The sequence below is a fragment of the Microtus oregoni genome, unplaced genomic scaffold, assembly GCF_018167655.1.
Source record: "Microtus oregoni isolate MIOR12 unplaced genomic scaffold, Mior012 000013F_ref0000133, whole genome shotgun sequence".
Classification (NCBI taxonomy): Eukaryota; Metazoa; Chordata; class Mammalia; order Rodentia; family Cricetidae; genus Microtus; species Microtus oregoni.
Genome location: NW_024543072.1, coordinates 10,274,501 through 10,396,396, shown reverse-complemented (window position 1 = coordinate 10,396,396; position 121,896 = coordinate 10,274,501). Strand labels below are relative to the sequence as shown.

The 121,896-nt window shown below is 46.1% G+C and overlaps 2 protein-coding genes across 3 annotated transcripts; both read right to left on the bottom strand.

The window, feature by feature from the left end:
- Positions 1 to 18,930: 18,930 nt before the first annotated feature.
- Positions 18,931 to 102,050, bottom strand: Vstm4 (V-set and transmembrane domain containing 4). Of its 2 annotated transcripts, XM_041662741.1 has the most exons (8): positions 101,933 to 102,050; positions 94,722 to 95,120; positions 73,843 to 73,911; positions 66,463 to 66,570; positions 54,077 to 54,110; positions 40,287 to 40,393; positions 38,932 to 38,993; positions 18,931 to 20,218 (listed from the first exon to the last, which is right to left on the bottom strand). In XM_041662741.1, exons 1-8 carry the CDS (start codon positions 101,991 to 101,993, stop codon positions 20,093 to 20,095), a joined length of 966 nt encoding a protein of 321 aa, XP_041518675.1. In that variant the 5' UTR covers positions 101,994 to 102,050; the 3' UTR covers positions 18,931 to 20,092. The 2 variants fall into 2 exon arrangements, with proteins under 2 accessions (XP_041518675.1, XP_041518676.1); XM_041662742.1 differs by lacking the exon at positions 66,463 to 66,570.
- Positions 102,051 to 112,057: 10,007 nt separating this feature from the next.
- Fam170b (family with sequence similarity 170 member B) lies at positions 112,058 to 114,266 on the bottom strand. Its single transcript, XM_041662301.1, has 2 exons — positions 114,155 to 114,266; positions 112,058 to 113,030 (listed from the first exon to the last, which is right to left on the bottom strand). The coding sequence occupies exons 1-2, from the start codon at positions 114,264 to 114,266 to the stop codon at positions 112,180 to 112,182; spliced, it is 963 nt and encodes a 320-aa protein (XP_041518235.1). The 3' UTR covers positions 112,058 to 112,179.
- Positions 114,267 to 121,896: the final 7,630 nt, after the last annotated feature.

Sequence of the window (121,896 nt, the reverse complement as noted above, 5' to 3'; positions counted from 1 at the left end):
ACAGGTGACATTCCAGCTGCCTGCTTGCTCAGGCTGCTTGCTATAAGAGTACCCCATCCTGGGTGGCTTAAGGAGCAGAGATTCATTTCACAATTCTGGGGGCTGGAAGTTCAAGATCAAGGTGTGAACAGGCTTGGTTCCTTCTGGGGCTTTCTTCGGATGGCACTTTCTCCTTCACCTCTGTGAGCCTGTGCCCTGCTATCTTCTGAGAATGCCATCAGTCATAGTGAATTAATCCCTTGCAAAGGTTCTGGGCATGTTGGGCGGTGGGAAGGAAGAACGGATGGACCAAGAGAGAAGGGATGGACCAAGGGAGAAGGGATGGACCAAGAGAGAATGAATGGATCAAGGGAGAACGGATGGCCCAAGAGAACCGATGGACCAAGGGAGAACTGATGGACAAGGGAGAACCGATGGACCAAAGTGAAAGCTGTTGCTCTGATTGTAGGGCTTGGAAGTTGTTGAAGGGCAGTGTGAGTGAGAGTAAGAAGCCGAGATGGATGTCCTCTCCCCGGGAGCAGGTCCCCAAGAGTCAGATAGGCAATGATTGTGTCACAAGTAGATGCACCATGGTAGCAAATGGCCTAGAGTCGATGGTTCCAGGAGCAACACAGCCTGAGTGCCACCAGCAGGTCCAAGCAACCACCCCTCTCTGTGTGGAGTGAAGTAAAACGGAAAGAAGGTGGGAGAAAGTTAGACTCATGTGTGGATGTTAGCACAGGGCTAGGATGTGGCCAGTGGAGGGCGGATGCTGGGGCATCCAGGAGCTGATGGAGGCGCTGTGAGGACACAGCGGGCTGCAAGTGCAGAGATCACTATGGAGAGGAACGGGACAGGCTGGAAGAACTGGCCACCACTGTGTGTCTGGGAATATTTGGTGACACCTGGTAACAGGGTTTTGGGGGCCTATTACTTGCAGGAGAAAAACTACTTTGGGTTGACCTGGAAGAGGACATGGATGTCCCTGAACACTTAAACATGAGACTCTACTGCAGGCTCATGAGGGGTCCATCTGCTGGGACAGGGAGAGAGGGTTACAAACAGCAGAGCCATGCTAGTCTGAGACAGAGAAGCCCCATCTAGTAGAGCTAACACCAGGCATTCACAGCAGCTGTGGCATTCATGGTGGCTGGAACCGTTCAACCAGCTCACAGTAGACGTCTTTGTTGGATAGAGGGAAGTCAGGGCAGAGGCCTGGAAATGGATGAGAGGGAGTGGATTTGGCCCACAGGCGAAGGACATCCTGGCAGGACAGGAGTATCAGCTGCTGGTGATAAGGACCACACAGATCCCGGCCACCGTGCAGAGGTCTGAGCAGGGTACATCACAAGCCTTCAGGCACAGATGACACCTGAGACTGAGGTAGAAAGGTAGGTCTGTTAAAGGTAGGTAGTAGTGTAACCAAACCTGACGCCATTCATTCTAAGGGTCTCTGCTTCCTGTCAATTTCTGATTGACACTGGCCCCTGTCCTTCATTCTTTCACGCTCCAGAAGAGAAACTCAGTCCCTGCAAGAGACAGCAACAAGCTGCTCCAAGCCAGCAGCAGGAGCCAGTTTGGAGAACTCGGTCACAGGACCTGGAGAGAACTTGGGGATTGGATTTGCCCACATTAGAATGCTGCCAGGCAGGGCTCGTTGGGGAGGAATAGACCCTTCGGATGTAAATCTAGATGAAACTTGCTTAGTGTGAAAATCAGACCTCTCTGAGGCCAAATCAGCTTTCCATAGATTCTCAGGTACAAATCACATGTCAGTTCAAGGTAGGCATGTGTTTGAGCGTGGGGGTGTGTGTCTACCTGTGTGCCCTGGAGGTTTAGAGAACACATGTGTTTGCCTTGATCTGAGATCTCTGACTGACCCCAAAGTGCTGTGTCCTGTGATATCCTTATCCATGACATTTCCCTGCATTTGCCAGGACTGCTTCACAGTACGGTTACGATGAGAAAGGGCAATGAGCCACCCCACTGGTGCCATGAAATGATGCTTTGCGGCCTGAGGTCTGCACAGGCATTGGGCACCAAGAAGTTCTCACTGGCATAGGGATAATGTTACCTTCCTCTGAAGCACCTGGTAAGCCACTCAGACACTCACCTGCCTTGCACAGGGTCCATTGAGTATATGGTTTATGCCAAGCTGAGAGGCTGATGGAAAAGGGCCGGGTCCAGGCTCAGATGCCCAACACACAGATCTTCAAAGTATGTGGCCATTGTGGCTCACACATGACCCCAAGCTCTGTCACTTCTTACATGGAGAAAGACACAGAGGAGAGAGGCCTTGCTCAAGGCTAGAGCACAGGACTGGACAGTGGTCAAGGTTAAAGCCCAGGATGCCCTCTGCAGTGCACAGGAACACTGCTCCTTGGTGAACCATGGGCAGATGGAACTCCAAAACTCTGCATGTAGGAACTGGAGCCTCAGCATTGCACCTAAGAATGACTGAACTTACACCTTATTACAGAAAATATCTGCTTGGTACATAGGCACACAGAAAATATCTCAATGTCATTGTCATTAGGAAAATGCAAAGGAGAGCTGGGCATATTGGCACAGGCTGTCATTTCAGCAAGTAGAGGCAAGTGAATAAGGTCATCCTTAGCTACTTAGTCAGTTCAAAGCCATCCCAGTATACTTGAGACTCAAAATATTTTTTAAAATAAATGTTTGGTTAGGAACTTTTCATGACTGCTTCTATTTCCTTAGGGATTATAGGTCTATTTAAGTTGCTTATCTGGTCTTAGCTCAATTTTGGTATATGGCTTATCAAGAAATTTGTTCTTTTTTTTAAGATGTTCCAATTTTGTGCAATATAGATTTTTGAAGTATGACCTAATGATTTTCTGGATTTTCTCAGTGTCTGTTGTTATGTCCCCTTATCATTTCTGACTTTATTAATTTATATATTCTCTCTCTGCCTTCTAGTTAGCTTGGAAAGGGTTTGTCTACCTCATTGATTTTCTCAAGGAACTAGCTCTTTGTTTTATTGATTCTTTGTATTGTTCTCTTTGTTTTTATTTTATTTGTTTCAGCCCTTTGTTTGAGTATTTCCTGCTGTCTGCTCCTCTTTTGGGTATGTTTGCTTCTTTTTGTTCTACAACTTTTAGGTGTGCTGTTAAGTCGCTAGTATGTGATTTTTCCAAATTCTTTTTGAAGGCATTTAGTGCTATGCACTTTCCTCTTTGCGCTGCTTTCATTGTGTCCCATATGTTTGGGTATGCTATGCTTTCATTTTCATTGAATTCTGGGAAGTCTTTAATGTCTTTCTTATTTCGTCTTTGACCCATTGGTAATTCAGTTGAGAGTTGTTCCATTTCTGTGAGTTTGTAAGCTTTCTGCTATTTGCATTGTTTGTCGAACTCCAACTTTAATCCATAGTGATCTGATAAGATACAGGGAGTTATTCCATTTTTTATAAATCTGTTGAGACATGCTTTGTGACTTAGTATCTGGTCAGTTTTAGAGAAGGTTCCATAGGGTGCTGAGAAGAAGGTATATTCTTTTGTATTTGGGTGAAATGGTCTGTAGATGTCTGCTTAGAAAGAAATCAGAGAAACATTACCCTTCACAATAGCCACAAAGAATATAAAATATCTTGGGGGAACTCTAACCAAACAAGTGAAAGACCTGTATGACTAGAATGTCAAGTCTTTGAATAAAGAAATTGGAGAAGATATTGGAAGATGGAAAGATCTCCCATGCTCATGGATCAGTAGGATTAACATAAGGGAAATGGCAATCTGACCAAAAGCAATCTACAGAACCAATGCAATCCCCATCAAAATTCCAACACAATTCTTTACAGACTATGAAAGAACAATATTCAACTTTATATGGAAAAACAAAAACCCAGAATAACTAAAACAATCTTGTACAATAAAAGAACTTCAAGAGGTATCACCATTCCTGATTTTAAGTTCTACTATGGAGCTATAGTAGTAAAACCAACATGGTATTGGCATAAAAACAGACAGACCAAATAAATAGAATAGAATTGAAGACCCAGATGTTAATCCACACACCTATGAACACATAATTTTTGACAAAGAAGCTAAAATTATACAATGGGAAAGAGAAAACATTTCAGCAAATGGTGCTGGCATAACTGGATGTCAGCAAGTAGAAGACTGAAAATAGAGCCATATCTATCCCCAAGAACAAAACTGACATCCAAGTGGATCAAAGACCTCAACATGATCTAGTCACACTGAACCTGATAGAAGAGAAAGTAGGAAATAGCCTTGAATGCATTGGCACAGGAGACCACTTCTTGAATAGAAAACCAGTAAGTAATACAGACATTAAGATTGACAATAAATGGGACCTCCTGAAACTGAACAGTTTCTGTAAGGCAAAGGACATTGTCAATAAGATAAAATTGCAGCCTACAGAATGGGAAAAGGTCTTCACAAGCCCCACATCCAACAGAGTGCTCATCTACAAAACATATAAAGAACTTAAGAAACTAGACATCAAAAGCCAAATCCAGTTTTAAAATGGGGTAAAGATTTAAATAGTGATTTCTCAACAGAAGAATCTCAAATGGCAGATATACTTAAAGAAATGATCGAAATCCTTATCCATCAGGGCAATACAAATCAAAATGAGTCTGAGATTTCATCTTACACCTGTCAGAATGGCTAAGATCAAAAATACAAGTGACAGCTCCTGATGCTGGAGAGGATGTGGGGTGAAGGGAACACTCCTCCATGGCTGGTGGGAGTGCAAGCTTATACAGTCACTTTGGATATCAATATGGAGGTTTCTCAGAAAATTGGCAATCAACCTATCTTAAGACCCAGCTATACCACTTTTGAGCATATACCATAAGGATGGTCAATCGTACCACATGGACATGTGCTCAGCTATGTTCATAGAAGCATTATTAGTAATAGCCAGAACCTGGAAACAACCTAGATGTCACTCACCCGAAAAACGGATAAGGAAAACGTGATACATTTACACTATGGAGTACCACTCAGCTGTTAAAAACAATGAGATCAAGAAATTTGAAGGCAAATGGTTGGAGCTAGAAAAAAAATCATCCTGACTGAGGTAATCCAGACCCAGAAAGACAAACATGGTATGCACTCACTTAGAAGTGGATGTTAGTGGTAAAGTAAAGGGCAGCTATGCTATCCACATCCCAGAGAAGCTGGGAAAAAAGGAGGGCCCAAGCGGGGTGCTCAAATTTCCCATGGAAGAGGAAATAAAAAAGATTGTGTGGGAATGTTGGGAGCAGTGAGACCCCAGATCCTGAATTTCTTGTAAACAACTTGTTTTCCCCTGATCTGAGTGCCTACAGCTGTTCTGAGCACGAGACCTTCAGGAGTTCCTGATGGCGGGAGAGTGGTTTCTGGTGGGTTTGGCTGGGGCATGGCTATCTCTATATAATCTGCCCCTGAACACAATAAAGGGGGCATTCTTGGGGGATTCAAGGATGACCCGTGTTGCTGTCTCTCTGTCTGTGTGTGTCTGTGTATTTTAACCTCCAGCCCTCTTGCCCAAAGCTCGCAAACTGGGTGCCAGCACACAGAGCACAGACATGGGGGTGCAGTGCACAACATGGGAAGACTAGGGGCAGGTAGAGATGGGAACCCAAGGGATAGGGTTGAGGTAGATGAGGGGATACTGAAAGAGAGGACTGAAAAGGGAGCATTTTGGGATCAGGTAGAAACCCGAGGCAAGGGAAACTCCCAGGAATCTACAAAGATGACCCCAACTATGTGTAGTCTGAATTGGTCTTCTCCTATAACTGGGCGGGACTTCCAGTGGAGGGAATGGGAGACTGGCCCAGCTACACAACCTTTGACCTACAATCTGTCTGGCCTATGGTATGTGCAGGGGTAAGGATGGTGCAGACATTGTGGGAATGGCCAGCCAAAAATTGGTCCAACCTCAGATCCATACCAAGAGAGTGAGGCCACCCCTGACCTCAGTCTGCAGAGCTGTGCAACAGGGATGCTCCTGGCCGAGGGGAGTCTACCACCCTGTGCTAGGTACCAGAGGTCAAATGGCAAAGAGACCTAGGACAGAACCAAACATGATTAGAAAAAATTATCAGCATAGTGATGCCTAACAATAGTCTGCTATACTTAGAAAATGTTGACTACCCCAGTTGTCATCAGAGAGCGTTCAATCAGTAGCTGATGGAAACAGATGCAGAGACCCACAGGCAAGCTTTAGGCAGAGCTTAGGGGATCCTGTTGAAGATAGGGAAGAGGGATTGTACCAGCCAGGGGGACCAAAAACATCACAAGGGAACCCACAGAAACAATTCACCTGGGCTCATAGGCACTCCCAGAATCTGAACCCCAAGTGAGGAAGCCTGAATGGGATCAACCTAGGCCCTCTACACATGTGTGACAGTTGTATGGTTTGGTCTACCTGTGGGACTCTAGCCGTGGGAGCAGGAACTGCCCCTAAGGCTTTGGCTGGCTTTTAGGAACCTATTCCTCAAACTGGGTTGCCTTGCCCAGCCTTAGTATAAGGGGAGGAGCCTAATCCTACCTCAATTTGATATGCTGTGCTTTGTCGATATCCACGGGAGAAGTGGATTGGTGGGGGAGGGGGCAAAAGGAGGTTGGGGGAGGGAATGGGAGGAGATGGGGAAGGGAAACTGAAGTCAGAATGTAAAATAAATGAATAAATTGGATTAATAAAAATGATTAGAAGAAAGTAAGGGAAAGAGAAGGGAGAAAGAAAGGAAGGAAGAAGGGAGGGAGGGAAAGGAAGGAAGGAAGGAAGGGAGAAAGGAAGGAAGTGAGGAATGGAGGGAAGGAGGAAGGAGAAAGGAAGCCCATGGAACCAAGTGACACCGTGCAGCACTTGTTCAAACAGTTAGCCTCAGAAACAGAGCACACTGAGAGCTGGCCAGGGCCGAAGGGACCTTGGGCTCTGCACAGCCCCAGGATGTAAAATGGTGCAAACACTTGCTTGAAAGTGTTTGAGTGTGAAGCAGCGATAGAAAAGCCGCAAGTGCCGCTGCGTGGGTGATCCAGTTGTGCCTCCCAAAGCCACAGTGAACAGAAAGCAGGAGTCTAGAATGCATAGACTCCCCTCGGCCAGGAGCATCCCTGTTGCGCAGCTCTGCAGACTGAGCATCCAGGACTTCAGACTGGAGCTGAAGCTACACCGTGCTCTCCAGTATCGCATGAGCCCAGGACCAGCGTGAAATCCAAGTCTGAGGTTCATTTTCTATGTTCTGGATTTCATGCCTGCACAGCCAGAAAGTTGAAAACTCCTCCCCTGAGCATCACATGGTGGATGAGGGTGGCTGTGTTCTGTATTATGGATAGAACATAGAATTTTCTATCATTTTATGTGACAAAATAATATTAGCTGTCTGTCTTCAAACATTTAAAAATGTAAAAAAAAAAAAATAAACAAAAAACCCTTTACCAGCTGGAGCTGCTTTCCTCCCAGGCACCTCACAAATTCGTCCCACATCTGCAAGTGGAGCACCATTGGTTCTAGGTGTCTTTATAGAGGGTGGACAAGACAACAGAGCCCTGCCCTCAGGGTCCTCACACCTAGACTCAAGGAGTTCAGGGGATGGCTCAAGGCTATGAGAAGCATGATGACTGGGGACACCATGAGGGAGGCAGTGGAACACACCCTTCAAAGCTCTGGGAGCCAATGCATAAAATGATCCAGACGCTTTGATGCCATCGATGCCCTCACCTTACAGTAAAGGAGGTACATATGAGTCACATTCAAGCCGAAAGTACTGGATTCAGCGATTCTGGCCACACAGGGCACTGTAGCCAAGAGCCGTGGGGCCTCGCCAGGATATCAAACTCCACAAACAGAAGTTTTCAGGGAACCACTTGGTCTAGGAGCTTTCCTTTGACTCTGAGATGCAGCCCACCATGCCTCTCCACACCTAACCCGACCCAGTCATCGGTGTCCCCTCTGCCTTTGACATGTGTCACCTGGACAACACAAGGCAGGGGACACTTCGTGGATTTGAGCAGCCCCTATGCTCACAAGGGTACTGCTTTCTCTCCGCAGTCCTTGTGCCAAGCTCAGCTAACTGCGACCGAGGGATGCTGACTGGCTGCTGCAAAGAGCAGGAAACTGGGGCACCCCTCACTTGGGCTAGATGATCAGAAAGAGTGCGTCCCCGGCATGGGAACAGCCAGGTATACATCTTAGTGCAGATACAGGTTGCTGCAAGAAACAGAAATGCCCAGTGGGATCCTGGTGGGACATGGTGGTGGCAGAGACCAGGCCAGAGAGAAGAAAGAAGACATTGGTGGCCAAGTCAGGTGACCCTATCCACACGTGTTGAACAGGTAACTCTTAATACTGCTGAATGACGTAGGCAGAGTGCCCCACTGCCCTACCCCCATTGACACTGGCTTACTTCTTAGGTTTTCCTTCTGTATCTGGGTCCTTCCCCCTGACACATGTGGGCCCTTTGAGGCAGAGCACGGTGCAGCTGCTATCAACAAACCGGGAGATTCACTCTAGCCTCCTCCCTGTGATATCTGGAGTCAGCCCCCTACTCTCCAAGGCCCTGCCATCTTCTCTCTCAGGCAATAGCTGCTTTCCCTGGCGAGACATCCCTGTGGACTGAGACCAGGCCAGGATAAAAGCTGTGCTAGAGGACGGCTGTGAAAAATAACACAGGCGGCCAGCTGCGCCATTTCCTGTACAACCCATAATTAGGTTAGATAAGAAACTAGCTGTGTCTAAGTGCTATAAATGTCTATATTAAGCTCTTTTGAAAGTGCCGAGCACTTTGACATTTGAGAGTTCAGAGTAATTGAGGTATTGAAATAAAATTGCTTCTGTTATTTAAAAGGTCATTACAGTCTCCGGCTAGATATACGACGACTATTTTCCACTCTAGTGAGCCGTTCTCTCTGGTACAATTAGTGTCGCTTGAGTAGAGGCCTGCCAGGGAGACTCCCACACAGCAGCCCCCACCAGAGGCCCAAGGTAGCCAAGCAAATGTGTGGAGCAGGAGGGAAGAAGGAAAAGCCTCTGACACCCCAAATCCACGAACTCAGCACCTGCTGACGGATGTGTCTGCACTGGTTTGCTCTGTGCAGCGTGTGCTCTCCGTCTTCCCAAGGATGCCACCACAGGCAGAACAGTGCAGAACTGGCCACCCCCAGGGAAACAGTTGGGATGGGATTTGTGGGGGCGGGGAGAGGCCTGCGCAGGCCACGATGAGCATGAGCAGGCCGTGGGAGTCTGTGTTCCTGGCTTATGTCAATCCTGTGAAGTTTATCACCAGCCCGTGAAGAAGCCCCTCTCATGACAGGATGGGAAACTAGACACAGCACAAGAGTGGCCGGAAATGCTAGAAGATTCCATGACCGGCTCTTATTCTCTACCCTTTAAAGCTTAAGCAACTCCATCTGCCTCCTTCCTCTTTGTCCTGAGCCTTCCACAGTCTAAGTCCTTGTGATGTTTGTATTCATTCCACTAAAAGCTTGGAAGCCAGGGTCACAGCTGCTGGAATGTGCGAGATGGAGGAGCACTGGTTCCTGGGAGGGAGATCAGATGGGCAAGTGTGCTGACTCCAAGGGCAGGTAGAGGCCAGCATATCTGGCCGACTGTTGGTCACCAGCCTGAGGCACACTGTCCCTTCCACGGTCATCAGTGTCACTGTAACCCTGAGGGTCTAAGCGAATCCAGATCTCCAGCCATGCTCTACAAATGCGGTTCCTGGAATGTCCTACCAGAAACGCTCGTCGTCACAGCTTCTTAAAGTTCTCACGCAAGCGATCACAACTCTCCATGCCTCCAAATATTGAGTTAAATAAGTAGATGCTTTAAACTATGGATTATAATAACAATTAACTATCTAAAACGGTAAAAAAATTATCCTTGCTTATTATCAATTTACTATATCACAACTTTTCAGTGTCTCTCAGAGACACTTAACTTACAAAGGCATGTTCTTCAAAACTAGGAAACCCATTGCTCTTAGGAGGAGACAAATGGGGTCTCAGTCCATTCTGTGTGGCTATAACAGAACACCTGAAGCTTGGTTTATCAAGAACAGAGTGTTATTTTGTATGAGTCTGGGAGTTTGGAAGTCCAGGGTCAAGGAGTTTGTATCTGAGGTGACTTTTATGCAGGAGCTGGTATCTAATGTCTCATTGCCCCACAGTGGAAGGCAGAAAGGCAAGAAAACACATCTAACACATAGCTGACTTCACAGTATCTAAGTCTTACATGAAGCATCGATTCATTCATGAGGGGAGAGCCCTTTTTGAGCTCAGCACCTCTCATTAGGCCCCACCTTTCGACACTGCCGGAGTGGGAACTCATTCAAAGCACAGCAAACACCGGGAACAAGTCCTCCATGGTATATTCATGTAGACAATTGCGCTTTAAGAGACTCTCTGCTGAGGGAGACATGAACAACTTGAAAACAAAGGCTCAAACAGGTACCGTACGCCATGTTCCCAGCAGCACTGTTCATGACACAAGTGTCTACGAACAAGCGAGTGGACACACACAGTGGATCAGCCTTATAAATTATGGTCTAATCTGTGCTCTAGCACTGATAGACTTGACTACATTGTGCCACCGGAGGTAAGCGGGACATGGAAGACAACATAATCCCACTTAGATGAGGCCTCAAGCAGTCACATTTCTGGGCACAGACAGAACAACAGTGGCTTCCATGGTCTGTGGGTCCAGCAAATGGGGAATTGTTTACCTTTGGGAAAATAAAACTCTACTAGTGATGGTGGTGGTGATGTCTCCACATCAATATGCATAGCCTTAATGGAATTGTGTCCATGAAAATATTCTCCATGATAAACAAAAAAGTTAAGAATAAGGAAAATAAAGAATCCTGCACTCTAGTGCAACTAATACTGCATGGGACTCACAGCAGCAGGCTGGAAAGCAAAGGAGGGGTACAGAGTCCCCCGGACATTTGTCTTACTGAGACTCATCTGTGCTACAGACTGAGACCTGTGTCAGGAAGCTGGTCCAATAGCAGTGTGACGTCATAATAAGGGCCACTGAGAAGACCACCTGGCCTGGCTGAACGTCACATTGGGGGGCAGTGAGATGACTTCTCAGACTCCTGAAGGCAACTTTAGAGGATGAGCAGGAGAGTTCTGAGCCCTGCTGGCATAGGGAGGGAAGCACCATAACGCATAGGGAGATCGATCCTTCCTTGGAAAAAATGCTTCAAAAATATGTGCTTTCAGGCTTGAGCTATACCTCAGGGATAAAGCATGTGTTTGGCATGGCCTTGGTCTGATCTCTGGCCCATTAAACATATATATTGTATTTAGGGATATATGCACCACTCCGCATAGGCCTCTGTGAACTAGAAGCTACCTGTAGACAGAAACTACCCCTGCCTTCTCCCACAGTGGCTACTTCACCCAAGAAAATACAGTAGCGTATTTATAAATCTTAAACAGTTTCAACGAGCAGTAACTGAGGATGGGCTCAGGGCCTCCCACTTGCCCAACAGGTTCTCCCATTGAGCAGCAGCACCTGACCCCCTGGCCAACTTATAAAACAAACCCAAGAGTTACATACTGGCTTATAAGCAGATGCCAAGACTAGCTATCTTCTGAAGTGTGGGCATCCCCCCAGGCCTAAGAGTCTAAGCAGTTTCCTGACAGATGTTTCCAGGCACTGTTAGGAAGTTCTGAGTCTGAGTGAGCGCAGGCCCTCTGAGGGAGCTCTGGGTTGGCCCTGACTGGCCCCTTGGTTCACAGGTCCTGTGCTTCTCTGGAAAGAATCTAATGTTTCCTTCTTGACCCCCCAAAGGAGGTGCTTCTGCAGGCCCTCTGAGGGAGTGCAGGCCCTCTGAGTAGTGCAGGCCCTCTGAGTGAATGCAGGCCCTCTGAGTGAGTGTAGGCCCTCTGAGTAGCTGAGTAGTGCAGGCCCTCTGAGTGAGTGCAGGCCCTCTGAGTGAGTGCAGGCCCTCTGAGTGAGTGCAGGCCCTCTGAGGGAGTGTAGGCCCTCTGAGTGAGCACTCCCAGGAGTCCCATCACAGACACAAGCCCGAGGGTGCCAGAGGGCAAACCCATACAGCCTGTTGCCACCCCCAGACAAATGTGCTATTCCAGGCCACTCTTCCACGGAAACTGGCAGAGAGTCTGCCAACAGGCTAAATATAGCAGTGTCTTTCTGCTGAGTTTGGACCTCGGGTGGTGTGGTTTGGGCAGAAGGCTCAGATGGTGGTTTTAGAGAGAAATAAAATCTACAGGAAAAAAAAAAAGAACACCCACCCCATCCACCCCTGTGCATGGGTTGTCTCTTTCCTCAAGTTTTTATTTCAAAGCACGTTCATATTCCTTTTGCATGGGTTGTTGAGAAGCTAAGCAAGAGATTAAGCCAGTAGGGACAAAAGCAGACAAAGCTGACAGGGACTGCCCTCAGAAGGCTTGCTGTTCTAGCCCAGAAGAAAGCTGCATTTCATAACCCTGTCCCCAGGGGAGAGAAAAGGATAGCTTGCTAGGGAAGAAAAGCAAGGAAGGGGTCAAGAAAGGTCAGCAGGGCCTGACCTTGGTTGAGCAGCCCCCAGACTGGCACAGCGTTTTGTGTGTTCTCAGGATGTAGGATTGGACCAGGGAGTTTTATCTCCAGTATCCAATGAGGAAAAGCTGACAGGGGATATAGGCTGGCTAGTAACCCCGTCAGCATGACCGCTCCCTGCCCCGGCCTTGAAGGCAGCTTGTCCCTGGGTTACAGCTACAACAAGTCTCTCACAGGCCTGTTCCTCCCTGAAATATCTTCATACATCCCTGTTCCTCTGAGGCCTGTGTCACCCTGGAGGTGGGCCTGCGCATCCACAGGGAATAAAAGAGGTCAAATGGCCTCCCAGTACAGAGACAGATCCAGGTTCGGGCCAGGTTTCATCACGTACAAAGCAATGTTCACGCTATTGAGTGAGAACAGTCAGGATAACAGCAAATGAAGACAGGCATGGAGAGATGCTACCAGACACTGAGCTCCACTGGGGTTCTAATGCCAAGTCTCGTGACCAAGTTGGTAAGAACCGTTTGCACACAATTGGCCAGCCCCTAGTAGGTGAGGACTGCGAATAAAAAGTGGGGAGAGAAGGAAAGGGAGAAGACAGAATCAATGAAATTAAGAAGGCATATTTGAACAGGTTAGATTAAGAAGAGAACTGTGGGAACATAAAGGGAAGCAGATGAGACTGAGCTTAGAAGAGATGGGGAGGAGGCCATATAAATAGCCAGAGAGGTCTGCAATCTCCAAATATGGGCCGGAGGATACTCCCAACAACAAGAAGCATATCTGCTGCCCAGAGTCCACGGAGATGGGAGGAGACATGGGCAAGAAGCTTCCTGGGCTAAGGCTCCACAGAAGGCCAAGGACACAGTCTATGTCTACACACCCGTGTCCACTAAGTCAGAAGCCCCCAGTCTACACATGAATAAGATCCCTGCCACCTGCTCCACACCCCGGAATGCCAGCTGCATCCTGGCAATGGACAGAAGGAGTTTATGCATTAGTAATGCCTCCATTTTTATGTGGATATTTGGAATAGCATGTGGATGACAAAAAAAAAAAAAAAAACCTGAATGGTGCCCTAATCTTCCAAAACCCTTAGAGTAAGAGTTAAAACTAGCCACCCACCAAACTCCCGTTACTGGGCATGATTATGTGAAGAATTCCAGAATTGAGAATTTACTTGTAAGTATGATGCACCCTCTCCCCTCTCCCTGCTGTCGTCTTGTGGGTGTACCATAGCGTCCTTTGCATCCAGACATTTATCTCACCTTGCAAAGGGCCTCTTTTCCCGTCAAAGAACAGATAATCTCATCATCCCCAGAAGGGAGAAATATGGAGTATTCAATGCAGTCTTATCTTGCTCACGGTTGGAGGTCCCAGTTAAAAATCTCATGGCCCAAGTCATTTTCTAGGCAGTCTCTAGTCTTGGGTCTCACTCTATACTCCAACCCCTTAGAGGGCCTACCAGGGGCTTGGCATTTCTGCTCCCAATTTCTCCCAGTGGTTATGTGAGTCCCTGCCTTCTACCTCTGGGTTGCTTCTCACCCCTTCATGAAGTCTTCCTCACTGGAAGGCAAGGAAACAAAGAGAAGAGATGCTAATGGGGAAAGGTTAGTGGGCAGCTGCGGAGCTCAGGAGGGTGGTTCTGCAGGAGCAGGGTCCTCAGAGTTCCCAGGCTGCATCTGGGCCATGGTCAGAAGCGTGGGTATGAATAAGATAGGAAGAACTAATGGCGGAGGGTGATCCCTCAGCGAATGGCTGAGTAGAAGAACATAACTGTTGTCCCAAGCAAAGGAGAGGAATGTGTGACCAAACAATCAGGAGAGTTGACTTCAAAGAGTCTCTCTCTCTCTCTCTCTCTCTCTCTCTCTCTCTCTCTCGCTGTGTGTGTGTGTGTGTGTGTGTGGCCTTTAGAACACGTGTCAGCAATGATCCTAGAAGCTGGTAAGCACAGCTGAGCTGTAGAAGGGTAGTCAACAGCAAAAACAGAGACTGGGCCTGCAAGGAGCAGAGCTGGGTGGTAAAGGGAGGGAGCAGAGGAGGACGCTGGCAGCATGGGAGGAGGTTTGTCCTGGGGAAAGATCCTTGTCTATTGGGAGACTCCGGGAGAAGTTGAAGATGAAAAACGTCTCAGCAGAGATGTTCCCTGGGAAGATGCCCCCCACCAGAGTTGGAGGTGGAGCCCGATGAAGGAGACAAACAGACATGGCAGCCCGAGGTGAAGTCCAGGACTCTGGGGTGACTGCAGCAATCTGAGGGAACTTGGAACTTGCCAGGGCTGAGTGAGGAAGAGAGGAATGAAACGGAGATTTTGCAAAGAGGATGATGGGCCACCGGCTTTAGCTGAGCCAAGTGCAATTGCGGGACAGGAATGAAAGAGTGTACCAGGCAGGCACAAGGAGTAAAGGGCTTCCTGGAGCCAGAGTTTAGTTGTGGAGTGTGGGTCTCATGGTTAATGTACGTGAGTTCTACAGTGGTATACGTGTATGAACATGGAAAATGTTGCTATGAATCGCACTGCTTTATGCACTAGCTAAAATGAATGAATAATAAAATGAACACATGTGGGAAGGTCATAAGACTGAGAGTCAAAAACCCAGGTCCAGTTGGCTGTCCATTCTCTTCTTAAGCCTTCACAGTTCATCATAGCAACAATGACAGTGGGGGCACTGGCGTGAGGATCCTGTCTCTAAAAGTCCAGCATCTTCTAGACCACAGATCCCTTTAGAAAACTAAAGAGAAGAAACTTCAGACTCTTAGCCACAACCCAGAAATCTGCTCCAAAACACCAAGCAGTAGGTGGACTCTGAAAACCCACCTAGGAGTCTGAGGCTCTCATCCAACAAGGTGAGGAATCCTATCCAGCTGTCTGCAGCAGCTGCAAGCTGCAATAAACACCTGCAAGGAAGCACCTGCATTTCCCTCAGTAGCAACGCAGCCCCCGCACAAACCAGGGGCTAATGAGCTTTGCCCCTGTTTGCTGATGGAGAACACTTGTAATAAAGTTTAATGTGGAAGAACAAGGTGCATATAACCAAAGAGGTAAACACTTCTAATTCTATTTAAAACTATAGGGTGCGGTGCATTAACGCTTAACAACCTGACACGGAATTGGTATGGAACTAATCAAGCTGTGTTTAAGAATCAGGTACCAAGTCATGTTTACCAACGACAGCAGAAGGGGCAGAACTCGGTCAGACCATCCCTCATGCCCCCACCTTGTGCGTCCATTAAGAGTCTTGTCCAAATCACAGCTTGAAAAGATGCAGATTGCCTTTCTGAAAGAAATGCTAAGTAAATTCATAATTTGACATGACTCCTTGTCAAAGCCTCGTGCATCTGGGGACATTTTCCCCTGGATAGCACATGTTTAAAATGAGAATCTTTCAGAATGCACCAAGGCACAGCCTCTCCTTCACTTTGTCTCTGAGTTCCCACCACGGAGTCCTTTTGAGAAGAGGAATTCAGAGCATCTCTGGCTCTTCCATGCCCCTCTGCTCTCCTCTGGTTTCCTCACCTTCTCTAGACCTGTCATTCCAGACTCTTCTCACCAATCAGAGCTTGCCCCCTTGTTTCCTCACTGGATAGCATCTCCCTGAGGATTTTGTCCAGTGTCCAGGCTCCAGCTTTGGTCTATCACTCAGAGGACTCCTCAGTCCTATGGAGCTCAGGATCCATAATTGATGGAGGAAGGTCATTGGTTAAAAAAAATAAAGAAACTGCTTGGCTGGCCCTCATAGGTTAGAACATAGGTGGGTGGAGTAAGCAGAACAGAATGCTGGGAGGAAGAGGAAGTGAGATCAGCCTCGACAACTCTCCTCTGGGGAGCAGACGCCTCAGAAGAGACGCCATGCCCCCGCTCCCGGGCAGACACGCGATGAAGCTCCGACCCAGGATGGACTAGGCTAGAATCTTTCCGGTAAGACCAGTTCTCACAGATTATTAGAGATGGGTTGATAGGGATATCAGAATTAGCCAGTAAGGGCTAGAGCTAAAGGGCCAAGCAGTGTTTAAAAGAATACAGTGTTCGTGTAATTATTTCGGGGCATAAGCCCGGTGCTGGGGACGCAGCCCCGTGGCTCCTATTACTACATATAATTCTCTTACAGTACTCAATATCCTTGCTATTATATCAGTGTGGCATTGGGGTCAGAAGTGGGACATTCTCTCTGGGAACTATTGAGAAACTCAGAATCCCAGGTCCCATTCCAGACCTCCCCACCCAGGATCGCCAGTTGTCTTAGTTAGGATTTCTGTTGCTGTGAAGAGACACAGTGTCCATAGTAACTCTTAGAAAGGAAACCTTTAATTGGGTAGCTTACAGTTGCAGAGGTTTAGTCCATTTTCATCATGGTGGGACATGGCAGCATGCAGTCAGACATGGTGCTGGAAAAGGAGCTGAGAGTTCTACATCTTGATCCATAAGCAACAGGAAGTGAACTGAGACACTGGGCATATCTTGAGCAAATATGAAACCTCAAAGCCCATTCATACAGGGCCATACTTTCTCCAACAAGGCCATACCTACTCCAACAATTCCACGCCTCCTAATAGTGCCACTCTCTATGAGATTACGGTCGTCAAGTACATTCAAGCCACCAAGAAGTTTACTTGGCCCATTGAGGCTATGGTCATTTAGATCAGAATGACCAGGAACCATCTCTGAAGTCAGCCTTGGGCCAACCCACAAAATTATGCACCAAAACCTATGAAGCACCCTTGTCACTTTCATGCCTATCAGGAGGTGACAGGCTCAGTGCAGCTTTTGTTCCCTGAGCACCGAGGAGATTTAGCACTGTAGTGATGAAGGGATCCATCAGAATCGCAGCCCTCCCCATGCCAAGGCTGTTTCAGCTCAGGGCTTTGTATGCACCACATCTTCACTAGAGCTTCTCTCTGTTTCCCTCTCATGCTGTTTATAAAGATTCCTTGCCATCTGTGGCCTAGGCCAAAATTCTTCCCCAAATCTGAGCCTATCAGCACTCCATCCCTAAGAAGCCATGACTACAAACAATGGGTCCATGCTTGTTTTAATTGATTTGAATGAAATCACTCAACGATTACATCATTGCTCCTATTGATGCCTGATAGCAAGATGTCTTTGTACTTTTGAGTTGCTGGATGTTTCCCCTCACTTAGCTTCACAAATGTCAATTCATGGTGACTGGTCTAGCCGGTAAAGAATGAGTGACTAGACACATTTCCTAAGCAAGAATGCCAAAATCGGTCACTTCAAATCAGCTGCAGGTACAAATCACTCATTACCCTTGCTCCGAAGTGCTGGTGTGGCTTCCCTTGGAGACAGCAGAGACAAGCTCTGCAGGGATGCTGTGAGGTTTCTTCTCCCCTTTGAGGGGAATGTGCACTAGGTTTCCCCATTCCCACAACTTGGTGCAGACTTGTACAGCTGTGACCGGAACATGAGAGAAAAAATGCTGAAGTAAATCTGTAACAGTTACAGCTTCTGGATGTGTCTTAAATGCATGGCTGTTCTTAGTAGAATGTGTTCATCTTCATGTATGATGGTCCTAAGATTTCATTGTATTCAAAGCAGGGTGGACTTGAGGGTTTAGAGGTCTCAGAAAATATTGCCTCTTATCCCGTTCCCATCACCTTTTCCTTTGCTCCACTCTTGACTCCCAGTTGGCTCCTCAGTGTCCTTCTTTGCCTATATGGCTATGTGTGCAAATTAGCAAATCACTTTGTATCCTCAAAAACTATCATCCACCTGTTAGAACCCTGTCATAACAAAATGCAATATTTTCTATGATAATCAAGGTATCTATTGTGCATTAATTGTGGTTTTTCCCCTTCCAAAGAAGATGCCCTAGAAAGTAGTACATTATTCTAAACAGCCTTTCTTCTTCTTCCTCCTCCTCCTCCTCCTCCTCCTCCTCCTCCTCCTCCTCCTCTTCTTCTTCTTCTTCCTCTCCTTCTCCTTCCTCTCCCTCTCCTTCTTCTTCTTACCATGTATCAGGCACAGAGAAAGGGAACAAGAAGCAAGTGTCATCAGAGAGGATTGACTTCCACATCCATCTCTGCAGGAAACCAAGAGCTGCTCCATTTGGTCCCTTTCCAATAAACACAAGAAATACAAAGAACCTTGGATCTGTGTGAATGCTACAGCTTTAGGACTAAGTTCACAGGTAAGAAAGCTACCAACATGCCTAGGAATTCCGCTTGGGGGTAGAGGGCCTGTTAGATCATGGGCAAAGCCCTGGGTTCAAACCCAAACTCTGCAAATAAAAGTTTGGTCATTTTGTTTGTTTTAAAATGCCAAGTGGCTTAGCAAAGTGGCTTTTACAGTTTCCAGAATGTCACAACGCTTATTGTCCCATTTAACTTTCAAGATTCCTAGAAAAGGTTCAATTCTTTTTACACACACAGAAAGTCTGAGGTGATTAGAGGCGAGAAACTCCAGTAAGTGCCACAGTGATACAAAGGGCAAAACTCACACCCAGCTGTGTTTAAAATAGATAATTTATCATATATACATGGTAAATTACATAACCAAACAATGCTTATAGAGTGTAGTAAATGGTCAGCAGAACACACATATATCAAGAAGCATCCTGAACAGCACTCGGATTATCAAGGTGACTCTCGCAGAAGAGATCTACTTCCATCAAGTCTGACCGCTCTCTACTCTACATTGTTTAGGTCCACAGAGGAACACCCCCACAGTCTTAAGTCCCAAGGTTCCCCGACATCCACACAAGACCATCACAGCTCACATCCAAGGCTAAGGTGGAAAAAGCACTTGCCAAGAGTTGAGTCTTCCTGGATATAGTTTTCCAGCATGGCGTGTACTTCTGCTTCCACCTGGAAGAGACAGTGAGAGACCTGCTCTCTCCTGAGTGGGAGGTGACCACGTTTGGCACACTTTACCCACTTCCACGACGTACCCACTGGTCCCACAGTTGAGTCTTTGGGAAAGAGTGGACAATATGTTTTTCTATCACTCTAGGTCCATGCCAAAGGGGGACAAGCACTTTACAGTGGTAATTCTGTGGCCCTCGGGAAGGATGGGTCTAAAGAGGAGTACCAGAATTTCCCAAGGCAGACCTCAGACTTGTAATCATCAGCACCAGTGCCCTTCTGTGGCCAGCTTCAGAGCACCTACTAACAACAACAGATGCCTTCATAAGCGGCTGCTTGCCGTCACCATCAGGGGCTTGCTGTGCTTTGGGTGTCCCAGCAGCGCCACCTGAACCTCAGAGAATCGGTGAGTCCATCTATCCCACAGGCATTTCCTGTGGCTATAAACTGGGCACTTGATGTCTTAGACGCGGTAAGGCTGGCAGATTAAAATTAAAATTTAATTTGTTTTCCAACAAATTAAGATTCAAGAAAAGAAGGGATAAGGGTTGGCTCAGCAGATGCTCTTGGAAGCAGAGTCCTTGCACCTCAGGATCAGGCCAGGGACCAAGATCTTGTCTGAGGAAACATGGCCAAAGAATGTTCCCCACTCTTTCCTGGGGAGTGCGTACCTCTCAGAAGCCACAAGAATGTCATGGGAAGGGATTTCCCATCACACTGAAGGCACAAGTGAAGATACAAAAATAGGGCCTTTGTTTCTGTGTGTCGTAAGCGGGAGCAAGGTGACAGCCAGAAGAAGGCATCACTACAGCTGGTTCTCCTCGAAGAGGATCTGGGCGTACACAGTGCTGCTGGGGACACCCTTGGCAGCGCGGTGTGGTTTGATCAGCTCCAGCTCGGCATATGTCAAGTTTTCCTCAGCAATCTTTGGCTGTATGGAGAAAAAAAAAAAAGCAAAGGACAATGAAGCTGACCACAGTCAAGTTTTCTACCAGGTACTCATGGATTGCATATCTTCACAGTGTTGATAAGAAAAATGTGTAGGCAAAAATAAATAAAACACAGGCAAAACCAAGTAACAAAAAGATATGGCTCACTGTCTCATGTAGAATGTCATACTCTGCCAAGAGACACTGCCATTGATGTTTAACTTGGTATCAAGTACTCACACAAGCCATTGGACTCTATCTAGCCCACAGACAATACCTAATTCTGAAAAACGAAACAGAGTACTAACAGTAGCCCAAAGGAAGTGCACAGTAGACAGAAATATGCCTACTGGTAATCAATATAACAAAGTTAGAAAATTTTGCGATTGATGAAATTACATAACTAAAAATTCAGAGTATCTGGAAAATAATAATGAACAATATATTTCTTGTTACATGCTAGAGAGTATAGAGAGAACAGTGGTCATGGAACATTAAGTGATTTATTCTTTAATAACATGGGACTCAAACATCAGACTTAGGAGGTTAGGAAATGAACAAAATAAGCAAAAATAAACAAAGTGATAAGGACAAAAATATCTAAAACCAAGTGCTTGGGAAATATATTTTTTGTAAAAAATCATCACCATAAACAGGAAAAATATAAGAAAGCAAGAATGAATAAAACAGGAAACAAGAAAGAAAATAAAATATAAACGAAGGCCATTTTACACAGAAGACTGCTTGGCTCAACACACTGAAGAGGAAAACTGAAACACAGGTAAAACGATAATGTCCCAGAAAATATAAATGGTAAATGCTAAGTGTAAACAATCTGAGTTTGCTAACTGCCCTCGGGGGGGGGGCAGCAAGGAAGGGTTGCCTCTTGGCAGCACAGGGAGAGCTACGGGCAGGACTCTCGGAAGGAAGCTCCTGTGCAGAAGGCCCACCTCATATCATCACGCTGATCAGAGAGCATGAAGGAAAACTTGACATGTTTTAGAACAAACTCTGTGTTCATATAGATTTTAACTCAGATTTATTCGGGAGAGGGAGGAGGCACATCAGTGAGAGGTAATCATGTTCAGGTTGATTGCTATCCTGGAGCACAAACACCATACAGTATTTTAAGATGATTTATACTAGTAAACGATCAAAGGAGAAAAACCTCAGCATTATCTCGAGAGATGCTGGAAAAGCCATTCAATAATGTTTAAAAAGCACTGTTGACAAAATCAATCTTTGAATGACACAGGCACAGCTGCATGCTTTCTTAATATGATTAAGAGATTGTTATGATTAAGATGTTAAGAAAATGAATAACTGGCGTCCCAAGTCTGGTGATATTAAAACTACACAACTGAACCAATTTGAATATGGTAATGTTGGCAGATGAATAGACACACTTATCAGTGGAACCGGCTAGAGACCCCAGAAGTTATCTTTCAGTAAATATTGTTGGGATAATTGAGAGAAAAAAATAAATCACACTCTACATCACCCCAAATTAAGTTTAAAATATGTAAACTCCTAAAACCATTAGAAGAACATATGGAGAACTTTTAGGAAAACCATCTTAGGAGTATGACCAAGGAAGATGTTTGCAGCTTGTATCTAAGGGGTTAACAGTTCAGCAAAGATCCTTACCAATAAATCACTGGGAAACAAAGCAGAGGAGGGCAAAGACCTCTCATGACGCCTAGGGAAGGACACACAACAGCTCTTGCACAGATGAAGGGAGACAACCTTGTCACCCGCAGAGATCCACAGTTTTGTTTGTTTTCAGTTCTTTGAGAACTTCCTACAATGTGTTTTAATCACAACCACCCCTTTTCGATGTTACAGTAGGAAATTTATTTACCCGATGCCCTGATTAATTTAAATTTGTAACTAGATAAGGAAAAGCGGTCACTAATTTAGAGTCATATCGACAGTTTTGTTTCAGTAACTCTGTAACCTAGATGTTAGATTTGAGGCTTAGGTTTTCAGTCTTTGTTTTATTGTTATTTTGAAGCACATTCTTTAAAAAACAAAACAAAAAACCTATATGCCTCTATCTTTTTTTTTTATCTTATGGAAGTCCAGGACAAAGAAACCATTGATCGGATGTAAGTTCCTCAAATGGAATGTCAAAGCAGAGAGCTTTTGTTCTCTTGAGACAAAATACTGCGAGGACAGGAAATAAGGGGCAAAGGGGTGGACAAAAGGGTGGCCAGCATATGCGGCCCAGGAGACTTCCAAGCAATGTGCACAAGGGTCTAGCCATTTTTCAAGTTCAAAGTTACGTACATATGTAGGGATGTGGAACACCGAAAGCCTTTGCATTGCTTCTTAGTCATCCACATTTTAGTGGCCAACAAAACCCCATGTAGGTTCTCGCCTTTTGCTTTAATTACATTTCGCATTGTAATGGTTCCACTTAGGAACACCACGTGTCTTCCAATAAGTACTCAAAACCCAACTCATGTAAATTTTAGAACCCAGGTTTATGAAATCATATTGTCCAGTTGTTTTTATTGCATTACTTCAAAACTGTATTGTTTTCTAGCGTAGATTATCTGTTTATTCTTAAGTTATTTCATTATGTTTGGATATGAAAAATAACAGCAGCTTTCTCAATACAGGTCACCAGGCTGGCTTGGCTGATCTGTTGTTTTCATACATTTTTATGATGTTCCTATAGTAAACATAATTTAATAAAACCGAAGCACACTAAATAAATAATTGCATCTAGAAAAGCAATAAAAACAAATAAAATTAGTACTTTCATAAGTGGAAAAGGTACTTCAATTACTGCTACAAGCAACAACCCACCATAAAATGTGTACAATCATTTCCCTTATGCATATTTCTGGAGTGTAATAATTTGATTGAAGATATGAGGCCGCACACAGGAGGCTGAGGGGTGTGAAGTGTATACAGTTTACAGCAGAAGATGCATAATACCAGTGCTTGGCACCTTTAAAGAACCTATTGCTTTTCTGGCAGGCACAGTTGGCTGGCACCATCAAACATGTGCTTAACTATGCTCCCCAGCTTGATCAACTGCAAATAAAGTCCTAACAGCCAAGAAAAATGGACCAATGTGTCCTCACTGTTTTTCACCAACCTGCCTTTGTTTACACTGATGCCTCAGGAAAGCTCAGGTCTACCTAAGGAGTACTTTAGCAATGGTTTCTGCCTTCTTAGGATGACTAGGTAAGACTAGAGGGTATAGTAAAGCCAGGAGCCAGGAACAGAGTGTCATGTAACCATCACAGGTAGCAAAGGCTTGTCATGGGACTGAACCAGGTAAGGGACCTGTGGCAAGGCCTCAATAGTTATAGCCCAGGTACTCCCACTGCAACCCTGGTTAGACAAACTCAAAATAGCTCAACTAAGACACCATTCCCGGTGTCTACATCAATTCCAGTCCTAGACTCTATGAATTCTCTACAGACCACCAGCTCTCAAAGCAACTCTTTCAGGCCTGTGTGGTACTCTGGATAATACAGTTAGTCATCTATATCTGGGAGTCCTTGAAAAAAAAAAAAACCAAACCTGTGGGTTGAAAATGTTTGGAGAAAAGTTGCATCTGTTCTAAACATGTGGACATTCCCCCTATTGTTCCCTAAATAATCCAGTACTGAGTTTTTATATGGTATTTGCATTATATTTAATATGATAAGTAGTTTAGAGATGATCATGAATACAGGGGGGGGGGGGAGATACAGGGAAGCTATATTGTGATGCAGATACGCAGTCAGAGGGAGACAATACACAGGCCACCTCAGAGCAGAGCTTCAGTCAGGCTAAGCCTCTGGCAGCCTTAGGCTGTGCTGAAAGCATTAACAGGAGCTTTCCCAGTGGGACCCAGGTGCCTCTCACCTAGCCATGCATCGTACACAGATGCTGCTGGATTGTATAAAGCAGATAGTAGAACTTCGGGACTGATCAGCAGCAGCAGCAGCACCTCTTCAGGTCACTCTGGCTTTATGAATTTTTGTCTTTTACCCAGACCTCAGAAATGCCTGGTCAGATTCCCCTGCTGTTCCTCAAAGATTCCGACTGCGTTTGCAGCCCTTGAAATCCACAAAGGGTTCGTTCCAAAGCTGCACAGACATCAGTGTCCTCGGGTGCCCGAGGCCCTTGTGTAGAAGTGTCATGCTCTATGTACACATGCTTGTATATACATGCTCTTGTACGCTTTAAATGATCTCTAGATGAATTAAAACATGAGGGACAATGTGAAATCTCTAAAAATCATTGCCACACTGTATCATTTGGGGAATAACGAGAAGCAAAAAAGGGAAAAGTTTGTCCAAGTTCAGTATAGATGCAATTTCCCCCAAATATCATCAGCATGAAACTGGTTGAGTCTACAAGATGCAGGCTCGATCTGCCATCTGTGTGTAGTCACCTGGACCTCACACACCCTCAGTCCTTTGTTGTTTGACCTCTTTGATCTCCTTTTTATACATTTCTTACTAGTAAGAGCGGCTCCTTCCTACCGTTGGGGGGAGCATTCTCTAATCAGAGGCGGCAGAGAAGACACAGTGAAGTGAAGTACCAGTCCACTTAAGGCAGCAAATCTTGCTTGAGTTATTGCGGTCATGTTCATGGAAAGGGAGAGGAGAGCTTTAGCATGGCTCCCACCTGCCCGCAGAGCTGAGGGGTAAGAGAAATTTGGACGAGATTCATGTGCCAGCAGCTACTTGACTTTGGGCACTCCTCCCATCGGTGCTCAGGAGCAATAGTAACTAGTTAGTTAATTGCTATTGTTAGCAACCAGTTAGTTAATTACTATTACTAGCAACTAACTAGTGAGTGTGTAAATGAGATTCATGTGAGTGCTTGGACACAACTTTTGCCCCACAGAAGGTGCTAAATACATGTGTGCTGAGTGAGTCCACATTCTGGCGTCATCACTTTCCACCTAGCCAGCTAAATGTCTTCTACCTATGCACACTTTGAATCCTTCACACATTAGCAAGAACAGGATGGACCATGTAAGCCAGGATCTTTTTTTGACAGTAAGAGATTCTGGGAAATTAGTTATAGGCTGAATTGCAACACCCTCCTCACACTTCCAAACTCCTGTTTTGTTTATCCTCCCCAGAACGTGGCTGCATTGGGAGAAGGGGTAAGACGAGGTTGATAGAGTTAACGCTAACCCGGTGGGACTACTTCTTTACTGCAAGCATTGGGATGGCACCGTGAAGGAGAGAGGAATCAGGAGAAGTCAGACCCGCTGCCATGTTGATCCTGTCGGCCTTGAACTTGTAGCCTTTTTGGGAAAATATATCTCTGGCGTTGAAGTTACTTTGTTTATGGAATTCAATTATGGCATCTTCAGCATACTAGCCTACTGATCACAGAATAGAGGAAGAGGAAACACTTTATTTGGGGAAAGAAGAGATGAACTGCCTTCCCATGAACAGGTACACACTAGGTCATGCCATGCCAGCACTGGAGAAGAAAGAGACTGATATCTGGTGCTATTCAGTGAGGAGGCAAGCTGGAAATGGGAGGTTTAAGCACCCCCTCAGGCAATCCTCCCAGACACGTGCCTTCTTCCTGCTGTCTTGTCCTCTACAGCTTGGCTTTAACTCTTGAACTGCAGTAAATCCACCCATGTGCTGAACAGCCAACGTTCACTGCCAGCCATTAGGAAAAGGCAGTAGGGACTCAGGCATCTCTGTGCTGCCGGGGTGGTGAACTCCAATGCGAGAGTCAGACAGCAGCGACAGAGGTGCCCCTGCTTCCACCCGAGCTAAGGGGCCTGGCCTCCAGGCGACATGGACCCCAGCCTTGAGGTGAACCCTAGGTCATTCTTACCTTTCTTACTGAACACATAGGCTCCGAGCGAGGAGGCAGATGTTTTCTGCTGGGTCCCTGTGTGCCCACCTGCCATCCACAGCCCAACAAGGCTACTTTGCATTGTTACCTCTCTTCTCCTCGTGCTGAGGGCCTATTAGCAGCTCGAAGGATGTGTTGTAACTTCCTGTGATCCATGGGCCACAGCCTGGATGCGGTGAGAAGGCTGCTTTCTATGTGTAAGCATGAATGAGAATTTCAGAGCCCCGACGGCCTGCCTAGCCTCATCCTTCTGCTCCACCCGTGGTGAGGTGCTGCTGAGGCCACAGATACCAGCTAAGGCTGCCTCTCTGAGCTCTAAATTAAGCCTTTCTCTGCCCCAGTTTAGGGTGATGGTTATGGAAAGTACACCCATGGGGAAGGAATGACTTGAGCCTGCTGGCTCCAGGAAAGCCGACCTCAAGAGACCCGGGAGTCATGCATTTCTTCACAACACTTACCTCAAGTGCCTAATGGGCACTTTCTGAGGATTTCAGCTTGTGCACAGATCTCCGTGGAGTCAACTGAAAGTTACCCTTCCTAGGTGAACAGGGGTTTAATGATCTCTTATGCAGACTCCTGCAAAACAATACTTTCTTGTAGTGCTTGCAGCTGGGTGTGCATGTTGAATTAAGTTTGCAGGAATAAGTCAGAAATGCAATTGCAGAGGCTGCCCATTGCCAATGTGAGGAGTTCAGTGAGGTAATACCATTACCACAGCAACAGATCAATACCCAGGACATGGGAGCTTTGCGCTCACATCACCTTAGAGCTCCAACCTAGCCAGCAGTTCTACAGAGTTGCAGGATCAGGAATCCATTTCCCCAAGAGACTAAGAGAAATGTCAGGGGCAGACTTCCTCTTCTCTCTTCAAGATAAGTGCTCATTTTTTATTCAACAGAGAAGGAACTGGTAAAAAAAAAAAAAAGTCTCCTTGAAGTCCCTGCCCATACTACCATGGCCAGTAAGGATACTGAAGCTGAGTGTTTAGCAAAATCTGCTTTCCCCCACCCAGAGCCTCGGTGGTCTCTGAACACCCATACTCAGAGGGAAAAGTATGTCTTAGGCCCATCAATCATGCGGCCACCAACATGCCTGGAGATGCACTTACATTATTGAGCTCTGTTGGCCGCTTCTAAACATATATGTTGATATTTCTGAAGAGAGGATTTGGAGTTTTTTGGTGTAGTGTTAAATAACAATCAAGGAGGAAACCCAGCAAAAGAAATATTTTTCCAAGACAGAAATGGTAAATGACCCAGAGTGGCTTTGGGAGGTAGCTCAGTGTGGTAGCTGAGACTTGGTCCTTTTAAGAACAAAACTCAGCTCATTGACAGCTAACTTTCTCCATCCCATTCGGTTCTCACCTCTGTCCTGTGAGGTGTGTCCATTGACCACACATTACTGATGAATAGACAGCTTTGAAAAGAAAAGAAGCTGCCAGGAGTGGTAACACACCTATGATCCCAGCACTTGGGAGGTGGAAGCAGGAGGGGGATGAACTGGAAGCCGGCATGGACTACCCTGTAGCAAACTAATCAAACAAAATTGCAAAAATCTGTTTCACGGTACCAGGTACATATGTGGGAGTCGGAGCCATCCATCCTGCCTGAGATCTGGTCCCTTGGAAAATCAAATGAACAGTACAGTACAGTAGTTCAAGTCAAGGTAGTTCACACAGTTGGAAGTACAGGCTCGTATCTAGGGAACCCAGACAGGTGGGCAGCAGGCCTTTTCCCTAAAAGCAGGTTGTGGTGGTTTGAAAGAAAATGGCGCCCAGTGAGAGTGTCCCTTTAGAAGGTGTTGTTTAGTTGGAGTAGGTGCAGCCTTGTCAGAGGAAGAATGTCACTGTGTGTGTGTGTGGGGGGGGACTTTGAGGTCTCCTGTGCTCAAGCTACATTCAGTGTGGCACACAGTTACGTCCTGTTGCCTGTGGGTCAGGATGTAGAAGTCTCAGTTTCTCCTCCAGCACCACGTCTAGATGCACACCACCATGCTTCCCGCAATGATGATAATGGGTTCAACCTCTGAACTGTAAGAAACCCCCAATTAAAGGCTTTTTTAAAAAATAAGAGTTGCCATGGTCATTGTGTTTCTTCTCAGGAATAGAAACTCTAACTAAGAAGCAGGCATTAGAAACCAATGGAGAAAGGAAAGAAGGACCATAAACCACATAAGGCTTGGCTAGAGACTCACATCACACACCAGGCAGTGTGAGCTCCAACTGAAGGGTCTGAGGATAAGGGTGAGACCCACCTCATCCTCATCAGATGGTAGGCTTGGCATGAAGAGATGGAAGACCTAAGGCCACACAACACGAGGCCATACCGAACTGTCATCATTGAGAGGAGGTGATAAAGGGACAGGGAAGAATTCTGCTAGGAAGCCCCCAGGCTCTTACCTCCCTGTTCTCACACAAGACACGAGGCTTCTGGAACAGTAGCAGGTACTGACCAGTATGGGGTAGATGGAGGTCACAAGAGAGAGGCTCTGCCTTGGTCGGCAGGTGTGGGAAATCGCTGCTGGATAGTGGCGAGATGAAGCTGAGAGTTGAATGGGGAGAACTGGAGAAGTTCAAGTAACTGACTGTAAGTCAGTCACCAGATCATACTACAGTTCCTTGTAGTAGAGGTCATTCACTTACCAGTCATTCATTACCACTCCAGGAAAGGTGTCTACTAGAAGCCTCTGAGATGCCTTACGCTGCTGGGGCCAGAGTGGGCCAGTAGCCTCAAGACCTTGAATGATTTACATTCCCAAAGCTAGTACGGAGCTGCGACTGTTCACCAAAGAATGCGTTGATGATCTGAGCTAAAGTCCAGAGACACAAGGGACCTCCAAGTCTGTGGCACAAAGCACCCTCTTGTTCTGCTGTCTCGATCTGTAGGGTCATATGTGTGGATCTAATCTCCATTTTAAACCTCTGCAGACTTACAGTGTTCGATGACTATGGTAGAGAGAAAGTCTAAACCCAGAAGGTTCTCGCCTCCGTTTCAAACCTCTGCTGACTCACATAGAGTCTGACGGCCAACAGTTCAATGTGCTCTAGGACTACAGAAGAGAGAAAGTCTGAACTCAGAAGAGAAGTGGAGACAAAGATTTCATCTAGTGTAGTTTGCTGATACCATGGACTAAAAGAACTTGCGGGAAAGTCTCCAGCCAAGCAAATTCGCACAATGCTCTTGAGTTCAAAGAGTTCAAAGGCCATTTGTTAAAGAACATCCTCAGTTCAGTACTATAGAAGGCCACATGCCCAGGCTAACAGCTCTTGGAATAGTCACAAGTCACCATCTGTGTATGTGACATGTTGAAGCCAGCATAGAAAGACCAAGGATAAAGCTTATAGGTTCAAGATTTTGCAAGTTGACAGACGAATGCCTCCAGATTTCACAAGCCACATTTTGCAAACAGAAATGTGGTTGTAGATAATGGTCGCAGTGAGGCTCCCGTACTTGAAACTCCTCCTGGCTACACAGCGACTGCTCCATAAGCTGACGCAATTACTCATCTGCTTTCCCACATGAACCGGAGAAGCATGAACCCCCAGATCCCTTCTGTATGTGCCTATGTACTTGTGCATGAAGGCCAGAGGTTAATATTCTTTGTCTTCCTAGATCCATCATTGCTTTCTCTTTTGAGACAGGGTCTCTCACTGAACCCAGAGTTCACTGATTTGTCTAAACTGGCTGGTCAAAAGCTTTGGAGATCTGTTTGTTTCTTTCTCTCACACCCAAGCTATTTATGAACGTGCTGCATCATACCTGACTGTATGTGTGTGTGTGTGGTGAATCCATGTGCATGTGTAGCACATGTGTACTGCATATGTCTTGTGTGTAGTGCATGAGTATGCACATTTGTGTGCAGGTATACATGAAGGCCTGAGATTGACAGCAGGAACCTTCCACTATTATTCTATACATGATCTTTTTGAAACAGGACCTTTCACTGATCTCAGGGTTCCAGGTGTGTGCAGACATGCTTGGCTTCTATACAAGTTCCTGGGATTTGAACTCAAGTTTTCAAGGCTTTCAAGGTGAGTTATTTATTGACAAATCCATTTCTCTGGTCCAGAATATGCATCTAATCGTGTGAATTGATTAAGACAATGAAAGAAAGCCAGTCTGTTATCATTGAAAATACTTCCAGAGGTCTGCCACCTTAGGAAGAGGGCCCAGACCTGTCCCTCAATAACTCCTTTCTCCCTTTAACATCTTCAGGGACTTTACTGTAACATGCTACTAAGAAGTAGATCAACTGAGTTCTATGTTTGGAGTAAAACATAGGCACATGACTTTCAGGCTTAAAAATATACATATACATACATACATAAAATATATAAATATATATTTTTACAGATATAAACAAAGATATGGATAGGCCTTTGTGCATATGCAGGCAATACTTAGAAGAATATACCAGAGGCCAGGACAGAGAAACGAAAGCCTAGGAAAGGGACTGCATTTTGTATTGTAACATGTGGAAATTCTAACTTGTCAAAATAGTCCTACCTGTCTGGTGAGGTCAGGGCAGAAAATAATGCCCTAGAACCAACTGGCTGAACTAAGTGCTTTTGACAGAAGGAACAGGCTCATAGTAGGGAAAATAGGGACTTGTCACCAAGCACCTGGTTGGATCAGGTCTGACATGCCAGTGAGGGAATATGGACCTGTGTGCGAAGGCCAGAGGTTAACGTTCTGTGTCTTCCTCGATCCACCACTACCTCATCCCATCTGTGAAATGGAGACAATAAGGGGGTTGTCCCAGAATTTAATGTGTCTCCTTATTGATAAGTATTAGAACAGGGTCTGAACATGGAAAAGGTCACTGAAATATCATCATCCATTCTCATCACCAGTACCACCACCACCATTCTCAGCCTTACAACCAACACCATCACCTCCGTCACCATTTTACCATCCCTACTACCATTACTATCTCTATTATCACCTTGCCGCCATTGTCATAACCAACACCATCACCTTCGTCACCATTTTACCATCCCTACTACCATTACTATCTCTATTATCACCTTGCCGCCATTGTCATAACCAACACCATCACCTTCGTCACCATTTTACCATCCCTACTACCATTACTATCTCTATTATCACCTTGCCGCCATTGTCATAACCAACACCATCAAGGCAGCATCAGGCCATTGTCACGGTACACAGGGACACAGGGCACAGACTAAGTATTAGGGTCAAATCTCAAATGACAATGAGGATGCCTGGTCATTTGTAAAATTTACATTAGAACATGAAATGTGGACAATGAGTGTACATAGACTATATTAATAAGTTGCATTCTTCATCTTTATGCCCACTCCAAGCTTTACACAACTGACTTTGGCCATCATATGTGTTCACTGATGATTTATCAATTTAGGGGTTGAGAATTTAACCCATTGCTAGAGCCCAAACTTGCCTTGTAAACAAAAGTCCCTGGGTTCAGTCCTTATCAGTGGCAGGGGAAGGGAATAAATTTATCTCTAGACATGTATAATAATAAATTATAATTTAATCCAGTCAGAGGAAAAGGAGCCCTCAGATGCTCCACTGTTTGTCTGTGAGCTCAGAATTTCACACAGAGATTTCGTGGTACTGTGGATGCAGTCTTAGATGTGTTGATGGTTTTATTCTCTTTTTTCCAAAAATGGCACTTCATTTCTCGAGTTCTCCATCTGAGATTGAAAAAGTCTTTTAATAACAACTCCGACGTACTCTGTTCAAAACCGAGCTTTTAAATGAAATAGACTTAAAAGCATCAAATGTGAGCGCAGAAATGATATTGTTTCACAAGATTACACAAACAACATAGAGCAAAAAAAAGTTTCTTAAAAAAATTTCCCAGCAGTGCAATCATCTCAGAAATGAAGTGCCCAATAAAGGCAGCCAATCAGCTAGGCTGAAATGGAAGGCAAGCCAGGGCTCTTCAGGGAAGGGACAGCCCCTGCCGACACAGGGGACAGGCTGCCCAGAGCGGGGCCCAGCTTGTCCCTGAAGCACTGGATAGACTAGACACCAGGAGAAGTCATCTATGGGGCGGGACCTGCTGGGCATTCAGGCCCACTTCCCACTTGGGCTGTTCTACAGGCTGGCTCGTCACCTTTCCCAGGTCGCTCCAAGGCTCAGGTTCTGCCCTGCCCAGCTCCTTACACACTGCCTTTCAGTTTTCAGTGGACACAGGGGAGAATGAGGGTAGAGGCTGGAAGCGTGGTCTGAATGGACCAACCATGCAGTGAGTAAAGGAGTTTGCCTTCCTTTAGAACCAGAATCTTACTGGCCTTCACAACTGGGAGGGGGCCTCCGTCTGTGTCACTTCTACAGTCAGGACTCACACAGTCTCCCCCCACCCACATACACAGTGAGGTTCCCAATGAGTCCCTAGTACACTACCTTGTCTTAAAAGCTTCTTCCCTTCATCCCTACATCCCTACACACACACACACACACACACACACACACACACACACACACACACACACACACAAACACCACCAGTCATCAGTGCCTCAACCTACTGCTACTGACTTCTCAAACAGCAGAAAGGCACCTGACTTGGCAGGTGTACATGGATACCGACACGTGACTCAACGCTCACTCTGTGGCCTGCTGCATGGAAATAACCGCCCCGCGTCCTGGTGAACACACTCCCTAAGCACAAGACTCACTCATTTCCACTTGCTCCTGATCACTTCCGGTTTCTGCAAGCCCCAGCGCCTGCTCTCTCTGGAGGAGAGGCCCATGAAACCAAACGACTTCTGTGTTCCCCACTCTCATCCCGCTCAAAGCTTCAGCATGGATTCCCCCTCCAGTCAACATACATAACTCCCCGTGACAATAATGGGATGTGCATGTGCACCAAGGGGGGCATAGAAATTTTATCTCTGTAAAAATGGTACTAGCTTGGTACAAGCAAAGTTTTTGTTTTTTTCCCAAGGCTTTTACTTGGGGCAATATATTGTACATGTGGTTGTGGGTTTTTTTCCTTCTTTTTAATTTTAAATTGAGATTATGAACATATTTTATGCAGGTTAATATATCCTTTTCATGTAAAATTTAGCTGAAACCGGTTCTAGCACATTAACGACAACAAGAGAAATTCTCTGGCTTATTATAAACATCCTTCAAGAAACCTGAAAAGCATGTCCTCTGGAAATAATTTTGTTGGGATCTGGAATATTATTAAAATCCTCTCAGAATTCTATCACTGACGCCTAATGGGCCTCAGAGCCCTTTTCTATGACTGAGGGAAGGAAACGTCTTTTTTGGCCTTGGCAATATGTTCTGGTGATGAAAACAGGGCTGGAGGAAGGCGCCGTGTAAACAAAGAAGTAAGGGGCCCTGGCTGATCAGTGCATGGTTTTCACCAGGCACAGAGAATCAGACTCTGTGGACAGGGTCCTTCTGGCTCTGGCGGGAGGAGTGACCTTGCTGACCACTGAGCATTCCGGTTTTTGGGTTTCTGTGAGACGACGGAGTTTACTGAAGACTTTGTAATGGGTAAAACTACTGCCAAATCAGCTATATGATGAATAGTTAGTGCTCCAAGCATATAAAGAAGCCTTCCAATGTGCATGAACACAAACACACACACACACACACACACACACACACACACACATCTAGTTCAACTTAAAAATGAACAAAGACCTTGATTAGTATTTCTTCAGAGAAGGCAAAAGTAGCCAACAAGACCCTGAAAAAATGTTCAGCATTACTTATCATCAAGGAAACATATATTTTAAAACCACAGTGGAATGCTATTTTATATATATATTAGGATGCCACTATGAAAAATGGAGAAGAGGAGGGTAAACAAAGAAAAAAAAACTAGAGGAAAAGAAAAGAAGGAGAGTTGAAGAGGGGAAGAAAGGTTATTGGGGAGCAGGAAAAAGGGGAAGGAAGGGAAGAAAAGACAAGGATGTGGAGACAATAGAGTCCTTGTGTATTATTAGTGGAGGTGTAAAATGGTGCAGCTGATTTGGCACAAAAATGTAATGGATCCCCCGACCAAAAATGTCAGTCAATCTGGCAACCTACATCTGTATTTATACTTTACAGAAATAAGAGGAGAGACCTAAGTAGACGTGTTTATACTTATAGTATTCACACTACTTAAACATGGGTGTCAACTCACTGAGTACTGACTACACAATGGGGGCACAAAATGTTTCATGATACATCCATGCAATGGCATGTCGTTCTGTCTTAGGAAGAAAGGAACTTCTAACAGGTTACAACATGGAATAAAAACCCAGATCCAGAAGGCATGGTGTTCAACCTCGCAAGCCAGTCAAATATATTCAACCAAGAGCCCAAATTAGAATAACGGGTGGAACCAGATTTGTGGAGGAGTGGGAGCAGGAGCCTCAAGGACGAACCTTGTGGGGATCAAATAGTAGTTCTGGGGGGGCCATGAGGAGGGCGGCAGATGCAGGTAGGAAAGCCTGGACCATATGGGGTCTCATGTTCTCAGCGGTGGAGGGGGGATGAGACCTAGGAAGCAGTGGCAGATGATGACAGGCCTCCACCCTCCCATGCACAGGAAGCCATGTTTCATGCCAGAGGCAAAGGGGAGCCATTGGAATATTCTAGCCAGGGAAATGATGGGGTTGGAGCGGTTTTAGGAAGGCCCCAGGCAGCAATGCTGTGGATGGATCGGAGGGAATAAGACAGTGGGAATGAGACCCACTGGGAAACTCGTGGTAATTAGGCCCACGATGTTCCTGTTTTCTGTCTTCATTCTCTTGCTCACAAGAACTCATTTTCTTTTGGGACAAATAGGGGTGGCCTGACCCCTCAGCCACCCTGGCACAGGGGGGTTAATAACAGGGAGGAGGACCTCGTGGGCATGCTGTAGAGTACAGGACGCTGACTGGGGCACAGTGGGCGCCAAACTCATTCAACAAAATTTCCACTTTGTTTCTCAATATTGGGTGCTACTAACGTCACCCCTTACCAATGTTTTTCCCCCTTTAAACTCAGGTTGGCTTCCACACCAGACACCATATTTTCTCCCCTTGTTCAATAGACTGGCCTAACACAATAACCAAACAAATCAGATGCATTAGGGGAACACTCTGACTCTTCTGAAACAAGAAAGTGGTCATGGCTTTCCCTGGAAGTGTGGGAATGAGTTCACAGGCTCCCAGGCAAGGCCACGGCAGTGCATGACTAGGCTGAGAACACCAGGGGTCCCCAGAGGTTTCAGTGAGTTTGGGGTCCATCACCCAATTTACAAAAGCAAACAAGCAGGTACCTCTGTTTCCAGAGTGTGTTGAGGGCCCAGAGGGCTTCTTTTTGTTGTTGTTGTTGTTGTTTATTTGTTCGTTTTATTTATTTGTCTGTGACGGTAGTGGTGAGACTCAGGACCTTAGGCCTGCTAGATAAGTGTGCTGCCTCTGAGTTTGTCTCCAGGAGACACTTCTATTTTCTGAGTGTGGTCTCTCTCTCTCCAGGAGATGAAGGACGCTGATATTAGAATAGAGTCCTTGTAAGCCTGCAGACTTACCAGGCAGACTGCAACACCAGAGGCCAGGAAGAACCAGTGCGAACCGGGCCTCATTCCCAGCTAGCAGGATTTGGAAATAGAGTGTCACATTTGATATTGTTTAAATAAGCCAAGGGGAGCGTAGTTTTGATCCCTTGGTTTTAAAAGGCCTCTCCTTAGCTTGCTTTCTTGTTCCTTCACCATTTACAAAATCAACAACAAAGCTTTCCAATCACCATTCATCTCTAACATATGCATTTCTTGTAAATGGTCATGTTGTCTTAGAAACATTAAAAACATAACCCAACCTCCTAGTCACTTGAGTGCTACAAACACTGAGATTAATACATGTCACCTGGCTGACAGTATAGTGAAGACAAGTGACAGAAATCATGAAACACATAGCAAAGAAGCTGGTATACAGTAGGTGATCAGTCTAGAAGAGAAGCTGGCATACAGTAGGTGGTCAATAAGTGGGTGGAGGTTCTTGGGCCTTCTTCTCTCAAAGGAGAGGGTAGGTGAGTTTCTAGAAAGGACTGTGGGGTACTGAGCGTAGCACCCAGCCAGGATGTACCCTTTTACAGTGTGTGTGTGTGTGTGTGTGTGTGTGTGTATTTTTAAGTTATTATCTAAATTATCCATTAGGGCCTATATAAGTCAACAAGTAGCTATTGACTTAAGTTTCAGCTACCATCAAGACTTATTGATCTGAGAAATAAATATCGACCAAATTGAGACTGAGGTCAATGCTAGCGTCCTGGGGCAATAAATCTTAATATGCATTCAAGTCTGCAGATACTAGACCTGGTAATTTGACTCTAAAATATTGGCCAGACAGTCCTGGTTGAGGTCAGTTCTGTTTTTTTTTTCCCCCTGTGATTTGTTATTTGTGGAAACTGGTATCAAAATTAACTCGACTATAAAAATTTGATCTAAATTTTTAAATTTTTTTTTTACATTTTAAATGATCGAAAGATAATTTTGTATTTAAAAATTTGTTAGTAAGCCGGGCGATGGTGGCGCACGCCTTTAATCCCAGCACTCGGGAGACAGAGGCAGGCGGATCTTTGTGAGTTCGAGACCAGCCTGGTCTACAGAGCTAGTTCCAGGACAGGCTTCAAAGCCACAGAGAAACCCTGTCTCGAAAAACAAAACAAAACAAAACAGAAAAAACCCCATACACTAAAACAAAATAAACTAAATAAAACAAACACACACACACGGAAACCTTTAGTTGAAATACTTTGTGAAAAACTTTGAAATAAGTTTTATTTTGAATTTCCTATGCCCAGTCCCCATCCACAGAAGCCTATCAGTTCATACAGACACACAGACAAAGGGGTCAGCAATGACCCCTTGTGCCGGGACTGTACTCAGTATTTTAAGTGCTGTTAAAACCAATCCTCTGATAAGTCACAAAAATAACAACCACTTAAGACAGCATTTTGTAGCCATGCACTGCACAACCAGGTTTTTGTTTAATGGATAAAGGAGAAGGGCCCAGCAGGCCATAGACTAAGGGAAGGTTTTGATTCAAGACTGGTGACTGTCTCCCAGCTGATAGGGGGACCCCCCCCCCCCATCACTTCCCTTAAATGGAGTGTCCTCACAGACAAAACTGGCAGATGAGGGACAAAGTCTTGCTGTGAAAACTAAATCTGGTGACATGTAGAAAGCAAAAGGACATGCATGAATTATTGTATGCACACCATTGGATGTCCAGCGAAGAACACAGAGAGAGCTCCAATGAACTGCTGTCTGCTGTCATGGACATTGGAATAAGCTTGACAATCCTTTTTCTTTCACACACACATAGCATAAGTACAGCTGCTTAACAATGTTAGCAAAACACACACACACACACACACACACACACACACACACACACAGATGATCCAACACTAATAACACCACAGAAATGTCCACGTGTACCTTGGCATCAAAGGAACCAGCGGATGAAAAGTGAGGAAAGGGGCCTCTCTTTCTTACAGACCTCTAAGTGACCAAGATAGACAGGCTGAGGGAAGTAGAAAACTGTCATTGAAAATGGCACTGCAGAAAATCCCTCGGACAAAGGCCAGGCTGAATGTGACCCAAGTGAGCCAGGCCTGACGCGGCTCTCTAAAGCAATTTGTAACCAGGTCCACAAATTCTGATTTCTTCTCCTCTGAAAGACTGCACCTAAGTTCTTCTGCCTGCTCTGAGTGTTAGCTGGACACTGGGACTGGCTTCTCACAGAGAGGCGGCCAGACAGGAGAAAACAGTGAGGAACCTGGCAGGCATGGCCTTCGCCATGGTTTGAAATGGATGTCGCATCTTAAGGACACGCTGCTGCCCCTCCACCATCATCAGTTTGAGTTACAGGCAGTTAACCTCCCTTTGAAAATCTTAAAAGGAAAATTCCAGGATTGAATAATTCATAAGTTCTTAAATAACCATTTTAAACAAATCTTATTATAACATGTTATAATCACTGCATGTTAGAATTGGCCACTATTACTCCACTGTGTCTAACTTAGAAACTAAACATTATCAGGGTTTATGTGTGAAGAAAATGGAGCATGCGTTTGCAGGGTTTGGCACAGTCTATGGTTTTCAGGCATCTACTGTGGGGTGCTGGAATGTATCCAAAATGGACAACCAGTGGAAGTGGTGGATAGACATCATACTGAGGTTAATACCTTAGAGCAGTGGTTCTCAGCCTTCCTAATGCTGAGACCCTTTAACACAGTTCCTCGTGCTGTGGTGACCCCCAACCACAAAATTATTTTTGTTGCTACTTCATAACTGTAGTTTTGCTACCATTATGAGTTGGAATGTAAATATATAGCCTGTAGGATATCCGATATGTAACCCCTGTGAAAAGGTCATTTGACCTCCCCAAAGGGGTCATGACCCACAGTTGAGAACCAGTGCCTTATAACAATTCACCCCAGGTATGTAAGTCGTTAACAGTAGTGGGCAAAGGACACACAAAAGTCTGATACCTCAAAGATGACTCCTCAGTCTAAAGTTATTGCACTATAAAAAGGGTTTAGCCTGTTTTTCTGGAAAGACCCTAGCAGATTCTTCAGATCAGGTAAATTGATGCAAAAAGGTCCACTTTCTGTTTTATACCCGTCTGTATGTGCCATGTGCGCTCTTGTTTTCGAAAGGTAACATTTATAGAGGAAGACAATTCCATTTGGATTTTCTTGGAAGGTCACTCAGAGAAGCAATTAATCTGGAGAAAAACTGACTCAAAATCTGATCTGAGAAGAGAGTGTGCCTTTGGGAACAGAGGTAACAGAGTTTTAAACACATTTAGAGCCCAGAGAGGTACTGTTGGACTCTTGGACTGTTTCTTGTGTTAGAGGGAGCAGAGCGACAGAGAACAGTTACTCACCAGGGCGACTTTCCTCTGTGGTTTCAGCAGCTTTGGTTTGTGGAAAGTGGTGACTATTGGAGCTGTGGAAGGATACCAAGTGTTAGCTTGAAACTCCTCCAAGGTCCCTAATGCCCACCTTCCACGGACATCACAGGCACCCTGTGTACAGACTGACAGAGCCTTCCTACCCCCAAGAAGAGCTCAAGCTTCTGGAGCAGGTATCCTTGGGTACCCCTAACTGGAAGAGAATTATCCCCTCATCTTTAGATATGGCACTGCCTCCCTTGGTCATGACAGTCCTGTACAGGCCTCTGCCACCTGGACAGAAGTCAAAGGTGTGGGAGACAACCAGGAGCCCTTGGTTAATGCTGAGGTAGGACTTTCCCCTTGGTTACGCTGATCTCCCCCTGACCCCAAGGATGACAGCTGACTCTCAACAGTCCTGTGAGTTCATCAAGGAGGAGTCCCTCCTGGATGTCCCAGTTTAGTAGAAGCACACAGAGGCTGTTCCTCAACTAGTCCTGACTGCCATGCCTTGAACTTGGAGTTGAAAGCCCAGTTCTATGACTTAGTTTCCCAAGTGCAATTTGTATCTTTTGTCACTAGTGCAGTATCTACCCGGCAGTGACTGACACAAGAGAACGGCGTGAGTCCCAGCTGAAGTGACCTGCGCCCCTTCCCACTCAAGGCCTTACACCTCCCAACCCCTCCCAACCTTCCTTCCAGCTACGTCTCTTCTGGCTTCTTCCACAGGGTTCAGTGGGATACCAGCAGAACCAAGGGAAGAGATAAAATGCACTTAAAGTTTTCTCTTATAGCCATATTCAAATTTGCTGATGCCTAAGCATCTAGATAGGGCAGTCTAAGTATCTAAACAGGGTCTGTCCACAGACAGTCTTGGTCCTTGTAAGAGCCACACCTTTCTTTCCTTTAAGAAACCCCTTTCTTGCTCATTCCTTTTGCTCTAAATAAAAAGAGCAACTATAGAAACCTATCATAGAAAGAGCATTTCGTCAGCAGAATACATCAGAAATGGAGTGCATACATCTTCAAAACGTCAGAGGTGTTCTTTCCCTTCAAGAGCCAAGAAGATGTTGCCAGGCCCTACCTCACCTCACAGTAAATTCAGTACGGGCTTTCCTGTGGATATTGAGTTACCATGATGCTACCATGGTCAAACTTACATTTCCCTGCTTCCCACCTCATCGCTATATCTAGAATCTAGGTGGGGCTCTTTGTACTATCGTGGCATTGAATGACAAGTCCTCCATCCATCTACTGTTCCTCTGCCCTGATGCCACATTTGACTCCAGGCCCACCCCTGCATCAATCAAGGTGGCTTTCACGTGAGAAACTGCAGGTCCTGTTCTTACCTTTGGCAGGGACTGCAGGTGGGATGTCTGCCTTCTCCTTCTGCCTCTTGCCCTTCTGTGGCTGCAGTGGGACCAAGCTGGTCACACTGGTGACAGTCTCCCCTGAGCTGCAGGAAAAAAAAATGGGCTCAGATGAAGCCAACGTCTATTCATTACTGAAAACCAGAAGGGAAAAGGAACTAGCATTGCTCAGAAGCTCTTGAAGGCTCCCTGTGAAAGTGTTCAAGGAAGGGCCACCTCACAGTTAGACAGGAAATGCTTGACATTGTCTCCAGAGATGTCAACAAGTCTCCACTCTCTCTTGGCCAAGATAAAGATGACGAGGTGAGATGGTTTGAGACTTCTGATGGGCTGCTCAAAATTCAAATTCTCTAGACAAGCCAGCTTGCTCTCATTACTTAGGGATGTATAAACTGATGGCTTATATATACTTTAATCGGGCACAGTGTAGCCAGCTACTTACTCCATGATTGGCTACTAACGACATCACCAAAAATATACATGTACTCGAACTAGCTCCCCTAGAGCCAACATTCTTTGGCCATGTCTTTGGGTTCCATAATCCCCAAACCAAATGCCTCTCAGCCCAATAAGAAGGGACTCATGGAGCTGCCCCTTCAGAGTCCTCCATCAGTACAAAGGGTTTGCTTCTTTGGCTACTTAAGTATCTCTTTCTTTCTAGGTACTGTCCATGATAAAATGGTGTGATGGGAATGACAAACCTCATATTAAAGAAAGTCAAAGCCTATGGGAGCTGTTAATAAACAGTGAACGTGGGAGCTAAAGCTGTTCTCGACTCTTACCTAATTCTCTGAACGCAGTATAAGGAAGAAAGAGTTTATTCTGGCTCACGGTTTGAGGCCCAGTTCACTGTGGCAGGGAAGTCATGGCAGCATCCGTATGAGGCAGCTGGGCACATACTCGGGAAGCAGAGAGAGATAAATGCTGATGTTCAGCTTATATTCTCTATTTATTTAGTCAAAGGCGTTAATTAGCCCAAGGGATGGTGGTACCACATTTAAGGTGAACTTTCCACCTCAGTTAAATCTCTCTGAAAAGACCCCCATTGATGTGCCAGAGGTGTGTCCCTGTTGATCCTGAATCCCCTCTAGTTGACAATGAAGGCTAGTCATCTCAGCCTTCCTAATGTACTGAGGTCCACAGGCTTCTCTGAATGACCATCAGTCTTGTTTCAAAACTTCTATTGGCTCCAGCAACTTACAAGGAAGTTCCGCATAGAATCCTTCGTGCCCAGGCACAGGGCCAGCTTAGTAGATATGGTTCCCAAGAAAGTCTATCATTCTAGGCCATGAAAAACCTCTGAAGTGGGCAAGACCATGATCAATCATCAAAATGAACAATCAGGAGAGGGGGTCATTTGTGTCCCAAAGGAGAACCCCACATGTGTAAAGATGACAAACTTGTCATAAGAAAGTAGAAAGAGAAGGAACTTTCTTTCTCTGCATGCCAGAATGGCAAGAATCAAGTCTGAGTAAGCACTCTTGACAAGCGTGCAGAGTTCACTGAGTACAGACCTTCCCTGGTGGAAAGAAACTTGGCAACATCTATCAAAACGACAGAACCTTGGACTCTTTGACATTGTAGTCTCACTTCTGAAAATTCCTTGTGTGAATGTCACTGTGTACACATGAAATGATGTGCGGATAAGACTCCAGCATTATAGCACTGCAAAATTCCAGCCGTCATCGGGACAGCCCAATGGTCACCAACTGATTGGTTAAGTAGACTATGGTTTTTGTTGGTTGGTTGGTTGGTTTTTTGAAACAGGGTTTCTTTGTGTAGCCCTGGTCTTGGAACTCACTCTGTAGACCAGGCTGGCCTCAAACTCATAGAGATCTGCCTGCCTCTGCCTCCCAAGTGGATCAAAGGCGTGTACTACCACCTCCCAACAAATATGTTATTCTTATGCTGGTTGTCTATGGCTGGAAGCAGGGATAAAACAGTGATGAAGTAAGATGCATTGTTGAGAGAAAAATTCCAAGTGTTAGACACATCTCTAAGAGAAAATCTGCCACGAAACACTCCACACTCCAAAAAAAAAAAAAAAAAAAAAACCCACATAGGGGAAATGAGATATAAGCTAGGATAAACTTACCTGTGTATAAGGAAACCTTACAAATAAATAGTCAAGGGTCTTGAGAATAGGGATGCTGGGGAAACCACACAGACAGGAGACAGGATAGAGGACTACTGCTGGATACACTTACAATTATACATAAGTAAGTGTAGACATAAAGTTACAGGCTATTGTAATGATGGTCCTGAATATTTAGAAACAAGTCGAGACTTGCTCGTGAAGTGTGGGAAAAAGTCTAAGGATGTGTTTCCGCTGAGATTCCCCAAGGATGACTTATTTTTTTGGGGAACAGGCTAAGTGGTAATAACTGTAGTGGCCCACTGTGTAAATTCACAAACAGCTAAAAGGAACGGGAGTTTACAAAACTCTGGCCGCCAAGAGCAAACAAGGGATTGTTTGAACAGACAAACACACAGAGCTTGGTTCTGCAGCCTTTTAAATGCTTGACATGTTTATTAATTTTCTTTTCAAACAGAAATAGGCAGGTTCGTGGATTAAATGGTAATTGTAGGCATTGACAGGAGAGGAAATAAGCCTGTCATGACCAAAACGCGACCTTTGTAAATAGCTCCACAGCTCTTTCTCCTTAAAAAAAAAAAAATGAGTATTTTTAGAGCAGTGTTAGGTTCACAGAAGACTTGAGAAGGGACAGAGATTTTTCCCAGCATTCCCAGGCTCTGCAATGGGGAAGCCTGTAGAGCATCCTCAGGAGCACCCACAGTCTACAGGTCGTGTCAAGGGTCACTCTCCTGTGTTCTGTGGGTTTAGACGAATATACGGTAACATGTACGCAACATTATATAGAGGGCTTTGCAGTCCTAAGAGTCCTCTGTGCTTTGCCTGTCCACACCCGTCAGGCCCCAGAAACCGTCCATCTTTGCTTTGACTGGCTCCATAGTTTTGCTGGTCCAGGACATTGTAGGGCTGTGAACACACCGTATTAGCCTATTCAGACCAGCTCTTTTCACGTTGGTAATAGGTACTGAAGGCTTTTTTTCTCCATGCTTTTTCCTGGTTTGGTGGCTCATTTCTTTATAATGTATATAATTATATATGTAATAAAAATATAATTTCTTTATAATATTCCATTTTATGGTTGTCACTCAATTTTCTCATCTATTCACCTAAAAAACAATTGTTTCTCAGTTTGAGGAATTAGTAATAAAGCTTCTATAAACAAGTCTTTATATGTGTAAAACATTTAACACTATATTTTATAAATTTTTAATAATTACATTAAATTTGTAATATGATACTTTCTTTTTATTTAATCTATATTTTTCAAATTTTTAGATTTTCCTATTATTCTAATGAGAAGATAAGCTATAGTTTACAAACTCACTCTCAAACGTATGAACCACTGATTCATTTTCTAATATATTTGTGCAGAATGTTTTCCCACTTTGAGGTTTAAACCTGAAAACTGGAATTACTCTGTCAGAGAGGACCATCTTCCAGGCTATTTCATACCTGTTTTCAAAGCAATTTCCAGATTTGCTAGTTAGTTTATGGCTGTCCCAGCAGTGGAGAACTGCACCGTGTCACTGTCCATAACCACCGAGTGTTTCAGTTAACTTCGTGCAGAACATGTGGCCTCCTTTGCTACATTTCTTGGATTGTCACAGGATGGCCATGGCCTGTGTCTGTCTCCACAGTGCCTCATACTTATTACTTTAGGCCTTAGACTTTTCATATTGATTTACATAGATCTCTTCCACCAAGCTAACACATTGATTGCAGTTTTTCCCAATGTCCCTTTAAACCTAGACTTTTATTAAATGCAGTTTTCTCCCCTTTCTGCTAAAATCTTTTGATATTCTTTCTTTTGTACCTATGAATTCAGATAGTCTCCCCAGGGCACCTCACACACTAGAGAATTCAATGTTTCCACTTTCTCTCCTTTTAATTCTTCAGCTCTTTCATGCACAGCGGAAGTTTCTGGAACATCATTTCTATGAGCATATGCCACTATGCCCAGGGGTTTTAGAAAGCTGGAAAATATCTGTCTTGTCATCACCATTTTCCTCCAAACCGGCAGGGCTGCGTCCAACTAAATTTAGTTCTAATTCATAGTTCAACAAGACTTCAAGTATACAGTGAGTCATCGTGGTGACATGTGGTCTACCGTTGTCCCTCCGAGTCCCATTTCTCCCACTGAGCCAAGACCCCACCTTGTGATTAACTTACAAGAAAAGTTATGCTGCATTTTGAATTGGAACAGGGCTACAGTCGGGCTCTGACACAGGAGAGTTCTGCTGGTGGCAGTCAAATCGAAAGAGGGGAAAACAGGCCTGGAAAGTACTTGAGTTAGAGGGCAGTGCCGTCAGAGAGAAGCGCTGTTTGTGGGGAGCTTGTTAAATGGGACTGCTTTTCTGGCTCCAGCACGGGTGAGGCAGGCGGCGGCACACGTGGTATGGGTCTCTTGAAAGAGGGGCCACTTCCTGAAGTCTCCGTCCCACAAGAACACAGAATCTCTGCTCCAGAACTAGCAGAAGCTGGTTTTAGTGAACAGACGATGGAAATGGGGTAGAAGATGACAATGACCCTGCAGAGGTCACTGTCTGACTAAGTCACTCATTTCCATGGGCCTCTACTCCTCAATCTGTTGGATGGGTGACTAGCCCTTGCTAGCTATCTCTTGGGGCCAATATGATGTCAGATGGAATAGCATGCATAAAGAAGATGGGGCATTGTATCGGTTGCTTCTCTGGCTGTGTCAGAAGCAATGCGAGAGAGGGAAGAATTGTTCTGGCTCAAGGAGCAAAACAGTACACCCCAAAGTGCGGCAGGAAGCAGAGAGGGGAGATGGCTGCCTCAGTTTCTCCTCAGCTCTCTTTTATTCAGTCCAGTCCCCAAGCCCATGGGATGGTGCCGTACACACCCACAGCTACTCTTCCGTCCTCAGATAATCCTTTCTAGAAGCTCCATTATGGACACATCCAGAGATGTCAATAATCTCCCAGCTGATTCTAAATTTCATGAAGTTGACACGTAAGAAGCTACCACAGGCACTCAAGGGCTGCATAACTCAAACACGTGTCCAGCGCATGCGAACGATGTGGACATTTCACAGCGTCTCATTGGAAATATGGTGTTGACACTAGGGGACGTCCCGGTGCCCATGGTTCAGCCCTGAGGGAAGGACCGCAAGTTTCAACTTGAACACTGACCAGGAACTTTTCTGCCCAGCATGGTGTACCAGGCTCTGCTCTGACACAGGTCTCCCACACGGTGCTATTCAGTCAGGTACAATGTAGGGCAGACCAGGCAGGTAATAAGGGAGGAAGACAGACTCCCTGAGTCTGCATTGTCTCCTCAAGATGCCAACAAAGCATGTGACCCGGGTTATGCAGGGCTTTGAACAAATTCTTAGGAAACTTTTTGTTTCCTTTTCAGAAAGCAAAGTTAATAGTAATTGGTGTGTTTGTGCCTATTCGGTGCAGGCCACTGTGGAAAGGGTACCTGTTATCTCTAGCCTTCTCGGTAAGAAACTAGACCTTATGAAGGCCCAGGCCCTTCTGGAGGAAGGGATGTGGGATTCAGTCCAGGTTGGTCTGACTCACTAACCCTGAAGCAAGAATCTTGCGACCAGCCTGAACAAAAAGGAACTAGAAAATTAAGACTTTAGAAAGATTGCCAATTGAACTCGATTAGAACAGTTGCTCTGGGATTAAGCCAGTTTCTTAAAGAGATGGTACCAGAAGGTGGCATTAACATCCTAGCACATTCTATGTTTGTACTCAACTGAGTATAGTTGCTTAACCTCCTTCTCTCATCGAAAGAGGGTGGGTCAACAAAGCACTGGAGTCTTGAGGGCTGGAAACTGTGCCTGGTGCCCAAGACCAAAGTCTTTTTGGCGTAGGAGTGGGCAGAGGACAGCATGTTCCTAAAAATCGTCTGTAATGAATGATGTCAGCTACCCAGTAGTGTACATGGTGGGCCAGATGTGGAGACTCTGTGTCTGCTTCATAGCTGGGAGCCTTTGGGACAACAGAGAGGAAGGGGGAAAAAAACTCTACCGTACACCAAGTCATTTCCCCCAGAAAACATAATTACAGCGAAGCCTTCTACACTCAACCACAGACTTCTTTGTTAACTAAATCTTGACCCACCGCATAGGTCCGTCCAGAGTGTCCTGGCAACCAAGTGATCATCCTGATACCAGGCTCTGTGAGGCAGGCTGGCAGTGAGAGTTGAGGAGCTGCACCATGGAGCCACACTGCAGACGTCTGGTGTTCCCCTTGGCTCAAGGCCATCTTCTTGTAGTACCCTACCACTGGGGGCTCATGCTCCTTGAGGTCTGTCATTTCTGTCCTTCATTGGATGAGCAGTGTTTGTCATCACTGGGTAGAGATGTATGTCACATGCTACATGGAGATATATTATGGTCTGAAATAAGACAGCCGGAGACCAAAGATCTGGACACAGAGAGCCCTTAGCAATTGGTGCTCAAAGGAGCCATGATGCCTAGGTCCTCCCAGCATCTTTCTCAGCATCCTGAGTGCTTCTTACTCCACATCATTGTGGAAGGTCTTTTAACTGATCTGTCCTACCACCAGAAATGTTCATGTCCTCCGTTTCTCAGTTCTGGCAAAGCAAGTGCCCAACTTGCAGTATGAGAAGGACCTTTCTGTTCCTTTCTAACGGGCTCTCTGACCACCTCCCCAAGATACTACAGGTACTACATGCACCATGCCCATGAAATCTGTATTGTAGGATCTTAAAGACTTGCTGGTTTCTATAGTGACAGTGACAGCTCTCTGTCACCATTAGAACAATAAATAAATGTTAGTAACCACAGGCACTTCCCTCCCCAATGTCAGTTACCATAGAAAAAAAATTCAAGAGCTCATACAAATGGGGTGAATTTCTAGATGTCTCCTACTAGGCTCCAGGGCCCTCAACTGCCATCAAAATACTCAAGGCCAGTTGCTATTGCCTGCCAGGGGCTACCTAGTGATTATATAACTTCCCTTTTAAGGTAGGTAAATAGTGCCACCTTCCATGTTCCTATACCATGACAATTACTAAACAAGTAATACACACCTAGCATCTTAGCTGTGTCCATTACATGACAATCACTTAGCAATTGTCACCCACGACTGTCTTACAGAATCCGTGTCCTAACTGTACGTAGTATGGAATCTGTTCTCAGTGCCTGAGTTGAGAACAGGAAAAGCTGCATTCTGTAAGTGTTAAGTGGCAGCCAGTACCACTCGTTTTTGTGGCTGCTGCCCTTCTATGATCTTTTTGTGTGCATATTCTGAGCAATAGAAGAAAAGCTGCTCCTTTATGGAGTGGCTCCCAAAGCATTTCCTCACGCACAGCTTCCCCATGGCCATTCGCAAGTGGGTTGCATCACCCCAGTTCATGGTTAGCCCTATGACAAAGTGGTCCTGGGCCGCTGGGTCATCTTCTTCTCTCTCAGCCCTTCCACCACCAGCTCACAGACGCTGCAGCAGAGGCTTCGTCAGACCAATATTTAGTTTGATCTTAAAACTCCTGAGTGCTGACTTACAAGATTTCAGAGTCTAAAACTGCATCTTGTCCTTCACTGAGATCCTGGCGTGTCACTATTGATGAAGTCCCTTGCTTCCATTGTCATGAGATGCTTTTAAAAAAAATCTCTAAAGGGGGCTGGAGAGATGGCTCAGAGTTTAAGAGTACTAGCTGCTCTTCCAGAGGTTGTGGGCTCAATTCCCAGCAACCATACGATGGCTCACAACTATAATGAGATCTGATGACCTTTTCTGACATGCAGGCATAATGGAGGCAGAATTTTATATACATAATAAACAAATAAATCTATCTTTAAAAAAAATCTCTGATGGTTCAGAGAAATTTGGAAAAGGCATTAAAAGAAGCTCAGAAATCACCTTGGATTTTGCCTCTAACACATCCTACAAATAAGATGCAACCCCAACCCCAGTTTGTCCAAGAGGCAGTGTGCGCCACACACTTGAAGAAAGGCTGAGTCAGAAAACATGTTGCTATGTTCAGCGAGTCCGGTTTTATCCCAGGCTTTTTCAGACCCAGGCCAGCTGGCCTTGGTGAGTTCCCGATAGAACAACCCCATTGTCTAAATGTGTGGGTGCACCCCTCGCGGTCCTGAGTTCCTTGCTCGTGTTCTCTCTCCTTCTGCTCCTGATTTGGACCTTGAGATATCTGTCCAGTGCTCCAATGTGGGTCTCTGTAGCGGACAATGAGGACTACTGAGAACTCAAGAACAATGGCAATGGGTTTTTGATCCTACTGCACGTACTGGCTTTGTGGGAACCTAGGCAGTTTGGATGCTCACCTTACTAGACCTGGATGGAGGTGGGTGGTCCTTGGACTTCCCACAGGCAGGGAACCCTGATAGCTCTTTGGGCTGACGAGGGAGGGGGACTTGATTGGGGGAGGGGGAGGGAAATGGGAGGCGGTGGCAGGGAAGAGACAGAAATCTTTAATAAATAAATAAATAAATAAATAAATAAATAAATAAAGTTAAAAAAAAAAGAAAACATGTTGCTGCCTTCCTGGGTCTATGAGCCCATATATTCTTATACCCAGGAGATTGCCACGCTGGGAACTCCCTTTTCTGCACTCCCAACTCTCTCTCTCTCTCTCTCTCTCTCTCTCTCTCTCTATCTCTCTCGACAGCCTTTTAAAATTTTGCCTGTATAAGAGGCATCCCAGCTCTGAGCAATCACTAGCATTTTGCTTTAAAGCTGGGCTTCAGGGACACTTCTGAGCCATTTCATATGAACTGAACTGCTCTCATTGCTGACCCTTCCAAAAAAGGCATGTTGAAAACCCCAGGGAGCCCTGAAATGCTTGCTTTGTTCTGGGCCATCTGCTTCCTAAGGACACTGACTGGGGGAGGAAGAGTCCATCATTCCTAAAGGCCAAGGCCACTCCTCCTAGACTATGGCAGCTTCTTGACTAAGGGCAGGACATAGTCATGATAAGCTTTGTTTCTCTTCTTTGATTTTTTTTTTTTTTGCAAACCATGGAACTCCCTAGAATCTCCATCTTGCCCCGGTCACTTGGCAAGACGATTCTCTGTGACCACAGTGTTCTCAACACCAGCATGTGGCCTCTTCCTGAGGGTCCCTCCCTTGCCTAAGGGTTTCCTTTCCTGGCTTCTGGCCTTGCTCCTGTGATTTCTGCCCTTTTCCCTTTCGAAGGAAGTGCTCAAAGGACAGAAAAAGGACACTGATCATGAATAGAACTTGAGACCCGGGGTCCAGTTCCCACAGCAGCAACCAAAAATAGTACCAGGACCTGGTCTCTGTCATGAAAAGGATGGGCTGAAATTCCCGGGCTTGTAGCCCAGGACACAGGTCAAAGTCACGGTGAAGGAAAGAATTGACTTCTTCCCTAGTCAGGCACTGCAGGAGGAAATCAGAACTACATGAGGTCACATGAGGCACTAGTGAGGAGGGTGAGTGTCCCTGGCAGATCTACGGTCAGACTTGACCCCACCATGGTCTCAGGCTGAAGGAGGAAAATGATATTCCAGAGACTTAAATGTGTGTCTTAAACATGAGAGGTGTAATTGGTTTGGCAAGAAGCATTTCATTGTGAAAGTTTTGGGCTGGGCACCCCGCTACATCACTGGCAGTCCTCAGTGTGGGTACAGAGACAGAAACATTTGTGCAGAACTCTATGACCCTGATATCTGGGTTATAGTGTGGATCTTAAATGTTCTCTAAAGACCATAAGCCTTTCCCCATTGTGAGCCGGTTTTCTCAAGTATTTTGTCACAGCAATTGAAAGATGACTGATACACCTGTATATTCCAGGGCTAGGGATAATGAACGCTAACGTCTACTAAACAAGGATGACATTCTTGTTGTACCCCTCCTCCCAGTAGTCCCCAGCTTAGAATGTGACTGCTGTTTGGGGAGAGGTAATGAGGAGCAGGGAGGAGGACCAAACACAGGAGAAACGGAAAGCCCTCCATGAAGCAGAACCAGGTATCCCAGGAATAAAGAGAGGTCGGTAGGCTGGCCTCTCGGCAACCATGACTGCCCCAGCTATAACCCTCTCTCCAAATGACGGGCCTGATTCACCCCAGTCTTAGAGAGTCTTAAAAAAGAAGCAGCTTTGTTGAGACTTCGTTGATTTCCAATACAATCTGTAGCTCAAAATCATCAATTTTGTAGACCTACAAGTTGCACAATCATCAGCACAACCCATTTTTTAGGACATCACAATCACAGCCCCGCAAAGTTCTACATTTAGTCCCTACCGCATTAATCACACCCGCAATTAGTCCCCACGCTCAGCCTCAGCCGATAAGCAAGCATCGCTCTATTTGCTGGCTCCATAAATCTCCCTTTTCCAGGCATTTCATTAGCACTGCGCACAACCATACATTTTGCACCTGGTTTCTTCCACTCTGGCGTTTTGAGAACGGGCTCTTTCCACCGCCTGCTTTGTTGCCAAGCAGAACTTTACGGGACCGATCTGCTGCAGGTTGCTCACTCTCTCGTCCACAGATGAACATGTTTGGCTTGTCTCCAGTCTCTGCTTATTCTGAAGAGAGCGGATGTGAGCAACCCCACACAGGCCCTTGAGTGGGCATGTGCTCTCATGCTACTGGGTAGATCCCTACAGGCACAGTTGCTGGGCCGTATTATTAAGAGTCACACCTTAAGAAACCACAAAACTGCATTCTCCATTGGGTGCTCCATTCTGCAGTGTGCAATGATCCCGTTTCTCCTTATGCATGCCAACACTTGGCATCATCTGTCTCTTGGATTGTAGGCATTATGGTTGTGGTATGCTGGAATCGCATTATTGTTTAATTTGCATTTCCCTAATTAATGACTAAAGATATTGGACATCTTTCCCCATTTTTATGAACCACGGGTACAACTTCTTTAGGGAAATACCTATTCTAATCACTCTTGCCTATTTTAATTATGCTATTTGTCATCTTATTATCTAGTTGGAAGAACTATCTGGAAACACATTCCTTGCTACCTATCTGATTGGAGATATTTGCTATTTGGTGATTTATCTTTTCATCTTTATAATTGTGTCTGTGGAACTAATTTCTTTACCACTCTCTCATTTTTGAATCTTGCACAGTGTCACGTTACCTAATCCAAGGACACAAGAATTTCTTTGAGAAAATTTTATCGTTTTAGCTTTTCTATTTAGGACTATGACTCTTTAATTATACTTGCTGATGCTGTGAGTAAAGGGGTCTCAGCTCAGGTGTCCATCCGTGGACGTCTGTGGAATTCACAGCACTTGATGGAAAGGACATACCTTCTGTTTAGAGTTACCCTGCACCCATCAGCTCAGCGTGGAAGCTTCCTTTTGGATCCCGTGTATCCTCTGATCTCTGTACCGGCTATGCTTCCCTGATTGCTGTGCCTGTGTTTTCACTGGTCCCTTGCTGTTGAGACTCTGCGTGTAACTTTAAACAAATTTCACGATGAGATTTCCCTGTCGTTAGTTCACTGCTGCTTTCAACTGCGGTTCACTGTCGTCAAAGATTATACAGTACGATTCCAAGCCTTTCAAGTTGTTGAGCTTTGTTTCTCTCAGCCTAGGATATATCTTGGAGAGCGCTTCATGGGGACATGAAAAGGTGTTCTTCCATAAGCTGATTGCTGTAGATGGATCAACTGAGTCTTGTTGATTGACAGCATTTATGAATTCAGTGACCTTGAAGATAGGGGACCTAAGCCAAGCCTACTTGTTGCTAAAAATCCCCATGGGTTTTCCTCTCTTCCTCAGCTCTCCGGTTTTAGCTCTTTGAGTTCTATGTCTCTGTTGTTAAAGGCATATACCATTTAGGACCTTTGTTTTCCTGGTGGATTGGTCATTTTACCACCTAAGGTCCCACCCAATCCTTCCTAAGTGGCTTTCTCTGTGTTTTACGTTATGAGCTGTGTGATATCTGCACATAGACTGTTTACTGCATGGTGTCTCTTCTTCCATCGATTTGCTTCACCTTAGCTATAAATGAGTATGGAATGAATTTGTTACAAACAGAATTTATTTGGGAGACATAGTTATTGACTATGTCAGGTTCTGTGATTCAACTGATTTATTTAGAGCATCAGTTGATGCTCTAAAGATAGGTGGATGGAAGTAATTTATTATTTATCTCCTCCTCCTTTCCTATAGTTTTGTTTATTCTATTTCTTTATGTGACTTGAATATATTAAAGAATTATCTAGACTTGTCTATAGTCTTTTATTGATCAAAATATGTTGTAGACATGTGTAGAAATTCTCAATGAATTAATAAAAACATACACATTATTTGAGTTGTTCCTTCTTAATTATTCAAGGTTGCTTTTATTTTGGGTTCAAGAATTTCTTTTAGATATGATTTTTCAAGTAGGTAACTGTTAGTACCTAGTGAGCTATCAACAAATCATTTAAGTTTTCCTGAATTTGAAAATGTCTTTCTTTCTCCTTCATTACTGAAAGAGAGTTTTTCTATCAACAAATCATTTAAGTTTTCCTGAATTTGAAAATGTCTTTCTTTCTCCTTCATTACTGAAAGAGAGTTTTTCTCAGTATAGAATTTCTGGTTGTAGTTCTTTCAGATTCTGAGAAGAACACCCTTTCTTTCTGTCTGTCTTCAGTCAGAGAGGGCACTTACAGTCATTTCACCTCTTGTCTAATTGTGCCATGTCTTCCTGTAGATTTTAGTACATTCATCCTAGCTGGAATTAACATTTTTGAATCTATGAATCTTTTTCTTTTGCAAAATTTGCGAAGTGTTCACTGATTATTCCTTCTAACAGATAACTAATGATCAACCCCTCTAGATTTCACTCTCTCTCTCTGTAACCTGACGGTAGGAATCACCCCTGCCCCAGGTTCCTGAGAACTAGCTGTTCATCCATGTTTTTAGTCTGTTTCTATCTGTGGTTCACATGTATGATTCGACGACTCTGTCTTTCCCTTTCCCAATAACCTTCTGACACTGTCACCCTATTAGTGAGTCTACTCAACAAGATTTGTATCTGTTAGGATATTTTCTCCATTCTATACTTCTACTTTCTAAAATAACTTGACTTTGTTGGGTGGCACTTTTACTTACTGTTTACTTTCAAAAGATTTTTTATTTTTCAGTTGATTGAACAGATTGACAACATCTGGTTTAAAATCCTTATCAGATTATTCCAATATCTGATCAACCTCCCTGTTGATCTTTCCTCGTTTTAGTTATGATTTTGGTGTGTTTTCACTGTCATTGGGTGATTTCAATATCATCAAGAAGAGGCTCTGTGTCCCATTGATGTTTTTTAAAATTTGAAGTCCCAAAAATTGCTATGAGTTTGAATCTATCTTAAAATTACTACATTCCCAATGAGGCCTGTCAGTAGCTAAAGCAGAACACAGGCCAAGTCAGTGCTTGTGGGAAAAGAGATTAGTTAGTGGTGAGGAGGTATTGAGGTGGCTCAGACCTGTCCTAAGTTCCCACATGGTCCTACAGGACACCTTTTAAGCTCCTCAAAGATACAGGCCAGCATGAGCTACACGCCATCTGGACCCTGTGAAGATTATGACTGTTGTGTGGACTATTCACATATGCAAACATGTGCAGAACATACATTCTTTGACTTTCTTGTGACCAACATCTTTTAGTAAAAATATATATATCTAACCAATTTCTTGATAGTATAAAAAGAAAACAAAAGATCAAAGGGAGATAACAAAGAAAATATTCTTACCTGTTTTGAGGACATTTCACCAAATAATGTCTCACTGTAAAAGGAAACAGAATAATAATTGGTAAATACAAGTTAGTTTGGCATTACCTGAAAGGCAGGGACTCAGATCTTGCTCAGGTAATAGGGCTGCACCAGTCAACTTGTGGGTCTTCTTGTCTACAACTTTGGGGGAAATCATGACAGAGACATCAGAGGGCACCCCCAATGACTTGATATTATTTCAGTTCTGGACTGTATATCAGGTATGAAGCCACATAGTCCAGACATCATTCGTCCAGGACAAGTTGAGTTGCATTTTATGCTATACAGTCCTGGGGTGGTGAAGTCCTACAACTTGTGAGTTCTGAGTCATGAAAACAGCCTTTTGAACCAGACGGGACAGGTTATCTCTCTTTAGAATCATCTCATTGTTAAATGGACTTTCATTCTGTGGTTAATGTTCTTTATAGTCTCAGAAGAACTTCTTAGATAGTCAGATATAATGTCATAACACTTTGAGACCTGAGGAAGGAGGATCTTAAGATCAAGACTTGTTTGGGGCTGTAGTGTGGCTCTGTTTCCAAGCAAAATACAACAACAACAAGATGTCCTTAAGAAACAAGTCTTAGAGCAAGATACCTTTCTACAATGGCTCTCTTTGAAGCAGATATCTGTCTATAGTGGAAAAATTAGAATACATGGGCACCTAATCCAGAATATGTCTGATCTAAGAGTTGAAAAAACCAGGGGAATTCCTGAGTTGTATGACAAATGTTTACATGACCAGCCCCAGTGAATCCCACCTTCTTGATCTGTTTATACCTATGTATATAATTTCTTACCTCGAGCTAAATAGAACTTGGTCACATGTCTTGCTTAGATACAAGGCACATTAACCAATGTACCACAAGAAGATACATAAAAAGTGCCATTGTCTGAGTCTTGTGACAGGCAACTATTCTACTCCCAGTTATTCTGTGGGCCCACTGGAGTACGAGTCCCCACAGAGACAGCCTTAACCATGGTAGCTGAGATCCCAGAACAACCAGCCCCATCCAATCCCCCATCAGACTGCAACTGCATGAAAGACGCTGGCTGGGAATAGCTGCGGAACTGCACAGCTGAGCTCAGTCTTTACAGCCAACCTGTGGATGAGCAGATAAAATGGCTGCTTGATGCTCTTGGGTTTGGGGTGCTCTGCCATACAGTTAGCCAGTGTAAGGTCCAGAGCAGGACTGTCAGCACTACAGAGCTAAAAAGATATATAAACCATCTCTCCAGTAATGTCTAAACCCTTCCTGCATTCCGTTTACTGGGCACCTACTATGGGCTAGATGGTTTATGGACTCAACAAAAGCAACATAGTATGTACTGGACGTTCATGTTTATGGCGGTGTTGTAAACTGTATATGGGTCAATAGACTTTAGTATCTGGCTTGTAAATCCTAGAACATGCTTGGTTCAGAAAGGAAACAATTTCTGGGTTATCTTGCAATGTGTCTAAGATCTGACTATATTCTTTTTATTCTCTGCGTGTAACATCGTTATTTTCCACTTCACAAAGCCGAGACAGGCTGTCTATTCATCGAAACTTATACCCCCAGACACCTGACACAGGGAGCAGCGTGCATAGATTGACGTGAAGCACCCTTGTCCACTGAGACTTTGAGTACCTCACAGCTTAGTAACTAACTCAGGAGGATGGAATTTTCGGTGCTTTGCTTCCAACAAGGATTGAATAACGACCAAATCGAGGTGTCAACTGGCAGCACATTAAACAGCATCTTTGCTGCTGGATCATCATTTAACCCCTAACATACGTAATTCAAACGCTGTGCGTGGTATTGAGTAGCTTGTGAAAACTCCATCTATTCTTGTCCCCTTTGGTATTGAAGGTGACATCCCCAAGTTCACATCTATTAACAAAACGGAAATGGGATTGATGGAGAAATGCATCCTAAGCAAACCCTGAGTTCTCTTCTCCTCATTTACATGTGAGGATATATATATATATATATATATATATATATATATATATATATATTAAAAATAAAAATCTATTTCAATAGCAATGCGCTTCTGATAAAGTTTTACTTTATGCTTGTTATTTATCTACACAAATGATCCATTTATATTTTCGCTGTTCATTTTATAGTTCTCTTCCCAAATACTGTTAATTGTGAAGTATTGGTAATTTAATCTTATAACAATATTTTCCCACCCAGACCAGAGAGAAGGGAATGGAGAAGTTATGAACTCACATTTGTGGGCATGTGACACAGGCACAACAGTTGCTCAGCACAGCAGCTATGTGGAAATGGGATAAAATTCCGTGCAACAGCGGATGAAGGGAAAAGGAGACAGGGACAAGAGGCATTCCTACCAGTCGTGGCTTCTGTGCGAGGCCTTCTTCACCCCCACTTCATAGACTGCTTTTTACTTCCTTCATGGGGTGCTTGAAATAAACAGGGCTGGTGATCAAAATTAAGGATACAAAAGGGAGCCTGATGGCCGCGCAGGACTTTAATCCCAGCACTAAGGAGGCAGAGGAAGGCGGATCTCTGTGAGTTCAAGGCCAACCTGGTCTACAAAGCAAATTCCAGGACAGCCAGGACTGTTCACAGAGAAACCCTACCTTGAAAAAAAAAATAATATGAGCAAAGGAGTCAAGACCATGATGGGTAGACCCACCGAAACAGCTGACTTGAGCTGGTGGGAGCTCACTGACTCTGGACTGACGGCTGGGGAACCGGCATAGGACCAGGTAGGACCTCTGTATGTGGGTGACAGTTGTGTGGCTGGGGCAGACTGGGGCCCACTGGCAGTGGGATCCAGATTTATCCCTAGTGCTTGAACTGCCCATTCTCTTTGGAGGGACACCTTGCTTGGCCTAGACACAGGGTGGGAGGGACTTGGTCCTGCCTCAAAGTGATGTGTCAGACTTTATTGACTCCTCATGGGAAGACTTATTCTCTCTGAGGAGTGGATGGGGGTTGGAAGGAAGGTGGGAGTGGGAGGAGGGGAGAAGTGGGAACTAGGATAGGTATGTAAAAAAGATTGTTTTAAAAAAAAGATTTTTTAAAAAAAGGATACAAAAGGACGTGATGAAGTGGTAGCCTCTCAAGATGGCTCTTTCTGCCGTGCTCTGGAGAGCACTGCCCTTGAAACAAGTCACGTTTGTAATGAAAACACTGAGAAGTCGGCAATGCATAAAGTGAAAGACCAAGGTCATGGAGTTTGTTTGAAACAATTATGCAGGCAACACATGTTCAAAACTCACAGCTCTGGTCTCCAACGTCAACTTTACAATAACCTCTTTAAACATTGTTCGTGCATTGTAATGAAAGACTCGAAAGCACAGAGAGGGTTGAAAACTTATCCACAGTCACACAGCAGGTGATATGGACCAAGCTGTGTTCCCTCCAAAATCCATATGTTGACAACCTAATCCCCAGTGCTTTGCGATAGGATTGCAAATGGATATAGGATCTTAGAAAGAGTTTAGTTAAAATTAGGGTGAGCTCTCATTCAACAAGACTGGTGTCTTTAGAACAAGGGACCAGGCCACAAATACAGACAGAAAGCTAGGTGACCCGTAAGGAGAAGACACCAAAGAGAGAAGCTCCGGAGGAAACCAGCTCTGATGCTACAACACTTCCACCTCAGGCCTCCAGTGTCCACGACAGTGAGGCCACACGCAAGTCCTTAGTGCAGCTCAGTCTGTCCTGCGAAAGCAATCCGACAGCAAGTGCTTCCAGGTCACCGGCAGAGTGACCTCTGTACCTTCTCTATGCCATTTTCAGAGAAACCAAGAGCTGATGTCACCCACAGATAGACACACTGAGTCTCACAGAACCTATGGTTTAGATACACCATCCATACTACAGCTGTAGCTGGATGAGTAGGGCTGAGACCTGGCATAATGCCAGGAGCTTCCAGGTTTGGGGAGGTGGAGTCCAGGTGAGGGAAACAGAATGGGGTAGATAGCGACCAGGAGTGAAGAGGCAGGAGAGAAGCTGGGGAACCTCCTTCAGGGTGGGGGACTCGCTAAGAAGGGCCACCAGCCTGGTGGGATGTTCCAGGAATACGTTTGACAGATGACCAAGAGGTCTGTGCTGCATGGACACTGGGCCGACACTCCTGCTGATGGAGATGGGCCACCCAGGACTACAGGTCACTCTGGGCAATGGTAAGCTTTTGTGAAGAGGATGTCCCCAGAGTCCCCCGTCTCTAGTCATAGCAATATGCCAATTATATCCATATCCTAGCTTACCCTGAACTCTGAAGAGACAGAGCCTACACAGCAAGGGTTCAGGAGTGTGTGGGAGGCTGCTCAGAGAGAGAGGACCCCCTACTTATGGTACTAGCTCTAGCGGTTAGGAGCCCAGATAAAGAAGAAACCCATTGGGGTGACTGGAGGAGCAGTCTTCCATCACTGCCTCCCGGCACTAGGGCATTTATCCTCAGAGACGAAAGCACAAGAGACATGGTCATGTTTGGGGCGATCTCCGAAGGTTCTGGAAGGAAAGCAGTGCTTCTCATCCCTCCTGAGGAGACACTGTAGTCACTAGCCTCTTCTTGCCAACCACTGTTTTCCTCCTTCTCAGCTAGGTTCTCACTGCTCAAAGCTACCACCGGCGGTCACACCCCCAAAAGTGTGTCGGGCCTGAATCAGGCTGTGGCTGCCCCAGCTGGGTCTCACGGTCACACCCTTCACTGGAAGTGGGGAGACAGGCTGAGGAAACCACACGCCATCTTATCAGTTCCATTGTTCCATTGTAGTGTTGGGCCCACCAGGGTGTGGCTAACTACACACACACACACACTCGCATGCACACGCATGCACATGCCCACAAATGCACATATACACATGCACACACACGCACACACTCTTCCCTTACATTCATTTTGGTTTCCTAGGCCTTGCAGAGACCTTGTCAGGCCTGTGGGCAGTTTTGCTCTGCTCACAGGCTATCTATCTCCTCTCACAGCAGAGCAGCCCAAGGACAGGCTCTCCACCGCACCCAGGATCATGTGCACAGAGCGTTTCCTGCCCTCTCAAGTCCCCAGAGAGAGCCCCACAGCCTGGGAAAGCACAGCCTGATATCTAGGCCCAGGCCACAGCCCCTGCCTACATTTCCCAGGAGTCAAGGCAGGTTGCAGCCCTCACTGTGCACAACACTGTCCTCTCACCACATAGAGCCCAAGAGCTCCCACCTCCACGAAGCAGACATGCCCAAACAACCCCTCAGGGTCTATGCAGCCACGAGGATGCTGTCACCTGCTTCTGTCACACAGAGGAAGCTGGCCAGGAGTCTGGTGCCAGAAAACACTTAACACCAGGTTGCACCCGGTGAATGAAAAGCACCGCCCGCCAGCACGTAAAGCTGCCCATCTGCTGGGTTCTGCCCCATGTGCTGACCAGCAGCCCTAAGTGACTGTGAAGCCCTCACTATGACAGGAGCCCCCAAACAAGGTGTGCAGCCATGCCAGGCTTCGCCGCAGCTCAGTGTGCAATATGCAAGTCAAAATGCAATTCGATTGTATTCTGAACATAATAGATTAAAACAAATTTTTACCTGGTTGTGTTTTAAAACCTCGGCAATGAGACAACAGATTATATCTACGGTTCACTTCTGTCTCCTGTGACAGTGTGTGTTAGCCTTAGCAGTGGGATGGCCAGCATGATAACGGAACCTTGTGATCAGGGAAGATAAGGCCATCACTGGAGAAGGTTCTTGTTTACAGTTATACCTGGAATGTCCCCAAGGGCTCAGGAATTGAAAGCTTGAGTGTGGTCTTCATCAGTTTTAGCTCTCAACTTGAAACAGCCTAGTCACCTGAAATGGAATCTCAATTGAAGGATTGCCTAGATTGGCCTGATTTATGGGCATGACTGTGGAGAGTGTCTAGATATTTTTAGATTGGTGTAGGAGGACCCAACCCACTCCACCATGGGCAGTACCATTCCCAGGGCAGGTGGTCCAGCGCTGTATCAAAAACCTAGATGAACAGGAGCCCGTGATCCAGTTAGCAGGCATACTCTGCCATGGTTCTCGCCATCTTTGGCTAGGAAGGAAGTGAGTTCCTCAGTTGAAGGAAGCACTGTGTGAAATACCAAGTGGGCGTGTCTTTACATTCCAGCCTTGAGTTACCTCCCTAACTTCACTTAGTGATGGACCTTGGCATAGCAAACCAAATGAACAAACCTGGTATCCTCCAGAGCTGCTTTTGGTTAGGGCATTCGTCACAGCAACAGAAATGAAACTGAATGACCACCAATATAGGAATGCTTAGAGGCAAGGCCTTGGGGAAGTGATTGGATCACAAGGGTTCTGACGTCATCAATGAATCAATCTGTTAGCTGGTTCGTGATTGGGCGATGAGATACTGTGCGGTGATGGAAACTTAGGCGGTAGAGCATGGTTGAAGTGGTCTTATATCATGTTCCTGGCTCCCTTCTCCCTTCCTGCTTCCAAGATACCACAAGATGAGTGCTCTGCTCCCTGCATGCTTCCTGCTATGAGGTCCCGCCTCCCTGAGCGTCAAAGCCATGGGGCCAAGTGATCATCAACTGAAAGCTCCGAACTGGGAGCCAAAGGAAACCTTTCCTCTGTTGGGCTGCCGTTCCTCAGGATTTCTTCAGTCACAGGAGGCCGACTAACAGGATTCCCGCTCTGCTCATACCCAGGACACCCACAGTCCTGAACGGAAAGAGGAACACTCCTCCTGGTATGCAGCTGGGAGATTTGTGGGCTCAAAAATAAGACTTGCTTCATAGATAAAAGAATTTGAAGGTAGGCTCTCAGTGCAGAACTCTTAAGGAAGCTACCAGGAGGTTCACAGGCTCACAAGGGTAAGATGGCCTCTTTTCCACTATTCTCAGTGGGCCTGTCCAGAACCAGTAGGATGAAAGCCTAAAGCGGGAGGTGAGGTTGACCTTGGGGGTACCAGCTATCTCTGGCTCCAGACTTCTGAGCCCTTTGACCTCCTCAGGTCATCCTTCTGGTCTCTGTCACCCCAGTCACCCATTCTGTCTTCTGTGGTCTCTTCTCCCACCCCAGTCTGGCTATGAGTTGGACCCAATCCCTAGTTCCTTTTTTCTTGTACCTCTGGAGGAGAAGTCCATAAACCCTTTGGTTCTTCCTGGCAGGGAGGCAGGCAGGGGAGGGATAGATTGTAATGAGCCTTGGATTGTCCAGTCTCTGATCTTAGAAGACAGACTGCAAATGGAAAGTAACAAGAACTCCCTGTGAAGAGTTCAGATGATAAGGAAAGGCTGCCACTGCTCCTACCTGGCTCCAAAAGGCCTTACAGACTGTACTTTTAAAAGTTTGGGCACAGAAGTCTGGGGGATCACTGGAAGCTCCCTGGGCCAGCAAGAATAGGTGGGCTCCTGAAAAGCAACAGCCTTAGAAACCAGTGTCCCGAGAAAACACCAGAATTCAGAGCTCAGTCCTGGACCCCAGGACTGGTATTCTCCAGGGTGACCTGATGGAGGAGGGTCATCTTTCTATCTGTTGATTTCATTGGTTAAGCAATAAAGAAACTGCTTGGCCCTCATAGGTTAAAACATAGGTGGGAGGAGTAAACAGAACAGAAGGCTGGGAGAAAGAAGCTGAGTCAAGGAGTCGCCATGATTCTCCCACTCCAGACAGACGCAGGTTAAGATCTTCTCTGGTAAGCCACCTCGTGGGCTACAGCAGATTATTAGAAATGGGCTAGTCCAGGTGCGAGAGTTAGCCTAGAAGAGGCTAGATAGAAATGGGCCAAGCAGTGTTTAAAAGAATACAGTTTCCGTGTAATTATTTCGGGGCATAAGCTAGCCATGTGGGCGGCCGGGTGCCGGGGACGCAGCCCCGCAGCTCTCACTACTACAGTGACCCAGCTAAAGAGGCCCTGGGATGAGGTCCTGGACACTGCGGGCACTCACACGGAGCAAGGACAGGGATTTGTGCTAGGGGGTTTCTTTTTTTTTTCTTTTTTCTTTTTTTTGGTTTTTTCGAGACAGGGTTTCTCTGTCGGTTTTGGAGCCTGTCCTGGAACTAGCTCTTGTAGACCAGGCTGGTCTCGAACTCTAGGGGGAAGAATGGTGTATGATTGTGCTGGACTAGTAACACACGGGTACAATTAGCTTTGTTCAAAGCCCAGCTGGGTGTCCTGGAAACATAGCTGAGGCTGAACCGCAGCCAAAAAAGCTGGCCTGTTGCCCTTGGTTTCAGAAGAGCCAAGAGTGTTGCAGGGTCCTCAGGAGTGGCCCCACTACTCTGATGTCCTCTGTCCAGATGTTGCTGCAGGAACCAAAAAGCACCGTGGGGTAGGAGCAACCTACAGACCTCAGTGCTCTGTGATGCCTACAGGAAGGGCTGGAGTCCACAACCATGCATACAAAAGGCCAAGCAATGTATTTCAAAGGGAAAAAAAAAAACACAAACCAACAGGCTCACAGCAGAACCCCCCAGATCCTCTTAAAACCAAACACTATTCTTAGCCCTTTATTTACGGTTTGGCTTTCGTCACAATAATGGAAATTTGTTATAATTCAAGGCATGGTTGACAAGTGTCATTGGTTTTTAGTATCTGAGGGTCACACAATCATTTGGACACATGAAGTATGACCCACAAAGTGCTTAATGGTTCTCAATGAGATTCATAGCTAGCCCATAACAGGGACCACTTCCTATGGGATACCCTGGCCAGGTAGTTGCCATGGAAACAAACCAGGATTCCATTAGCCCAGGGCCCCTATAGCCAGCCATCAGTTATTCCTCAGTTACCTGTGGTAACTGGGCTGTAACCCTTCTTTCTCCCCAAGCTGGTATCTACCTTGCTTCCAGTCTGAGAGTGGGAGAGACGGCAATACTGGGGGAAATCACCATCACTATGCACCCCCTCCTCTGCAGGAGCTACAGGAGCTGCCCTTTCATGGATCTGCCCCACTCCCCTCTGCTGGACTGGTCTGCCAGTGTCTCAAAACTTGATATCCTTGAACTCAGGACACAAAGTATCAGAGCTAGAAATATTCTGCTCAATGGCTTTGGTATTTCAAGGAGAATACACCAACTGGGAACAATCTGGGTTTGTTAAGGAAAATTCTGTTTATGGTACTTCTGAGAACTATACTTAACAGGCAGAGAACAGGGGTGCTGGACATGTAGTCATAACACAGTTCACAAATGATTCATCCCAGTTTAATGACCTTCTAGAATTCAAATTATAAATCGGAAGAAATCTATTCAAAAGATCCTAGACCCTAAGCTCATTTAATTTAAATAAAATGTCTCTAAGTGTGGTTTTGCTCCCTTTTAATAAACTATGGATGCTACAAGGGTCCACGAACCAAGCATGTGGGCTTTGTTATGCACTTTCCTGGAAATTGTACCAGCAGCTGGGGTTTTAGAAAGAGCCCTGCCCCCAGATTTTAAGGCCTGTCTGCAACCATGCATACTTGTTTCTGTCACATGTACATCAAGTGTGTTATTGACTTTTTATAGTTGGGGCTAAAATATCTGGAAGAACACTTAAAAGGGAGGAAGGAGTTCCTTGCTTATGATTACAGAGGGCCCAGTCAATGATTTCGTGGCCTCTTGTGCTCTGGCAGAACACCATGGAAGAGGCAGCAAGTGACAGATGCTGCTCTTTAGTTCTTGGTGAACAAAAGCACAGAACAAACAAGGACAGGGCCAGCGACGAGAAAACCCCAAGAACTGATCCCAGTGACCCACCTCTTTCAGCTATGTGCCACCTTCTGAAGTTCCCAGAACCTCCCAAGACAGTCCTGCCAGCTTGAGGCCCAGCCTCAACCACATGTGTCCTGGGTGGAGACATTTTATGTCCAAACCTTAACACCATGTCTTCAAACACATCCCATGCAGCCTTTAGGAATCGCCAAGAATAGACCACTGTCCTCTCTGAAACTCAGACGTATCAAAAGATGTACCCAGATCCACAGAGCCAGGCAGATCCATGTGGGAAGAACCTTACTCACAACCTCCCCAGAAAACTGGAGGAAAGGTCCTTCATAAAGGTCATCCTCAAATGAAAAGTGGGGCATTTGAGATAGAGCTAGAGACTGAGCCTCATCTCGGCCACCGCTTACTATAGGGATAGTATCACGTTCTCTGTCTCATGGGGGCCATGCAGGCCACACAAGGACATGGAGGTGTAGAGCCATATGCCTGAGCTATAACAGGTGCTCACACAATGCTCTTGACAGCTGAGTAGGGCTTTAGATGCTAAGCAAAGGAGGTCACCTCCAAGCCCACCCTGGCCGGGGATGATGATGTCATCATCCTCATTCCTTGAGGTCTCTCTGTGAGGTCTGGGGGAAGATGTCAGGCGCCCCTGTGTGTCCAGCCTGTCATTCTTGGCCTTTCTTTGATTCCTGAAGTCCCACAGGGTCGGCAGCTCAAGTCTGCCCAAGCCCTGGTGGAGCTGCCCTGTGCACACACCCGGCCTAGAAATTGCTAGGGCCTTCTAAGCTCCAGCAGCTGGAAGCAGAGCAGCTGGGAAGCAAATCTGTTTGTTCACCATTTGTGGAGCATCTGTCATGAGCCAAATTCCAAGGAGGATGGGTCACGTGCATGGACTCTGCCTCACACAGAGTTCTCTGGAAGGGGGGCAAAGGGCCAACACTGCAAGCAACATTTGCCACAAGCTCAGAGAGCTGAGGGCCGTGAACAAGGGAAATGCTGGGACAATTTTGATGGGGCAGCAGATGCCATGGAGAAAGGTACCCAAGGGCAGAACAATGAAACACAAGTCATGTGGGAAACACTCAGGCTCTCGTGGAGGGAGAGCTGGCCTGGACTCTTGGCTCCCTTTCAAGGGTTGCATGCTGTTCTCTGCTCCCTGTCAACCCCATCTAGACCCTGGAAGCTACCAATGGTACCTTTGTCTTCTATGCTTGCTGGCTTTGGTTCAACTTCAAGGGGAAAAAGCACGCAGTGACTCCTGTGCTGGAGAAGGGAAGCTGAGAATGCAGGATCCTTGGGCCCTCTTGTTGCCCCAGCTGAACACTGGGAGAACTGCTCTTGGGTACCACTTCTTCCACAACAGCAAATTCCTGTTATTTTAATTTATGTGCCTGAATGTTTCGCCTGGATGTATGTCTGTGCACCATGTTCATACCTGGTGCTGGAGGAGGCCCTGAAAAAGTGTCGGATTCCCTAGGACTGGAGTTACCGACATGAACCATCATGTCAGTGGTTAGAATTGAACCCAGGTCTTTTGGAGGAAAGTGCTCTCAGCTGCCACACGCTGTGACAACAGCAGCTCGTCCAGGTTCCAGACCCTCTCCTCCTCACCCGCGAGGGACAGTCTCCCATGGTATCAGCCCCTAGATGCCCATCTCTCTTCCTGCTTTCCCCAGTCTTGTCCACATCTCTGGGGAGGGTCCCATTCGTAGCTGTCTTCCCAGATTCACAACCTAGCTAATAATGACGGTGATGTATGATTTACTCCTATGTCACCAGAGATGTGCTCAGGGCTGTGAGCATAGCTCCTTTCCCAGCGCTCAGACAGGTGCACTCCCGTTCCTCAAGTCTCCATGAGGAAGGAGGGGGCAGAAGCTGGGTCCTTGGCTGCTAAGTCATTGAAACTGGGCTCAGTCTGTCTTGGTCACCTCTGAGAGCAACTGTGTCTCCAACTAGTTATGGAAATTCTGGGGCAGGGGTGTGCACGAGGAGCATTCAGAGGGGGCTTTAAAGGAATAAAAGCTTAAGGAGGCCCCTAGGAGGGAGGCAACACCCTGGATAAAGGCCCACTGGGCCATGGAGAAGATAACAGAGTCACAAAGCCAGGCAGGTTCTCGGAACCACTGGACTTGGGAAGCTGAGCTTAGAAAGAGAGATGGACTGTGGTTAGGATCGACAGTGTTTCCAGGGAGAGGGTCATGGATTGCAGTGCCTGGGAAAGAAAGCAGGAGAGAAAGGACTGAGGACAGACTCCAGGGATCAGGGACACTGACAGGAAAAGAGGAAGCCCCAGACAGGGAAAGAACAGAGGGAGACTCTCCAGGCCCACCTGCCTGCCAAGAAGACATTTGCAAGTCTCTTGGTTCAGATACTTGGCTCCCAGGCTCATTCTTAAGAGGGGGAGCCAAAATGCAGTGCCAGGCTGCTCCAGCCATAGCCTCCTCAGGATGAATAACATGATAGTAGTTAAGGGACCCAAAGCCACAGGAAGGCGGAGATGTGCCGAAGGGGAATTTAGCTGGTGTGACAGAGCTGAGTTTACTTCAGCAGCACCTGGGAGAAGCAAATCTCGCTCACTTCGCTGCTTTCCCATTCCAGGCAAACAATTACTGACCCAGGATGCTCTCCTACCAAGGTGATACTTTGCCCGCCATCTTCCGCCTGCGTGTGGGTGGCTACCCATTCCAGACATGATCTTATCTGTTTCCTTACCTCTAGATTTCCTCTTGTGAAACACAGACTGCCAGGCTATGACCAGGGTGAAGAGCAGAACGCTGAGGATCCCCACACAGCACACAAGGACGGCATACATATAGAGATCTGAAGGGCACATTGTGGTAAACATTAATTCAAAACAAACCACGAAAAGGATTTCAAATGTAAATTATAAATTTTTTTTTTGGAAAAAAAATGCACAAGAAGAAAACGTCAGATCTATATCTGAAGCGTTCCTAGACTTGTAATCAGAGACGTTCTCCCTATGAATAAACCTTGATGGTTAGGGACATGGTTCAGAGATAGGACACCCACCCAGAATACGTGTCCCATCATTAGGAAAGGTAAATGTGATTCACGACTGTTGAAAACTCATGAAGAAGGTGAAAAGTCAAGTTGCAGATTGGGAAAGAGGATTTAAAACCAGAGCTCCAAACAGGGAGTAGTATCTAGCGTACGTCAAGAGCTCTCAAAAATCAACTCTGAAAAGTCAACAAAGAATCCTCCATGGAAAGTGGGCAAAGCATGCAGAGACATTTCAGCAGACAGAACACCCAGGTGGTAAATAAACACATGGCTATATCCAACTTGCGCAGTCATGAAGATATGTAAAAGGACGCCACAGTGAGACTGTCCACATACCGTTCAGAATCCTGCTAAGGATATACCTATGTTAGGCCACTCCAGCTGGGCTGGCAGTGACTGAAAACAGAAGTGCTATTTTGGAAAACTTGAAGAAATGAAAATAGTGAATTCTTTTTTTTAAAAGATTGTATATGTATGTCTCTCTCTCTCTCTCTCTCTCTCTCTCTCTCTCTCTGTGTGTGTGTGTGTGTGTGTGTGTGTGTACAAGTACCTCCTGTAGAGGCTAGATAAGGGCATCAGATCCCCTAGTTACAGAAGGCTGTGAGCCACTCTATGGGGGTCCTAGGAACTAAACTCCAGCCCTTTGTAATAAGAGCAAGGGCTCTTAACCACTGAACCATCTTTCCAGCCCCCTAAATGATTGTCCAAACCATCTCCCATGGGCTACTCATTGTTTCTACCTTTTCCCCATGACAAAGAATTCTAGGTTGAGTATTCATAAATGTGACCTCACTCATCTCATATTATGTTCTCAAGATTTGAGTTTCTAGAAGAACCTCTGGGGCAACAGGAATGCTCCCTTTCAAAACTCTTGAGCTATGGCGAAGCAGAGAGATAAAGAGAACCAGTGTCCCGGGGTGGCGTGATGTAGGTATGGCAGTGAACGGCTTCCAAGAGGAACTTGGAGATGCAGGTGGCCAGTCACAGAGAAGGGAGAGAAAACAGACTTACGCATTCAGGTTCTTTTAAGTCTCCTACTTGATCAGAGACCTAGGGAGGCTTGGCAGATCCATGCCTGGAGTCAGAAAGCCCTTTTATGTTCTTAGAGTTTGTCAACAGTTTTATCTAAGCTAGACTAAGCAGATTTCTGTTCCAGGCTACTTAAAAGCTTGAACTGAAATTTAAGCATAGTTGTGTCTCCAGCTTCAATATCCACAAATCCAGTCAATCGTGTACTAAAACTATTAAAATAATAACAGCAACCTTGGGGCCTGGTGAGATGGTTCAGTGGTTAAAAATATTTGTTACTCTTGCAGGCAACCTAGGTTTGGTTCCCAGGACCTACATCACTGCTCACGGTTGTCTGTAACTCTAGTTCTAGAGGAACCAGCACTCTCTACTGGCCTTTGAAGGCACTGCACACATGTGGTGCATAGATGTATAAGCAGGGAAACAGCTATACACACAAAATAAACATAAGGAAATGAGGCGGTTTGAATGAGAAGGCTCCCAGAGGCTCGTATATTTGAAAGTTTGGTCCGGTCACAGTTGATGGAACTTATTGGGATGGATTAGGAGGTGTGGCTTTGTTAGAGAAGGTTTCAAAAGCTCACACCATTCCCAGTTAGCTCTTTCTACCTTGTACTTGTGAATCAAGATGCAAGCTCTCAGCCACTGCTCCAGTGTCTGCCTGCCTGCTGCTATGTTCTCCACCACCATGGTCATGGACTCTAACACTCTGGAACCACAAACCCCTAAATTAAATGCTTTCTTTTATGTTAACTTGATTATGGGTTTTTGTCATAGCAACAGAAAAATAACAAAGGCAAGAAATCTTTTTTAAAAACTGACTGCATTGAACAGTAGAAACTTTTCTTGTCATACTTGGCTAAATAACACAGTATTAGAACTATGTATTAGAACACAGTATGTAGCACAGGCATTGTACTAAGTATCATATGTCATCTAGAGATGAAGACATTCATGGGTTATATTCAAATACTACAAGAGTTCTTTAAAGCATTTGCAAACCCATGTGTTTTTGGTATCTTTAAGTTGGAGAAATCATGGTACAAAATCCCATGGATACCGAGGGAAGAGTGTAAGTATTGGAAGTACCACGGGACAAGGAGGAATACTTGTTTTTTTTTGTTTTTTTGTTTTTTTTTTTTTTTGCTGTTGTTGTTGTTTGTTTGTGTTTCTGAGACAGGTTCTCTTTATGTAGCCCTGCCTATCCTGGGACTTGCGTGTAAAACAGACCACTTTTATTAGCAGCTAAGAAAGTCAGTAGGTGGGTGGGCAGAAGGAGGGGTCTTCTGTGAGAATCCTGGAGCTACAATGGAAGCAGAGGGGAACTGGAGGAGAGTTCTGAACACAAGAATGGAGCACTGTGGGAGGGTTCCTTAGTGCATCCAATGCTGGGCAGAAGCAACCATGGGATCCTCCCCCACAGAAGCTGCTGGGAAATCCCTGGTGGAAGCCAGGCTACAGTAGGTGGAAAGTCATGGGGCGTGGGGAGGTCTTATTGGAAATAAGAGTGGCTTCCCCTGTAGGAAAGTCCAACTGCTTCTGTCCAGGGACACATCTGTCCTCGCCTCACTTCATAGGCTGCGAGGTCAGGATCCTCAGGGAGGACAGGCTTGTCCCTCTGCTTCAACATGGGAAACTCAACAATGAGACACATAGATTCTGTGAGAGATAGGCCATTACCAGCTAAGGTCACAGGTCCGAATTAAGGACAGGGTATCAGGATACAGGACAGTCCCAATCCTGTGACCCCCACAGCCAGTCCTGATTTAGTCATTGTTGAGCAAAATACTCCAGGAACTTGGCTGGGATGGAGGAAAAAGTGTTAAATAACTCAATTGCCTTGCTGGACCAGATAGAAGTGGGGCAGATGGAGGCAAAGCCTGCCTCTTAGGGAGTCCGGTGTCAGGCCTGGTGAAAAGGAGGGGTAATTTGAGTTCTATTTCCTTCTTGGATGAGAGGAAAAAACTGGCTTGCTAGAGTTTTTATGCCCCAAGATAAAAGCATCCTCACCTACCAGTCCCTGCATTCATATGCTCTCTCTATGGTCTCCAGGCTAAAGGGACCAAGAAGGAACAAGTCTGCAGGTGAACCCTCAGGTTTGCCATTCCCGCCAGATGTCCTTGTCACATATCACACACATCGGGGGCCTGCTCTCTCCTGGTGGGAGGCAAAGGACTCAAGGCCTGGTTGTGATTGCTGATCTCAGCCTAGACATGGAGCAGAGGGAGCTGGCTCTCTACAGGCAGCTGTGACTGCAGAATCATAGAACATCTGCCCAGTGTGGAATGCTCCGCTGCTCCACCAAGCACAAAGGCCCTGGGGGCAATGGACACTCGCCAGTAGGCACCATCTACCCTCACGTGGGTCCTAATGCATGAGCGTCAGTGGATGCTCTCGGCTTGGCTCTGCTCTGCTCTTGGAGCTATGGGACCCTGAAAATGCCACTTCACAGGAAAGGAAAAACCGCACCCTGTTTTCCCCAGATCAGGCAGCAAGCAGTGCTAAGAAGTTCTGATTTCATCTCCTATTCCAAGCACTTCTTTTCCTGCACAAAGGAGAATGAACCTGTTCAAAACAGTGTCTCTGTCACTGGCCCCAGGTCTCTCTGTCAACAAAGGTTAACCCAAAGCCAGGCCCACAAAATCAGAAGACTCCAGGCTCACCTTTTCACAGTGACAGCTCAGTTGACCTGTGCTCTAGAAGCTGGCATTCTCTCCTGGTGTCACCCTATCCTCACCCTATCATGTCCTTTAGTTATTGTTTTTAAAAAAATCGATTTTTAAAAGATGGCTCGAAAAGTTTCAAAATCAAGCCTAGTCAAATAGCACTGTTTGGAGAGTAAAAGTAAAACGTTAAACCTAAATTCAACAATCTCAGCTTTTAAACAGCTCAAGGGAGGGAGGCTGGGTGTGTAGTTCGGCTGCAGAGTGCTCATGGCATTCATGAGGCCCTAGGTACCAAATGGATGAATAAAGGAATCAATGACCACATAAGACAGGGGATTTAGCTCTGTAGTGAAGTGATCATCTAAGGTCACAGACCCGAATTAAACACAGACTGGGCAAGGCACTGAATTTCATTCTGTCCAAATAAATAATAAAATAAATGGATAAATGGGTATATAAATAACAAAGTAAACTACTACCTATACCTATACCCGCTCAACAGCAATATCAAATATCACGTTTTAGTTCCCAAATCTGTTTGCAATTCTATTTTTTTCCTGGACTGCTAAAGACATCACTGTCATTTTTAGACAAGTGGCAAAAAAATCCAGGTCTCCTCAAAGCAGATGGAGGGACCAGCAGGCTGCTGTGACTGTGCACAGCACAGGGAGGCCAACACAGGGTGACAAGGTTCCTGTGCCAGCTCCTGCCCATCCTCCCAGTCAGCCAAACAAGTCGGGCAGGACAAAGGCACCTGTTGCCTGGCAACAGAGCAGAGTATTCAGTGCTGCTTTGAAACTGGGTGACCCCAGCATTACTTAGTCCTGCCAAGCACCGCCCCCTCCCAATACACACACACACACACACACACACACACACACACACACACACACACACAGAGTCAAGAAAGCCAGGGTCGGTATTCTACATTTCCAGTTCTAAGGCAAATGCCTAGGGAATAGCTGTTCTGGCAATAAAACTCTGTGTACTTCCACTAGTTTTTAATGTAGCCTGTAATACCATCTTGTTCAGGGCAACATACCTGAGTGATAGCCCTGAGGGATTTTAACTCGCTCCAATATCTCATCCAGAGCCCTGACAATCAATGCTTGCTTTGTTGGGCAGGCACACAGCCAGGCCCAGCTAAGCCCCAGGAGGATGGATATCTGTCGACAACCCACATTGAAGCTCTTCCAATCAGGAACAAAAGGGCAAAAGGCCTGGAATCCTGTGCCAAAGAGTTTCAACTACACCCTTGACCTTGCTAAGGCCATGGCCGGTTAAAAAAGCAGAACGCGGGGACATTGCTACTGTTGCTGCCCCCAGTGCCATGACCATCACAAGCAGCAGTAGCAGCAGCACAGGGGAAGAAGGCATGGAAACTGCTGCCCTGGGGCATGCATGGTACATGGTGAGACTACCAGCTGCCAGTCTTTGATAGGATCTGATTGTCTCTACTGAAATGGAAGTCCATGCTGGACCACAAATTGCACTTAGTGACTACATCTGAGGAATTATAAAATGTTGACACTTATACAAAGTATCTTTGAGATTCAAATCATGCTGCAAAGTGTGTCAAGACTGACTGCTATAGTCCTTCCAAATGGTTATTATTATTATTATTATTATTATTATTATTATATCATTGCAGTTTTAAAATATGGTCCTGACAACCACCCCATCAAAACCACCTCACACTCTGTGAACACTTGACTCCTGGTGTGACCATCAGAGCTGCAGACGTGGAGTCAGGACTCTCTCTGGCACATTCTCCTTAGAGAGTCCCACAGCCTTCCCATCATTCTCTCCCATCATAACATCAGGGGTTAAGACAGCTTCGGAGAGATGGGGTAAAGGTCAGCCAGGTTGTCTCAATCTTACCCAACCGCAATGAGAAGAGAAAACCTTGCTCCTTCTGTCCCACAATTTCCCTCTGCAGGCAAGACAGCCACTTTTATCTCTGGCCACAAGGAAGCCAAATGAGAGGCAAAGGAAGAGAGTTAGGGACTGTTTTGCTAGGATAGTCTTCAGATACAGACAAAGGCAACTATATAGTGTAGAAGGAAATTCTAGAAATACAAAGATTCATTATTGGATAAAAGGTGATCTGAGAAAAAAAAGAAGAATAAAGAAGAAACTACTTGCAACTATAAAACTAAATAATAAGTCCTGGCAAACTAGGGATTATGTCACAGTGAACGGTTTGCTAACCGCAATTAGAGTCGAATTTTTTCAAAGAGATACAGTGTCTGTCTAACACACTATGGAAAAGGCTGCTTTGAATTCCTGTGCTTTCCAACAAGGCTGGCTCTCCTTCTGCCACCTACTGTCTTGTTTTCCTCACGGGTGGGGGTAGGCATACCTCTTTTTCATTCCTCATCAATCAACCCAAAGGCTTCACAAGACAGAATCCTTCCCCAGGTCCTGCCCCTGTTGACAAGCCCTGTCCCCTGATCAAAGACTCTGACTGAGCGCTTAGAGTGCATGATGTCATTGTTTATGGTCATAATTCTCTACTGTCCTTTCTCTGGGGCAGAGACCTGTAAGCTCCCAACTCTTGGCATTTGCAGGCAGAATCATTTGATGTGGAAAGGGTCTTTTGCATTGCCTCTATCTCCAAGTTGCTAATGTCATTCCCACACTTGAGGTGACCAAAACTGTCTCCTGACATCAACAAATGTCCCCGACAGGGGCAAAAGCACCCCCTGTAGAGAATTCCACTCCAAGACTCAAACCTGAATGTTTGCCAGAGGTTTGCATTATACAAAGTGTCTAGGAGATTCAAATCATGCGGTAAAGTGTGTCAAAACTGACCGCTACAGTCCTTCCAAATGCATAGGGCACCACCCCAGAGTTCAGCCTGCATTCATAACAAGCACCTTGGTGGGGCTGCTGCCAGGAACCATCTCTCAGGTTGTGGCTCCTAGCCTGCTGCATGCTGGAATCAAGTGGGAGGTACTAAGACATTTCAACTAGGTCAGAATCTCCTGCAAGCAACCTATTTTTAAAGCTTCTTGATTGGCTCTACCATAGGGGGAAAAAACATTGCTTGCAGCTTTCAAACTCTTCTAGAACCCCAAGCTTTTGAAACAACTAAGAATTAAAGGTCGCTTCAGTAGGCATATTCTTTAATTTTACATCACTTGGGAGTCCCTCCTTGGTATCACCCAGGAAAGGGATTTGGAGGCGGGGACAGAATTGGGCAGCATAAGGTTTTACACCACTTTCTGTACTAGCGATTCCCTTATCAGTCCTGCAAAGATCAGTCTGGGGACATGACTTGATGCTATGAAACAGTTAAGAAACTAGAATCCTTGTTTTTCCTATTTCCTTCTTACTGTATAGAAATGAGGCTATGTCAAGATACCAGACTTACCTTCAAATAATGCCCAGGTCACTTTCTTTTTCTCAAGTGATGAATCTTCAGTAGCTTTGAGAGAGATCACTGAAAACATAAAGAGACAGGACAGTGTGACACACAACACCTCACAGTCCTGACACGCTATAATCGCCACTGGGGCCACGTGGCACCAATGCCTCTTAAATTTACAATATCCATATTAACAAAACTGCCTGAAGTCATCACAACCCAGAAACCAAGAAGAAACACAACAAAGCATCCACCGCACAGCTGAGAAACCTGGGCCCCCAGACATGAGAAAACAAAACAAACAAAAACCTGAGTTTAAAAGCCAGTAAATGGCAAGGCCAAAGTTCAGTTCATTGAAAGTGTTGCCTGCCCCACATGCTTCAAACATAAATAGATGGTTGATGGGGCTGAAACCGAATCATCACTTCCTTAATGATTTCAGCATCTTCCATGGTGCGGTGCTGGGTGTTTATTTCCAAACAGAAGCACCTGGAGTCCTGCAATGCCGGGGATCAGAGCCTGTGCACCACTCCGAATGTAAGACACTCTGAAATACGACAGGCTCCTACTCTTGAGATAATTTCGTCCTCTCCTAAATGTAGTAGGAGGCCACTTGTTTGTTTCCCGGCTGCCCAGCCCTGAAACAATCACACAGAAACTATATTATTTAAATCACTGCTTGGCCCATTAGCTCTAGCTTCTTATTGGCTAACTCTTACACCTTAATTTAACCCATCTTCATTAATCTGTGCATCACCATGAGGTCATGGCCTACCAGCAAAGTTTTAACAGGTCTGTCTCCGGTGGAGGCTCCATGGCTTCTCTCTGATTCCGCCCTTTTTTCACCCATTCAGTCCAGTCCTCCCCGCCTACCTAAGTTCTGCCCTATTAACAGGCCATGGCAGTGTTCTTTGTTAATTAGCCAATCATATTCACAGCATACAGAAGGGAATCCCACATCATTTATTTGGTGGTTGATAACTGGATTTACTCTGCTTCCAGGAGAAAAAGTTGGGCTATAATATGTAAAACCTTGAACATCATCACAGACAACAGCAATGAAACACATACAACATCAGGGACTGATCTGACTGTTCAATAGGACTTTCTGTGTCGACAGGAAGGTTCCACGTGAGTGCTACCCCGCAGCTACGTGTGGCTGTGGAGCACTTAAAACATCGGTAGTCTGACCAAGACGTGAAATTGACAATTGGATCCAATTTCTGTAATTTAGATTTAAACTCTCACACACGAAGAGCTCTAGACAAGAGAAATGAGGACTTGAATTTTGAAAAAAACAGGGGGAATGAAGGTGGAATTACTTTGAGAGGTGAACAATAAGGTAGGCATGGCCTATACGTTCATTCTCTTATTGCACTTCCTGTATGTTTCTGAATTAGTATTGTCATGGATCTCAATTCTTCCTAACCTCTTGTCTTTTTGTACCTTTATGGGATATTTGATTTCGAGGTGTCTTCTAAACAGCTAGTCTTTTCTTCATGTGTGTCTAACCTGTCGCAAAACCTCTTTATTCAGTCTTCCTTTTCATTTATGGAATCTTCCAGCTCTTGATTATCCATCCAATTCTTCTTCACACAGCCCAGTTCTCCAGTGAATCCTCAAGTTTCTCACCTAATTTCCTAGCCAAGTTCATTTCAACAGCCACGCCTGACAACGTCTACATGTGACTCATCTAGGTCTTGTTCTCCCATCTAGGTTTTGTTTTGACATTGTCTCAGTATGCCGGAGAATTTTTCCAAAATGAATGTCAGACATTGATAGAAAAAAATTACAGATTCTCTAGAAAAGTCTCCAGTTCCCCGAGAGCAAGAGGGAGAAGATTGACGATCACCTTAACCCACTCGGGGATTGGGTTGCCTAGGAGCTGTAATTTTAGTCTGGTCCATTTCTTGCTTTGGGTTTAGTCCCTCAGGCTCCCATAGCAGGAAGCCTGGACTGCTTGCCACCAGGGCTCACATACCACAGTCAGGAATACCCCAAACTCATTTGCCTTCAGAACACCCTGGCTGTGGCTTTCTCTGCAGCTCCTGCCGAGCAGCTCCAGATGGACTTCTGGAAGATGTATGCGCCTGAAGACTGGACTCCTCTGTAATCTTCTAAGAACAAATATGACAGCCGAGGTACAGAAAGTCATAAATAAATGAAGCTGGAGTAGCTCAGTGGTGAAGAGCGCTGGCTGCTCTTCCAGAGGAACGAGGCTCCATTTCCAGCACCCATGTATCAGCTCACCACTGTCTGTAGCTCCAGCTTCAGGGGACTTAACACCCTCTTCTGGCCTCCGTGGACATCAGGCATGTGCATGGTACACAGACATAACTTACAGGCAAAATACTCACATACATAAAGTCGAAATTATAAATAAATAACTGTGTAATTGGGGAACACACGGCGATGCTGTTGAGAAAGCAGAAATTCAGAGGGATTTCTCTCCCCTCCTAAAGGAAACTCCTGTCCCAGAAGAACCCAAATTCTTTAGAACAACTAGTTGTTTCAGCTTCACTTGATGTTTTTCTGGAGTAAGTAGACTGACTCTCTCTCTCTCTCTCTCTCTCTCTCTCTCTCTCTCTCTCTCTCTGTGTGTGTGTGTGTGTGTGTGTGTGTTAAATATATTATCCAAGCTCAACCTCTTCTTCCTGCTCAATTTATTTTAATCCAGAACCCCTGCACTCTACTGACAGACAGAGCAACCAAGATTCCAGAACTTAAATAATAAGCATTGTTTATTGAGCTGTGGTGGGGTCTGAAGGGGTTGGTACATTTTAAGTAAAGCAGTTATGTGGGAAAGGTGGGGAGCAAGCTGGAATGGATGAAAGAAGCAGTAGAGGAAGGTATAGGTGGAGACCTGAGCCTGATGGGGCTCAAGGTCCAAAGAAGCTTGATGTGCTGTCTATTCTGTGAGTTATCCATGCACTTTGTACCCTTCAGCCTTCCATCCATTTCCTGAACTACCCTGAGTGGTTTTCACAATCTCAATCTTCAATCTGCTGAGCCTAGGAAAGGGTGATACCGCAAAGTCCAATGAAGACAGCACAGAATGGGTGTTAAACACTCTTTGAATACCTTAGTTCCAGGAGTTGAAAGATGGCCATCATGGCCCATAGACTATCCCCTATGTGGTTCAGGAGTCAGAAGCATCAGTGTCTCACTCTAATGTGGTCCAGGAGTCAGCAGCATCAGTGTCTCACTCCGGTGTGGTCCAGGAGTCAGTAGCATCAGTATCACACTCCAATGTGGTCCAGGAGTCAGCAGCATTAGTGTCTCACTCCAATGTGATCCAGGAGTCAGCAGCATCACCGTTGCATATGATAATTCACAGTGGCTGTGAGGGCATGCACAAGACATGCACTCTACACAGGACAGAGCCAGCCAAGGTCCCAGGATGGGGGCAGGTCTTACCCCTGTCTGAGGGGCTACTGGCAATTGATGTTTTCTGTGTTAGGGAGAGTGGGTTTTCTTCAGGGATGTGGCCCCTGAGAGGCTACCCTTGCCCCCGTAGCTGGTCCCACACCCATGGATATCTGGGCAGCAATAAAGGCTCAGTTGCTTTAAGAAGACCACATGAAGTTGGCACGTGAAAGCTGTGGTGAGGACATACAGTAGAAATTGGAAGGGAGCGAATGGGGAGGTTGGTTTGATCCAAACATTATAGGCATATATGAAATTCTCAAAAAAATATGAGTGGGAGAAATATTCTGGACATAGCAAAGCATGCTTGTAGCCCCAATGCTGGGGTAGATGGAGACTTGGGATCTCTGGAGCTCATTGGCCGGCCAGTCTAGCTGAATCCATGACCTTCAAGCACAGTGACAGACTGTCTCAAAAACTGAAGGAGGAAAGCAATCGAGAAAAGACATCCACACTGACCCGTCCTGCACACACTTACAATGACAAGTACAAATGCCACACACTCATACACACAATGTTTAAAAGAGGAGATGAAGGATATAGAGAGCCCATGCACACTAGCCTGAAGGGTCCAACTGCCACTTGCAGGGAACGGGGGCTCAGCTAAGTCACTCAAGTGTCCGATGCCTTAGTTTTTAAAGCAGCAGTGATGAATACTTGTGACCGCACAGGGGAGGATTATATGAGTTAGAATACACCGAGTGCTTCCAATTGTGTTCGAGATGTCACGAAATTCCCTATCCACAGGCAGTCCATCCTGTAAGAGCTGAATCATGTTTTTATTGACGACTACCATTCCCATGCCTTGAAGGGTTCTTTGCCTCAGAGTCCTTTACATGGAGTGAATGGGCAGTTGCCCAAATGGCCAAAATGAAAATGTTCTTCCCTCCTGTGACTAACCCTGAGTTAAAACAGGTTTCCGTCCGCTTAGCCAAGGCAGGTGCCCAGAGAGCACCTCCATACGCCTTTCAGGGAAGGAACCCATGGTTCCGATTTTATCCGAGTGCAGGTCCTTCTGCCTCATGCCTGACAGCAGGAAGCCAATTCCACTTGGTACAACATGGAGACACATCTAAGAATTCTCATAACTGGAGATTTCCAAACTATGACGACTCTCCCCTGCCTTCTCAGCCTAAGCAATTAATTTGGTGGGAAAAGACAGTCATTTTGCTTGGTGCCTGAAGACTAGCAACACTTAGCTACTTGTACAAGAGAGAAAAATTGCATAGGAACCATGCCAGGGCTTCAGGAATTTCCCCCAAGTTCTGTTGTGCCTATCTGATTTCACTGTGAATCCTGTGCTATCTCAAGTGAATTTGACACAATGTCAAACTATGTGTCTGAGAACACAGACTGTAAGGAGACCCGGCTGTCTGCTACAGCTTGTCCACAGCGAGGGCTTTGTTGTAGAGCCGCCATGGCTCTGATCCCTGCTCTGATGTCCCTCCCTCTGTGGCACATGCACAAGGCCGATAGAAACTGACCTTGGCCCATCTTTTCTATGAGCACGGAGTAAAAGAGGCCTCTCCAGGGTGGATGGGCTGAAAGAGAAGACCAATACTTGTAGACAGTACTTTGCTGGAGGCTGGCTATCACTCAGTCAGTGGTCAACATCTCAGTATGTGTGAAGCCCTAGGTTTGACTCCTCCCACCACAAAACACAGAGACATAAAGAAAATGTCACACTTGTTCCACCACGGATTATTCACGCTGGCCCAAGACATTCTGAAATAAAATGAGTTCATGTCCAGTGAACTAGCTAACTATCAGAAGACTACACGATTTTTAGCAGAAGTCAACAAGACTGAGTTCTTTGGCTATTGGTCTCCTCTCCTTATAAACCAGCTGTGCAGTCAGACAGGAGTGGTGGGGAGGGACAGCAAACAGCCCCCGTGCTCACATTGCTGGGATTTCTGTAACCTGACAGCCACTGGTAAGCTGTTCCATAGCTGGGCAGAGACTAAGCATGCCTTGAGATGGCTTACCACTCCAGCTCCTTCAAGTGAGCGGCTTTTGCCTGCCCCACGCTGCAATTATTTATGTATTGTCTTTTCATCAATCCTACCTGTATCCAGGAAAGTCAGGTTTAGGACCCAACCTCCTGGCCCTAGAATTTAGGGCCTCTAGTTCCTCTGTGGACCTGCACACAGATGGAAGAAAGCTTTCTCAGTACAGCTACATCAGCTACAGAGATGGCTTTGATCTACCTGACCACTATGACTATTGGTTAGTTGATTCAAAGATCACAGAAAAGGAGAAGAAACAGAACTGTTCCTGCCCCAGTCAACTCCTGACTGCTGGTTGCTTTGTCATTGCCTTGGGACCTGGCACCAGCAGAAAATCCCTGTATATCTTCTCAAGGAGGCAGTAGCCCAGACAACTAAGCTGCCAGTTATTCTAGACCCTCCCCAGGAGAGCAGAACCGGACAAATTATAATAAGTTGTGAGATCCACCACACTGCTGCCTCTCGGTGAGCTGCTGGCTGAGAGCAGCCACAAGATAAAAAAAGAAAAGAAAAAAAGAAAGAAAAGATTTCAGGAAGTACGTTGCAAGGAGGGGGGGGGAAGAATTTTAGTGACATCCTTTGATAGGGCCTTAGGGAACCTGGCCTAGATAGGGTCATCAACAGCCTTGAATCCTAACTTGAAAAGAAAGCCACAGAGAAGTCCCTAGAAGGGTGTGGGGGGAGACCCACCTCAGCCTTTCTGTCTCTGCTTCTTAGCCAGGCTGGCTAAAGGATTAAACTGGATTCTGCATGAGTGGCTCTCAGGGGAAGCTGCCTGGTATCCAGTAGGCCAAGGCAGGAAACATTTAACATGCAAGGCAATCAACTGGTTCTTGGGAAAATGAAGATTCTCTGGCAGTGCCCTTGGATTTCTGGGGGTGAGCGAGGAGAGGAGCAATTTGTGAACACCTCTCAGAAGGGTCAGAGGCTCCAGGCCTCAGTACCCCACATGGAGTAGCCCTGCTGGAAGATACATGGGAGCCAAGCCCAAGAAGATATGGGAGGGGAGGTTTAGGTCGTGGGAGCCTTGGGCCTTGGCCTCCTGTCCAGCTCAGGGCTGGACTTAGTACCCAAGTAGAACAATATAGACAATACCTCCTTAATACAGCCCAGGGACAGCAAGAGTAACAGCACACAGGAGTGAGCCTGTCGCAACAGTGTGTTCCCAAGGATGCTAGAATTCATGGGTCATGTGCCTTCACAGAAAACATGCACAGGAGAGCTTTAAGGAAAGTTACATCCAAAGAGCTGGGAGAGTATCTGCAAGCAGAATACATCTCCGCCGTGTGCACTTTCCCTGGGGAGATGTGAACACGGCTTACTCTCCTCAAACAGGGCCCCAAGGACCAACTCTACCCAAGCCTGTGTCAGTAAACCAGGGAATTCACTGGGACCACTTACAGAAGCATAAATGGCCTCAAAATAGTCACAACACAGGAAAGTCTCACCTAGCAAGGAAGACAACTTCCCCATGACTTTATAAATTGAGTCCCCTTTAGTGAACTTTCCACTTCTTAGATACTTGCACTTCCCAAGACCACTTGTAATTGGGGTAAAATTACATACAGATAGGGGGGAAATGTAGGAGGAAGATGTGGTCAGAACCTCAGATAAGGGTCCAATGAGTCTCTCCATCACTCCTTCCATGAGAAAAACACAACCCTGGATGTTAAGGGTCTCCTGTACTAATAGCAGCTGCTCTGGTTGAGATAACAATGGATGCTATGATAGGACAGCCTCCCACGGTCTCCCAGAGAGAATGGACCTCCAGGCGTGGGCCCTGTAGGCATCCTGAGTCAGAGGATCCTTCCTCCAGGGACTCTACACCACCTCAGTACCTCACTCCTGCTAAATGTACTGCCTTAAAATGCATCACTGCCTGTAGAGTGTGTTCAGGCCATGATGTCCTCTTGTACTATCTGCATCTTTGTCCTTTCCTTCACTTTCTAGGATTTTCCTTGGTTATTTCACAGGAGTGACGTGGTTCTAGAGTGTGTGCCTGGAGCTCTTGGCAAAAGCAGGAGGATCCCCTGGAGCCTGGGAGTTGGAAGCAAGGCTGGGCAATATATCAAGACTGTGTCTTATTAGAAAACAAAAGAATGAATGAATCAATTAGCCAGACTATGATATGGTACCATGCTGTATGGCATGGTATGGTATGGCCTGGCGTGGTGTGGTATGGTATGGTATGGTATGGTATTGTATGACATGGTATGGTATGGCCTGGTGTGGTGTGGTATGGTATGGTATGGTATTGTATGACATGGTATGGTATGGCCTGGTGTGATATGGTATGGTATTGTATGACATGGTATGGTATGGCCTGGCGTGATATGGTATGGTATGGCATGGCATGGTGTGGTGTGATGTGGTGTGGTGAGGTATGACATTATGGTATGGTATGGTATGGTATGGTATGGTATGGTATGGTATGGTATGGTATGGCATGGTGTGGTTATGTACGGTACAGTGGGGCATAGTAGAGAAGTAGGCTACTCAAAAGGAACTGAAAGCAGGACCGTGACAACATTACATGTTGGAAGCATTGGGGAAGAGGTCAGGGCAGAAGCCCCATCCCACCAGAGCCTCCTTTCCTCTCTGAAGCCTCAGAAGTCACGGAGACCTAGCCACACATCTGCCCCAGGCCTCACGGTGCCTGCAGGTGCTGGCCCTGGCCCTGGCCCTCATGGGTGTTTATTTACAGATTTCTACAGGAAGGAAGCAGGATTCCTTAAACAGAGGATGATCCATAGCTTCTGCCAAGAAAAGCAGACATCTAAGATCTGCTCCCTGGTATGTGAACCTTGCAAATGTGTACCCAGCGGGGAGCAGATGCCAACCCTGTCTCAGTTTCCTCAGACTGCATACTAGACAGATCCGTGTGAAGAAACATATATGTAGGTGACCAGAAAATAAAGGAACGAGTCAACAACCCCTTTGCTCCCAGTTCAAAGTGAAGAGGCTCTCACTATTTGCCTGTTTTCAAAGGCCCAATTCCCAAGTGGAGGAACTGTTAAAATGTAGCTGTATTCGCACTATGTACAGTTGGATCCACAAGATGGAGAAGGAGCCATTGACACAGATACTTCAGTGATAGGCTTGCCTGTCACTTCCTTTCCCCTTTGCTTCTGCAAGACTCAGTTCAGAGGCAGCCCCTCTGGTGGTTCTGACAGAGCGGAACTGTGGGAAAGACCACCCGGTGACCTGCCTGGGCCACCATGATAAACACTGAGACTCTGCTTTGTGCAGACTCAGCCCCTCTTGCCTTTTGCACTCAGACTAAGGCAAACCGTAGCAAACAAAACAAAGGATTAAAAATAAATAAACTTCCCAGGGTGCCCAGGCAGTTGCAAAGGAAGTTCACATTCCTCAAGGGAGCCAGCAACAGAACACAAGGGTCAGCATTTTGTACAGTTGGGGAGCTGGACTTCCTCACTGACTCAGCCTCTCTCAGCATCCGCCTCAGCACCCGCCTTTCTGTCCCTCTTTTATCATTTCGATTGGGCATTTTACCCAAGAGTTTAAATCATTCATTCACTTTTTACGTGTCAAATGTGTTCTGGAACCTCATCTGTGCCCAGGGACAGAGTCACAGGTGAGTGACCTCAAAGCAGAATTGGCAGGGTGCTGAAATCCCTGGCCAGGTCACCTTGGCAGCCTGTCTGCTCATCACTGCCCATTTCCCTAACTTGCATCCCCTAGATTCCTAGAGTTTCTCTTCTTCCTGCTTCAGCTTGCCTGAGCTGCCTTTGGTTCTGACATGCGGGGCCCAGCATTTCTGTTGAAGCCCTCCTGTGATCTCATATGTACCCCAGAACTGTATCCCTGCCTTCCTTCCATGTCAAGGGCACCTGCTATACAATACTGCCTTTTCATCCTGTCTCCTCACGCCCTTCCCCTAGATTAGGAGGCTGTGGTCTAAGGTCAGCAGAGATGCTAGCTGTCTACCTCAAGCCTCTTTGGGCACAGTGTCCCAAGGACAGCTTCATAAATGAAAGCTTCCTACATGTTTAGGAGTTTGATATTTTAATCTCCTGGAGTTTTGCAAGACTGGTGGTTGGCTTGTGGTTTAGTTCAATGAAGAATATGTCTGAGTGTTGTTTAAATTACACTCTGGTTGTCAATTTGTTTTTTCTGAGTGTCTGGACCTGTTGACACTGTAAACACCATGATGTGCGCTTGCTTAATTAAGCAGTAGCCCTAAATGTTCAGTAAATCTCACTCCTAATTATCTGTCCCATGTCTCTAGAGAGAAGGGATTTAGTTAACTTCTTCCATGGAAACCGGAAGTATCTGTTCCCTGTGGTGTTAAGTTCAAATCTAATTATTAAGTCCCCTCTCACACTGTGGGGTCAAAAGCTCAGATGATAATTATGTTCTGATTTCATCTTTGCCCCAACATTTCTTTTTTTTCTTGTAAATAATGCTCATTCTCTCTCTTTCTCTCACTCTCTCTGTCTCTGTCTCTCTGTCTCTCTCTGTCTCTCTCTCTCTCTCTGTGTGTGTGTGTGTGTGTGTGATATCCAGACATGATTAATTCATTCATGTGTTCACATATGGGCACACACACACACACACACATGCCCAGAGCTCATGTGGAGATTGAAGGAAGACCTGGCTGTTGTGCCTGACTTTCTGTGTTGTTGAGGTAGGATTTCCCGTTTGCCACTGTGGAAACCCAGGTAGCTGTCAGAAAGCTACAAGGATTCTGCTGTTTTCACCTCTCATCTCCCCAGAGATGTGCTGGGGCAGACTTCCCTCTGGATGCAGTTTTCAGGTGGGTTCTGGGGAATGGAATGCATTTGCCTGGCAGACGCTTTACACACTGAGTCATCTTGTTAGCTCCGCCACTAAACTTTTAAGGTAACAGCATTTTCCCATTGAAAACTGACTTATGCAACCTTAAATCAACCAACAGTCTGGCTCCTTCAGCTGTGCTGTTTGTGGTTAGTGTAAAACCCTGCTTAAACTGCAGAAGTCTGCAGGTTGCTGCTGTTCCGAGCATTGCACTGTTGATGAAGGGAGCTCCCTCCGAACACGGGGCAGAGGGAGGGGAAGTATTTCATCTCAAATGTTGGACTGCCTCTGATTCCACAGGCTGCAAAAACTTGACTGAAAAACCACCAAAGGATACTCAGTTGACCATATTTCTCACATGTATGAGAGATTTTGAACCCCTTGGAATATGGAGTCTTAGCCTCATTTCCAAGGTGATCGTGGAATTTTACCCTAAAGAGAACAAGCATGCTTTGTCTTACTCTTAGGAGACATCCAAAGCTCTCAGTTTTTTGTTTGTTTGTTTGTTTGTTTTGACAGAGATATGTAGGATGATTATTCAATCACTACCTACCTTGGCAAAACCCTTCGCAGCTCTATTTTGGTTTCTTCGTTTCTTATTTTGTTTCATTTTATGCCTGTGGGTACCAAAAGCCAATGGCATTTGGAAATCTATCTATCATGGCAATGGCAATGGGCTATCTATCATGTTTGCAGGATACAAAAATCCATTCCAACTTAGAACATGCCAAATACCCCTGTACTGGTTTGCTTCTTGTCAACTTGACACAGCCTAGAGTTACCCAGGAAAAGGAAGCCTCAGTGGAGAAATTGTCCAGATTCAATTTACCCATGTCCACGCCTGTGAGAGATTATCTTGACTGATGACTGATGTGAGAGGGCCTGGCCCACCGTGGGCGGCACCATCCCTAGGCAGGTGGGCCTAGGCTGCATAAGGAAGGCAGCTGGGCATGAGCCAGTGAGCAGCCTTACTCCGTGGGTTCTGCTTCAGGTTTCTACCTGACTTCTTTCCCTAGCGTCAGTTGATGATGGATTGTGTCCTGGAAATGTAAGCCAAATAAACCCCACCTTCCCCTAAACTGCTTCTTGTTCAAAGTGTTTTATCACAACAAGAGAAAAGCAAATTCTACCACCAGACTAAAAAAGCCCATACAGCGGACACCAAGCCAAACTGTACCCTTCCATTGCCCCAATATTGGTGTTTCCCACAGCCCCATCTTTGACCACCTTACCGACTCCTAGAAACCTTCACCCATTCAAAACAGAGAGATCAGCTCACAACGGTGAGACCACAGGAAACTGCAGGCCCACATATATGGGTACCCCAGGAAGAAACTGCAGGCCCACATATATGGGTACCTCCGGAAGAAACTACAGGCTCACATATATGGGTACCCCGGGAGGAACCTTTCAAACCATACCTCTTGTCTGGGCTCCACCCAACCCTGAGGTCCCAAAGACCTCTCTCATAACCCCAATCAGTCCATTAGCAAATGTTTCTCACCTGACACCTTAGCACCGCTCTTTTCCTTTGGCCAAATTTAACACCCCTTTGAACTATGAAAAGCAGTCTCTGCCCCTTTCATCTTGTTCCTCAAATCCATGTTTCAGTCAGCCAACAGGTAGAGCTACCTGAAGCTGTGGGATGCATGACAGTTTTCCATGGCGGAAAGCGCCTCACACAGTTGGGAATCCACACTCTCCAGTAAAGTCTTTTATCAGGCAAGGCTGCGACATCCAATGGAAACTCATTAATGTTCTCTACATGCACCTTTGTGAGCCATTCTGTAATCCCCTAGTTATCAGTACCCCATCATAAGCCATCAGTGTCAGCCCCAGCACTGCTCCTTCTCTTGGCCTGCAAGGGGCCCTCTGAATCTCCATGGTGTCCTGTGTCTTTCACCATTGAACTCACAATGGACTGTCCATTCTGCAGAATGAATCCACCCATGTGCTTCCAGACCCCCAAGAATTTTAATGGCTTAGTAACTTTATTGATGCTGCTGTGATCTGACTGTATCCCACAAAAGTTCTTGCATTGGCAACTTGGCCACCAATACAGCAATGCTAAAAGGTAGGACTTTAGAGAGGTGATTGGATAGGGCCCTCCCAAATCCATTTACTGATCAATGACATGACCAATAAGTTGGGTTATACAAGGATGGCTCTGTTATAAAAGTGAGTCCTCTGCCCTGGACCACACCGATGAATAGGAAGCCCTCAATGGTGCCAGCAACATGCTCTTGACTTCTTGGCCTCTGGAAACGTGAACTAAATAAATCTCTATTATTTATGAGTTACCCAGTCTCAGGCAATTTGTTACCACGACAAAAAAAGTGAACTAAGGTACATACTCAAAGAAATGAGCACCAGAAGGCCTGTTTCCAATGCAACTTCTTCACTAAGCCAACCACAGCTTCATGAAAGAGCAGATTTCCTCACAGGACTGCCATTTATTTCCTTACCTTTATCTTTCTTTTTTGATTGTATCTATGTTTTTGGAAATGTGTTCTCAGAGTTCATTGCATGGTCTCACAAAATGTCACCCATGCAGGGCCTGGCCCACTTGCCTGACTTCCAAGAGATGTCAGGCTAATTCGTTCAAGCAAACAAGTGACAACAGCTGACACACCATGGTATCACATTGCACAAGATCATATAATCGCTTTCTATTATCCCTTCATGGAGACAGCTTCCTGATGACGATCCTACATTGCTTAAGATTCATGTGCCCCCAATGTATTACTCTGCCTGCCTTCAAATTGAATCTCATTTTGTTATTTCCTGCCTGTTTTTCCTACCTCCCTGGAATCATTTTTATTATGCTGTACTCCTCGTCAATGGTTGTTTTTTTTTTTCAAAAAAAAGCATTTCTCAATTTTGTATTTTCTGAAAATTCATTAGGGTGATATGAGCACCCTTTTTAAGACCATTGGTAAAACAGCTAAGTGCACTCAAACCTAACATTGACCCTGATGTTTGCACAGGGTCAGCAGCACTCTGACAGCCTGCACCACGGAGGATGCCTTTGTCCCAGTTCTCTCTAAGCAGGGTTTTTCGCCCAGCAAGAGGCACATGGCACGTGGCGCCTCACACGTCACCTTGGCTTTTGCATTCTTACAAGAAAGATTCCACTCACACGATTACCAGCTCTGATGGATTTTCTACGATAAGCCGAGCCTGACTTCATGGTCCTCAGGAGGCGCAAGTGTTTACTCATCATTCCTGCCTATGGATTTGCATCACATCACACTAGCAACCTTGAGAGCATCCAGGAGCGACTGCCAAAATCCAGCACATGATTTCCTGACAGGGCCCCTTGTCTATTTCCCCGCGTTTCAAAATCCCTGATCTCTGTCACAGCTTAATAATTTTCCACTGAAAATGTAAAACAGCAAGCAGCTCTGTTAGCATAGGGCTTACTCCACTAAACTGCGACTCCTTTCATGCACACAGGCTCCAGGGTCTGGCCCGACCTAGGGAAAAGGCACAGGCACAGACACAGAACAAAGTTAGGCAAGGGGAGCTGAAAGTATTGGGGTGTGCTGATCGTTTGTTTGGATCGTGACTTCTCACTGCTGTTGCTCCCGTTTGTATTGTGTATGATATTCGTAGTGCATTTAACAAGCACAGGAATCCACCATCCACAGGATGCAGCGTGGCTGTGGGTAGGGCAGGGTGAAAGTTTTGCAGTCTGTCCCTGGATATCAGCTTTCCCTAGCTCTCCCACTCTAAGATGCAAAGCAGAGCCCAGTGATATGAATGGTGCCGTGATATCAGACCCGACTGCATCGTGAGACACATACACACTTTGAATACTAGCTAAGTACCCTACACCACGAGCATGAGCCTTGGTTGTTGTGCCCCAACAATATCCATGGCTTTCATCTACTCAACGGCCTGGATTGGGCTTCCTAGCAATGACCCTTTACAGCCAGAAGAATTTCTATTCTCCCTCCCTTTCCAAGGGGAAAAAAAAAAAACACCACTCTGTCCTTTCTGTGGGATGGCCACTCACAGGCACAGAAGTAATTTAGCTAAGGAAGATGGGAAATCCTAGAGAAGAGGAATGCCAGATGGTCAAGTGTGTGAATGTCACTATACCTGACATGCTTTCTCTCTCTGACAGACTTGGAGAACAGATGTCTAACTAAGGACTTTAGAAACTCCAAAGGGAAAGGTTCTCCAGGACAACCCCAATGACCTTTCTGGTGAGTGGATTAGTAAGGATCACAGATATCTCAAATCTGGCTTTTTTTTTTCCTAAGGCAACCAAGTCTCTAACAGTCTCTAATAGAACATGTGATCAGGACGGAAACCCAAACAGAGAAGTTAAATTCATAGTAGAATTGTACAAAAAGGACGCAGACAAACGGTTTAAAGTACTGGCCACTGGGACACAGATTAAAACACACACACACACAAAGTCACAGACACACTGATAAGCAAATGAAAAGACCACACCTGAAGTACACAGAACCCCATGTGCTACCAAAAGCTAGTCAACAAAAGTCAAACTCCATACTTGCCAGCAACCAAACTGTGTGTGCACACACGAAGGGAGGACTGGATTTTAGTAACAACAATGAAAGATTGAGGAGTAAACAAAATAAAAATGCTCAGGGCAGTCATATGTGGGTACTTTTTTTCATAAGGCGCTTAAAAAGCTGGAATAGACAAAGGAATACAGGGCTCCTGGATAAGAACAGCTACATAGCAAAGATGTGCAAAATGGATCTATGATTATGAGTTTTCTCTCCAGGAATTTGGGTGCTAGAGGCTTGGTCCCCATGTAAGGACTCTCAGAGGTATTGGAACCTTGAAGAAATGGAGACATGTCGTAAGTTATTGGGTGCTGCCCTCAGAAGGGACTCATTTGTTTTTCAGGCCCCGGTTTGTCTCCTTTAAGGCGGACTGTCACAGAAAGAGCAAGCATGGCTTAGACTTTCCTCTGGTTTCCTGTCTCGCCATGTAAACACTGCTCCCTGCACATGTGCCCGGCATGGTGCCCACTGTCACACTGTGCAGCAGCCAAGCAGATGCAGCCACCCAATCTTGGACTCATAGTCTATAAAGCTGTGTATTATATAAACCCATTTCCTTATCAAAACCCCAACCTCGGGCATTTTTCATAGCAGCACAAAACACACAAAAAATATAATTGCACTTATCAACACAATAACAGTTTTAAAAGTCAATATGCCAGTCAAAACATTAAACAATATCCACAAAACTAGGTAAGTTGTTTTTCAAGATTATCTTAAAGATAAATCACATAAGAATAATGAAATACATAAGAAAAACTGAAACACTGACAATAGGAGAACTTATCTCACCCTCTAATAATTGGAATAGTAGGAAACAAAACTAATTTATCTTTATATAAAATGGATCTTAAGGAGATAAAAATAACGTTTTTAACATTTAAAGTGTAAGAGAAAATTATAAATACTTTTATAAGCGTGCAATTGGAAATACTTTCCAAGATTAGACACCAAAGGGTACTCTGTATAATTAATCAAGTGTAAATTGCAACTTCTGAATAAAAACAGCTTCTGAAAAAGGAATACCACAATGGAAAATAATGACACGTTAGACTACACAAATCACCATAAAACATGAAGTATTTGTGTGGTTTAGTATAGTGCTCGAAGTCCTAGCTACAGCAATAAGACAAGAAATGAAAGGCATACAGTTAGGAAAAGAGGAAGCCAAAGTATTCCTATCTGCATATGACTTGATTCTATACATAAGAGTTCATAAAGATTCCACCAAAAAGAGGCTGATAAATACTTTTTAACAAAGTGACAGGATACAAAATTAACACATAAAAATCAGTAGCCTTCATATACATATATATATGTATCTCTATATATATACATATATGTATGTATATATATGACAAAAGTACTAAAAAAAAGTTAGGAAAACGTAACAATTCAATCCACAATAGTCATAAAAATTAAAACAAAATACATTGGAATAAATCTAACTAGGAAACAAAGGACATTTGCAGTGAAAACTTGAACATACTGAAGAAATCAAGGAAGATACTGGAAGATGGACAGACCTCAATCCATGCACCAACAGAATTAATACTATGAAAATGGCCACTCTACTTGTAGAGGCTCAAATGAGAATGACCCCATAAGCTCATATACTTGAATATTTAGTCACCAGGTAGTGGAACTCTTAGGGGAAGATTAGGAAGTGTGGTCTTTGGTCTTGGAGAAGGTGTGGCATGGAGGAAATGCGTCACCGTGAGTAGGCTTTGAGGTTTCTATAACCCATGCGTGCCAGGCCCAGTGTCTCTCTCTCTCTCTCTCTCTCTCTCTCTCTCTCTCTCTCTCTCTCTCTCTCTGCCTACTGCCTGCATATCAGGCTATAAAACTCAGCTATAAGACTGCTCCAGTGCCACGTCTGTCTGTCCTGCCATGATGATCATGTACTAACCCTCTGAAACTATAAGCCATCCCTGAGTTAAATGCTTTCTTTAATAAGAATTTTCTTGTTCATGGTGCCTCTTCACAGCCATAGAACAGGAACTAAAACAGTACCAAAGCAGTCAAAAGATTAGATACATTGCAATCTCAATCAAAATACCAGGTCCTTTCTTCACAGACATAAGAAAAACAATCTCAAAATGTGTGTAGAAACACAAAAGAAGATCAAGTCAAAGCAATGCTGAACAAAAGGAGGTGTCACCATGCCTGATTTCAAATCACACTACAGAGCCATAGCAACAAACACAGCCTGGTACTGACACACAACAGACATGTAGATCATTGGAAAAGATTAGAAGAGCCTGATACACTCTACGTGATGACAGCTACCTGATCTTTGGCAGAAACACCAAAAAATACACTGGGGAAAAGACAGAACCTTCAAAAATAGTGTTGAAAAACCATGACTGCAACATACAGAAAAAATAAAACTACATCTTTACCACCCTACACTAAACTCATCTCCAAATGGATAAAGAACTTCAATATATTGTAGTGGGGCGAGGTGGGCGGTCCTTGGGCTTCCCACAGGTCAGGGAACCCTGATTGCTCTTCGAGCTGATGAGGGATGGGGACTTGATCGGGGGAGGGGGAGGGAAATGGGAGGCGGTGGCGGGGAGGAGGCAGAAATCCTTAAATAAATAAATTAATTAAAAAAAAAAAGAACTTCAATATAAGACCTGATAGCCCAAACTGGTTAGAGAAACAAGTAGGGAACATGCATAGATAAGAATCTTGTGAATAGGACTCTGGCTGTACAGGAATGAAGACCAACCTTTAACAAATAGGACCTTTGGAAACTAAAAAGCTTCTGCCCAACAAAATAAAGAGTCAACTATGTTGCGGAATATTAGTACACTGTGTGAAGATTTGTTGCTGTGATTGGTGTAATGAAAGGCTGAACGACCAATGGCTAGGCAGGAAAGAGTAGGCACAATTTCCGGTTTCCAGGGAGAGAAAAGAAGAGGAGAAGGAATCTAGGCTTGCTGGGAGTTGCCAGTCAGACACGGAGGAAGCAGGATGGGCAATATGGAGATGAGGTAATGACCATGTGCCAGCATGTAGATTTAAAAATATGGATTAATTTGTCATAAGAACTAGTTAAAAACAAGCCTAAGCTAAGGCTGAGCATTCATAATTAATAATAAGTTCCCATGTCATTATTTTGGGGCTGGTGCTCTCAACAACTAAGTGAACAGACAACCCACAGAATGGAAGAAAATCTTTGTAGCTATACAGAAGATTTGTGTCTGAACCATACCAAGAACTCAAAGAATTAAACACCAAGAAAACAACATGACTGAAAAGTGGACTATGGAACTGAATAGAAAGTTCTCAGAGGGGGAACACAATGGCCAGTAAACACTTTCACACGTTCAAGATCCTTAACCATCAAGAAAACAGATTAAAACCACATCAAAGGCTCCATTGCAGCCACTCAGAATGGCCCTGGGAGCACAAATAATGAAAACTAGCCCCTTGGACATGGGGGAGGGGGATGCTTACATGGTGTTGGTGGATGTCTAAAAGAGCAAAGTCTCTTTGGAAATCAGTATGGAAGTTTCCCAAAAAAAGCAAAAATAGATCTACCATATGACCTGGCTCTACCGCTCCGTTAGGCATATACCTAAAGGTCTTTCTATGCTCCTGGGAAGACACTGTTCAGCCATCTTCATTACCGCCCTAGTCACAGTAGCTGGTGAGAGAATCCACCCATATGTCCACAAACTGACAATGGGTAGTGAAAATGTGGGACCTACACACAATGGAATGTCACTCCATTTAAAAAAGAAAAAGAGAAAAAGTATAAAAGAAAATGAGCAAAGGGAAAGGGAGCCAAGGAGGAGAAATGGGAGGATCAAAGATGGGAGGAGGGGGAAGAAGAGTGGGGAGAGGAAGGGAAAAGATCCTTTTTTCTGGGGAAGTCTTGCAAACTACCTTGGAGTTTTGGAACAAGTTTTCAAATAAACATTATGGAAGGAGTCTGGCTTCATTCACTTAAAGCCGGTTCACATGAAGTAATAAACTGGATGATTGCTTACTTAAAGGCAGGAGGACTTTTTACATAGGATAATTGGTAGTATTTGCCACTGCCAAGAGGTTTAGCACATGACTCCAGGATATATTGGACACGTGGACGTGCACATTGAACACACACACGCACACATGCACAGGCACACGCACACACTCATAATCTCATGTTGTAGCGCCTAGACACCATCTTTGTGGCTTGCGTCCTCAGCCACCGAAGTTCTTTGCTCTAGTTTTTTTTTTTGCCAAAAAACATATTTATATTAGCAGCCATTTGTTTTCTTGAATTAATTTGCTTAAGGAGGGAAAGCCATTTTTGCAAATACATCATACCACAAACCATAACACCAGGCCCAAAGACAAGTGGCTGCTTCAAAGACCTCCCACACCGATTAGCTTCCTTTAACATGTCCCTTATTACACAGGGCTGCAAAAAACACCTTCCACAAATGAAAGAAAAAGTCCCCTTTCGAAATGCTCACCCAAACAATGTAGCTTAAAGGCTTTAATATTATATATTGTGTTTGATAAGATTAGCCTCTCTCTCATATTTTAAACAATCAGCTTTTCTCTGTGAATCTCTTGATCCTGAGTGGAATTTAATCCAAGTTTGACGCTATCAAAGATACAATTTGAGTGCACTACAGAAAGGCATTGAAATTGCCAGAGGTGTCTTCGTGATTAGAACACTGAATACTGGAGATAAAAATGACAGCCTTCCCACGTGGTGTTTGGTAGCCAAGATATTTGGAAAATGCAAACTCACTCCCTATCTGCCTGTAGAAGGGAGGGCCAGCCTGGGGCCTTTACCCTTCCTGACTTTCAAACTTCACAGCTAGCTGAGCCAAGCCTGGCCGCAGATCAGAAGCATGCAGCTGCTCCATTTACAGGGCTAGAAGTTTATAGCAGGCCCTCCCATCATGCACCTGTTTTAGGGTACCAGGTTGCCCTAGTAAAGGCGGTCACAGAGACATAGCCCTGAACAATGGGCTGGGCATCCACAAAGGTTTCTTTCCTAATTAAAGTCTAGTCTAGTTCCTTGCGATATTTCCCAATTAGGCTCAGCCTTGGCTTGGGGACAGTTGAACAGACAAGGTTACTTCAAGGCCACCGTGTCTGTGATGACACACTTGGCAAACAGTGCCCACCTGAGAAAACTCAAGGTATCCAAAGACCAGACCTACCTGATCATATCTAAAAATACCTCATCTTCCAGCCTCTGTGGGAAGGAAGGATACTGCTTCTGGAAACTTCTTATATGCTTAGACACTTCCACATGGACCAAAGACCCCACTTACTTTCCAATATCATTATCCTTTGAATCTGAAATGTCTTCATAGGATCAAGTGTTGCAAGCTTGGTCCCCAGCTGCTGCAGGTACTAACTGAGGACCTAGTAGACACCGTGCTGGAGAAAGTGGGTCCCTGGAGGTGGGTCCCTCCAGACTACCATGCCCAGCCCCACTCTATCACGCCCTTGGCTTTGTGTTCACTGTCCTGTGAACAGCTGCCCTCCACCACCCATGCCCCTACTGCATGACGATCTGGCCCGCTGCATGGGGTCAAGCGGCTGCATCCTGAACACTGAAACAATAAACCATAATAAATCTTTCCTCCCTTAAATGATTTCTGTCTGGTATTCGGTCACTCCACCAAGAAAAGCAACAAAGACCATTGCTCCCCATAACCGACTCAGTGTACGATGTCCTAAGCAGTCACCTCCCCTCATCTTCCTCATTCTCTCCCAGAACCACAAAAATCTCAGAAGTCCAAGCAAGCAGAGTTCAGGCTGACCTCTAACAGATACTGACCGCTGTAAGTGGGGTCCAGCTTTCTTTATCTGACAGCACACATAGCCCAATATTTCAGGCAGGATGTGCACGGGGGTAGTCACTCGCTCCTCTGACCTTACTTCCACATCTACACTGCGCATCAGCCACAGTGTCCAAGGTCCATCCTCATCTGCATGGCTTGACTCACAGACCTGTGGCCCACAGAGGCTGCGAGACTTGTACTCTGCTCACAGAGCCGGTGAGCCAACCAACATTTACATCATGACAGAAGCAGGGACCGCCGACCTCCCACACTCTGCACCTCCTCAGGGACTCTGGTGCCACTCTTACCTCTCATTTCTGTTGCCGAGGAGCCGTTGGACCAGGCTGTCCACTTGTTCCTGTGCTTGCTGATCTCTTGGACTTTGCAGACATACTGTCCTTGATCTGCCGGCCGGAGGGTCAGGACAGACAGCCTGTAGAGTACGCCCCGACGCTCCTCGAGCAGGCGCAGCCTCTGTTGGTTGGCAGTACGGCTGAAGTTCCCATAGTACTGAATCACCCGCAGCTTGGTCATCTTCACCATCAAGGCCTCCTGGGAGCCATCAGGGGCAAAGAACCAGCGAACAGCCAGCAAACTGTCCTTCCGTCTCTTCTGGGAGACGTGGCAGAGGAGAGTGGCATTTTCCCCTTCCAAGTAGTCAACCACGGGTCCTGGGGACACGGTGACATTGAGAGCACCACAGAGTTCTGCAAATGAAGAAGAGTACATGGATGAAAAGGAATGAAGGCCGCAGCCTGACTTCATGCAGCTGGGCCACTGCCAGGAACAAGGGATATGCTGCATGCTGCTGGCATCTAGGTGCTCTGTCAGGTCAGAGGCAAAGGGCTCAGGACTCCTACACTCATTCCCCAGTCTCACTACGACCAAAAGGTCGGCAATCCTTTGGGCCTCATGGACACCCACCTTCTTCTCTATGCTGGTTTCATTCATGTGATTTGTCAAACACTGGCCATCCAAAGAGACATGTTCTCAAAAAGATGTTTTAATCTGCCCCTAACATTCAGATTACATACATGACTATGGACTTGGAGAATCTCTTGAAAACTTAGCTCACACCCCAACTTCTCCACTAACCTCCCCAAGGCATGTTTAAATCAATGTTGGCAGGGCTGCAAGTCACAGTTGTTTAAGGCAGGCCAGATCTGCAGCCTTTTACGGCTTGTCCAACCAGGAGACTGCCTGTCTCTCTCCCTACTCACTTTCTTAGTCTCAGTGTGTCCATCTCTAGGCAATAATGGTCAAGCAGAGGGCTATACCATGCTAATGAATTGGAGAAACTCGGGATTCTCGGTGGCCTCTTTGGACTCAGGATCTATGGTCTCAAAACAGAAACATACAAGCTAAAATAAAACATGAAGTAGTCCTTGGAACCAGAGGGGTATGGGGTTCTCCCGATAACCCCAAAGATGTTTCAGAGTTCCAGGTCCTGTTCCCTACAACCTGCCCTTTGATTTTTTTCAAATCAACTGTGGGTTGAATTGAACTACAGTTCTACTCTTGAGTTGACTGACCTCCAGTTGGATACCCCAATACCTACCAGGGTATCCAGACTACCTGAACCTAAAGAAGCTGAACACTGGTACCTTTTTCATAAACCACCTTTGTATTCGGAAAAGATTTGTCATTCACCATGGGTGATGCAATACAGCCATACCACCCTGAAACTCATGGGAAGTACCTTCTCACGTGCAGCTCTCCTCAGAACCATTCTAAAGTACAGCTTTCTGCAGGGTGCCAGGGTAGCACAGGAAATCACACGTCAAGACATAGGTGCTTAAGAGATCTTACCATAGACTGGATAGGAGGTGACCTTCTTGCTAGAAGAATCCCCAACTTAGCACAGGATATCACAGGTCATGACAATGGGTGCTTAAGAGACCTAGCCAAATGTTGAATGAACGAATCCATCCATTCATGAGGACAGAGTCCTAACCACTTCCTACAAGCCTCATCTCTTGGATCTCACAATGGAGATCAAATTCCAAACCGAGTTTCTAAGGGGAAACACCACATTCAACCAACCCACAGTAGCCATGTTCTTGATTATTTTATACAACATTCGGAAAGATGTTTTGAGGATCAATCTTCCATCCTTTGACCAGGTGCTAAACTCAGGACTCTCCAGAAAAATGTAAGAACATTAACTTAGTTGTATCTACTGGTTCCTTTTGTCATACAAGGTAACATTCACCAGGGGGGTTAGGATGTTACATATTGGGGTGCATTATTCAGCACTCCACACCACGACAGCCTTTGGTTGGGGCTGCTGGGTGCTATGCACTTGTACGAGGTCTCCAATCCTTCTTTCCAGCAGTGAGGTTCAGAGCCAGGCCAGGATAATTGGGAAACGCACATCAACAGGTATCTGAGAAGGCCCACCTGAGGCTTAGGGACCTTGAGCGTCACTTCACATGGCAAGGGGCACTCTACACTTTATTCAGTTAAGTAGAAGCTCTTGGCTATCTGGGAGTGTCCTATGGGCTGCTCCCTGCCTTCCCCAGGGACAGTGCCCTTGCTGTCAGAGGCCAACCACAGTGAACCAGAGCGGCGGCCTACACCTTCCGTGCATCTTGCCCACCTGGCTGGCACCTGGCCGTATGAACAACACTTCCTCTTGATGTCTGAGGTGCATATGAAGTGCAGATAGCCTCGTGTGGGAGTTCCCTGGTGAATAAGGAGGCTTCTCAGACCCCTGGCTGACCCCTATTCCACTAGCCCCCCCGCCCCCAAAACTGGACAGAAGCGAGAGCACCAAACTGCAGCAGCTGGCTTCCAGAATCCAAGGCCAGCCCGGCCCACCCCCTAAGGCTCCCCACTGGAGCCAGAGGGGCTGGGAAGAGAGGAAATGGAAACAACATGGGTGGGATGAAAGCAGACTGAACCCTATGCTCCAGGCTCCCCGTTAGCTCTACATGAAGAGGGGATTATTTACAGTGACTGAAACCAAGAGAATGTGCCAAGTGTTCCAGTCCCCATGGGAGGCCAGATTCCATCCTGGAGGCAAACTCGTAACCCCTCCCCCTCCTGTCCTCCTATGGCTCGGGAGCTCAATGTCCTATCCCCAGCTTCTGGAAGCAGCAAAGGGCCTGAGTTCAGAGGGCACCCTTTCCTCTCTGGCAGCAAAGGGACTGTGTTGACCTCCTCAGAGGGCACCCTTTTCTCTTAGCATGCCCTTTTGTCTTCCGTTTACCTCATGTTCTCTTACAGATGGTCCTAACATAGCTGTCCCCCATGGGAGGGCAAAAGCATTCATCATGGGCTGAATTGTGAAGAACCCTAGTTCTATTCATACATCCAAATACTAACTTCTAGTACCAAATGTGGGTGTATTCGGAGGTAGAGACTAAGTCAAATGAGATCCTGAGGGTGTGCCCGGAGACAATGGGAACCACTCAGACTGTGGTCATGTAAGAATAGACACGTGGAGAAGAAGACAGAACACACAGGGGCAACTGCATACATTCCCATTGATGAAGGCTCACCCTAACCTTTCACCTGCCACCGACCCTGAGCAAGGATGCACTGGCTCAGAAAGGTTTGGAGACATCGAACCTGACATGGCCAAGCGCCTCAGGCTCTGTCAGAAAGTCACAGGCTTTCAGAAATGGGGTCCTCTGTCAAAGCCAGGTGCCGCGAGCAAGCAGCCCTTAGCACTGCAGCTGGAGGTTCCTTATGCCTAACTCGTACACGTGGAAGCTCAGCTTATGTGCAGATCATGGGAGCACAGGCCCAGCCAGGAAAGGCTGAGACTAGGCAAGTAGAGACTTCTTAAGTCAAGGAGCTTCTTTCAATATGTAGGGAGAGAAGCTTGAACAGTTCCTGTCCCACCATGGTCACTGTGTCCCCTGTGGTTCAGCAGAAAGAGGGGGAGCAATAGGAAGAATGATGGGGAATGGGGGATGACACACAGGTCAGACAGACTGAATGGCAGAACATGTACAACCTGGGTGCTGAAAAGGTATCCTGAGGAACTGCTGGCCCAGCACAAGGGACCCCCACAGGGTAGGTGTCACTCACCCCTCCTCCTCCAGCTGACACAATGTAGCAGTTAGACAGGGATAACCCTCACTCCCTGACCTAAAAAACTGCCACAATAGCCTGAAGCAGAAGGCAATGTTTGCTGCCTGCCAAGAACTAAGGTAAGCTCCCTCCGCACTAATCCTGCTCACTCAGAGTCTCTGCCGCTCCCTTGTCTCCACAGCCTCAGTTGACCTTATGAGCTAATAGGCTAGTGGGTGAGACAACGTCTCATCAGGACAAAGGATGGGGGATGCAATTACAGTGTCACTGGATATGGAGGAAACATGCAGGGTTTAAGAAAATCTCGGAACTACGCTGATCCTGGCCTTGGGGTTAAAGAAAACTAAGAATATGGCTATGAGCGGAAGTCTATCTTGGAATCAGTGAAGCAGAACTCAACAGCCAGGAATGACCTCCAAGAGAGAGGGTCTTACTGTGCAGAGTTCCCAAGGCAGGAAGAACTGGATGGAGGCTAGAATTGGAAAGATGGCTATCCTTTTGTGACCTATGCCCCACTGTTGCCTAGACTGATGCCCCTTCCTGCTCATAGTCCTCTGGTAGGGACTCTTTACCCCAATCAAAGGCCAGTTCATACAAGAGAAAAGCCACAATGGATGGCATACAGAAAAGGGTGACACTGATCCAAACAGAAGGACAAGATTCCTGCAGCCATGATTCCATTCCTTCGATATGCATGTGTTCTGACACTAGAAAGCCCCAGGCATCCCTTAAGGGCTGGGCACTGGAAGTCACAAAGTCCCAGGCCTTTACAGTTGTCAGAGAAGAAGCAGTGAGCAAAGAAATGATGGGTAAAGAGCCTGGGTTGTGTCCTTTGGTGTCCTGGCTCAAAACCTGCCTCTGTTAAAAATGAGGGCTGGGCGGTGGTGGCATACGGCTTTAATCCCAGCACTTGGGAGGCAGAGGCAGGGGGATCTCTGTGAGTTCAAGGCCAGCCTGGTCTACAAGAACTAGTTGCAGGACAGGTTATAAAGCTACACAGAGAAGCCCTGTTTCAAAAAGACCGGAAGAAGGAGGAGGAGGAGGAAGAGGAGGAGGAGGAAGAGGAGGAGGAGGAAGAGGAGGAGGAGGAGGAAGAAGAAGGGATGGTGGGAAAGTGACAGTTTTCATGGCAAGAGCAAGTGAAGCACTGTGGTGAGCTGTAAGTCTGCGTGTCACCTGGGGGCATGGAAAGTGACCCCACACTGCCCTGGAGCAAGGAAGGCTCCATGCATGCAAGAGCTGAGCTGCCCACTGCCTTTAGCCTTTACTGGTCATTGCTTAGAAGTTTAATATGTTTGAAGAACAGCCCCTAAATTTTTGTTTTGTGTGGGATCCCATAAGTTACACTGTAGTTTGTGTTACTGCATGAACCTCGGTCTCCCGAGTCTAACCACTGCTTGGTGTTTTGGTGAGGCCATGAGAACTAAACTGAACACACACAACAATGACATTAAGAAACATCTCCATCTACAGAAGGAAGTAAACTACAGGATACGGCAATGGCGCTTGAGATACTTCGGCCATGTTATGAGACTGAAGGACAGCAGATGCCCGAAGATAGCACTACTTGGAAGACTTCATGGGATAAGGCAAAGAGGAAGACCCAAAAAACGCTGGATAGACAGCATAAAGGAAGACTGTGGAACCTTGGGTATGACAATCACACAAATATCTAGGACTGACCAGGATAGGAACAACTGGAGAACAACAGCCCGCCGTAAATAGGCTCCCATGCATGCTCAAGCATTGCCAGGGCTTAAGTGATGATGAGGAGGACATGAGCGGGATGAACACAGCTCTCTGGGAGGAAATCCATGGAGCTCCAGATGGCACTGAAGCAGCAGCAGCCCTCTGGTGCAGGAACCAAAGGCTTCACCCGGGTTACAGAAGCGGCCACAGCTCTGAGCAGACCAGGAAGGTGGGCATAGCACCATGTGAGTGGGGCCTGTCTTCCTCTCTGCCTAAAGATAATGCTCCACTCATTTCCAGGAGCCAGGAATTTCTAAGCGACAGCAAAGTGGTGTCTGATTCCGGACAGCACATCTTTGAAGAAGTCCACTGCCTTGCTTGAGTGGTTTGCGGCATTGGGGTTGCACTCAGCAGAGGTGTCTCTAGACCTAACCCACATGGCGCTCACTGTGAGCCAAAAATGCCACGTAAGAATACAGAGGTGAACATCTGCTCAAGTGAACTTCAGGCCCAACACGGTTCTAATGCAATTAGAAGTATTTTCTTGATTTATCTGCAGTGACTGCTAATTCTCATTTTACCTCCAAGACAGGCCCAGAGAAGCTGAGCAGTTTGTTCAAGCTCGCACAGCATATAGCCAGGATGAAACTGAAGCCTGGGAGATCTGACTTCAAATTGTAACCACCACTCTCTACCACGGCCCAGATTTAGGGACTTGTTGAACTGACAGTTTTCTTTTCTGTAAGGTGAATTAGGATGGCATGACAACAAACTACCATTCTACCTCCCACATGAAGGTGGTAGACTGCCCAGGCTAGGAGTATGGGTTTATACTTAAGCCAATGTGTGGGGCCTTTCCCTTGCAAATGGAGGTGAGAAAACCTGAAGGAGACATTTAAAAGAATGAATGGCCGGCCCAGGATGAGGGTCACAAAAGCAGGCTCTACAGAGTGGCCCTGGGTTCGTCCAGGATTCTGCTTTTCAGGTCTGTGTCTCTGTTCTTTATTTTAAAAATAGGGGAAAACTGCACAACCCTCAGAGGTTGGTAGGCTGGTAAACTGCACCAGGGATTTGTGAAGTACTTAGATCAATAAACACTTGAGGTTCTTACTTTGAAATTCCATTGTGATTAAATGGGGCAGTGAGCCCCAGGCACTGGTGTCGCCTGGGAAAGAGGAGCCACTAATGTATCTATGACTATCATTCTAGCCAACATGATCCTGGGGAACGAAGAGAAGGTTCTTTGGCGACCCTAAGTGGGAACCGTAAAGCTCCATGCAAGCCAGCAGAGGTACTTCCCAGAGCAGTATGTTTATGGGAAAGGACCCCGCTGGATGAAGCCTAGAACAAACACCCTCTCTAACCAGGTCTGACCATCTCAGAAGACTCAAATGTAAGTGCTCAGTGCCCACCCGACTGGGACAATCCGGTTTCCTGGCCTCATTTTCGGAGCGTCTCCAAAGATAGTTGAAGGGAAGTTGGTGCTGGCAACAGCTACGGGTCCTGACGGTTATGGAAGACAGAAGCCGCCAACTTAGGGCTCCGATCCGGCTGGCTTCTCCCTGTGCTCCGCGGCCTGCGGCTCAGAAGGGACCGGGAGCTATCCCGAGAGAGGGTCCCCACCGCGGGACGCCGACAGGACCAGGGAACCGCGGAGACCTGGATCGGAGCTCTTGCGCCGCCTAGATCGCCCGGGAGAAGAGCGCCACCAGGACAACGCGCAACCGCTGGCCTCCCGTCTCGCTCGAGCCCCGGCCTCCCGCGCAGCCGCCCGCCACGCCGCGCTTACCCGGGGCCGGACCCAGCAACACGGCCGCCGCCAGCGCCATGAGCCGCAGCCGCAGCCGCATCTTCCCGCCGCCGCCCGGCGCTGTGACCCGGGAGAGCGCCTCCGCCCGCCGGGCCCGGCCCGCCCCTCCGCCTCCTGCCACAGCCCCGGCCAGCGCTGCTGGGTCCCTGGGTCCGCGCCGGGCTGGGGGAGCGGCCTCTCCATCAACAGGCTCAGCCAGCCCATGGTGTCCCCTTTCACCACGCCCATGTCTCAGTTGAGAAAACTGAGGTGACCCAGGAGATTCAGGGCATACAGAACTGAGGACGCTGTGGTCTCCTGAGGCCTTTTGGTCTTCTTGACCACCCTCCAACACCGTCATTCCTAAGAGGGGTCCAGGCACTTACAGGCTGAATTCATTCACATACCCTGACCGTGAACCTCACACATTTGCTCCCCAGGAACTCTCACTGAGGCTTGTAGATATTGAGAGAGAAAGTTTTCTATTTCTACCTTGACCTTGCAGAAGGAGCTGGGTGATGATCCTTTGAAAGTTAAAGGGTTCACACAGAAGTTTGAAACTACGGATAAGAATCGCCATTTAGGGCTCTGCTTCCCTGGGCCTGGCTTGGCAGGTGTTAAAGAACTTTGCAGGGGAGAGCCTGGAAGGAGCCTAATCTTCCACGTGCCTCTGGGCCTTCCGATCTCTGTTGCAGGGCAAAGATCCTGTACCAACTAGTAGTGTGCACCCAACGCTTCAAGGTGAACATCAGCAATCACTTTGTGCCCGTTATTTGGGGCTCCTTTGTGGGGTTTCAGAAAATAAGAACAGCCACTAGGCCCTTGTAGGTCCCTGGAAGCGGGGGGGGGGGGGGGGGGGGGGTTGGAGAGGAGTGGAACAAGAGAAAGTAGAAGCCTCAAATCCTTCCACTGAAAGGCTGTGAGGAAGACTGGGGGAGGCATGGAGAAAGCAAGAGAGGTACTGTCAGTGGGTACCCGAAGCCAGTGGGTATTGATGCCCAGACAACTCCAGGATGGACCTTCCATTCTTACTGGCCAGGCCAACAGGAAATTCCTTTGGGACCTGCTACCCCATGGAGAAGAGCTTCCCAGGGACTAGACTGACCACTCAGACAGCCAGGATGGAAACAGCCCCTCTGCTACAGAGCCAGGACTGTGGAAGTGCAGGCGACCTTGACCAGGAGGTAGTTGCAGAGCTGCTGAGTTGGCACCAGGGCAAGAAGTAAAAGACTAGCAGGTCTAGTGACTGCAAGCCCAACTATAGGGGAAGCTGAGACTGGAGGATTTTCAGCCTTGTCAACTTAACAAGATCTTGTCTCTTTATCCCAACCCCTGAAAGGATGGGGACGGGTGACACTCAGTGATAAGATGCTTGCCAAGCACATGTAGGGCCTTGAGTTTGATCCTCAGTAACACACACACACACACACACACGCACGCACGCACGCACACACGCGCAGACACACACGCATGGGGTGGGGCAGAGTTCAGGGTCAAAGAGAATCCTACTGTCCGAGAATGCAAACATCCCTCCAAGGCTTCCAGAAAACAGCACAGAAACTACTTTACTTGCATGAATGAGCCAGTAATCTAGTCCATCCCATCCCAGGGTTGAATAAACTGAGATGCAAAGTGGGCCTAAGACGTGTCCAGGGTTCTGTGGATCACATGATTTCTTTTCTTTGTACATAGGTGTGTGTGTGTGTGTGTGTGTGTGTGTGTATGTATGTGTGTGTGTGTAGATGCATGTGACCATGCATTCATGTGCAGAGACCACAACATTATCATCATCTGCCAAAACAGGCCCACCAGCTGGGATCTAGGTTTCGACACCTCCCTGTTGGGGACATTTCGTACTTAAACAACAATGTCCTCAGCAGTGAGTGTCACTAGTGCCAAGGACTCGGCAGGCTTACTGGATACAACAGTCTGCATTGGTTCCCAGGAGGCAGAAAAAGGAAGCCCCAGAGTCAGAGACTCTAGAGGGAGGAGATTAGAATAAAACATGCAGGGATGGGACAGGCCATCTGACCTAAGCATGCCTTACAACTGACCATCAGTTCTCAGATACTACACTAAGCTCCTCAGACCAGTCAGTCCTTACACTTTCGACAAATAAAACACTTGCTGAGCAAAAAAAAGATACAGGAGTTACACAAAATAGAGGCCGTTAAAGACTCAGTGTATGATGAATCAGAAAAGAATTGCCTACGTGTGGTGGCGGACACCTTTAATCCAGCACTCGGGAGCCAGAGGCAAGCAGATCTCTGTGAGATCTCTGTGAGTTTGAGGCCAGCCTGGTCTACAGAGTGAGTTCCAGGATAGGCAGGACGGAAACTCTGTCTACAAAAATGAAAACAAACAAAAAAAAAAGCAACAGTCAGGAAAAAAAATTGCCAAAAAGATATTACTGATAGTATTGGAAAATTTGTACACAGACAGAACAAACTATATAGTATGTGAATTGACTTCCTAGATGTGGTTCTGGAAGACAAGGTCTGATGATGGCACTTGGTGCTTGGCCTTAACAGACATGATATTGACAAACTATTCTTAAATAAGCAAGTAAATGATTTTTAAAAAAACCATTATGTATCTGTAACATATATTCTAAAATATCTGTAGAGAGACACAGTTGGAGAGAAGGGCCCAAGGATGAGCATAAAGACTTTATTGTGCTGCTATTACAAGTTTTGTTCTGTTTTGAAATAAAATTTAGAAATGAGCATCAGATATGGTCAGATATGGTGCTGGCATGTGCCTATGGTCCTGGTTACTTGGAAGGCTGAGGCAGGAGGATTGCTTGAGTCTAGGAGTTCAAAGATAGCCTGGGCAACAGCAGATCTCATCTTAATTAAAACACAGAGACAGACAAACAGACAGACACACACACGCACGCACACGCTGGAGAGATGGCTCAGAAGGTACTGGGCCTATCTTGTAGGCGTGAGGGCTAGAATACTGATCTCTAGAATCCCTGTAAAAGCCAGCAGGTGTGGCAGTCCACCTGCAATCCCAGTCCAAGTAAACTTCAGGTTCAGCACAAGGGCTGCTTCAATATCAAATGGAGAGGGTAATTGAGGCCGACACTGGATAGCACCCTTGAATCTCCACTCCCTTATATACACACGTGCATGTGCACCTTCGTACACGTGTGCAACATGGATGCAAAACACACATACACTTATGAGTACGCACCACACACACACACACACACACACACACTCAAAATGTTTACAAACTATTTAAAATAGTCTCTTTAACAGTTCTTCTTTTAAAGAGATATTTATGTATGAGTGTTCTGCATGTACTTTGTGCCAGAAGAGGGCTGTGAGCCACCATGTGGTTGCCGGGAATTGAACTCAGGACCTCTGGAGGTGCAGCCAGTGCTCTTAACCACTGTGCCATCTCTCCAGCCCCAAGATATTCTTGCTTTTATGTGACTGATAGTTGAATACAAGTACCCTATGGTTATCTAAGATGCCACGCAAATTTTCATAGTTCAGTTATTTTAAGGTGTCATTAAGTATACAATCCTCCCTCTAATTTCAGACATGTTTTCACACAATGGATCTCTTAGGTTTTAAATATACATATACATACAAATATATATATATATATATATAAACTTTATGATGACTATCATAAAGTTCCCATTTTAGCCTCCTAATAATCTGGAAATAGAAGACTGAGCATCTTACCATGTTTGACACAGTGGTGCATACTTGTTGAAGCAGAAATATGATTATCTGTTTGCAGGAGTGGAGACTCCCAGCTTGGAGTAATTCCAGACCGAAAGGCTTTTAGAAGTAGCAGAGGTCAAAGAGAGGCAGGATGGCCAATGGAGTTGTGTCCAGGAAGCCCATCAGCTTCCTGCTGGGAGTGACAGCCTCACTATCCAGAACATGGTGGTGAGACACCGCGAATCCAGAATGCTCTCTGCCGTGTCCAACCCTTTCACAAGCCATCATATAAAATTAATGCTGTTAGTTTGAATTTCATCGTTAGTGTAGTTGTGTGTGTGTGTTTAATGTATAAACGTGTTGGTTTACAGTTGAAAGGCAACTACAAACTCTGATTTCTATGTCTGTGCTGCTTAAATGGCTTCCGCAGCAGTAATTTGAGGCAGCGCAGTTCTAGTAAATGGGTTCTTGACCCTAAGAAACGAAGGGCTCGACTTCACTTGACATTGCTCTGGGCAATTCTTTTAAATTTTATTCCATGAGCATTGGTGTTTTGCCTGCATGTATTTCTGGGGAGGGTGTCGGAACCCCCTGGAACTGGACTTACAGACAGTTGTGAGCTGCCATGTGGGTGCTGGGAATTGAACCTGGATCCTTTGGAAGAGCAGCTATTGTTCTTCACCACTGAGCCATCTCTCCAGCTCCTGGGCAATTCTCCTAGACCTCTTGTGCTCTTCTCCTGGGGATGACAGTACCTTAGTTCACACTGCCTTGTTTGCACTTGGAAGATTCCAGAAAACCCTTCGGAGAATGTAAATGCCCTTGAGAGCATGTACCATCTGTGGACCTTCCATAGGTTTGTGCTCTGCCCTAAGCCTCAAGTTAATGTCAGCGAAGGCCAGTAGGATGTCACACACATGTATACACAATCCCAAGAGTACCAACACTTAGCCTTTCCTGCACACACACTCACACCTACCAACACAGGAGAACACGGGCTTTTGTGCTCACACACACTCACACAACATGGGCTTGTCGGGCTTTGGGATCTAGATGTGACACAGATCTCTTCGCTGTCTTCCTTTCAGCGCAGGACAACCTCCGCATCCCTGTGTCTGTCTATGTTCTCTGGGAGGGCCTCTTGAGCAGGCTCCCCAGAGAGGAATCATGAGTGTCACCATGCTGTCCCTCTTACAAACATTCTGACAGGGGACGACACACACTGTTTGCTCTAGACTTGAGGCCACTCAGAACCAAACTTCATCCACTTGTTCCGTGACGTTTCCATTATCTCTAGTGCCTACGCCCACAGTTACTACACAGCACTCGCTTTGTGCTTATCCTGAGGATTCCCAAGCAGGAAGGGTACTTTACTCATCCTTGGCTGTTGCTGCCATCCTCTGGCTTCTGCCTCTTAGATTCAGTCGCATGGGCTGTCACAGAGAGTCACACACAGGACATTTAAAAGAAGACAATGCATTGTCTCACAGACCCAGAGATCAGAAGTCTGAAAGTAAGATGTGAGTCTCTGGACTTGATCTCCCAATTTTGGGTTCTTCTGAGTCCTGCCCTCCCCGCTCTGGGTTATAGATGGCCATCCTCTCCTATGGTGTAAATCTTCCATGATTCTGCAAGGCCCATGTGTTGAAGGATTGATCTTAAGGTTGGCACTATATGGTGGTGGAATTTCTAGGAGGTAGAGCCTGTAAGGCTGGGGAAATATCCAGTAAAGCGATTGCAGTGCAATCATTGCGCTACGAGTCTGATGGTCAGCATCCACATGAAAAGCTGGCAACTGTAGTGTAAACTTGAGACCAAAGATCTGGAGAGGTGGAAACAGGAGGATCCTCAGGGCCATGAATCTGTAAGTCCCAGGTCCCAGTCAGAGACCCTGTCTCAAAAACCAGCAAACAAGATGGGCTACTCCTGAGGAAAGACGTCTAAGGTTAACCTCTGACCTCCACAGCCACACCCAACCACACATGTGCATATACTCATAATATGCACACATGCACGCCTACAGACACATATACTGCATACAGAGAGGAGAGAAAGAGAGAGAGAGAGAGAGAGAGAGAGAGAGAGAGAGAGGAGGGGAGGTGAGGGGAGGGGAGGGGAGAGGGGAGGGGAGGGGAGGGGAGAGGAGAGGAGAGGAGAGGAGAGGAGAGGAGAGGAGAGAGACAGACAGACATAGAGGGAGGCTTTAGACTCTGGCTGTGTGTTTTTAAGTGGTGTTGTGGGACCTTGTCCCCTCCTCCTTTGTCCTTCTTTCCTATCCGGCTACCAAGCAACCAAGTTTCTTCTGCTCCATGTCCACACCATTGTGATCTGCCCCACCATAGGCCCCAAACCAACAGGACCAACCAATATGATAAGCTGAACTCTCCAACACTATGATCCAAAACAAACCTTTTGGTTTCCTAAGTGGATTATCTCAGATATTTGTCATGATAAAGAGAGATAACTGCACTTCTTTTTCTGAGAAGGGGCAGAGCGACTATCACACATGGACTTTCTGTTTATGCCTTCACCTCCTCTTCTTGTAAGGTCATCAGTTACACTGGATTAAGGCCCATTGCTGACCCACAATGATGGTTGTGTTTATTAACTCTTATTAAAATATAATTCATACTCTATAAAACTTGACTTTTTCAAGTTTACCACTGAGTGCCTTGTTAGAGTTACAAAGCTTCATACCCATCACTGCTAATTTGGAAATGCATTTATATGCTACGAAGTAGCACCATAGAGGCTAGCGTCGCTCACCTGCCTCCCCTTGGCTGACTGTTTGGCAATTGCTCATATGCTACCATCTCTGTAAATTCACCTATATGGATATTTAACGTGTGCAAGGTTGCACGTTAGGAAGCCTTTTATGCTGGCTTCTTTCACATTTGCACAGGGCATTGAAGTGCATTCAGGTGGTCAGTGCATGCTTTATGGCTAGATCATGTCCCACTGTATACCTACACACTACATTTGTTCATCTGTTCGCCATTGGGTGGACATGCAGGCTGTGCTTTCATGTTTTTATACCATGAGTAATGTTGCTTCTGAATAGCCACATATAAGCTTCTGTGTAGACAAGTCTTCAAGTCTCAGGTTTTACAACTGTGGTTCCTGTGTGTGTGTATGTATGAGTGTGTGCATGTGTGTATGACATGATAGGCATCCAACTCCACTATTTTTAAGGACTTATTTTTATGTGCATGATTATGTACCTGAATATATGTATATGTGTCATATGAGTTCAGGTGTCTACGGAGGTCAGAAGGTAGCATTAGGTCCCCTGGAGTTCCCGGAAGTTGTAAATTGCCATGTGAGTGCTGAGAATTGAACCTAGGTCTTTACATGAGCAGCAAGTGCTCTTAACTACTAAAGCCATCTCTTCAGCCCCTCCACGCCAATGTCTGTCTGCAGATACCCAGCTGTGTCTGGTTTCAATTGCTGGAGAGATTAACTTTCCCCCCACTGAATTATTTTTGCTAGATGCCTATATCAGAAAAACAATTGATCACAAATATATACATTTATGTCCACTTATGGTATCATCTTTTATATTTTTTGCAGCAAGACTGGGGTTTAGTAGGAAAGGGTTTAATATAGATTTAAGCAAGACATCGTGAGAAAGGGAGGCACATAAGTGCACATTCCTGGAACAGGTGTGGACTCAAGAGGCTGCCTTTCGTGTCCACTTCATATTTATTGAGAGAAATATGATTGTTCTTTCAATACTAATTATTGCCAGATGTAATAATTTTTAAGTATCCTGAGTCAAGAGATAACCCGAACTTAGTCAAGGTGAATTATACCTTTTATACTTTGTTAAATTTGATGGTCATGTGTGCGTAGGAGATTAATTCATCATTTGATTTTTAGTGTCATTCTTCCAGCCTTTGTCACTGGCTTTATGTAGGTTTGGGGACATGAGTCCTATTTTCCCCCTATGGTTTGGGGAAATAAAGAGTTTGAAGTGATTTATCATTTCGAATGTTTGTGGCCCCTTTCAAACACACTCTGGTACAAATCCTACACGGAGGCCTCAGGAGGTCCCAGATCTCTGCAAAGGGGTCTGCAGGGGCCAGTCACTGTGCACAGCAGCGTTTCATCCTCTCTCTGTCCACATCACCTGCTATCCTTTATTTGTCCTACATCCCCTTCATCTCTTCTCTGTTATCCGGCTGCTGCTATTTAATCAAAAGCCAACACAGTCTGTGAGGATGAACACCTTCATCTGTGTCCCCATCCAAGCTAAAGTCTCAGTGTCATGGTTACAGGAAGGTTTGGAGTCAAGCTGCTGGAAGAGAAACCTTACCCCTCCATGCATATCCATGTGACCTTGATGAAGCCTTGGGTCACTCACCAACACAAAAAGAAATGAGGCTGCAAGCTACATTTTGTGGGGGTGTAGGGAATGCATACGATTTAATATGAATAGAGCAATTTAAACAATATAAAGCCTCCAGACTGTCAAGGGTAAACACATGTAAACATCTCTTTCAAAGGTTGAAGCTCTAGACTGGAACCACTTGCCATTAGCACTGAGAATTCATATGCCCCAACCGACCACTATGGCAGAACTATTTCCATGTGGAGATCATGCTCACACACAGACACAGTCACATAAGGCATATGTGCGTGCTCACAACATGGTCACACACATGTTCACATGTTTTCACAGACATACTCCAATCTTCCACCTTAAGTCTCCCATATCAGCCAGCAGTCTCTTTCCTGCTATCAGCTGGAGACTCCACCTGGGTGTGCCTTTTCCTTCATCTCCAAGTCCTTCACACTTGATTCCCCAACTAGGTTTCGAATGAACTCACTCCTCTTGCCCCATCCAAATCAGCACCTTTCTTGGCCTAGATTCCTGCACCAGATTACAAATCTTCCAACCTCCCTCTTTCTCCTTTTGCTACGTCTCCCAATCTCACACTCTACATTGTACGTTTGAACGTGTGGGCCTGGTCCTGTCACCTGCTTTCTTAAACAAGCACATGGAATGAGAAATGAGTTATGGTGACGTGAAGGATAAAATTCCAGAGCAGGGCAGCACGTCAGCCGGGAGACAGGGGAAGAACTGCAGCTCTCTTGAGTACGTGTGCTAGTGCTCTGAGGTTTGAAATCTTAGTTTAAGCAAGGGCAGTGTGGCTAGAACATAGCAAGTGAAGCGGCTAATGCTAAAGCAGATGAAAAGTGCCCCGGGTGAGCTCTGCAGGGGCCAGCAGGTCAAGGAAAAGCCCTTTTGCTATTATTTTGAATCAGTTCATCCTCGTCCCCCAAACAGCACCTACACCTGTTTTCATTCCTTTTCTCCTCTTCTCGCTCCTGGGCCTGGTCAGTCTCTGCCATGTGGTCAGTGTTGTCTTCACTAAAGGGGAGGCAGAGCAATCCCTCCAGTCCTGCAGCTGGGTCAAGTGGCTGGCACTTCTCTGGATGCACTGAGGCATTCTCTGAACCAAGGTCCTCATTGTACCTAGCTCATGGGTTCTTACCTCTGTGGCACAGTTACTACCTGGGTATGTTTGATTGTCACAGGAAAGAAAATGCCTGGCCTCCACAAAGAATCATTTAGCTCATAGTGTTGACAACGCTGTCTTTGTGAAAACTACATGGTATTCTGCCTGGCTTGTGTTGTAGGGGGAAGCTTCTGATCAGACCACTTGTCTTAGGGCCCCCCCTCTTGGGTCCTTGGACATTCTTGTTGAGATTAACCCTTTGCTTTGCAATTGACTTTGTCATGGGTAGCATGGAGCTTGCAAACAGGTTGAACATCCCGTGCCCTAGAAACCAAAATCCAAACTGTTGAACTGATTCCCAGTCTGAAACTTCCCGAGAACTGACATGATGTCACAAGCAGAAAATGTCACACTTGACCTCGTGATTGAGCCCAGTGACAGACAAGGGCAGGACAGATGCTAAACAGACCCCTTCTGGATACATGTTATGGTGTTTATGAGAAAGATTTTGTTTACACTTGGGTCCCATTCTCAAGACATTTCACTAAGCAAATGCAAATAGTCGCACTTCTGGGAGGGAGGGAAATATTTCTGATAAGCGTTACTCAACCAGGTTCACTCAGGCACTTGGAACCACTTTGTCTTATTCAAGTTTAATCCCAACAACATAAGACATAGAATTAGGGCATATGACAGATTCCTAACAATGAAAAAAATAGGGCCGAAGCTTCATTTACAGTTGGCTCCCCTGTGAGTCACGTGTGCTTGAGCAGCAAATGCGGACTGCGTTGGATCCGGCAGCAAAAATGGAAACCCCTGTGGCCACCTGCTTGCGTGTTTCTTATTTTGCATCCACCGTCAGGAATTCTTGAAGCCCTCTTCTTTGGATTCTGGTTTGGAAATGGACTCTGGTGGAAATGCTGCACCTTTAGGAAAGGCTCCTACCCCTCCCACCTTGTTGCTACACATGCCACATAGATAGCTTTCCCCCCACCACCACCTTGGTCCTCTCCCCCTGCTCTGGTGGCTCTGGTCCTGTTGGCTGGAAAAGGAGCAGCAGCCCATGATGCTGGAGGGAGGGTGGGCACCTCACCTCCAATCTCTATTTCCCCGGTGGATGCTGCTTCTGCTGTTTCTGCTGCTGTGCCTGCTCCTGTGGCTTCTGCTGCTGTGGCGTCTGCTCGGGCTTCTGCTGCTGTGGCGGCTGCTGCGGCTGTTGCTCTTGCTGTGGGTTCTGAGGAAGATCCTTGGTGCAGGGCTTGGAACATTCACTACTGTCAGAAGGGCTCTGCTCTTCCTCTACAGGCTGTTGGTCCTGCCTTTGATCCCGGGCCCGCTTCCTTTCCAGCATCTCCTCAAAGAATATCTGGCAGCTGAAGCCATCGCGGATGCCATGCTGGGCGTGGTCCAACAGCGCCTCCAACGTGGGGAAGACTCTACAGCAGGCCACACAGCGAAGGCCATGGTTGGTGGTGACCAACCAGTCTGGCGGTGCTCGCAACTCCTGCAAACAGCAGTCCACAGGGTCCTCAGGCTCCGGGCAGTAGTGCTTGCAGGCTTCCAGCTCCCAGCGCAAGTCTGTGTTGGAGGCCATTTCGAAGGAGGAACCTTTCCGCCGCTGTCGCTTGATGAACTCAGCCTCACGGATAAGGGGCTTCCTGGTGACGGGCTCGAAGCCATCATCAGTCTCCCAAGCCACTGCCACACCGCGCACGGTCTGCACATGCGTGTACAGTGCACACACGCTCTCGGGTGGGGCATCCTGCTCCTCCTCGCTCCTGCTGGAAGCCCAGGACTGGTACTGAGAATAAGACTGGTACTCTGAGGATGACTGGGATGATGGAGAGCTGCTCCAGCCCAGCATCCTGTGTGTCCGGGCTGCCAAGTAGATGTCGTCCTCTGGGAGGAAGGCAGGCCCTGGCCTCGGAGATGATTCGTTCCTCCTCATGGTTCCTGAGAAGTGGAAGGGCAGTTTCATCAGTGCTCTCAAAAGTCACCATAGGTAACTTTCCCGAGAAGCCACAAATAGAATCATGCAGGCTCTGGTGGCTTTGGGAAAGGTGCCTACTATTCATCAGAGATGACCATAATGCTACCTCATTGGGAGATAACGATAAAAGAGTGTGTGAATCTAATCAACTGATGTGTAAAAGGCCAGCACCCAGGAGACCAAAAAAGTAGATTGTGGTACAACCACAGGATGCGATTGTATTCATGGATAAAATAAATGAACCAAGGATGTGTGCAGAACAGACACAAGAGATAATGCAACTGCTAAATGGGAAAAGCCACCACACGAGTCCACTTAGGGACAGAATAATTATTACCAAGAGCTAAAGGGGTGGACAAGACATACGGCTGCCTTCGGGAACGTCTGAGATCATGATTACATTGTGTGCTTTGGTTGCAGCTGCCACTCAGATAAACATCGTCACAGTTCTTTCTACTGTACACATCGTGTATGCAGCACCAGCTCAATAAAACTCTCTTGAAAATCAAGAATGGAGCTAGTGGTGAAGCCCCAGCTTCTTCTCTGTGACTTCTCTCTGCCTCATCCGGGGGGCCTTTCATCCACTCTGTGGACACACACACATCATGTCCCTTTCACCATCCAAGTGAATGCCCTGCCTTGAGTCCTTAAGATTTAAAACAAGCCTAAGGAGTCTATTTAGAGTTTTATCCAGCAGATAAGGAAACTGAGGCAAAGAGGATGTGTGTGCCTGGCGAGTCTCTTGACTCCAAGAGCGGATCTTATCCTAAAATGCTGCCCAAAGACACATCCTGGTGGCCACTGAGTTGGCGTTCTAGATTAGCTTACTATAAAGGAATGTTTATATTACTACAGGATTGACATATTTTTTTCAAACACATTGAAATGAATATATGAAGGAGAACAGTTACATTCTCATCTACACATCTCCTGAAATAACTCCTTAGATGCACAGCAGCCTAGGAAGAACCAGCTTTCCCCCAATGATCTCTTTCTTCACCGCTCTTCCCCCATCTACTTCATAAGATCAACACGGCTCTTTGATAACATCAGAGACCAAACTGCCCCTTCCCCATCTACTGAGCACCTGGCCAGCATACGCCTGTGTTCTCCTTTGTGGACTCTGGGCTGGCCATGCCGATTGTGGTCCCACTGGTTGGTGTCTGTTCTCCCCTGCGTTCCATAAGATGGTGTTTCATGACTTCAAACCAGCACCCAGAATCTCAGTGAGAGCTGGTGTGGGCTGTGCTGAAGCCCTCCAACCAGCCCCAGCCTGAGTGACCACATGATCACTAGGATCCTGGCTTTATTCTGTGATGTCATCAGTGACATGGGTCTGTTCTGTGACCTTTGACAAGGGTAAAGTCCTTTGTTGTCAGGTTACCAGGAAAGGGCCCCAGTGTGAGCTCATCTCCCTCTGTGTCTGGGGTGTTCTCAGGAACACAACTACAAACACAGGCACGTTCTCTCAAGCCTGTGTACAAACATAAAGACTCAAGCCCAGGGATTGGGGAGGTGGCTCAGAGGTTAATAGCACTGATTATACTTTGAGAGCACACAGATTTCATTCCCAGCAATCACATGACACTATCTGTAATTCCAGCCCCAAGAAATCTGATGTCTTCTTCTGGCCTCTGCAGGTACGGCACCCATAAAGTGCAGAGATATGTGCAGGCAAAATATCTATAAACATATGAAAAGAAGAATTTAGACAAGCACTTAGGTTCTTACACACATAAATGTGAACATCCACACAGACAAGGTACGATATATATATATATATATATATATATATATATATATATATTTACAGCATCCACACTGACAGACATACTCAGCGTGTGAGGACCATACTCTGAGCCACACACACACATCCACACACATGATCTCACACTATATGAACCAAATCATAGATATGCTCACGAATGGACAGCCATCCCCTAACATCAACATGGCCTAACCGCACTACTGAAGCAGTTTGTCAGAAGGCTTGTCTCTACAGCGCCCACCTGGCCAGTGTAGGATCCCTAGCACTTCCTAGCTCCCTAGTAGTGCTACTCTGTCCCTTTCTGCGCGCCTTGGCCACTTCCTGCAGCTTCACCTCCTCTTGGCTGCCCACACATCCTGGAACCTCTTCCTCTGAGCTCAGGGCTCTTGACCCTGTCACTCCTGTCTGTCCCAGGTCCTAAGATCTTTGTTTTTCTTGATGACGTTACACACACACACAATTTCTTTTTGGAGATAGGATCTCCCTATGTAGCTGAAGTCAACCTTGAACCAGCCCATGCTGGCCTCAAAGTACCCATCCCTCCATCTTAGCGTCCTGAGTGTGTGTGGGGTTGGGGGGGATTAGTTACCACAACAGATCCAATCTCTCTTCAAATGCAAACTCTGAGAGGTCCTTCATCTTTCTCCTATGGCTCAGTACTTAAGCAACATTCAACACATTAACACGTGCTGTAGAAGTACTTGCCAAACTGGTGAGTAAATAATGAAGACATTGGGCTGACCTTAGCTGATTGAAGCTAAGACCTACCTCCTGCAGCTGCCTGCTCTCAGCACCCCAAAGCTCTGAAGATCCCAGACATAAAGCCTTAGAGAATCACCTTTTCTTCAGGCACATCCTCGCTCCACATACACTTCCGGCACCACACCCACCTGTTTCTCAGTCTCACTAGCTTTAATTTGAATTCTAAATTCCCAGCGGTTATAAAAGGTGATGGATTTATGAGACCATCACCGGCACATTCAGCATCCTCTGGCAAAGTCCTACTGAGCCAGGAAGTCACACCTGCAACAAGTTCATAGTTGGCAGAGGAAACAACCAGGCCTTTCTTTTTGTATAAAAAGAAAGGCATGCCTTATAAGGAACAAAGGCACTAGCAAACATTTGAATCGATGGCAGAGGAAAGTTAGAACATTTAAGCGATAATGCAAATAAACAACCGCCTGGTGGGAAAGAAGGCTCAGCCCGTAAATGATCCTAAAAATTTGTATTCGGTACGTAAAAAGATGAACTTAGGTCTTGCCTCATGTGAAACAATTACAATATTCTTCAGACCGCTCAGAGGTTATGTCTAAAGAATAAGTGTAAGCAGAGAGAAATAATTTCTGTGCGATTTTAGGGAGGCTTTACTAAGTGGAATCTGTTCACGCAAGCACCACGTGTCTTTTTTATTTCAGATTTTTATTACAACCTGCTTATTTATTTTGTGTTGCAAGTGGGGAGCAGGGAAAGGAGTGCACAAGTGTCATGGCATGTGTGTGGAAGTCAGAGGAGAGCTAACAGAAATCAGTTCTCTCCTTCTATCTAGTGGTCCGCAGGGATTGGAAACACAGGTTGTGAGGCTTGGTAGCAGTTGCCTTCATCCCCTGAACCATCTGCATGGACCCTTTCAGGTCTCTGTCATCACTTAGTCCTTAACCAATATCTTACTATTTACAGTGGTAGGTGGTATCTAACTAGAGTCCCAGCATTTGAGAGAGAGAGTCAGGAAAATCAGAAGTTGAAGACTAGCCTGGGATCTTACCTCAAAAAAATTAAAAAAAAACAAAATTTCAATTTGTAGTTGCATTTCTCTATGTCTTAGCGAAATGAAACAAAACGTAAAGGACATTAATAGGCATTTCCCCCCAGAATTAAACAGAAAGTTAAGAGATGAGTGAGCAGCCATTCCGCCTAGCCGTCATTAGCCGCTTCAAAGCTTGTTTGTCTACTGTATCAGTTCCTGATGGTAAGAGGCAAAGTGAGGAAGACTGACAATAGTGAGTGCTGGTGAAGATGAGGGGGCAGCCACACCCCGTTAATATAGAAACTTAATATTTCATATGGAAGTTCTACTTCACCCATGGCACCACTCTGTGGGTGTCAGTGGGCATGCTCCACACTGTGGAAGCTACCCTCATATCAGTGGGCACACTCGACACTACACATGCTACCCCCGTATCGGTGGGCATGTTCCACTTTATACACACTACCGTCATATGAGTGGGCATGTTCCACACTGTACACACTACCATCATGTCAGTGGGCATGCTCCACACTGTGGAAGCTACCCTCATATCAGTGGGCACACTCGACACTACACATGCTACCCCCGTATCGGTGGGCATGTTCCACTTTATACACACTACCATCACATGAGTGGACATGTTCCACAATGTACACACTACCATCATGTCAGTAGGCACGATCCACACTGTGGACGCTACCCTTGTATTGGTGGGCACGGTCCACACTGTACATGCTACCCTCATATGAGTTGGCATGTTCCACACTGTACATGCTATCATCATGTCAGTGGGCATGATCCACACTGTGGATGCTACCCTCATATGAGTGGGCATGCTCCAGGCTGTAGATGCTAACATCATCTCTTTCCTAGGAAGGAACCACAACTGCATTATGTAAAACGACGTAGAGAAATACTGACTTCAGCTTTGTCTAGTGATACAGAAAAAAACAAAACAGGAAACATTCCGAAAGCCACCAAAAGAGAGAAATGGTCAGATAAATCACAGTGCCACCAGGCTATGTAATACCATTCCCTAGCGAGAGCTTCACTTCCCAGCAATTACATGTAGTGATGATCTCATTTGTGTAAAAACTAAGTGTGTGCCCTTCTCCACAAAAGTACCAAATAGGATTCTGCTCTGAACATATATAAAAGCACAAAGAGGACTCGAAAACAACATACCCGAGTGTGAACAGCCCGCTTCAGAAAAGAATAAGTTGTACTGGACCTTGTGAGACTGACTTTCCCACAGATAGCGGACTGGTGAATTTTCTGTTGGCAAGATAAAATATCATGATCAGAAGCAAGACCTTAGGGAAGAAAGGATTTGTTTTGGTGTATCTATAGTTCCAGGGGCTGAGAGCCCATAGGAGTTGAAAGCATGAGAGCATGTACAGCTCAGGGGAAGCAGAGAGAAAGAACAGGAAACAGATCAAGGACCTATGGGTCCCAGGCCTACCCTTTTCCTCCAGCAAGTCACAACCTCTGCGCTGGCTAATTTTCTGTCAACTTGGCAAAAGCCTGGTCTGTAAACAGGTCTGAGAAATCTAGGGATAGATGTGGGAGGAGCTCAGCCCACAGAGCGCCGTGCTACCCCCGGACCTGTGGTCCTGAGCTGTGTAAGAAAGCAAGCTGATGAAGTCATGAGGAGCCAGCCAAGAAAGCAGTGCTCCTGCCTGGTCTGTACCTCAGCTCCTGCCTCCAGGCTCCTGCCTGGAGTTCCTGCCCCCGAAGTACTTTCACGACAGACTCAGACACAGAAGTATAAGCAAATTGCTTATGGCCATGGTGTTTATCAGAGCCACAGAAACTCTGAGACAACCCAAAGGTCCCTCCCAACTGTGGCCAAGTGTTCGAATACATGGTCCTACAGAAAACATTTTTAATTCCAAGCACTACAGATACCATGCCAGTTTCAACCTGCATGTTCTTCTTGCGTAGTGTGACAGGGTCCTGCATCCTGGGCCAGGGTAGCTTCTGTAATTGTCTTAGGCAGCACACTGCGGGGGAGAGAAGCATGCCAGCTGGCGGCTTCCTCTCCACCCTGCCCACTCTCCTTTCCAGTCATCCATCATGCTCCGAGAACTCTCAGACCGCAGGAGAAGGCCACACAGACACTCCAGGCAGCAGCCTCCTCCGTGGTCTCTGTCAATCACTAGATGCTAGAACCAGAGTAACTTCAGGCGGCGTTGCTGTCCGGCTGTGGGGTGGTCCAGGCAGAACACTGGACATCTTCTCCTTGACCTATTTGAATTCTCTGCCCCCAATAAGTGAGCTGGTTTGTTTGTTTTCCACTGTATTAGAGGGCAAGTATGTTACCCAGCTACAAAGGTTCAGTAGGCATTGATTTTTCCCTGCAGTGTTTGAATATGTCTGGATAAAATGACTCACTGGCCAGCATCTGGTTCCGTGGGCCTCCCTGGACCCATCAGGGAATTCTGGAACCAGGTAACCACTAAGAACCAGGTGATCAACATGGTGTTCCAGGGCAGCCTGGGAGGACACCTCTGCTACCCTAGCAGTGTGCCTCTGTGTTCAGACCCAGGGTTCCTGTCAGCGACTTCAGCACCATTTACCTCGCCTCATAGAAAACTACCAACTGGCAGACATGATTTATAGATATTTGGTTTTGTCTTCAGCCTCACAGTTCTTAGCTGAAAGAATGCTTTCTAGACTTTGTAGTCAGATCCTCCCCTCCTCCCAGTATCGCCATGTGACCTTGGCTAAGGATTGTCCTTAGCCCCAGCAGGAAGTCACTGTTCACACTTCGCCAGAGGGAGACTGAGGCACATGTGGAAGGGCTGTCTGTGGAAGGGTTTTGATCCCCTAGGTGTGCAAGGCCAGGGGCTCTGTCCTAGTGTGGTACACAAGGTGGCTTCCTCCTAGGTTGCTTACACCCTAAAGACAGCATGCGATTGTCCTTCACTGGCACAGGGTCTCTGAACTGTTCCTGTCCGTGTGTGTGTATGTGTGTGTGAACTCCCACTTACTCCACGCAGATACTGAGCAGAGAACACCCCCATGGCTCTGCTCAATCCTCTCCAACCCCCTCCACTCCCTCCCCTCCACCCCACTTCAGCTCCAAAGTTTTCCAGCTGGGTCTCCCGTCTTGCCAGGAACCTCCTTGCTTCTCTGAGGCAGCCAGGAGGGGTGGTGTGCAAAAGCCCAAAAGGCCCAGCACAGCAATTTTTTTTAGCTCTGGCCGTCTCTTGGCCAAGGCGCTGCAAACATTGCATGTGAGCACTAAGCCTGGTCCAGAAAGCCCACAGTATTTTCCAGCCCTCTCTACTTCCAACCCCTGCTCCTCCCTGCTCCTCCCTGCTCCTCCCTGCTCCTCCCTGCCTCGGATCATCTCAGCTGAGAAGGAAACAGGAAACAAAGCAGCCACAACCGTGCAGGAAGCAGAGGCTCCACACTTGCCTTGGCTTCTAATTCCAGGGAGGCTTGTGCTCTGAAACAGGCTGCGGGAGCTTCAGCTCACCCACCATCCCACACAGCCAGAGCCAGAATTAGCCGGGCTGTGCCTGGTGTGGCCGCCTGTGTCAGGTTGTGGCTGTGGGATTCCTGTGGCCAAGCCATGGTGTAAAGGTGTTTCCGGGGTGAGGGACCTTTTCTTCCCACTGAAAGGCAAATGCCTCCCAGCAGTGAGGTCCCCTGAGTCCCCTCCTCAAAGCAAGACCTAACACCCAAGGGAGAGAGGCAAATGGCAGCAGCACCAGAAACTGGGCCAGGTTTGGGCCAGGAAAAAACTGGAGGAAGCTGTGTTTTGCCATGCAGGGATTAAAGATGACTTCACCCTTGTGCTATGTGGACAAAGAAAGTGCCAGGCAGGGAGTTCAGACAGGTCGAGGGTCCAGCAGAGAAATGTTGCCTCGGAGCTGTTTTTTTTTTTTTCTTTTTTTTACAAAGTTTGTAGACCCACATGGAAAAACTCAGTCACTTAGCAATGAAGCAACAAGAGTCAGGTCTCAAAAGGCAAGCGCAAACAGACGGCACAGAGTTTAGCATCTGTCCTTCTGGTTTTGTGAAAGCTGTTCCTTGAGCACAGTTTGTTGAGGTTATGACCTCCACCTTTGGGCTGCCACACAAACAGCTTGGGCTTTCTCTATCTGGGAGCAGGGAGCAGTTGAGGCCTCAGGCAGGACAAGTCCACCCAAGAGCCTCGCGCTGCTGCTGCCCAGCAGTCCAAGCTCAATGAAACTCTGCTGTGTAATCAGGCTGCTGTGTGCAAAAGTGCCTCTCTCTAACAGCTGGACTCCAGCACGTGACCCAGGAGCTGACGCCCAGCAGCTGACCACACCCTCTGTGTTCTTAGACAGTCACGCTGCCAGAAGCGCTAAGATAGATCTGTCTTCCCCCTCAGCCAGGCCCCAGCTCCCAGACTGCTATTTCTAAATTAACTGGAATGATCTTGCACTTGGACTTGACAGTCCTGAAGGCTGACTTGGTTCGCTTCCAAGTCCTCCCGTGCATTGCGCCGTGCATTGCGCTGCGCCTTTGGCCGACACCCGAGGCATACGGGTGGCGTTGCAGGAAGATGACCTGAAGTTCTGGATTGGCCCCCGCACTTTCAGCTTCCGGGATCATGAGCCAACTCCTCTGCTTTCAAAGATCTGCGTTAAGACGGCGCTTTTCCCACACCATTCTTCAGAGAGATGGTGCAGTTGTTTAAGGAGCGGGAGAGGGATCCCACAGCTCTGTCCCACCCCAGCCTAGACTCCAAATCTCAGCAATGCAGCAGGGTGGAGTGGGGGCTTCTGGGAAGGCTGGTTCAGGTCGCGTGAAATGCCCACCAGGAAGTTCCCAAGAAAGGGATCTGAAGCATGCAGAAGGCCTTTCAGTCAACTGCATCCTCCGCAGGGTGACCTGTGAATTTTCCTCCTTAGGGAGTCTGATGCTAGGTGCTATTAGTTGCTGTTGGTGCTCATGACCTGAACCTCATGGACAGGGAGAACTAGGATAACACACATCCCTAACAAGAGGGATCAGCCCCTCCCACCATCTACCTGCATCACCTGCGCCAACCAGCACCACTTAGGGAGAAAGAACCCTGGCCGGTGATGTAGCGATTCAGCTTTGTACTCACGGGGAAAGATGGCTGCTCTGTCCATTTTGCTGTAACAAAGTACCACAAGCTGCGTATTTTATAAGCAAAAGAGGCTTATTGGACTCAGGAGCTCGGCAGCTGGAATCTGAACAGCCTGGTGTTTCCGTGCCATCCTGACATGATACAGAGATGGCAGGAGAAACAGCTGCCGTGGGCTGGTGGCCTCACTTTTTAAGAACTCACTTGATTTTCTCACGGTTTGAAAAT

What these genes read in the sequence shown, in the direction of transcription:
- Vstm4 (XM_041662741.1), bottom strand. Translation starts at nt 101,993, where the DNA reads ATGCGGCTGCGGCTGCGGCTCATGGCGCTGGCGGCGGCCGTGTTGCTG. An exon ending in GTTGCTGGGTCCGGCCCCGG is followed by an intron (nt 95,121 to 101,932) that starts GTAAGCGCGGCG and finishes CTTCATTTGCAG; the next exon opens with AACTCTGTGGTGCTCTCAAT. An exon ending in ACCTGCAGTCCCTGCCAAAG is followed by an intron (nt 38,994 to 40,286) that starts GTAAGAACAGGA and finishes ATCCTTCCACAG; the next exon opens with CTCCAATAGTCACCACTTTC.
- Fam170b (XM_041662301.1), bottom strand. Translation starts at nt 114,266, where the DNA reads ATGAAACACCATCTTATGGAACGCAGGGGAGAACAGACACCAACCAGT. An exon ending in CACAGGCGTATGCTGGCCAG is followed by an intron (nt 113,031 to 114,154) that starts GTGCTCAGTAGA and finishes TCCACTTCTCAG; the next exon opens with GAACCATGAGGAGGAACGAA.